Source organism: Microchirus variegatus (genome assembly GCF_963457635.1).
Source record: "Microchirus variegatus genome assembly, chromosome: 10".
NCBI lineage: Eukaryota > Metazoa > Chordata > Actinopteri > Pleuronectiformes > Soleidae > Microchirus > Microchirus variegatus.
Window position 1 is genome coordinate 7137501 of NC_139811.1, and position 127569 is coordinate 7265069.

At 40.7% G+C, this 127569-nt stretch overlaps 5 protein-coding genes across 6 annotated transcripts; 1 reads left to right on the top strand and 4 right to left on the bottom strand.

The window, feature by feature from the left end:
- Positions 1 to 8984: 8984 nt before the first annotated feature.
- On the bottom strand, positions 8985 to 30800 carry LOC310933159 (choline transporter-like protein 2). 2 transcript variants are annotated; one of them, XM_083896581.1, is made up of 22 exons: positions 30664 to 30800; positions 21176 to 21224; positions 21015 to 21088; positions 20853 to 20937; positions 19933 to 20017; positions 18500 to 18613; positions 18356 to 18416; positions 18138 to 18261; positions 17924 to 18007; positions 17708 to 17820; positions 17276 to 17407; positions 17090 to 17189; positions 16851 to 16943; positions 15797 to 15881; positions 15442 to 15704; positions 15246 to 15340; positions 13899 to 14002; positions 13732 to 13805; positions 13569 to 13639; positions 13039 to 13127; positions 12655 to 12739; positions 8985 to 9815 (listed from the first exon to the last, which is right to left on the bottom strand). In XM_083896581.1, the coding sequence occupies exons 1-22, from the start codon at positions 30689 to 30691 to the stop codon at positions 9709 to 9711; spliced, it is 2115 nt and encodes a 704-aa protein (XP_083752707.1). In that variant the 5' UTR covers positions 30692 to 30800; the 3' UTR covers positions 8985 to 9708. The 2 variants fall into 2 exon arrangements, with proteins under 2 accessions (XP_083752707.1, XP_083752706.1); XM_083896580.1 differs by lacking the exon at positions 8985 to 9815 and adding an exon at positions 9833 to 11685.
- A 2999-nt stretch (positions 30801 to 33799) lies between these two features.
- LOC310932632 (glutaryl-CoA dehydrogenase, mitochondrial-like) lies at positions 33800 to 39826 on the top strand. The gene is made up of 12 exons (XM_083895962.1): positions 33800 to 33863; positions 34305 to 34423; positions 34756 to 34785; positions 34895 to 35035; positions 35145 to 35207; positions 36080 to 36250; positions 36354 to 36483; positions 37894 to 38110; positions 38201 to 38304; positions 38403 to 38528; positions 38869 to 39029; positions 39116 to 39826. The coding sequence occupies exons 2-12, from the start codon at positions 34318 to 34320 to the stop codon at positions 39187 to 39189; spliced, it is 1323 nt and encodes a 440-aa protein (XP_083752088.1). The 5' UTR covers positions 33800 to 33863; positions 34305 to 34317; the 3' UTR covers positions 39190 to 39826.
- A 5770-nt stretch (positions 39827 to 45596) lies between these two features.
- farsa (phenylalanyl-tRNA synthetase subunit alpha) lies at positions 45597 to 50975 on the bottom strand. Its single transcript, XM_083896117.1, has 13 exons — positions 50822 to 50975; positions 49996 to 50133; positions 49702 to 49800; positions 49496 to 49614; positions 49225 to 49317; positions 48810 to 48938; positions 48599 to 48714; positions 48102 to 48186; positions 47914 to 48013; positions 47647 to 47815; positions 47461 to 47538; positions 46770 to 46884; positions 45597 to 46186 (listed from the first exon to the last, which is right to left on the bottom strand). The coding sequence occupies exons 1-13, from the start codon at positions 50966 to 50968 to the stop codon at positions 46081 to 46083; spliced, it is 1494 nt and encodes a 497-aa protein (XP_083752243.1). The 5' UTR covers positions 50969 to 50975; the 3' UTR covers positions 45597 to 46080.
- A 715-nt stretch (positions 50976 to 51690) lies between these two features.
- On the bottom strand, positions 51691 to 66046 carry ilf3b (interleukin enhancer binding factor 3b). Its single transcript, XM_083896002.1, has 18 exons — positions 65983 to 66046; positions 63628 to 63703; positions 62682 to 62905; positions 62406 to 62580; positions 61235 to 61382; positions 59793 to 59884; positions 58562 to 58657; positions 57618 to 57729; positions 57394 to 57491; positions 57203 to 57314; positions 56985 to 57098; positions 56425 to 56630; positions 56124 to 56297; positions 55765 to 56046; positions 55379 to 55508; positions 55227 to 55268; positions 52638 to 53057; positions 51691 to 52332 (listed from the first exon to the last, which is right to left on the bottom strand). The coding sequence occupies exons 2-18, from the start codon at positions 63628 to 63630 to the stop codon at positions 52145 to 52147; spliced, it is 2616 nt and encodes an 871-aa protein (XP_083752128.1). The 5' UTR covers positions 63631 to 63703; positions 65983 to 66046; the 3' UTR covers positions 51691 to 52144.
- A 2056-nt stretch (positions 66047 to 68102) lies between these two features.
- On the bottom strand, positions 68103 to 71097 carry LOC310933095 (prostaglandin E2 receptor EP1 subtype-like; the record flags this gene model as incomplete). Its single annotated transcript, XM_083896517.1, has 2 exons — positions 70192 to 71097; positions 68103 to 68381 (listed from the first exon to the last, which is right to left on the bottom strand). The coding sequence occupies exons 1-2, from the start codon at positions 71056 to 71058 to the stop codon at positions 68103 to 68105; spliced, it is 1146 nt and encodes a 381-aa protein (XP_083752643.1). The 5' UTR covers positions 71059 to 71097.
- Positions 71098 to 127569: the final 56472 nt, after the last annotated feature.

Here is a 127569-nt window from a genome sequence, read left to right on the forward strand (position 1 = left end):
GGAAGGGAGGGGGTGAGCAGAGGAGCAGTTTGTTGTTGTAAATTTCAGCCTCTCCTCTAGATGTCACTATAAACTACATACTTCACCTTTAAGACCTGGTTTTAGGGTTAGTGTTAGAACTGGGTTTCAGCCAGGGTTAGGCAATAAAGCCCAATTTATACTGTGCTCTACGTATAGGTTACGCAGAGTCCTCTGCGTCAACGCAGAGCCTGTCGGAGAGCCTCTCCGTCATCTCCAGCTGCACGAAATATTTTTTAAGTGTCCGTCACTCCGTCAAGGGACAACGGAGATGGCAAGGGCTGCGATTGGTCCTCAGGACAGGCCGAGCTAATGCTGCTCTGTGCCGGCCACAGAGGCGAAGCTGATCACCGCCGACAACGTCACTGCCAAACGATAAATACGTCATATCTTAACACACACAGCACATGTTTAGACTCTAAATGGCCAATTTCTCGCCTCAAATTATCCTAAAACTGTGTTCCGTGACACAGAAAAGTGAGAAACGGCCACTGTTTCAACAACAACAGTCTTTCTCTCTCGGACGCCATTGCTCACTGTAGCCAAAAGCACAACAACCTTGCGTAGCGACCCCTACTGTTAAAAATACGTTTAAAAATAATGCAGGGCAGACCAAACACTGGTGATATGAATGGTGTTAATACCCCCCTTTTTTTTAATAGGCTCATCTGGGATCACACCCACTAATTTTAGTGTGAACGAGGCTCCATAGAGAGTATCAAGGCTTGAGCTACATCCACATGACTCCTTTTTCCCATTAAAAATGTATTGATTCTGCTCTGGATATACCTGCTATCCATACTACACCAACGCCGTAGAGTCCAAACACAGCCGTCTTTGTTTTAGTCTGAAAATTTAAAAAAGACAGTGTTTCAATCTGGACAGTCAGAGATGGCGACCTTTGAAAACAACACCGCGGTTCTCATTTCGCCACAACTTGACTGTCTCCTGTGAACATAACAGCTCTGTGTATGATTCACGTTCACATATAACCTCATTGTCAGGCTCATTGTCATACATCTTTGTTCATGGTACTGGCACGATGACATTAACATTGTTGCCTCACAACAAGACGGTCACTAATTGGAGTACCAACACACTGAAATTGATACCTGTGTCTCTCTGTGTTATGACAAAGAGCTCTTCTGTTTGGAGTTTGCATGTGTGTGCGTGAGTTTTCTCTAGCTATTCCAGGTTTCCTCCCATTGCCGGAAAAAATCATGCAAATTGAGGATTGGGTTGATCAGAGACTCTATTGCAAGGCTATTCAACTTAAGGCCCTCCAAGCCAATTTGGACCGGCCCGCAGCCCATTAACCCATAAATAATGAATGTATTATTAAAGAGCCACCTATTTCGTAGCTTCACCTATTTCGGGAACTTTGCAACACTTTGCGACAATTTGCAACACTTTGCGACAATTTGCGACACTTTGTGACACTGTGCGTCCCTTTTTGGCAAATACTAGTACAGCTGTAATTGTAGGCAGCCTATGTACAGTATGTACCAGAATATTTTCCACTATGAGCCAACTGTAGCAGTTGTACCTGAATATTATTGGTACTGTTACTTATATTTCTGCAAAAATAACCTATTGCGGCCATTGCACCTTAATGTTGTTTATATTGTTACCTCTAATTTTGTAAGAGCCATTTGTGACTGTTATACCCAAATGTTGGTGGAACTGTAACTGTAACCTTTTTGCACTATACGCAAATTGTATTGTACCTGAATGTTGGTGGTTTTGTTACTTACCTTTATTGCACAAAACTAGCAGCTAAATAATTTATTTTGTATCTTTTTGTATCCGTTTACTGTACATGCAACACAAAATAGTAGTACAGTACTTCCGAAAAGCTGGCTCTCTGGAGATTTTAGTTGAATAGCCCTGCTCTATTGACTGTAGGTGTGAATGTGAGTGTCCAGGTGTACCCCCCACCTTTCACCCTGTGTCAGCTGGGATTGGCTCCAGCTGCCCCACTTTATTGTAGAAGATGAATTGTTGTTTTTCATAAGTAAGTGCATTCTGAAACTAACACCCTGAGGAGGATAGATATCTGCTTCATTTTGTACACAATGTGCCTTAATGATCATGTGATATAATAAATTATACAAGTTAACACCTACATTAATTAATTTCTGTGTGCATGTTATATGAAGACAAGTTGTTCATTTTTAATTTGCGTGAACCTAATTAATTTACGTGTTATCTAATCAAGTTGTTTGTAAGCGTTTTCTTTTTCCAGTTGCTCATGTGGTGTCCACATGTGTTGGGTGAACTCTGTCCAACAAAGACACTGATAATGGTGAGAACTGATTTGCCCGAGAGCTAAAAAGCAGAGAGATACATTAGACAATGTCTGGTTGTGAGTTACTTTGGCCCTGTTCAACTCTGGTGTTTAACATGTGACCTGGTTGAGGCGCATGTGTGTTTACATTTTGACCTGTAGTGGGCACCGGCTTTTCCAAGAACTTTAAAACATGCTGAGCCCTTCACATTTCTCTTTTTTTGTGTCATCATCACAGCTGATGAAACCGTGGAAACCTCTTCCTTCGCAAATATAACAGACAACAAAAACATATCAGGAGAAAACAACATGGTTGTTTGTTTTTGAACCTGAGTTAAGAGTATTGTGTTCACCATCACTGCATCGTACACCACCACGAGGCTTAACACTGTAGTCACAATAGCACTCAAAGAACTGACATAAAAGACGTCCATTCGTGTTTCCTCTTTGTCTAAAATGTTGGAGTCATCAGAGTCATTTTCCATTTTCTTGACCCCTCTTATGCCAAAAGGTGTGGTTCATCCCCCTGAATGCATCTCATTGTTTATAGCAAAAGCATCATATTTTAGCCCGGACTGTAAACACAAATATGACACCTCCTGTTAACATGTCATCTTTATTAATCTGCTGTATATTATAAATTCAAATGGAGGTTTGAGCAGACTTGTTTTTTCTCTGTAGGGTTGAACATTTGCTCAGTTGACTTAAAAGCCATTGTAAGACTCATATAAGAGTGTACAGACAGGTTAGTGACTCTGTACTTTGGCTGTGAAGGAACCGCTGATGTCAGCATGAGAACATGCTGATGTTTAGCTTCTGCGCTGTTTACCGTGTTCACCATCTCAGTACTCAGCTTGTTGATGTGCTAACATTCACTAATTGGCATTAAACACAGGAATGTTGTGAGGTTTGCAGGTATTTGGACAGAAGTAAAATCCTGACATGCCGACAACACTGGAGTTAATAGTTAAGTTATATCAAGCATGTGAAAAGTAGGGAAAAGTAGGGACGAAATTACTATTCTGAGAGAATATTTTTATTCCTTTCATTTTGTTTAAGATAAAAGAACACTACTCAAATGTGTCATGTATTGTCATGTTTTGATATATTTTGATGACAAGTACTTTTTATTGGGTGTATTTATTATCTCGGGTAAAAAATCCCCCGGTGTTAGTGATGGTGTTTTGAATTCGAGCGATAGTGTTCTAGGCAGTGTGCGAAATACCCATTAATAATCGGGGGGGTCCCCATCTCCCATTTGTTAAGCAATACTGTTTCACCACCCCAGGTGCCACGCTGCAGTATTGGCCATCTTCCCTGTCAGATGTGGGCTTGTGTGGGCCTTTTCCACAGCGCCATTTGCAAAGCAATTCATTAAAACATTAAAAATACACAATTAGAAATAAAATAATTGACATTTTGTCTGGTGAAAAAGACTAAGAAAGCATGCAAAGTGTATTACGTTTGTAGATTATATATGTACAACTGAAATTCCAAAAATCTTTAGGAAAAAAACATGCTTTCCAATTACACTGCAGCATGTTTAGACCCCCCTCAAATGTTGCATTTGAGGCTTTTAGGGGGGCTAAAAGTCTAACCCCCCTGTATTTCGCACATTGGTTCTAGGCTTAACAAGGCCTGCTTGCTTTAGTTTGTTTCAGTGTCAGCCTCCTGAGTTCCCCTTTTCCTTTGTGTCCCCAAAGTCTCTTGAAACACCTCTGCGCGAAACGTATTACGCCAGGCATTACAGTTTAAACTGGCCCGGTGAAAAAACACAACGCCACATAGTGTAGTAACAGTACTACAGTGTGCAGGAATGTCACTGATGAGCACTCTCGGTCCTACCCCTGCATGCCAAGAGCTCTTCAAATTGTGAAAGGCTCGTCATCAGCAAACCACCGCATATCTTCACGTCTGCTCTCTGCCTGTCAAGGATTACAAAAAAACCTCCTCTGAGCGACTGAGCCAAAGATGAGCATTAATCACACTGTCACCCTGTCAGTGTGATCCACATAGGGGCAATGGAGTAGTGTATCACATATCACACTGTATGTTGACAATGGACTCATCGGAAAGACAAACAAACTTCAAACGTCACACGGTTCATGGAGTTCAGGAATTAAAAGACTTCAGAATAAGGCTGATGCCCAGCAGCAGCAGTGGTAAGGAATGCAGATGCATGGTTTTTTATCAGCACAAAGAGACAGACAAATACCTTTTTTTTTTTTTTTTAAATCCTGTCATTCACAAGCCACATGACTTGAGTTGGCCTTTAATCATAAAAGTATATGGAATTGCTTCAGCACGGTCATATTCGCCTTTTAATGGCCAGATATCACGGGTTCTTAGATTGACATTCACCGGCTGAAAAATTCAAACAAATGCTTAAAGGCGCCATATGTAAGAATGTGGCCAAAAAACGGTCACTACATTCAAATTCAAAATACCGAGGTCTTTTAGGTTTCATTTTTCTGACGTGACTGGCAACCCGTGTGCAGCTGAGACTCTACTGACTGCAATGATTGGTAGACGGCGGTAGGTGGCGCCACATGGCAAAACATGATTTTTAAAAACGTAAACATGATTTGCAGTCTGCAAAAAAATTTTTTAATGCAAATATTTTGGCTGTACTGTTGTTGTTGGTGAGTTCAGTTTGTTATATGAATATAGATTTATTACATAATGCACCTTCAAATTTCAATGCTGATTTCTAACTGTTGACCGTCTTTAGCTTGTTGTTACACAGGCTAAGCTGTCGGCCAGGTGACACGGCTAACAGTGCCGTTTCCCTTGGGTTTCTCTCAGTGTAAACATCTCATCACAAAAGAGAAGTGATAAGACGTGACTCAGACCTCATTAAATCTGTTTGCCTTGAAATAATAATAAAAAAAAAAATATTGCTATTATTATTATTAGGTGAAGGCGGCTTCACATTTCTAAGGTTGCCAGGGCCACAGTGGCAAATATCAAGTGTATATCAGTCACTCCCAGGAATGCCACTGCGCCAACTATAATGACTCAAGCATTAACCTGGAAAGAAAAGAAAACCCTCCTGGGACAAGCCTTGTTAACCACACAGGACCTGTGACGCAAGGCTGCTAAGAACACAGCGTATTCTGTTATTCACAAACAAAATCTCTGCTCAATGTTTGACTCCAAACACAATGACCCTGAATTTGCATTCCCTGAAAATCGCGATGATGATGATGATGATGATGATGCTAGCGACTTGTGTTGCAAGCATGTGGTCTGTGAATGGATAAACATAACCTTTCAGGTGCGCTGGGATATGATTCACAACAGAAATCGAGCCATTTATTTGCATTATTAAATTAAAAACCATTAAAAAACAGACCAAACTACGACTACTATCAAAAGAGATTACATTTCTATTCTGTAGGTGAACCATGGCGATCCTCATCGGCTCATGCAGCTGCCTTATTGCTCAAAGTACAGCTACATGTTCAGCATGTTGTGTCCACAATGTGGAAGATAAAGTAAGTTTGTCTACATAGCACTTTTCACAGGCAAGTGTTTTACAGGATCATAAAAAACTTAAAACAGAGCCACACAGGATCATAACAGAACACACACACATGTAAAAAACAATATCAAGTCCAATGACAAACCTAATACAAACAAAAATGACCTGAAAACCCAAACAGCTCGATCAAAAATAAAAGTCTAGCAGCGTACATGTTTTGGCATGTGGCGCCACTTACCACCATCTACCAATCAGCTGCCGAGCAACCACGGGTTGCCAGTTACGCCAAAAAACGAAACCTTAAAGACCTTGGTATTTTGAATTTGAATGTAGTAACTGTTTTTGGCCACATTCTTACATATGGCACCTTTAACTACTTGTTTTGGATGCTATTTTTTGACCTTGTACTGATATATTTTCAATTCTGTCTCTGCGTTGTTTTAAATGTTTATATGTGACTTGGATGAAAACTTTCATCGGATGTCATTATGAAATATTGACTCTACATTTTATTTTTTGCTCCAGAGAGCAGCAAATAACATAGGCTCCAGAATTGAGCCCTGTGGGACCCCACACTAGATAGACTAAAGAGATGTCACGAAGCTTTTGATAGAAGTCTGAACACCAGAGGTGGAAAGTAAGGAAATACATTTACTCAAGTTACTGTATTGAATACTTTTTTGTGTATTTTGTATTTTTAAGTACAATTTAAAATCAGGATTTTGTATTTTACTTTTAGTTACTTTATAAATCCTATCCGTTACTGAGTAAATATAAAAATTCAGCACAATGAAGACCTACAGGGTCTACATTTCTGACCCCTTGTCATATTTCGACTACCCTCACACCCCTAGCAAAGTAACTAACTTTTACTTAAAGTACAACTACTTTTACTTCTACTTGAGTAATATTTCATCAAAGTATTGGTACTTTTACTTAAATACAATATTTTAGTACTTTTTCCACCTCTGCTGAAAACATATCTGATATATGTCCAATCAGACTGGTGCTCTCTTGAGTCGAGCTCGACCTCACATCAAGCGGTGCTATCACAGTGCAGTCACCTGATACTGTTGAGTTGGCACTGTGGTTTTAGTAGATTGAAACATTGGAAATCTGATATGAATCCACTATGACATCATGACGATTGTTCTTTCACCTTCACCGATCGACACAATTTAACCACAAGGTCGTGAAAAAATGTCAAGAATGTAGAAAATGAGCTCATCGGACATTCTACCAGCCGCAAGCAGTAGCACAGAATACCGAAAAATGCTCTCGTCAAGGATTCATTCCATTTATCTGGTGTCAACAACAAGTTGACGTGACAGTGATTCACTGCTTGCGGTCGAGATGATTCAGAGAGAAAGACAATGGTGATCTGCTGCAACCCTCAGGTGAGGCTCGCATCAAGTCAACACGGCAGCCTCGCGAGAGCCTCTCCTGACCTATTTTAGCGCGTGCACTCCATCTCATGGTCACAGGGGGGAACAGCAGGCAAGAAGCGAGAAGTTTGTGGGTTACGAGGACAGCGGGGCTCACCGGACTTCTCTCTTTGTGAATGATTGCAAAGTTAAGATACAGACTGAATGGGAAGACGATACGGATTCCTCTCCTCAGTCACCACAGTAACCAGCAGTCATATGGGCCATTTCTAGACTCCTAACCCTTTAGATCATTGGTTCTCAAAGTGCGGCCCCGGGGGCCAATGGCGGCCCGCAGAAACATTTCTGGCGGCCCGCAGTGAATTACAGTTGATAGTTTTAATCCAGGAGCTACTTGTTAAATTGGACAATAAGTGTAAACAAAAATACTGGGTATTTACCTGGTTTCTATATGGTGAATTTTAGTGTATTATTGGGTTATAAGCTGGTAATAACTACAGCCCCCAATTACTAGCTATTTACCCAGTAAATATATGGTAACAGAAATGTGTTACTTGTTATTAACCTGTAATTAGAAGGTAAGAACAATGGCCAAAATACTGTAAATTATAAAGCGTTATTATATTAATGCTTAAATTAAAAGATTATATTACTTAATGCTAGACTGTAGAACTGCAATCTGGTCATTAAAATGATCACAAATGGGATTTATTTCTGTTTTTTTCATTTGGCGGCCCTCAGTCCAATGTTGGGTTCTTAAATTGGCCCTCAGGTATCAACACTTTGAGAACCCCTGGTTTAGATGATCCACGAAGATGCTACGATCTGTTGTACTTAACGAGCAAAACGGGCTACAGTCATGATAACACACAAACACAAACACACACACAGGCCAGGCTGACCCTGACACCATAGGTTGGTTGGCTGTATCTATATACACATCTACAGTACATGTATGTCCCTCACTCTGAGTGAGATTTACTGCTCTGTCATTATTCACATTCCTTTGCTGGCCATAAAATCCTCCTAATATGTCACAGAGACTCAGGAATAATGTTCATATAACAAACTGAACTCACCAACAACAACAATACAGACAAAATATTTGTATTTAAATATTTTGCAGACTGCAAATCACATTTATGTTTTGGCATGTGGCGCCACCTACCGCCATCTACCAATCATTGCAGTCAGTAGAGTCTCAGCTACCGAGCAACCACGGGTTGCCAGTTACGTCAGAAAACGAAACCTAAAAGACCTCTGTATTTTGAATTTGAATGTAGTAACCGTTTTTGGCCACATTCTTACATATGGCACCTTTAAATAAATCTGATTTCTGTTTATCTTTCAACTTGGTTTACTGCGTTTACTTTTTTGTCGTCAAAGGATTACAGTGTAAACCAGGGTTTCAGAATCCTGGTCCTACATGGTTTTTTTAGACGTTTCCCTGCTCCAACACACCTGATTCAGACGGTCAACTCATCAACAAGCTCTGCAGAAGCCTGATATCGACCCATTCATCTTAATCAGGTGTGTTGGAGCAGGGAAACATGTAAAACGTGCAGTGGGTCCCTGAGGACCAGGATTGGGAAACACCGGTTTAAACAACCAGCAAACTCATGAATTAGACAACTAACGTAGCAGCAAAAAAACTGAATCGGGCAAGAAATAAAAGACAATTTGGCCACCAAAGAACCTGCATTTGCCACGTACCCCGAGGATGTGGATCCATTCTACTTATCCATGCAGCCTAATTAGCACATCTGCAAATTAGCCATCAGTTCAAAAGAGAAAACGGCTCCGACATAAATATGTACAAAACTATGATTTATTTCAAAAACAATACAAATCCGAATGCTCGACATAAGCGTCAATGTATAACCCTTGATATCAAGTACACAATAAAAGTTAGTTTTGTTCAAATGTACTCATCTCTCCATGCATTTATAGATTTAAAAAAAGAACCAAAAAGATTGCACATCATTAGCTTCAGAAACTATGAATGTAGAAAAAGGCCTCGACTACAACATGGCCCCATAATGGCTTTGGTACAACAAGGTTATTCATATACTTATTAAAAATTCAAGATTATATATTATAAAAAGAAAAGAAAAAAAAGGCTGAAAGCACAACTTTTATAGATAAACATTTATACGGAACTTCATACAACACACAATATTCAAATTAAGCTGCATCTTTAATTTAAAAATATACATCTTACTATAATAGTTTTGGATGTTAACTGCATTTTTCTTTTTTTTTTAAAAAGCTGCAAAACGTTAAAACCCACACGGAGAATGTGGGATGGCGATCACGTTGGACTCAAGCTATGACACATTTGGCATTAAAATAAAATAAAATAAAATAAAATAAAATAAAATAAAATAAAAACACTACCGATTGTCACCTACATGAACTTGCTGGTGAGTCATGGTATGAGGTTCCTGTCCAGACCTGTTCCCACTCAATCATTCCACAGTCACTTTTACAGCCCACAGTCACTTTAAGGCTTTCGCACGTCAGATGACGCAGCTCTACTCGGCCGGCTGATTCTTGTTCTTCTTCTTTAGGATTTTGCGGAGGCTCTCGGCCATCATGTAGGGTCTCTCCGGACTGCCGTCATTCCTCTCCAGATCCTCCACTGGAATGAAATTTAATATGATGAAGAAGAAAAAGAAAAAAAAAAAGGTATATGCAGACATTTTAATCCATGGTTAAGTTGCAAACAATATGCATCTCTCTAAAGCTGTAGTGCGTAACTTTTAATGATTAACAGATTATCTCATATCGCCCAGAGAGATTCTCACGCGCACACAAAAACGGGATTAATTATCATAAGTAGACACGCATGTTTACGTTGGGATTTTAAAGGTGCGGTGGATTAAAATAGTTTGAACGACAATAACTAGATGATAAAATAATTTTCATTGAGATAAATGATAGGATACAAGTTAAATAATTAGGAAAATTAACAACTTGATATATGATGAATCTTTTAATTATTGAAAAAGAGATTTTCGTTTGCATTTTTTAATTTCCTATTTCAAAAGGTTTTTGACCTAAACACCTGCTAAAAAGACCCTGCTCAACTCCATCAACTGAATAACTGTAATGTAATAATCTAAAGAATTACATTTGGAATGGAATAAAATAAAAAGGAGGATCATTAAAAGTGTTTGAGCAGAATATAGTATTTTCTACAAAATCATATAAACTTGACATTAGAGATATATAAATAAATATATAAATATATAAAACCTTCAAGTCAAACCACCAGCATCTGTTCTGGTTTTGTGTGAAACCAGAGAAAAAATAAAAAGTACATCATCTACTAACAAAAGCACCACTGATGATTATAATTGTGCCGTTTGCACCGACTGTAAACAAGCGAGTAGCCTTCTTTTATTTTAAGCCACAGATGCAAACAGACCATCATTAACACAGTTCATCAGGCACATGGACGGCTTCAAGTTTCAAGTGGATGTCAGAAAATTCAAATATTTAAACACCGCCATTAACCAGCTAAAGTAATCCAACAGAACCTGGGTTTGTCAACAAGAGAAAATACTAAAGTCTCATCACCTCCACGAGGAGATCGTCATAGTCACAAAGCAGCAAATTACGCCTGTTATAATAATAATAATAATAATAATAATAATAATATGTACATTTTAAAGCACTGATTCCAAGATTCGGTTAATCGACCATTCATTTTTACCCCAGTAGTCACTGCTGCGTCAAGATTTATGTGCTAGCATAGCACATAGTTAGCAATGACACGGTTAGCTAAATTATCAAAATTCAAAGTTGACAAAAAAGATGATTTTATCAGCTTATAAAAAAAGTGAATGTAGTTTTCCAGTTTGGCCTCATTCAGAAAACTGCAAGACCACATTGACTGTATTGATAATACATTGAATAGCCACCAGGGGGCGACATAATAACATCCTTTTTTGTTGCATCATTGACATCATCTTTAGAAGCACTGTAGTATGTGTAACTGTTTCTAAGCTACAAACACACAATCACTGTCTTAAAGATGAATTTAGTAAACGGTCAATTTAAAAAAATCAACAAACCTACATCTCTTAACATTTACTTATGTTAAAGTTTAAATGGTCAGTAGTGAATAAAAAGACGGTCTTTCATGCAGTCCTCGACTCCAGAGGTAGAATCTGCTCGTTCGAGCGCAACGAAGCAAAAACACTGAACCTGAAATTGTCCGTCTCATCATCGCAAAAACACAATCTGCCTCTTTGAGACAAGTGCAAAAGAGAGTTTGTTTGAGTAGTGTTCATGTGCTTGTAGTTCCTTCGGGTTTCTCCTAAAAAGACTACTCTAAGACACGTCCTCCTCTTTAGTCTGCTGCTGTTTCAACTCTTCGTCTTCCCGTTGCTGAGCGGACAACGAAGACGAGTCCTCGGCCTTGCTCTTCCACAGAATCTCGCGGAGAGTCGGCGACATGAAATAAGGCCGAGCGGCCGAGCCGTCATTGCGCTCCAGGTCTTCACCTTATCGTGTGCGAGTATTTGTGTGTGTGTGTGTGTTAATGAATGACAATGAGTATAAAAAGGGGCCAGTGGGAAGGGGAAAGGGAGGTGAAATGAAGGAAGTAAAAGAAAAGGAAAAGAGAGACAAAAAAGAGAAAAAAGTCAAATAGCAAGCCAAAGCACCCAGCATGCACTTCAGATTATCAAACATTACAGCTGAACACCAGGCATCAAAAATAATGCAAGTCACAGACTGTTATTTGAAATGGTTTAGTTCACCATATTCATGCAACTTTAGAATTAGTGGCAGCCCCAACACCAAGAGAAGTAAAGTAAGAATTCGTGAAGTGAGAAAAGATACGACTCAGGGAATTATTACGCTTCTTTTTTGCTTCATCGTAACTCGTTTTCAATGCTCAATTTCCTACGTTTTAAAGTAGACATATTATAGCCTATTTCTCCAAGTGAACCTAGTTACCTGGTGTCCTAATGAACATGTCTTTTGAGTGTCTGTCTCTTTAAATATGCAAATGAGACACAGGAAACTATGTCAGCATCACTGAGGCTCCAGCAGCTAACAGCAGTTAGCATTTGTAAAAGCCATCATTTGCCAACTCTAGCCGGCACATTGCCGTCATATATAAAATGTAAATCCTCCGAGGCTGGAAGTTTGTGTAGAACTCTGTGCTGCACTGTGCAGACAAGAATAGAACACTTCGCCGACTTCCGCTCTTCCGGATACTTTATCCACGAGACAATTCCAGGAATGTCTCATTGTGACGTAGCAATGAGTGCAGAAGTCAACATTGAGTGTTTTATCTCCTGTACTTAAACTGAGGAGGACCACAAAAACATGACCGAGTCATCTTTTTTCACACTTTGCCTACTCATAGGGCCTCCAGAGTATTAAAATTATTAAAAAGCTTATTTTGCATCATATGTCTATGCGAAACACTTGGAGAACGTGAAGAAAAGGTGAGATGTACTTACAGAAGCAGAGGAACAGAGTGTCCACACACATGTTGTACACGCTGAAGAATCCGCTAGCAATCAGGTACGAGCCAACCACCACGGTCTGGGGGGAAGAAGTGTAAAAATATGAAATGAAAACAATTATGCACCAGTTTTCTTGTTGTTGTTTTTTATAACGGTCATTTTCAGAGACTGAAATCTACAGCCTTTTTCTGAAGATTTGCATGTTCATCAGTATCTAGTTTTGGCATTATTCAATGCAATGAAGGCAATGATGACTTAGGGCATGATGGTTTGGCACCTTCAAAAAGAGTGAGTGTCTGTTTTTAAAAAGTTTAGGAAAAACACTCTTGTTGCTCGTAGAACAGTATTTTTGGAATCACTGGAATTGGTGAGACTCACCAGGATGGGCACCCAGTAATAGTTGAGAGTGGGAGCCGTGTCCTGAAAGGCTTTCACTCTACCAGAGAAGAAGAAGAAGGCAAAGACACCTGTGGAAGCAAAAAAACAAATGAGTCATTCTGGTCTTACCTTTACACCCTTTATTATTAGTTTTTGAGTCGTTGAAGACACCATATCATTCATATTATGTGTGCACGTATAGATGTATCAATTACTTTTGTCTGGATTACAGTTCTGTCATATATTCATTAAAAAACATAATTAATTTAATCCTCAACAGAGCTGTTGTATTTATGAAACTACGATTATAAAGTGCATCTACATTTTAAAACGATGACTAACACAGTGATCCGTGTACGCCGACACGAAACCTGTTCACTCCCAATTACATCATTGAATCAGTGTTTGACAATTAATTAATTTTTCCGTTCCTGAAAAAGCAGATGCCAGATTATATCAAGAAGCACATAAATCAAAAAGGAGTCGTTATTCCAGTCAGCTTCAAGAATAAATATAAAGTAGAAACTCACCCACGAGGCCAACGACCAGCAATTTGCCCAAAAACAAGAGGAAATCTGTCACTTTATCCAAGACGGCCACCCTGAAAGATTAAAAAGGAATAAAGTTGACCTAAAACAAATTGATACAGACACTGTACACGTTCTATTTTTATGACACGACAAACACACTCACCTGATCATGTTCCTCATGAGGAGGAAGAAGGCATCTTTGGCTGAGGAGCAGAAGTTTTTGCCATGAATGGCCACCTAGAGGCAAAATTAAACCATTACATTGACTGAATGTACAACGTTGTGTAATTTTACTGATGCAAAGTGACACACACACACACACACACACACCATAATGTAGGCATTTCTGTTGAGGAACTTGACAAATTTCTCCAGACACCAGAAGCAGCACTTCAGACAGCACATCATGAACCTGGCACACTTGTTCTGAGCTCCTGTGAAATGAGAAGAAAACATTTACTGAACAACTGATGGACGCAGGATTTACACAAAAGTCCTCAAATAAATGAGTGACGAAGAGAACAAAATGTTATTGCTACCATTTCATTTATGTGCATTTATGAGTGTAACAGTGTAGGGCAATAAAACCAGAGCGCTCAACTCTCTCACACGCATATAAATAAGCTCACACATGGCATTAGTAATCTATGAATGGTTGCTTAGCGTAGTCCATTCATACAGCCGTCTTGAATCAGCCAATCAGAAAATAAGTACTTCTTGTTGCCGGGTAAAGTCTGAAAATAGGTTTCCGCTGCAAGCAACTCGTTCCACAAGATGGAAGAGAAAGAGCACTGTAATTTATAGGGGTGTGCCAAAAAAAAGGCACTTATATTTTTGTTACTTATGCAATATGTGGTATTGCTTTTATGCAACAGTTACAACACTTCCATCTAAGCATGAATAAATATTTAAAAGATAAAAGGTGCCATATGTAAGAATGTGGCCATAAAACGGTTACTGCATTCAAATTCAAAAGGTCTTTTAGGTTTTCGTTTTCTGACGTAACTGGCAACCCGTGGTTGCTCGGCAGCTGAGACTCTACTGACTGCAATGATTGGTAGACGGCGGTAGGTGGCGCCACATGCCAAAACATGATTTCAAAACATAAACATGATTTGCAGTCTGCAAAATATTTTTTTTAATGCAAATATTTTGTCTGTACTGTTGTTGTTGGTGAGTTCAGTTTGTTATATGAACATTATTCCTGAGTCTCTGTGACATATTAGGAGGATTTTATGGCCAGTTGCTTTAGATTTATTACATAATGCACCTTTAATAAATCTGGAGAAAAAAAACACTTTAATGTCTCCATTTGTCATTCTGTCTTGGGACTGGGGTGTTCATACCTAGATGTATAGCTTGATTTGAAAATAGCGCTCTTATGTGTTTTGGCTCCAGGACTATGACCTCAGTTTTGTCTGTGTTAAGCATTTGGAAATTCTTGGTCATCCATGTCTTTAAGACAATCCTGGAGTATAATTGAGGGGTTTGGGTCATCAGGTCGTACAGATACATATAGCTGGGTGTCATCTGCATAGCAATGGAGATGTATGTCATGTTTAATGATAATGTTGCCTAGTGGGGCAGCATGTACAGGGTAAAAAATAAAAAATAAAAAATCGGTTGTAAATAAGCAAAAATAAAGTTATAAATAAGTTTGAAGATTCAAGAACAAACCTTTAAGCTTGTGGTCCAGATACTCCAGCATAACTCTGATGATCTGAATGATGGATAGAATAAGGGAACCAAACGCCAGACTCCCAGTGTGATACCTACAACAACAACAAGGCAACAACACAAAACATTCTGTTGAAATGACAGGGGTTTTTTTTGATAATAAAACAGAACATGAGCAAGAGATGGAAAACCAGACCTGAGTGATCTCCCCAAGGAGGAAAAGACCGGGAACGCTGGCATGTCGTCTGGCTTAACGACGGCCCAGTAATACGAGGCAAAGGCCCCGGCCAGCGTCATCTGACCCAGACCGATGACAAAGTTGGCGCACCAGAAGAAGAGGAAGACGTTGTAGAACTGCAGCGCAATCAGGTATTTGTGGTAAACGGTTTCTCCTCCATAGAAGGCAAAGAGGCACTGGGAGTCTGGGCACTCTCTTTGCATCGTACTGGTCGAGTAGTTCTGAGGACAGACAGACAGAGGGTTACACAGATATGTTTTAACCACAGATGTATGTTAATGTAAACAAATTGAAAGGATAAAAACAAACGTACAGCCGGCTCACAAACTGTTCTGGAGTGTTCACACGACGTCTCGTTGAAGACTTTGTAGATGGGCTCGTTGGAGGTGGACAAGAAACTGATCGCTTACGTCAAGGTTTAACATCATTAGCAATTTCATACCAACACTTTATAATAAGTACACACCATTAGCATTAGTTACGCATTAAAGCTCCCATAGAGTGGTCCTATCGCACACATATGTGAGTTATGGAGGTTTACTTGCATACATTAACTTGTTTTTTTGGTCAAAAACTTCCTAGTTCCTGTAAATGAGCTGATCGAAATCTCTCCTCACTGAAGCTCTTGTCAGTCATGATGTTTCAGACTAAAATCTCACCCCCAGAAGACAGAACTGTGGGTGATTTCCCAACGGTCTTGTGATTGGCCAATACCTGGAAGTGACATAGTTAGCACGTCAGCTCTCAGAAGTGCAGCTCCCCCCTCTGGAACGGTGGATGTACTGCTACTCATTATCAAAACATTGTTTTAACAATGTTTTTAAAAATGGCTTGGTCACGACTCCCCGCCGCAGTCCCTTTTTACGCCTTTGACCCAGAGTGAAAAACCTCCACAACGGACGTTATTCTTCTTCTGCGGTTCAATGTACGCAACCGGATGTGCCCGGACTAGTGCCCGGAGCAGGACGATCTGCTGTTCAGGAGACGGGATCCTGACGTCACGAGTCCAAGGTTTCTCAGAGCGCTTGCAGAGCCCGAGAATACAATAAAACCCAGCGTTCTCAGCAATGGCTGAACTGTTTGTTTGGAACCTTCAGGGCTTCGTAAACGAGGTAATGGCACAGACACACACCATCGTTAATTGGAACTTCCGGTCTGTGGGAGCTTTAATCTTCTTTTATTTACCCCCAAGTTTTGAAAATAACTTGTAGAAATAAACGAGTACATACATGAGTTACTTTTCCATCTTACCACCTGCTTTTTTTAAATATCTGCTTCATTGCACAAGTAATGAAGAGTCTTCTATTTTTCTCTTCAGATGGTTCATGATGAACAGGCAGCCTGACAACATAACAACACAAGGATACACTGCAGTGACTCCCCAGTAGGCGATGACTATGGCCAGGAGGAGGAAAGTGAAGAGAGGGTAGAAGAGGGAGCACATCATATGGGCAATGGTTCTGTAAAAACACACACACAAAAATAAAACAATCTTATAAGGCTTGCTGAATCAGTGTATTCTTTTAAATAACTTCTTAAAACTATTATTATTATTATTATCATCTTCTTGTATTTAGGTCAGTTTATCCGTGACCGTAGCACTGACCTGCTGGCTTCTTTGATGAGAGCAATGGCGATGAGAATCCTTTTCCTGAGGAAGATGAGCAGGAGGATGATGATGACCTCCACGATGGCCAGGATGATCACTAACAAAAAAAACAAAAACATTTATTTACTTTACAGTAAAAGCTCTTAAGTCTACACATATGTAAGAGATGTGATGAACACTGACTGAAGGCCAGCCACGTCTGTCTGATCTGCAGGTAGACGGTGAAGTCCGTCTGGAAGCCGAGCTCCTGGAGCGTCACGTTAGAGCCAGCCTCTCCCTTCAGAGCGGCGTACTCCATGTAACAGTGGAAGATACCTGAGAAACACCACAGTGAATAATACATCAAAAATGACATTTTATGGACCAAACCATTAATCGATTACTATATTAATATGCAGTACAGCATTGAGACGCGACAACAACTCTAACACGGTAGGATTTTATATAAACCAAGTCTGATCTTCTCTCCGGAGCCAAAAAAAAAGTCCCTCATTTTTCCTCTCAGCATTTATTAACCAATAGCTCAAAGTTTAAACCTCATTTTTGAAAAAACTCCTCCGAAGAGAACATTACGAAAAGATAATGATTAAATGTCACCGGTGCATTCGTCCTTACCATATCCTATTACGAGTATCAGCAGCGCGATCATGACCCACACCATGATTCCAGCCAGGAAGCGCAGCAGAACGAGGAAGATGAGGCTGAGGACCAACGCGATAACTAACCCTCTGGAGAGGAGAGAGGAAAGAGGAAAGGAGTGTTTGAAGGGAAGGTAAACTCAAAGTGAACAGATCACAGAAGCAGATTAACCACCGTGAGCGAGCGTCTTACATGAGAATCCAGTACCAGGACTGCGTGTAATCCTCAAAGATTTTCATAACCACCTGACGCGCCTCCATAACCACAGTGGCATTCCTGTGGAGAGATTCACACGCGTGTGTGTTTATCTGGTTTTAAAAAGCAACCATACAATCCTTTGGTAATATTGAGAAAAATAAATACGATGTGGCAGGTCAGGACAGGCCGCTGTCATTCCAGGACTCACTTGACTCCGTCCACAAGGTCCTTGGCGTCTCTAATTTTGCCAGTTTCATCTTCAAATTTAGAGTTGTTTCCCACAGTGATCACGCCGCCTTTCTGGCCCAACGCAGGGAAGCACCTGCGTGTGACTGGTTAGACAAGAGAAAGAAATAGAAGCATGTTTTCGATTAGCTCTCTGTCCAGTGTATAACATCTAACATGTATGGGTTAGACCACACTCACAGGGTACGCTTGGGGTCAGGATAGCAGGACAGAGACGAGCCCTGAGGATGTCTGGTATTCCCTGAAACACAGTCAATCCAGATTAGAGATAGTGTGTAGACGGATTTAACGATGTTTCCACTCAAATTAAACTTAAAAACTTACCATGGAGTCTGTTACGCCCTCCTGGCAGAACTTCTTGTAGTAGGTAAAGTCCTTATTGTTGGTGTAAGCTCGGACTAACGTCATGAACTTAGTCGGGCACTCCTCCACGCAGATCTAAATGACATTTAAAGGTGCATTATGTGATAAATCTAAAGCAACTGGCCATAAAATCCTCCTAATATGTCACAGAGACTCAGGAATAATGTTCATAACAAACTGAACAACAACAGTACAGACAAAAAAAAATATGTTGCAGACTGCAAATCATGTTTATGTTTTGAAATCATGTTTTAGCATGTGGCGCCACCTACCGCCATCTACCAATCATTGCAGTCAGTGGAGTCTCAGCTGCAGAGCAACCACGGGTTGCCAGTTATGTCTGAGCTACAATGGCAGAGAAAACGAAACCTAAAAGACCTCGGTATTTTGAATTTGAGTGTAGTAACTGTGCAGAACACTGTTAAAGGTGCTGCAATGATAGTTTTTTGCTATACAATGTACACGTTCTGCTACTCTAGCTTCTTAAAAGTGAATGTGTTCTGGTTTCTTTGTCAGGTTTGTGGACAAAAATCCTTTTAGGATGTTGTTATTCGACACCATTTTCAATGTGTTATAGAAGAAACTAAGAAAATGTGACATATTTATCAGTGATGAAAATACTAATGCACCAACAGCAAAAACAGTAATCAACATAACTAGAGCTGAAACGATTAATCGATGAATCGATTATTAATCGATTACTAAATTAAACGTCAACTCAAGATCTCTGATTGTTTTAGCTTCTTAAATGTGAATATTTTCTTTGTTTCTTTCCAGGTTTGACAAACGCTGATCAACGTTTTTTAACATTTTATGACATTTTATGAACTAAACGATTTATCGATTACCAAAATAATCGTTAGTTGCAGCTCTAAACCTAACGGTAACAAATTGCCCAAGAAGCAAAAGTAGAAGCTGCGTCTGAAAGCAGCATCGTTCATTTAAACAGCACGTGTTCAGACTAATGGACACACTCTGCTCTTTCAGTGCAAAATACACAGGAAACAAAACTACAACACAACAAAAATGCTGACTGACATCAGTCTACTTTACCACCGTGATCAACATACAGTATTGTATAGATCTCCCGTAAGTATAAAGCAGGTTGAAATTTGAGGCCAACAATTCTTGTTAGTTGTATCAATTATATCAATTATCGATCAATAAATAGACAGTTAATTAAACTTATCAAGAGGTCAGGGGTCTGTAGTGGCTCTCACCTCTCACCCTGAAAGGTGACAGATTTAAAATGTAAAAATTGAGCATGAGTCACAGTTTTTATTCTACATTCCCCTTATTATAAAGAGATAAAAATAACTATAGCGTATGGAATGTCTTTTCAAAATCTAAAAAAGATTGTGGTGCGCTGACAATATGTGGCATCGATATTGTACCTGTGTGGTGGGACACTGGAACTCCAGCAGCACCATAGGACTGGCACACTTCATGATGTTGAAGTAGAACAACAGACGCTTGTTCCTGTCCGTCAAAGGGAAAACAAAAACAAACATACAGAGAGAAATGAGTTGAATGGATGTAAAAGGTCACATCTTTGCAGTTTGAAATAAAACTGCCCCCCAGTGTCTGCGTCTTTGTTATACAGTCCAGTCAGAAGACATCATCATAATATGATGATACAGTATTTGTTGATGCATAATATGAGTGGACCGTTTTGTAAATTCTTGCATTTCTGTAATAGAAAAAATTAAACTATAAGTAAGAAGAGTGGATTCATGGGACACAATCAATCGATCGATATAGCTCAAAATATAGAGTTAGCAAGATAGATGGATGGATAGATAGATAGATAGATAGATAGATAGATAGATAGATAGATAGATAGATAGATAGATAGATAGATAGATAGATAGATAGATAGATAGATAGAGCTCAAAATATAGAGTTAGCTAGAGAGCTAGCATAGATAGAGCTCAAAATATAGTGAGCTTGAGATAGATAGATAGATAGATAGATAGATAGATAGATAGATAGATAGATAGATAGATAGATAGATAGATAGATAGATAGATAGATAGATAGATAGATAGATAGATAGATAGTATTTGAATCGCGTTTTTGAGGCCTTTTTTTACGTCTGAAAGTAGTTTGGGGAAAGTGTGTAAGAAATGGATGTGGGAGGGGCTTATGAAAATTAGCTTTCATTATTATTATTATTTCATCCTGATGAGGGCAAGATCGATGAAAACATTTGGTGATCACGACATTAAAGACTGGGGTCGAGTGACATGTTTGAATTTAGATGGAAGAAAAACAGAGATAATCACAGCTATACTTATACGGGAAAATAACTCACTCCAGTGGTGTGCCTGCCTGCCCACAGAACTGTCCTCGACTGTCTGTGGGATAGATCACCTTTCTGGGATCCCCCTGGGACCAGGCTGGAAGCAGAGGAACACAAAGTAAAGATTTGTTTTTTTAAAGCTTTTAAGTTGGGGTTTTTCCGTTATTTCCTTACCAAGAATTCCCACTGCAATATATCCCACAATGGCGATCGTGAAGAGGATGCAGCACACGATGTCTGTGCAGCCTCTGGAAAATAGAAAAAAAACAAAAAATTTTAGTGGTCATTTTCACACACAAAAAAATGTGTTTTTAAAAATAACATTTCCACCACACCTGCTGTGGATCGGTCCTTTGAAAGTTGGGTCATACTTCTTCGGCTCGCCTACGTTAAAACAAAGAAGTGCGTTGTTATTTACTCATGCATTGGTAAAGATGTCTTCAATCAACTGTTGACACAACAGTTTATCTGGAAAAAACAGGAGTATCAACGCCACGCCCATGGGTCTTAAAGGGAAGACGAGCTATTACGGTTAAGAAATGGTACGCCCCCGTCTTTTCCTCTCATTCTCCTTGTCAGATGACTTTTCCCTGCAGGCTGAAAACGCCTGGCAACCTGACAAATTCCTCCCTGGTGACTAAGCAGAAGAAAACCCCAGCGTAAAAGAGACTAAAGCCAGTGTAACTCACACAGGCCACAAGAGGATGTTTATCACGGAGTAGCAGACTGTGTCAAAACGAATGTTTTTAATTTAATGTAGAATGTGAAGCAGACGCTGAATATTAGATTGATCATACGTGTCAAAGGCAGAGATTGACATAGAGTAACGTCAATGTGAGTTTCTGTGAGTTCTGTGCAGTTGAGAACGCTTGGAATAAACATAAAAAAGTGCTTGCTGTAAGTTATCTGAGGACATTGCACTAGAAGCAGGAAGCTCATGGTTTTCTTATCTAAACAAATTAATCTTTCCCAGCGTTTGACGGCAAACAAAACACACCGTTTATATATATATAAATATATATATATATATATATATATATATTTATTATGTATAAAAAGAAAAAACAAAAGGGACCAACATTTTTAAACACCAGTGCTAGCATTGTCACGCTTTAAATCCGTCAAATCGTTAGCGTCAGTGTTAGCACGCCACAGATATCTTATTTAAAGTCTTTGTAACATCACTTTGTATGACTTTGGTGCTCTATAAAGATAGTTTCCTTACTTTGGGAGTCTATAACCCAGAGAGTGATATTCTGTGTAGCATCTTTACGTATAAATTATGGATGTGCTCGCGCAAACGGGAGATAATGCTGCAGAAAGCATTTACCAGATGATGGGCTCTTTAAAAAAAAAAAAAAAAAAAAAGTCACAGCTTCCTATGAGAAAGAGCACAGGCTTTGTGTAGTTCAAGTGTGTGGAACGTGCATCCATTTTTGTTAATGGTCCAGTTTCCAATGACGAACACACAAACATATGATTACAAACTCATGAAGTGAGGCCTTCTTCACGCCTACGTAGCTACGGCGACAGCAGGTACACAATCGGGGAAGAAGATGCTTGCTAAGTGCGTATTTACACGGCATACAAACATTTGTGGTAGAAAAACACTGAAAAACACTGAAAAAAAGAGCTCCCTGCTCATTCACACACACCTGTACAATCACAGGCTACCACCACCACCAACACACACACACACACACACACACACACCCAGTGTTGACATGCTGATACCTCCACTCCAGTTTCACTCCCAGAGGTCAACCATTACATACTTAAGCAGTACAAAAAAAGGAGACATTCACACAATATAACACAGCAGCTGTTTCTCACATATTAGGAGAAAATTGATTGGAATAAACAACAAAAACAAAGCAACATTTAAAATATGAAAGTGAGGTGTAGAAAAGAGCCGTTACCATGTTTTCCATAATACTGCCCATCCTCTGGCATCGTGGAATCTCTTTCCAAACGTTGAAATGTGCAGAGAACCCGTTCACTCTTTCCACTCCTGTCCCCCTTTTTTAATCTCTTCACTTCTTCCTCTTTCTCCCCTACTCTCTACACAGGTACAAACGAATACAACAGCCGCCAAAAGACACACAAGCGCTGTGTGGAGGAGAAACCAGTCCAACCTGTCCCCTGAATAGCCGGCCGTGAGATCAGCAGCCAACCAACAACGCTCCACCTCCACCTCACCTCACAACTCCCCCACTACACTGCACTCTAAAGTCTTTATTCAGGAACAACTGCTGCTTTCCAATCTGTGCTCCACCTGTGCATCTGTCTCCTCCCACTCTCTCTCTCTGTATGTGCGTGTGTGTGCTTTTTCACTGTCTTCAAAACAGTCATCCCCAAAAAACTGGCAGTTGGATCTTCAAGGCTGGCAGAGAACGAGGAGATGATGAGGATACTGGAAAAAGAGAGAGAGAGAGAGAGAGAGAGAGAGAGAGACTGCTGTTGTTTTTGAGGTTCTTATCAAAAACATGTGTTTGGAGGAAGAAATACTGCCTCCAGTGGTGTTGACGTGCAGCTGCGGCTTGAGGAGGACAGATGGGTTTCAGGTGTGCTGGTATTTTTGGCAACAGGAAGTGAAACACACACAATCTAAACAGCCACAAATCGCAGTGTTTTTCTCCCAAAACAAACTTTCCAGCTGCTATTTTTGGATCAGTCTTTGTTCTGTGTTTAGCAGTCACAACTTCTACAGAATCCACAGAGGTTTTTTTTTTTATGTTGTTTTTGTATAACAGATGCTGCCAGAAACAGAAAAACTCAGCTCCAATGACTGAAAGTTTCCATCCATGTTATTCTCTTGTTTCTTGGCCGATGTTACTGTGCTCTGCAATTCCAATCAAGAGCGCTGGTTTTTACTGTATTTTCTGAAAGAAACAGGTTTTTTTTCTTTTAAGAGTCGGAGACTTATTTCCTTGTTATTAGTGTTACTGTTTTTATCTTATATTATTTATTTGTCTCTTGTAATTTCTGTATTGCTTAAATAACCAGATTTTAAGTTTGGTAATGTTTTTTTAGATCCTGGTTCAACCTTGTAAAGCACTTTATAACTTTATTTTAGAAAAGTGCTCTATAAATAAAGTTTATTACTAGGGACCGAGCACACGGGGTGGCAAAAACGAAAACACTATAGTTCTTCAAGGAATTATAACTATTATTTTTATCGCTGGGGAAACTCATATTTGACCCCCTAAACGTGCGTGAAAACGGACGAGAATTGCCACACACACCAGAAGTGGCGAATAAAATAATAAACTTGCGAAAAACCAATGCAAAATGGCTCAGCAGCGCCCCCAGGGGCCAAAATTTACTTAAGTGGGAACGTTGTCCGGCCCGATATGAGCAACAAATTCTCTTGACACGGTGACCTCAACTCAACAGGAAGTCGGCCATCTTGGATTTGGCGTATATATTATTAGTTATTATTATTTTTCACTGTGTTTCACTGAGGCTGACAAAAATGACAATGACAACACATCACAACCACAGGGTCATTCCAATCAGAAAGTGTCCCAATCAGCACCAAAGTCATATAATTTCCTTCTTGGGCTGCATCCTGCATCCTCTGATAATTTAATCCAAATCTATTTTTAGTTTTGTTGCGTTGTGTTGCTCCCAAACAGGCAAACAATGACAGAAACACAACTTCCTGGCAGAAGTAACAACATCAACAAGAAGCTCTCAAATCCATCGACTCTGTTCTCACTGATGCATAATGAGAGATATATTATTAGAATAATAAACCCACAGCTCTGGGTTTTAAACTAGACTAAATGAGTTGTGAGTGAATCATGAGAAATAGTTTCATGTGTTGAATGCTCTGCACAGATTTCTAATCTACTTTACCACCATTCAGTGACATCATAGAGAAACAAATGAGCAAGTGCTCTGGCTTAATGATGATATGCTACGTTTTAAGCTTTTTAAGATGTCCTTTAGTCTGCTTCGATTTTATACGTATAGTATAAATGCACACGTTTGTGAAATTTATCATTAAAGGTCCATCAAAGGCGAGAGCAACAGCTGATCGACTGTCAGGCCTGTTCTAGTTCTAGTTAGCAGTGAAAAGAGAAATGCAGCATCGAGTCACGTATGAGTCTGAGTCATGTCGGAGAGAACGTTTCCTCGATCATCCAGCTTGTCATTAAGGGAAAGTAAACACTGGTCTTTTTCTCTGACCTTGTCTAAAACCTTTGGAGATAAATCAGGAGAGTCACCTTCAGCTGGATGCTTTTGACTCGTAGTCCTAACCCAATCTGCCTTCCAATAGAATTTGTTTAACTTGTTATCACGACATACGCATCATATACGGGACGTCCTGCACTCTTTGAACTTTAGCAAGTCATAAATATGGAGAGGAGATTTATGTTAAGCCAATCATCTAGTATTTCCTGTTCGATCCCCACCCTAGAATTCCCCCCCCCACGACTGGAAGGAACCACTTTGTGTGTATTGTGTCCTTGATTACTTGGAGTTGAATCAATTGCTTATGATTGAATTTATTTCCCTCTTTGGTCACTCCAAAATGTCTCCTCAAAACTTCCTGTTTGCATTGTGTGAGTGGTTCATTGTCATATACCGCCAATGATTAAAAGGTCTTCAGGTGAATTGTGGATCCATGAAAATTTCCATTTGGTAAGTTATTTGGGAGTTTCTATGTCCTGGTTGGATATTTAAGGAAAGAAAGAAAGAAAGAAAGAAAGAAAGAAAGAAGACCCACTCTGGGAGTTGCACTCTCACACATCAGGTCTAAAAACCTCTGGATATCTCAACCCAGGCACCAGGGTTATTGGAGTGGTTTAAACCTATATCTGCCATCCCTGAGCTAAAATCACTTTTAGATTCCTTAGCGGGAGAATTAAATCCTTTAAAAAATTGCTAAAGGTCAACATAGGTCAACTTTTAATTAAACTGGGTTACAAAAAATAATTGTAAGTTGCCGATGTCTTTTCAACTGAATCCAAAAATTACATCCATTTTTCTCAATCAGGTCAGGTTTTCATGCTAATTTGATTTTGAAAAATCCGATCTTCTGACTAAATTGATTCAATTTTTGTGACATTATGAGTTGATTTTCGTTAATGTTTCTCATCCAAAAAAGGCTTTAGGAGGAAAAAAAAAAGGTTTTCTAATAGATTCCTGTTAGGAACAACGGTGTATTCACCGCAGATGTAGCAGATGATGTCAGATCTTCTAGTCTAAGCCATTTCATTCACTTGTAATATATATATATATATATAAAAACAATTAGTCGCACAAGTTGGCACATGCAAAATCTTCAGAATTTGTTCAGTGCAAGAAAACAAATATGTAGCTTTGTTCAGAAAGTTGACCTGATTGAGCAAAACCAATGTGATTTTTAAATTTGGTGTTGACCAGTGTTATCATCGATATTAAATCATACAGTTATTTTAATCAATTATTGGAGACAGATTTAATAAATAATTACTTCACTATTAAAAACTTAATCTTAGTTGTGGAAAGACAGAATACGCATTGAGGCGATATTATAGTGTCTATAAATATTCACTCTGCCTACTCTATTTATAATATGGATCAAATGTGTTTCCATACATCTTGTGTAGAAAGAAAGTTGCATATTGGACATTTAAGTAACCAACTGTGAAACAATGGAAACACATAAATAGTCAAATAATACTTGAGATGTCTTGTTGATGTTGAAACTTTCCATTTTCAGAGAAACAAAAGTCAAAAGTGAAACCATAACTTTGCATTACATCCTGCTCCTGATTTGCATCCTGCGAGGGGGATTTTTCCCAATACAGTGTTTCTTCTAGTACAGCATTTACTTGTGTTTCCTCTCTTTATTGTTTTCAACCACAATCTCTTCGCACAGCAGACACTTTTGGCATGTAACAGCTGGAAATTATGTCCATTATGAAACATATAACAACATCTAGCCAAGAAGCAGCGGAAGCCGAGTCATGAACCCTAGACATACCAGATAAAATCTTCTTGAAATACAAAAAGAAGAATGAAATTGCGATACTTCTATAGCCAAAGAACTATCATGCTCGAGGCTCACAGCTGCTGCCCCCTGCCTGTCCCCCCTGTGTCTATCATTACAGTAACAGGGCGTGGAGTGTGTTTAAGTCTAGTCCAGGTCTATTTATAGTGCTACCAAAGCTTACAACACTAACTAGACACGATTAATCACTGGGGAAATAGATCAGAATAATCTTACTAATCCACAGTTAAATGTCAAACTGCAGTTTTAGACATTTGTAACATGATATCTGTATCTGTATGTATTATTACAGCATACATAATGTATATACTTGTATTTAGTGGTCATTATCAGTGGTAGCAGTTTAAGTTCCAACCTAGCTTCCCGTTGTCCTATTAATAAAGTGACTTTAAATGAATTTCTGTTTTGTTAAGAGTTAAGAGTCAAGACACGTCGGTCAGGAGAAACAAACCCAGAAATACAGGAGGTCAGATCTCTGGGTTGGTCCTACTTTCACATCCCCAAAAAAATAATTTTAATCCCTTTCTCTCTCCAAAATCACTTCCTGTGACCTTAAAAAACACTAAATCAGTCGCTGCTCTGAAAACAACGTTGTATTCCAGACTGTAGGACAGTTGGCAGGACCACTACTACACAGTGAGCAAGGTCACATGGTGCCGCCCAGGCTGCCACTGCATGATCCAACACAGTTAAGTGGAAACGGGTGGCTGTGCTGTCACGGCATGACTATTGTTGTTGTTGTTGTTGCTCCAAGTGAAGGAGATGGACTGAAAACAGACCGAAATCGAAAAAACTGCAAAAACGCAAGCTCGACAAACCAGCTCGTACTGTACAAACATGCAAAAACGATCGTCGGAGAGAAACCTTTGGGGTCAAGTTTCAAACCAGTTTCCAAAATATGGCTTATAATTACACGCGGGTCCCCACCAGGGCAAGGCTGCATGGCTGCTTTTGAATCCTGTCATTGAGGTTTCTTTATTTATCTCAGCCTGAAATTACTCCAACATGTAAAACTGGGACAGATCCAACAGTTTCCTCTGAACGTTCTTCTCCTCTTCAACTGCTTTTTCTGCTGCCGTTTCTCGCTTTCAGCATTTTTAAATGCTTGCGTTTTGTTGCACCAGATATTTCACTCACACCACAGTGATTTCTGAAGTGAATTAGCAGCCAAGTCACCGTCACGCTCTCCCTGAATGCAGACATGTTGCTAGCACGCTTTCCCGAAAAAATCCCAAGGAAACAAGGATGGTAGTTTTCCTTCTAAGGAGGGTTTGTAATATTAATAAACTGAGGAAACACTATCCATGCACACTCTTGGAAATAAGGCTTCCAAAAGTGTTCTTCTACAGGGGCTGAGGTTCTACCTGGAACCATTTGCTTCTGAAAATCCCTTTCCAGAACAAAGGGTTTTTCAAGGGTTCTTGGTAACACTAATGGTTCCAGTAAGAAACATTTTGATCCAGAGAACCCTTTAAAATCCCTTTCCTGAATAAAGGGTTTCTTGGTAACACTAAGGATTCCAAGTAGAACCTTTCATAAAAAGGGTTCTCCTATGAGGACAAGCCGAAGAACCTTACATGGTTCTACTTAGCACTTTTATTTCTAAGAGTGCATATAACGTGTTAAAGCTTTGTTTGAATTAACTTAAATCAAGTTTGTTATTTCCATTCAAACCTGTTTTTGATTGTACTTATTTTATTTGATCTGTTGATATTCTGTTTTTTTTATTCATTTTATTTGTTTTTAGGCGCATGTCATTATCTCTTTAGAGCGTTTTATGCTTTTTATTTACTCTGCGTTTCATTTATTGTACTGTACAGCATTTTGGTTCACTGTGGTTGTTTTAAAGTACTTAGATAATATCAGTCTTACCAATTGCATTACACTCTTAGAAATAAGAGTGCTAAAGTAAAACCGTATATGGTTCTTTGGCTTCTCCTCATAGGAGAACCCTTTTTGGTTCCAGGTGGAACCCTTAGTGTTACCAAGGACCCTTGAAAAACAAATGGTTCCAGGTAGAACCTCAGCCCTGGCAGAAGAAAACTTTTGGAACCCTTATTTCTAAGAGTGTATAAGGACGTAAACATCCTGCCCTGTGTGACCTAGATTTAAAAGGTCTAGGATGTGACATTTACGAGGGTATTGGCAGAAACTGATCATACAAACCATACGTATGTAATATGATTTAAAATAAATGAAGTCATTTTACATTAGGCAATTTGGAGTGGGACAATTGAGGAGAGCCCCTTTAACACTCCATTTAATTGACAACTGCATCCAAAACAAGGCTAAGTGTGCTCCATTTGCACACTTTATCTCTCTGTGTTAATCATTTATCGCCAATTTCTCTTGCATTGCTCTTCCACCTGCTCAGGGAAAGAACAGTATCTAGCAGGAGGGTGTGCCACTGTAAAAAAAACACACATTTATAACGCTATGGAGGAAGGAGGGCATAATTACAACCACACAGACTGGAGAGCAATAATCAGAGAGGCAGCCTGAGGAAACTTCACCCAGAAACTGTGTAAGTAAAGAGAATCAACAGAATGTCTTCTGTAATGACAGCACCATGAGATACTGACAGATGAAGACCCTCTTCACTTCCACCAAGAACCCCTTTAAAATCCTTTATTCAGGAGTTTTAATGGATTATCTTGATCAAAAATGGTTCTTCCTGAAACCATTAGTGTTAACAAGAATCCTTTCTTCAGGGAAAGGTTTTTTTTCAGAAGCAAATGGTTCCAGGTAGAACCTCAGCCCTTGTAGAAGGACCCTTTTGTAACCCTTATTTGGTGGGACCCTTTTGATGGGTTCCACCAAGAACCCTTTTAAAACCTTTTATTCAGGAAAGGGATTTCAAAGGGTTCTCTGGACCAAACATGGTTCTTCCTGGAACCATTAGTGTTACCAAGAACCCTTTCTTCAGGGCTTTTCAGAAGCAAGTGGTTCCAGGTAGAACCTTAGCCCTTGTAGAAGGACCCTTTTGGAACCCTTTTAAAACCGTTTATTCAGGAAAGGGGTTTTAAAGGGTTCTCTGGACCAAAAATGGTTCTTCCTGGAACCATTGGTGTTAACAAGAACCCTTTCTTCAGGGAAAGGGTTTTTCAGAAGCAAATGGTTCCAGGTACAACCTCAGCCCTTGGAGAATGACCCTTTTGGAACCCTTAGTTGGTGAACCAGGAACCCTTTTAAAACCCTTTATTCGGGAAAGGGGTTTTATAGGGTTCTCTGGATCAAAATGGTTCTCCCTGGAACCATTAGTGTTACCAAGAACCCTTTCTTCAGGGTTTTTCAGAAGCATATGGTTCCAGGTAGAACCTCAGCCCTTGTAGAAGGACCCTTTTGGAACCCTTATTTCTAAGAGCGTAGCTATATAGAGTATAGCTGGGCGTGAGCTAATTTCAGGCCATACCAGTCTGAGGAATGTGGCAGCAACTGGACAAGCAACACAGCAACTGGGAAAACTACTCTGTGACAATAAAACAGCCTCCATCTGCACTACTATATTCTATTAGTACACTGATTTACAAAGAAAACGCCATGTTTGTTATTGACTGTATACGTGACGCTGAAGTCGTAAAGTCACTCGTATGAACACAATGTTGATATGAACAGTCACGGGTGACAGAGAAAGTGTTTAACGTGTACTTCTTGCTAACACAAGACAATAAAAAGGTTAAAAAAAAACAAAAACAGAGACATATTTTTTGACTCACGTCTGGTACCAAAACAAAAGTCGCTGACGTGAACTTGCTCGCGGTCGTGGGCTCGCTATTCCGGGACAAAAACACAGTGACGCGTGCGTGTTTAAATTATTACCATATTTCGCTTTCTCCTCCAGTTCCATGGTCGCCGAGTGTGTTTCCCTCTGGACCGCAGCTGCTCATAAGCTTCGGCTTGCCGCGAACTTCCAGCCTCGGCGGAGGTGTTCGTGTTCGGACACTTGAGAGACACAGAGTCCCCCCCCCTCCAAAAAAAAATCTTGACTGTGCCGTGAACATTTAAAGGGAGATTCCTCAACAGCGGGGAGGCGACCAATCACAGAGCGGGACGCTGTGATTGACAGCTCGCCGGGCCAATCACAACAGCAAAAGGCGGGACTCTGGGCTCATTATTAGAACCGTTAACTGATTCAATTCGCTGCTCTCTCTCTCTCTCTCTCTGTGGAGCAATAATAACTGTTTAATATGCATTTATAGTTTCACGGGCGCTGTTTATTATTTTCACGGGCTTTCTCGAACTCATTAAAACACAGTCTAGCGTCAGTGTTTGTCCTCTGTTGACGTGATTCGCTATGACACTGCATATCGTACGAAAATGCAAGACAACATTAATTATAAACGACTATCATATTCATTCATAATTCAGCTTACAGGGCGAATATTGCCTCGTCTGACTGTGCACTCTGTGAGTCACCACAGCTGCTCTGAGAGGCTGCAGGAGGAGGAGGAGGAGGTGGGAATTTCTGCATTTGCTTCAGGACAAAAAAAAAAAAAAAAAATTGGTTTATTGTGGGTTTGACAATAAGATGACAAAAAGACTTAAATTCAGAATATGGCCCCCCAGTGGTTCTCTGACTGTACCTCCACCTCCTGTTGTCTGTGTGACTCATGGCTGCATTTACACTTGGACTTTATTGTGGTCATGCACTGAAGATGTTGCTATTAACTATGGAAGCCCATTTCCGCCAGTGTAAAAAAAAAAATCCCACTATCTCGAAGTCATGAGATAGTATCTCAATATATTAACTTAGTATCAAGTCAATATAATGAGATACTAAGTCAATATATTGATATACAAAGTCATTATTTTGAGATAGTATCTCAATATACTAAGTCACTATATTGAGATACTAAGTCATTATTTTGAGATACTAAGTCAATATATTAAGATACTATCTCATTATTTTGAGATACTAAGTTAATATATTGAGATACTAAGTCATTATACTAAGTTAATATATTGAGGTACTAAGTCAATATATTGAGATACTAAGTTAATATATTGAGATACTAAGTCAATATATAGAGATACTAAGTCATTATTTTGAGATACTATCTCATTATTTTGAGATAGTGGGATCTTTATCTTTTCTTTTTTTTTGGCGGAAATGGGCTTCCATAATTAACAGACCACAGAGTGTCTAAGAAAAACAAATGTGATGCTGTAGCATTAGAAAGGTAGACTCCATTGTTTTTAAAGGGCTGGTTGACCTACATTAGAGACTGTATTGAATCATAATTGCACTACTACTACATCAGTCTGAAATTGCATCTTGCCTCACTGCTCTGTTTACAATGAAATCACAGGATCAGCATGCACCTGGTGCCCATTTTATTCACACCGTTATGTAAATAACGCAGGAAAATTAGTAAACGGTGTGCAGGGCAGACGTCTCTCCAATCTTTGACACGATTTACCTGTGGAACACAGAAATTAGAAGACATTAAGTGACAGGAAATGGATTGTTGCATCAATTACATGTTAGGTTCTCATTATGAAAATATAAGATGATATATATAGTATGTATATGTCATTTTTCTCAAACCAAACATCTGATTTACAGTATGTTAGTAGACATAGATGCATCTCAAAGTTGAATGTTTTCGACTTAATAAGTGCAAATGTAGGACGTTTCGCTTAGAGAACAGTAAAAATGTCTGTATGTATTTCCAGTATATTAGAAGTCATAGATGTGCTGAGCACAACTTTTTCAGTCCTGTCCAGAACTTTTGGGAATAGTTTTGATATAAAAACGCACACATGTGGGACATTTAACTCAAAATATCTCTAAAATTGTACAGTAAAAATGTCACCGGTGTCCTGAACACAACTTTATCGGTCTTTTTTTTTTATTACATCAAAAAGTTGAGAATTTCTTCACTGAAAAAGTGCCAAATGTGGGACTGTACTTTCAAATGTGCATGCAGATACAGATGCAGTGCCCTTGATGGTCATATGCTTCCTTTTATTACTTTTATCATAAAAGCCTTTCAAAGGAGGGCGTTAAAAATTCAATGTCAGACAGTTTGACCACAGAGAAATGAGTGTCATAGTTTGACCGCAGTATAAAACTGGGGTAAATATAGTTTTCACAATACTAACTGATAAGACACTTCCCATAGCCACACTCAGAGGCGCAGCTTGTGAACAGGCAAGGCAGGCAACTGCTTGGGGCCCCAAGCCGATAGGGGGCCCCCGACACTCGGAGCCTGGGGGCTGTTTTTAATGAAATGTGCAGTGACCAGGCGCATTCCGGTCCCCCTTGAAAAACAATGGGCGATTTGCAATGACATCCCAGTAGGAAACGTCCCTAAAGGGGCCCCACCTCACGTTAACCTGTGTGAAGTTATCGTTCTGCAAGTTGGAAAATGAAGAGGATTATTTACAGTGTAGTGTATTTTTTTAAAACTAAGTTTATATAGTTTTTTAAATTGAATTAATGCATTGTTCAAACATGAAAGTGCATGTTCTAACGTTTCTAATATCACTCTGCTCAATCTAATCTCATCGTACAATAGCACCTGAGTGCTACTCTTAATAACAGACTGCATATTGTTTATGTTTGAAGGGCGTAGGACACGACTGGATGAGAATTTACTGTCATGTGTCCTTGGAGTTCTGTACTACTTTGGGAACGCTCTCAAAAGTCGCCCCGCCCCTTTCCTCCACGCCCCTGCTAATGAGCCAATCAGATGCCGGCACAGTGGCAGCGGCGTCCTCAAAAGGCAGCCATCTTGAATGATGACAATTGCCTAAAAACTATCAATTATAAAAAGAGAGCCAGTCCATAGTTGTATGTCTTGTTTTTTATGCATTGTATGTACACAGTGGTAGTTTGTACTTCCGCACAAGAATGGTCAATAAAGTTTTAATCACTCGCAAACGCTTCACTGACGACGCCACACTAAACATGGCGTACTTTACGTGATGACGTCAGGTTGTGTTTTACCATTGAACGTCACTTGCTAGCTACAGGCAGGACAGAGGAGCAGGACCTGTTGTCCCACATATCTCAGGTGAGAGACACTGTCCAGTCACCCCCTCCCCTCTGCTTCTAATCAGTGTGATTCCACACAGAGATTATTAGTAGCTCATTGTCATGACAGTCATTCTGTTTATTCGTGTGTCGTTACTCATTGTCAATGCCTAAATATCGTGAGCTAGCGTCGTTAGCTTGTAGCTTACAGTGAACTTACACAACATGCACTCATGTGCTCTGGGGCTAATATAGCCAGACTGTGTGGACTAACGTGTTAAGTTTGCTTTTAAACATCTTAGTAAACAATTAATCTTAATTTAGGGAGATGCAGGCTACTACATGACTCGCCTGTTGTTTTAGTCTAATATTATGTTCCTTCTATTTGTATAACTGTGGCATACAACTGTTCCTACACTAGCTACTATGCATTATATATATGTAACATGTAACACATGAGTTGTGTGTCTTTATCTTACAGACTGGTCTCCATCATGGCTCTGAGGAGAGCTGTGTGCCGTCTCTTGGTCAACCCTCACAGGAGTGTCATCATCTCGGCTTGCAGAGCACAGAGCACAACTGCAACACCTGTTAGACAAGGTAGTGTTATGAATAATACTGATTTAAGGGACAGTTTGTGTGAATAGACATCAAATCAACATTTGATTTAATGTCTTGAGTGTTGAGCTGCAGTTATTTTCCAGCATGTCCATGAGCTGCCAGATTAAAAAAGATATGCGGTATATATAACGCTTACATATACTGCATTTGGAAAGATCACCGATGGGCTGTCACGGTGCTTGAAGATACAATTGTTGTGTGTAATTGTTTTAAAAAGGCTCATATCTTTAAACGTTGACATTATTACAGTTAATGGCAAAAATAAATGCTTATATTTCTGGATTAATCATTAATCCGATGTGTTTTCACAGATGCAGAGATTGGGCAGAAACCTAAAGCACGTAGGTGTTGATAAGTGACATTTTTAAATATATATCTAGTCCAAGAACATATTTCAGAAGTTGTGAGTTTTAAGGTTTTTGAATTATTCTCATTCTAAATATCTAACAGCTAAGGTGCAGTTTAACTGGCGTGATGCCCTGGACCTGGAGGGCCAGCTGACGGAGGAGGAGATCATGATCAGGGACTCTTTCCGCACCTACTGCCAAGAGAAGCTCATGCCTCGCATCCTGATGGCAAACAGAAATGAAGGTGAAAAATTCAGTCTTCAGGTCATTTCTTGATTTTGTTCAACATGGGTTTAGTTGAAATAATAATAATAATAATAAAAATGCTATTCCTGCGACTCTTTTTATTTTAGTGTTCCACAGAGAAATAGTGTCAGAGATGGGAGAGATGGGCGTCCTGGGGCCAACCATTAAAGGTCAGTCTGAGCAAGTTAACTCGGTTTTTATGAGCTCATGTTTCACTACTCACTGCATTATGTACATAATGGAGTGGGTGACAGACGTGTGCTTGTCCTGTGCTTTTATTGTAACGCTGAACATGTTTTACTGTCATTTCTAATAGATTTAAAGCGGAACTAGACCGGAAGTTCCTATTAACGCTGTTTTTTGGTGTGTATCTGCGTCATTGTTTATGAAGCCCTGAAGTTTTGAAACAAACAGTTCAGCACCGCAGTTCTCCGGAACAGCAGATCGTCCTGCTCTGGGCACTAGTCCGGGCACATCCGGTTGCGTACATTGAACCGCAGAAGAAGAATAACGTCGGTTGTGGAGGTGTTTCACGAGCGACAGTGTCTTCTGACTCTGGGTCTGACTCCGGGTCAAAGTCATAAAAGGGACTTCGGCGGGGAGTCGTGAAGAAGCTATTTTTAAACACTGTTAAAACAATGTTTTGATAATGAGTAGCTTCTGAAAGCAGGTGTGCCGAATGTCACTTCCGGGGTACTGGCCAATCACAACACAGTCTGTCTTCTCGGGCGAGATTTATGTCTGAAATAGCGCCTGACAAGTGCTTCAAAAAGGACAGATTTCTATCGGCTCGTTTTTCCAGCAACTAGGAGGTTTTTGACCATAAAAACAAGTTAATATATGTAAGTAGACCTCCATAACTAAACCTATATGTGCAACAGGACCACTCTATGTGAGCTTTAAGCCAAGTTTCTCCCTCACAACTGACTGTCTGAAATGGACTTTGCTCGTCTGCACTTTTGAACTGTATTTATTTGTATTTTTCCCCAGAGATCTGTAACTCCTCGTCCTGTTCTTTCTCTTTTGATATTTAATATAAAAGGTTACGGCTGTGCTGGCACAAGTTACGTTGCCTACGGCTTGATTGCCAGAGAAGTGGAGCGAGTGGACAGCGGCTATCGCTCCGTCATGAGCGTGCAGTCGTCGCTGGTCATGCATCCAATTAATGCCTATGGTACAGAGGAGCAGAAAGAGAAGTACCTCCCTAGGCTGGGTAAGATGAGGAAAAAAAAAAATCACATTTAAAAAGAACATTTATGTGTCATCCAAAGATGTTCAATCATCCTTGGTGTTGTAATCACCTCTGTCACCCTCAGCTTGTGGTGAAATCCTGGGTTGCTTCGGCTTAACGGAGCCAAACCATGGCAGTGACCCGGGCGGCATGGAAACCAGAGCCAAATACAATCCGTCCAGTCGCACCTACTCTCTCACTGGCTCAAAGACCTGGTGAGTAGTTTGTCTGTATGTGTGAGAAACAATCAAAGGATGAGGCGCTGAATTAAAGATCTCTTACTGATATAAATGTGGTCAAAAAAAAAAAAAATGCAAATCAGCAGTAACTGCAACCTCTAAAACATATGACGCAACATTTCTTTAGAAATGTTTCCAAAGAAAAACTGACCACAATAAAAAAAACACGTCATGAAGGCAGCAGTTATTTCAAGACTAGAAGTTGCTTTAGACTGGATTTGTTTTGGCCGGGCACTTCTCGTAGGTTGGAACGCGTACGAACATTATACCAGTGTGACATTTGTGGTTTGTCTGTGAAGTCACTCCACACTCTGATGGAACATGATCATCATTTTAACACCAGACTGTTTGTCCTCTTTGACCAAAGACATGAAGGATTATAAATAAAGTTATCAATTAACTTCTACATCATCAGTTAAAAAAAAAAGGTGGGGTAAAATAATCCGAATAAGTACAGTGACGTTATTGTTCGGATGTGGTGTGGGAGTGTATTCCAGGATTGAGATTAGTGAGCTGTATTGTGTTCCTCTTCAAGGTTTTTGTTGTCATACAGGACGTGACATGTCATTAATTGTCCACATGGTGGAGCTGTGTACACAGAGTACAGTTTAAAACTCATTTGGAGCAATTTTATGAAGTAAATAAGTGATAATATGTAGATTAAAGACACTTTACCTTTTTTTTGCTCAAATTTTGGAAGACATACTAACCTATGACTTTTTTTTGCAAATCTTGGAAAAATTAGTTTTTTGTCAAATTTTGGACAACTTTTTTTTTTTCTGTCAAATTTTGGACATCTTTTTTTAGTCAAATTATTATTATTATTTTTTTTTTACTTTTCTTTTGTCAAATTTTGGCTGACATACTAACCTATGACTTTGTTGTCAAATTTTGGAAAAACATTTTTTTTGTCAAATTTTGGAAATTTTTTTGTTTTTTACTTTTGTGTCAAATGTTGGACACATTTTGACTTTTTTGCCAAATTTTGGCTGACCTACTAAATTATGACTTTTGTCAAATTTTGGACAAACTTTTTTTGGGACTTTTTTGTCAAATTTTGGACAAACTTTTTTTGGGACTTTTTTGTCTAATTTTGGACAAATTATTATTATGTCAAATTTTGGACATTTTTTTGTCTAATTTTGGCTGAAATACTACCTATGACTTTTTTGTCAAATTATAACCTAGTCTACAAGACATAAATAAATTCAGGAAACTGCGAAGATAGAAGAGCCATAAATGTCATTTTCTGTAAAGGCAATGTTCGACATGATAAGAGAGGGAGAAAATTAATGGAATCATCCTTTATTATGGCCTTTAGAACAAATAGTAGCCATGTTGTTCTTGAGTCGTACCAGTGTTGACACTCTTTACCTTCATCATCAGGATCACCAACTCCCCCGTGGCAGACATCGCCGTGGTCTGGGCCAAATGTGACGACGGAAAGGTGCGCGGCTTCATCTTGGAGCGTGGCATGAAAGGCTTCTCCACGCCTAAAATAGAGGGAAAGTTCTCCCTGAGAGCCTCGACCACCGGTATGATCGTCATGGAGGAGGTGGAGGTTCCTGAGGAGAACCTGCTGCCTAAGATCACAGGCCTGGGAGTGAGTGGACTGGAACACGGGACTGTTACAGATGCAGAAATGTGTACAGGAATATTATTTACTCATCCGACTCCTTTTCCTTGGTTGCAGGGACCTTTCGGCTGCTTGAACAACGCTCGATATGGTATCGCGTGGGGCGCTTTGGGCGCTGCAGAGTTCTGCTTCCATGCAGCTCGTCAGTACACGCTCGACAGGTCAGAGGTCACGAAAAGAAACGTCTCTTTGCTCAGTAACCGCGTAGTAAATCGTCTCGATGACGATGTCCCACACCATTCTGTGCTCTCTGAACCAGAATCCAGTTTGGCGTGCCGCTGGCGAGGAATCAGCTGATGCAGAAGAAAATGGCCGACATGCTGACAGAGATAACCATCGGCCTGCAGTCGTGCCTGCAGCTGGGAAGACTCATCGATGAGAAAAAGTAACTCACTCTACACTACATGGTCTCTCTGACCTCGTTCTGTCAAAGCAAAAATGATTTCTCGACACGTGTCATGAAACTGACAAAGAGGAGTTGAAGTCATCAGGTCGAGCCTGAGCAAATTAGTGTCATAGTTTATGGATGTTCTATACAGTTAGCACAGCAAGTGTTTCTGGATGTGACAGAACCAAAAGCAGACTTTAAGAAATGGTCTGTTTGAGCAGGAAAATGTGTCCGAACTCAGCCATTCGTCTTAAACGTGTGATTTTTTCCGACTCTAAACCTGTCAACTTTAGTCTATTTGTCAGTGAAAAACTGATGTTTTTGTTCTTCTCGACAGAGCTGCCCCAGACATGATATCCATGCTGAAGAGGAACAGCTGTGGTAAAGCGCTGGACATCGCCCGGCAGGCCAGAGACATGCTGGGAGGAAACGGCATCGCAGACGAATACCACATCATCCGCCACGTCATGAACCTGGAGGCTGTCAACACGTATGAAGGTGAGGAGGAGGAGGAGAAAGGAGACTCAGAATTGAGGATCGTATCAGACCTGTTGAGCTGGTTTTCACTCGTGTCCCGTCCTCAGGTACTCACGACATCCACGCTCTGATCCTGGGCAGAGCCATCACAGGTCTGCAGTCCTTCACCGTGGACAAGTAAGACGTGACCAGCCAGGCAGAACTCGGCCGTCCTAAAACAACACAACACAACACAACAAGTCTGAAAGTCTGTTGTGACGTGTGATTAAATCTGATGTAGATTTTAAACTTAAAGAGGCCTACGCTATATATTTTTACTCTCGGTTGTATAGAAAACATCAAGGTTTCTTTTCACTGTAACTCGGTATTAAAGGTTTGAATGAGGTCAAGATACAGATTTGATTTGGTTACTGATGTATGCAGAGTGAATACTCGCATGATGATGCAGCAAAACAAGAAATCCATACAATTCATTTGAAATGTCTTGTAATTTGTCATTTATTTTATTATTTTATGATTTAGATCAAATGTCACGGTGTGCCTGCAGCACCTGACTCTAACACTAAGAAATTAATTTGAGTTTTAAATCAAATGCACGTTGGATAGTGTTTTCTTGCAGCTGCTATTGTACTGTATTACACTAAGAAAAAAAAACCACGTTCTTTCTTTCACTTTACTGCAGTTTGACCTCTGATATTTATGTGATCTCCATTATCATGTGTTCAGTAGAGAAGACGAGAATCAAAGCTTTCAAATGACAGAAATACATTTGTTTGTGTGAGATATTGTGCTCAGGGTTAAAGGGTTAAAATAAATACGACTTTGGTATGAGCAAAGTATTTATTTTTTTAATTTTATTTATGATTATTTAAAAAAAGCCACATATGTGGAGCAGCTGTGATGTAATACAACAGTGTGGTAAACCTTTTGTCCTCATTACCAGCAAATAATCATTTTAAAAGTCACAATCTCAATATTGATCAACAAATAATTGTGATTACCATGTTGGCCAGATCTTAGATCCAGGGCCGGCCAAAGCCTCCATGGGGCCCTAAGCTAAATTTGATCTTGGGGCCCTCTGTCACTGCCAATAATAATGATTATTGATCGTTCACACACCTACTAAACTAAAGGTATTCTACTTATTCTACTCTGTCACGAATACGCTTGTAAAACTAAATGTGAGAACTTTTTGTTTGACACCAGATTTTCAAACTTACAGAAAAATCTTTCAATTAATATTTGGCAAAATCAGCAACTCCCCCTACTGGCAACACAGAGAATCAATACATGAACCCAAACGGTGTATAAATAAAATATTAAGATATAAAGGTCTGAAAATCTAAAAAAAATGTGAACAAGCTCTGGGGGGGATTCAAAATACACTCCTGTAATACAAAGATTCGACTTGTATATGTAAAAAACACAGCATTAAATAAAATAAACAAATAAATATCAAACAAATACTTAAATAATACTGTAAATCAACAGAGGCACCCGGAACAAGGTAATAAAAATGGCTTTTCAATATAAAAATAAAGTTAAATGATCACATCTGACAACTATGTAAAAACTGCAGATATTTGAAATCATCTGCCGGGCCAGATAACAACAACAATAACAACGTAATCGAACAGATCAAAGCTTATAGTTCTGCATAGAAATGCACTGCAACGTCACCTCAAAGTGAAACCACAATGATTACATAAGCAGTTTTGTTCATAAAACTCAGACATCGTTTAAATTTAGCATTAATCTCTGTTCCTTTACTCACCACAAGCTGCTTCCTGTAAACTCCCACCAGCTCACACCACGACACAGACTCAATGAGGCCTTTTCAAGGCAGCCATTTTGATTGGTCACACAGGACAAGTGCAGGTGTAAATCATTCAACTAATGATGGCTGAGAGATCGCACAACTATCACTACTCCTAACATCTGACTCAATAGTATGATATTAATCATATATCTTAGACTCGACAACACATAAGAAAGGGTGAAGATGTTCAAGTGTCTGTCGTGGAAGATCACAATAACAACGCTAATAGTCTTACACACTTGACCTTTAATGTTCAAAGATCAACAAACCACAAATACGTGGATTTCAGGGAATTCCAACTGTGTGGAACCCACATGGTGTCTGTGTGTGTGTGTGTTCTTGTACTTGAGGCATACTGAGGACCAGTGAGGGTTTTTAACCAACAAAGTGAGGTCATTTTTACAAAGTGAGGACATTTTGGCCAGTCCTCACTTCCTTAGGTTGTAAACATGCATATATCAGAGGTCCTCAATTTGGTACAAAAACCCGTTTTCCAGCCCTGGTGTTTCACACACTTTTTGCTCTGGGGCTCCATCTGCAGACACGTTATGGTACTGCACCCAGTAGTTCTTTGTAGATGTCATTTATGAAGTAGATATTTGTGGATATAAGTGGAAATGCTGGTCCTCACTTTGTCAGCACTTTACCTGGTCCTCAGTATGCAGCGAGTACAAGAATGTGTGTGTGTGTGTGTGTGTGTGTGTGTGTGTGGGATCAGTGGCTTCTCAGTAACTCAGAGGAATTAAGGACAGAACGACAGCAGCAGAGTTAAGTAAAGCCAGTGTATGAGAGTGAGTGGGCGTGGCCTGAGAGTGAGTGGGCGGGGCCTGAGAGTGGACAAGTGGACTTTCAGCACCAAGGACAGAGCCGGAGGAGAATCACACACACAACAAACAGGAGCTGCCATATAAAGGTGAGAGTGACAGCGGTTCTTCTGTTTGTTGTTGTTGTTGTTGTTGTTTTCTGACATCATTCTCTTGTTTTTCACTTACAGCCCGACTGTCATGTCTGGACTATGTTCTGTGTCTGAGTGAGGAGGAGGAGGAGGAGGAGGAAGAAACCTCTAAAACATCCACTTGTGATTGAATCTCATAATAATAAACAAAGGGTTAAAAACATGAACGGCTCTAACTTGACTCAGGAGGCTCAGGCGTTCCTGTACTCGTCCTCCATGGACGAGCCTCTGTACAGACAGTACAAGCCTCAGGTGAAGGAGCTGATCCCTCTGCCCAAGGCCGTGCTCTACCTGCTCATGGCTGCTCTGGTGGTGGTCGGAGTCGCGTATGCTATCATCGGACATCTCATCAAGGACCTGGCCATGGACATCGCAGGTACTACACACACACACTTACAGTACTATGAGAACACAATACAGTTTCATCTGAGCCAATACACTGTATAATATTTGGAATGTGGTAGTATTTGTGTTTATGCTACGTTCTACTACTACTACAACTACTACTCAAACTACTATTACAACTACTGCTACTGCTCCTACTACTACTACTACTGCTACTTCTACTACTACAACTACTGCTACTACTACTACAACTGCTACTTCTCCAACTCCAACTACTACTCCAACTAATACTACAACAACTACTACTGCTGCTACTTCTACTCCAATTAATACTACTACTATTACTACTTCTACTACTACTAATTCAACTACTGCTACTACTTTACTACAACTACTACTTCTACCACTTCTACCACAACTACTACTACTTCTACTCCAACTAATACTACTACAACAGCTACTACTTGAACTACTATTACAACTACTGCTTCTACTACTCCAACTCCAACTAATACTACTACTACAACTGCAACTATAACTACTACTGCTACTACTTCTACTACTCCAATTAATACTACTACTATTACTTCTACAACTACTATTACTACTACTTTACTACTACAACTACTGCTACTACTACAATTACTGCTGCAACTACTACTACTTCTCGTACTACTTCTATTACAACTACTGCTCTACTATAACAACAATAACAACTACTATTACTATTTCTTCTACTACTTCTAGTACTACTTCTTAAACTACTCCTGCAGTTACTACTAATAATTGGTCTCATCAGAGAACAACTTACAGTCTATTTATTCCGTGTTTTATTTATCTGTTCACCGTTTTTCAACCCCGTTCAATCTAAACATGTGGAGTTTTTAAGTTTTTGTTTTAATTCAAAATTATTTTAAAGTTTGTCCTCTGGTTCTTCCAGGATACATGAAGTTCTAGTTTGGATCGTTGTCTTTCTATATCTTCGTTGTTATCGTTTGTATTAAGTCTATATAACTCTATATAACTCACGCCTGCCTTGTGTAGACTGCTTGTTGGGTCCAACCGGTGATGAAGATCTGGTCAAAGACCACAGTCCTCATGGCCTGTGCTCCAGTCATCCTCCCCCACATCCGTTTGCCCACAACGCCTTCCACGTGTGGGACCAGGACGACGTGGTCATCCCTCTGACCCTGGACGAGCACACGCCGCAGTCCAGTCCGCTGCTGCTCGCTGCCATTCCTTACATCCACTCCATCCCTTCCATCCACTCCATGCCCCATTTCTTCCCACACCTGCACAGCCCGACCAGCCACAGCTCTGTCGGCCTCTCCGGCAGCCCGGGGTCAAACAGGGAGGTCTGAATCTTTCAAGGACTTATGTGAATGAACAGAAAACGCTCTCTTCCCGTGCCTGCATCAGGATCTGGGCTCTCACTCTGAGATTGTTGGTGTATGAAGCCAGAGTCACCTTCTTTTTTTTTCTCCCTCCGTCCAAACACACACACTCTGACTCTCATAAACACTCTGTGATGTTCATTATGAAGCTGACTCATCACCGCTATTGATCATTTTAAAGGTCCAGTATGCAACATTTAGGCGACTTTATGGGCAGGAATTGTAGTTTTTGAAGGAAAAGCACTTTTTTTTTCAATGAATATAACACTAAATTAATCAGAAATACACTCTATACATTGTTAATGTGGTAAACGACTATTCTAGCAGCAAACGTCTGGTTTTTAATGGAATATGTACATAGGTGTATAGAGGCCATTTTCCAGTGTTCTAATGGTACATTGTGTTTGCTACTGGCGTTAGAAGACGATTGGATGATTAGAAAACCCTTGAAAACCCTTGTGCAATGATGTTAGCACAGCTGAAAACAGTTTTGCTGGTTCTTTGACAAAAGGGCAAAATTATTATTTGGAATAAAAATCATTATTTCTAATCTTGTCAATGTCTTGACTATATTTTCTATTCATTTTGCAACTCTTTTGATTAATAAAAGAGTGACTTTAAATGGAAAACAACAAAATTGTATAGGTGACCCCAAACTTTTGACCGGTACTGTACACAACACTCGTAGGTATGTTTATATCAGCGAATAAATGCTCTAAATTAACAAAAACCATGTTGCCTGAATGTACTTAAGCCAGAATGCTTTTTTGAATTTTTCACTGGAAGCTTATCACACATACGAAGAAGAACGGCATCCTTTCTGGCACGTAAAGGCCACCATAGTTCCCCGTGTCGCCATTAAATGTCACTTAATCTCACACACTAGACCAGGAGGACGATTCAAAAAGCAGCAGGTGATGTAAAAGTACATTAAAAATATAATAAGAGAACTAGCAAATACAATGATTCTGGTCATACCTGTCCTTCCCACACCGGCAACCCTACCTAACCACAGCTGTAACAACGGTGTTTGCCATAAAATCAAAACAGTGCACAATATTAGCGTTAGCTTCTCTTTGAAATGAGACAAAAATATGTCGTATACAAACCCACAAACATCTCAAAGTGCCTTTAAGGGAATACAAATGAGCCAACACTATCCAACCTATCAGACCATGGTAGGAATTGATATAGGAATCGATATAGGAATGTTAAGGGTGTTGAAGTGTTTTTTCAAGTCATTTCTGGGCCTCCAGTTTGAGATTGATACCAGGGTTTCAGAGATTAGATGTGTACAGATGCAGTTGTAGGGTTTTAACCCGATTTAACTAAGAATACGAAGGAAGGTTGAATCCAGAAGAAGTCAGTAATGCTGCATCAACTGTCACACAATACCAACAGATAAAGAGGATACGGCTTCAACATAATCCACCTGTGCAACAAGAGATTATATAGCGACTCAAGTGACAGAAGATCACAGGTTCGATCTCGTCCGTAACACTTTCCGTCATCGGCGTTTAAATAAAAATAAAAAAGGGAAAACAAGGTGCAGGAGATCAGCGTAAATCTGCAAATGTCAAGAGCAACAAAGCTGCTTTCAGCCAGTAAACCAACCAGCTGGTCCTCGTCTCGCGTACTCACACTAAAACGTTATTTCAAGACACAGAGGGATTATCTTTAGTGGAAGACTTAGTGGAGTTCCAGCAATTCAACATGTACACAACGTAATCCCTGCAGCCTTTTGTATCACAGGTGTTTCAAGGATTCCCCTCATCTGGGAGTTAATTATAGCACAAATAATAATACCAGCTTTAAGTGGTTAGTGTGAGCACCTACATCCACAAGTGAAGTGCACAGTGAAATAGATGTTTGGTTCAATGCTGGTGGTTCAAGAAAAGGTCAAATATAATCCCAAATCTGTCAAACGACAGTCAAATCACTTGATTTGCCGACTCCTTCACAGGTAAATGTAAAATCCAATAGTGAAAATTGTGTGGAGTCAGGTTTTTACATCATATTCTAGTAGTGATTCATTCTTCAGAGTAGCAGAGACTAAAGGGACTTTAAGTGTTTTTTAATTATCTGGATCATGTGGACGTGTTAATGACCATGTACTTCAATCGGTAAATCCACCAAATCCACAGGGAACAACAACAACAGTTTGTTGGCAGACATTGGCAGTTTCCCCCGAGTCACTGCTGCCAGGGTCATGTCACAGGTGCCAACAAAGACTAATCCAGGTCAGATTATAAACCATTCACTATTAAAATAAATAAAACACTCAAGTCATGTTGTAATCTGAAAGACTTCATTGAGTTTGTCAACACAGTTGCGCATTTCCCTGTAAAAATAGGTCATAATTGTGGTCGGTGAGTAACTTCATGAATGTAACAAAGTCTGGACTCGCACTGATGTTCTGGACAGCACAGAGCAGGGAATAAGTTCATGATTCTACACTAATCTCTCCTCAGAGAGAGTCAGTGAGCGGTTACATGATTAAAGGTCAAATCTGTCCATCCAACAAACCAATATCATACAATATAAAGATATGGGTGAAGCTCAGGAGTCCAGGCGACATATGGGGCCGTCGTAGACCATCTGCAGGTTCACCTTGTGTCCCACGAGTTCTCGGATGTTGTTGATGCCGTATTTAATCATGGTGGGTCTGCGGGAGGACAGAAGACGGAGAGAGACGCTGAGCAGCAGCTCAAAAAATCAACCATAAACAAGTGTCGAGTTTAACAAGAGTGAGGCGTGACGGGTCAGAGGAAGGTGGGAGAGGATTAGTGAGACTGTAGATCACCTGCTGCAGACTAAATCAGCTGTGACAACTACTACACGACATGTTATTCTGAGCAGTTCGAACATTTAAGATTTTAATATAAATGACTAAATCATTAAAGCTTTGTGCTCATAGAAATAATACTCTTTGGGCAATATAACCATACTCTTAATAAAGTGAATAATCCCTTTGGTCACTGGTCATTATTTTGTCCTGCCCTGCCTTTAGGACAAAAGTCCTCATCTTTGGACTTGTCCCCTTGTTATGGGCAGACGTTTTCCTCTGTGTCCTCTGTTTGAGACCCTGCACACAGTCACTGGTGGACAGAGGAGGGCAAACTTGGACACGTTGTCCACTCGGAACCGACAATTTGTGGAACGACCAGGAAGAATATTTAGTTCCGTTTCCAAAAATGATGTGGCATTAAGATCAAATGCATGTAAGAAACACTTGATTCATATTTCACCTTTCCAGAGACAGACCCCAGGCGATCACAGACACGTCCTCAGGGAGACCCATGGGCAGCAGCATCTCTGGTCTGAAAACCCCAGAGTTCCCCACTTCCACCCACTTCTTAAGCCCTGTGTCGAGGGAATAAACGAGAACAAATCCACAAATTAGAACTGCTTACAAAAGACAGGGATAGAGGTTTTTCACGTCGATTTGGTATTTCTCACAGGACAACTTGTATCAACGCGTGGACGCTGCTTTTAACTAAATCCCCTTCATGATATGATTTCATGCAACAGTATAATCTGTAACATGAGCAGCTTAATGATATCGCTCAGATAATGTGCCAACCAGCAGGTTTCCAAAATCTATTTAAAAAAACAAACTTACGTAACAATTTCTCTGAAAAGCCACACAAGTAGAGGATAATCCTGTTTTAAATGTATCAGATTACAAAGTATCTTCAATTTAAAGTGAATAATCCTTTTGGTCATTATTTTATATTTTGTCCTGCCCTGCCTTTAGGACAAAGTCCTCATCTTTGGACTTGTCCCCTTGTTATGGGCAGAGGTTTTGCTCTGTGTCCTCTGTTTGAGACCCTGCACACAGTCACTGGTGGACAGAGGAGGGCAAACTGGACACAATTTGTGGAAAAAACAGGTTATTTAGGGATGGAAAGTACAAGCAGAGAGAAGGCTGCGTCTTACCTTCGTGGTAGCTGAATATTTCCATGCTGGGCTCTGTGTACGGGTTAAAGGCTGGTTTGAAACGAAGTTTGGTGATTCCTACAAAAAACAGAAGAAGTAGATCATGTTCATATGCTATTGTGCATCTTGCTTGATTTACAAGCACAACATCCTCAGAAACATTTAAAGTCTGATATAGATCCTGACCTAGTTTGGTGAAGAACTGGTGGAGGATGCCCATGAGGTCTCCCAGTGTGAGTCCATAGTCGGCCACCACGCCTTCAATCTGATGGAACTCGGCCAGATGTGTGGCATCTAAGGTCTCATTCCTGAACACGCGGTCGATGGAGAAATACTTGACCGGTGTGAATTTCTCCTGGTGGAAGACGTGTGGTTAACAAGGTAAACAGAACTTCAGGAAGCCGTTGACTGTGAAAAGTCAAAAGAGTGCGTGTACTTTGAAGAGCGACTCACCTGCTGTGCGAGCTTATACAACATGCGTGCGCTGACGGCTGTAGTGTGAGTGCGGAGGATGTTCTTCTGAGCCTCCTCGATCTTCCAGTCGTATTTGTACCTGAAACAACAGCACCATGGCATCATGGATTGTCGTACAAGTGAAAACTGTGACATTAATCGCTACTATGTGATTATTATCGTCTCACCCTTGTGAACCGTAGCCTCCCTCTGAGTGGACTTTCTTCACTCTCTCCAGATAATCCTGTGGGAAGTCATGGGCGAGTGCTGGATCTGGAACAACAATGTTCATGTTTAAACCAACACAAATACATTTTACACTTAGGTCACAGGGACAAACACAGCAATATGCTTTCCATTTGTAACAGACAATCACGAACACGCGCTAAATGATTAGTCGAGCAGGACCACACACACAAACATAACAATTTCTAGCAGTGATTCCAGGGAGAAACCAGCAACACCAGCATCCACATCCATTTTCCTCTAAATGAGAAAATACAGCCCCGTTCTATCAGGAATCAGGACTTCCATTCAAACTGACTTCTTTTAGCAATAGGAGGAGTTTCCCTCTGGTGGTTATTAAATATATTATTTACGAAAACCACCTTTTACACACAGTGTGTGCGGGTGAATCAGGTCAGAAATCAGCCCGATTATTACTCCAGTGTGGGGTCAACCTTACCAGACAGGAAGAAGGTGTCATGCTGGTCTCTGGCTGGATGCTGCTGAGGCTGGAACAGGCAGTCAAAGTTCCAGAAGGAGCTTTCAATGAAGTTGTTGGTCGGCATCTCGCTGAAGCTGCAGCAGAACAGACAGACATATTTATTTATTTACTGTGTGTTTTTTTTTTTTTTAAGATTCTGTGTGCACAACTTCTATTTAGAGATACTCACCCCATCTCCAGAAAGATCTGTCTGAACTGCGTTCGAACCTTCATGAGTGGGTGCAGGTGGCCACAGTCTGGAGCGACACCCAAGGCCTCAAAGTTGTAGGGTTTGAAGTTCTTCTCTTTCCAGCTGCCACTGGAAAACAGCAAGGAGAATACAGAGGCAGTTACAAAAGGAATCTGGGAAAATAAGGCACTTCACCATTATCCTCATTTGAATCACGTTTTGTCCTGCCCTGCCTTTAGGACAAAAGCCCTCATCTTTGGACTTGTCCCCTTTTTTATGGGCAGAGGTTTCTTTGTGTCCTCTGTTTGAGACCCTGCACACAGTCACTGATGGACAGAAGAGGGCAAACTTGGACACATTGTGCGGTTTGTTTGATAAGTACATATCAAACAAACACGAGGAAGAACATACTCACTTGGCAATCATCTCAGGCGTGAGCTCCGTCTCCTGCTTGGTGATGGTGGTGCTGAATGAGCTTCCTTTAGTGATCCAGTAAGTCTTCACGGTCCTGAACATAGACAGAAAATACTTCTATTATTAGGACAGTAAAAGATGGATGCTGGGACACTGTTGCTGCAATGCTGACTTTAGGAGGACAACCACTGAGTCACAACAAACCCTCTACTGCCACCTACTGACAGACAAAGACACATTCACCATTTCTTGTCCACAGGTCTAGGACTTACACTTCAGCGAGCAGTTTCCTCTTCTTCAGTTCATTCTTCTCCTTCTCCTCCAGGTCAGAAGCGCTGCCTTTCTGTACCAGCAGCAGCTTCCCTCTGACCTGGTCTTCTATGCTCTCCACCTGACGACGACACAAACAAAAACACATCAACAACTCTGTTTATGAGACCATTAAATCACAGGGAGCACATGCAAACAAGACACGTACTGTTGAGAATATCCTTGGTCCACCCTCGTGTGCTTTGTCCAGTCTGATCCACTTGTTGGACATGGCCTTGCTGAAGCCGATCTTCCCGAAGGACATTTTCTTCACAAGGGAAAAATACAACAACGTCAATGAAAACACAACCGACATTAGACACGGCATCATCATCTGTCATTCATAGGCTATTTTTAAGATGAATCTAATAGTCTGAGGAGTTACTACAGTCTCTTACAGTTTGAGTTGTGCACATGATGCGTTCACTGCCCCTGTGGTGGAGCAGCTGTGTCCAGCACTCACCATGAGATCACTCTGTGCCAGACCCTCCTGTGGGACGGAGCTGAAGACCCGGGCTTCATGGCTGCCGTGCTCCGCTATCTCCTTTCCTTCCTCCGTCAGCTCCCAGTGTTTGGAGGTGCGGAGCTCGGCCGCGATGACCTGCACGGTGGGAAACGAATATGAATGTCATGATTCATCTTAAAAATAAAAAACTATCTCCCAAACTAAATGCATAATATTCACACATATGCAAGGTTGCCATCATACAGAGGCTCCAAGTTATTAAATGAATGATATATACACTATATAGCCAGCAAACAAGTCAATATTAGCAGAAATACATAAAACACACCCAAGATAATGAGTATACACATAATATCTCTAATAAATGGTTTAAAATTACTTGTTTATAAAACCTTCAGGGTAAGAACTTTTCAAAAATATAACCGAAAATAGTTCCATGTACACGCACAGGTGTTGCTAATCAATTTGCTTAATTGGCTATCAGTTTCAGGGTGCATGCTAGTTCAAGTGAACATGAATTGTTAGCATCATTATCCCAAACACCTGTGATTTTCATGCTAACACGTGAAATTGTCTGTTGTGAACGGTGAGCCAGGTTTTACTCGAAACGCGAGGAAGCTAAATGTAACCCAGCCATCTTTAATATGATTATTTACACCTTGTCTAGCCCTAGTGTCAAAATGCTAAGCTAACTCAACCTCGTAGTTCCAACTGACACTTATATCGAGCCCGTGGAGTTAAACCGCTTTATTGCATCATTCACTGAATGAACAGTGTTGTTTGGGACGGACTTCCTGAGCCCAAACAGTCCGCGTTTACTCACGTCGCCGACCGCCTGCAGACTCTTCACGGCTCCGACGATGACCTGGTGGTCCACGCCGAGGCTGTCGGCCACGTCCAGGCTGTCCACGCCATCGTCCGCCTTCTCGATCCGCTGAAGGAGCGTCTCCACCACACCGGTGTCCGCCATGCTGGGATCTTAACGCGTAGAAAAGAGCGGATGTGACGTCATTGTTCCAGAGTCAGATGACGGAAGTTGTGGTCACGGTTTTGTTTCGAAGGCGTAAATTCAGAATGAAAATATTATTACATGATTTCTATTTAATTAATTTCTACTATATTCCCGAATAGCAGTGTTAACAAAGGTCAATCATCACGTTGTATTTCTTTTAAAAAAACAAAACAATTTAAGGGCTACTTTTATTATTTACGTTTTTCATTCAATTATTTCTTATCACAAATTGTTTTTGCTTTCATCCAATTCCTTTATTGTTCTGTGCCATTTAAAACTAATATGCATTATATTATTTGGGACAAGATAAAAGCCTGCACTCATATTTATATCATATTTAAATATACTGTATTTCTTGTCACCGTGTGTGATAGAACACTTTTACTAATGGGCCATTAATTACCAGTGATTCATTAAATGATCAGTGGTTCAAAAAGCTGTGCTATTTTGAGACCTCATTTCAAAATAAAAATCATTTAATTCACACTGTCGTACATTAACAGGAACAAATCCCACCCAATCAAAAAGTTACATTGAGCAGAAATGTAGATTTCACATCAGAATGTATGTGTAGTTTCCAGTAATCTCTGAAACGGTTTAAAATAACTACATCACAAAACAAAACTAAAAAGTCAAATAAAATAATCTCACTGAAGAAAAGACCAAGCATGATTGGTCTATTGAAGTGTTACAAAAAATACAATGTTTGTAGTTTAAAAACTACACAATTTACTAGTTTCATATGAAAAATAAACAAGTTCATACACTCACAGGAGGAACAAAAGAAAAGCCAGAGCTAGTGAGTCAGTAATTTGTAACATCAGCATTGATATTGAGTGATGAGGACTGGTAGTACTGATAAAATAACAATAATAAAAAAAATAGAATAACAAAGACACAAGACTAAGCACAGACCAGACCACTGGAACATACCACTAAATTCAGCCGTAACTCAGGTCTGACATCTTATTTTGTGCCAACATGTGCTACATATAAACTTAAAAGCACATACAAAGCTAATGTGGAAAAGGCAGGGAGAGCCCAAGCAAACTGTCAATCAACTTTCTTTGGAGAAGGCGTCCGACACTGCAGGGGTGCTTGGTGCCCGAGATTCATTGACAGGAGTCATACAGTCTATCTGTACTGGTAGTTCATGTTGCCTTCTCCTCTGCCGTAGCCTGTAGGGTTGTGGTACTGAGAGTGATTGCTGCCAAAACCCTGGTTGTTGCTTCCTCCTCCTCCTCCTCCACCACCTCCACCACCGCCGCCGCCGCCGCCACCTCCTCCTCCCTGTGTGTTGTAATTGGACTGGTTGCTGAAACCTACAAGGATTGAATGAGAGCGGTTTAAGTTCCACAACAGGACAAATGCTTAGAGATATCTTTGGCATTAAGAGTCATTATAAGTCACTGTTCACGCAGCTATTCTATTTGCTTGTGGGACATGAACCAGGCTGGGAGGACATATAATCCTACATTTACTACACTGACTTGCTCTTACTGAGCCTACACCTGCTGCATCACTTCCACATGCTCAGTTTTTACTCATCAGAGACATCTTTAATCATTACAATTACCCAGCATGCTTTTATTTATATCCTGAAGCTTCATAAATCCCCTCGACTCACCTTCATAACTGTAGTCTTGGCTACCTCCACTTCCCCCCGTCACTTGGCTCGGGTAGGCTGTGCTGTACATATATCCACCCGCTCCTCCCTGGTTCTGGTTGAAATTCTTCTTTCCCTGCCCATAATTCTGGCCATAGGGGTTATAGGAGCCCTGGCCTACGGGGCTGGTGGATTGGTAGCCGCCCGAAGGTCCAGTGTTTGTTCCTGGAGGACCTGAAAAGGGTGCCTTGCCTCCTTTGTGCATGGCGGGCTTCTTTTTTGGGACTTTGGCAGCAGAAGTGGCAGTGTAGCCTCCGTCGTTCTGGTAGTATGAACCGTAGGAGTCCTGTGCTGACCCTGGTGCTGTGCTGGCTGGAGGGCCGCCTGATGGGCTGCTCGATGCCCCGGCTCCTCCGTTTGTGCCACCGTTGTTGTAGTAATCTGGGAAATGACATCATGGCAGAGTCTTAAATGGACATCAACATTAAACATTGTATTATGTAATAACTTGTCCCTGATTAATTTAATTCAGACCCTGAAATACGACAGAAATGCATGATGAGGTTTATTTAAAAAAAGGCAAACAAGGGAACATAAAAAAGGTAGAAGAAAGAGTCTTCCTGACCACACAAACATCAGCTCATCGGTGTATGCTCCTATTGTCAACAGTTTCACTTCATCAGTGTGCTAATGCTGTTCCAGAGGACACTGCACTGACCACATACTGCCAAGACCACCATGCATTCAGTGTAGCTATGACTCAACAGTGTGGCTGACGTAACACAAACTGCTAACTCTGTTTATAAACATGTGGCAACGGTTAAAAAAAAGCAAGGCAGAAAAATTCCTATGTCAACTAAATGAAAGGGCAGTGACAGAAATGCAATACAATGACATTAATAAAACAATCAATGAATGTTAAAAAAGTTAAAACATCATCATCCATGTGACGGTAAGGAAATGGTAGACAAAGGCTCAGGCAGATTATGTCTTTACAATGATCCAAAAAGGCAGTATGTTGTCCAGCTCAAATCATGTCGCAGAAACAACGTTCCGACGCACCACTTCTAAAAAAATAAAATAAAATCTGCCTCCGCAGTTCAGGGAGGTCGGTCCAGGTGTTTTTGGGGTATGTCCACATCAAGTTGAGAGAACGTAAGGTGACTTAAGGCTACATGCATGCAGTAGCACATTTTGTCTCCTGGAGGTTTCAGAGCATGACAAGTAGACTGGAAAGACGAGGGGTGGAGAGGTTGTTGTTGTCACTTTACTCCCAGGGTTGTGGACTTGGTGGTTGAAAGGAGTTCATGATGCTGCTGTTGTAACATTTTTGAGTATTTTGTCCATATTTTTTTTTGTATTCCTCTCTCTCTACAAGAATGTTTATGATTTTTCTAAGACTCGGGAAGATCAATGTTCGCAAACTCGTGGTTGCCATAGGAGTCTGAGACAAAGTCACCTAAAGAGTGAGACAGGGCAGAGAAAGAAAAAAAAAAATCAAAATTAGATTTAATTTTTTTTTTAATCCTGCCATAATTGTGGCAGTTGAATGAATAATTTGATCAGATTATGTTAAAACTGATTTGTTGGGTTTTTGTCTTTTTTAGATTTCTCTGCTCCTGTCACGCTCAGGTAGGCCAGTCCTCAGAACAGGCTGCCAAGAAAGACGAAAAGAGGTTCTCATAAGAGGGAGGTGTCAAAAAAAACAGATTGAATCCTGTGGCTTAAAGCAGAGAAATGTAAAATGTACTATATGAACATCCCAACAAGTTTTAGTCATCCTAAGAACAAGGGCTGCCCCCACGACCAGAAGAATCATTAGTCTGTGAGATTTGATCGGTCCTTTAAGTGGAGGAAATAAAAACACAAAGTTGAAACCTATGTGCACACAGGAAGTCTTAAGTGTGGGATCATTGTGATGAAACACCTCAAGAGGGAGAACTGCAAACTATGCATCATTTGAGCCATGAAAGTACATGCCTTTTAGCCAATTAGCATGGCCACTTTAACTTCAATGCTGTTAAGCTCATCTACTTTCAAGCAGGCAGTTCCACATTTGTAGCCAATGTGTGTAACATGGTTTGAGTGTGTACTTGTAAAATGAATAGTTTAGAATAGAAAAGTGTTGTGTTCTTGGTCAGTTAGTATGATGTTATAATGTACTGATTGTTCAGATCCTCTTTGCTAATTGTTGCTAATACATTCACAATCTATACTTTGAGGTTTCAATGTGTGGCTCCTTCCGTGTGTGGTGGCTTTGGTTAATAAAATCTAGGCTATACTGATTAAGTTTTTTTTTTTTATGGTTTGTGTTATTTTTAACATCTCCATTTACAACATTCTTACTCGGACCGTCAAGAAAGACATTTTAATACTAAAAATCACTATAACTAATGGTTGACTAAAACAATTCTTCATCAGGGAGGCAGCCCAACAAAAAACCAACTTATAGTCCATCCTGCCACAGGACACACACACACAGACACAGACATCCCATTCTGACACAGTGGCTCACATATTGGTTTGCTTTTCACATTGTAAAATGAGAACCTAAAGAAGGCACACATACGCAGCCATATCAGGAAAATGAAAGATTAAATGAAAACTCACTGTATCCAGCATTGTTCCCATAACCATATGTTCCAAAGCCACCTGGAAGGAAGTGAATACGACGTATGTTTATGCCGGTTTAAATAAAGGTATAAAGTAATGTTATAACAGTTAAAACAATGCGTTTGCTACGACTTAAGTGCTGTTGTTACCTCCTTGACCGTAGCCTCCTCCGTTATTGAAGCCCCGGCCCCTTCCGCGACCACGCCCTCTTCCTCTGCCTCTGGGCATACCTCCATCTTCATCTCCAGGGGCTCCCATCATTCCAAAGCCCGGAGTGTGCTGAAGAGGAAATGAGTTTTAATGGTAGCCTACATATACAGTACAAGAGACCATTCAAATTGCAGTGCTGATGTTGCTTAGTCAAACAAAAACATGCACTTAAGAACATCTGTAAAGGTGGATTTGACTACACACAAGTTAAATCAAATAAATTGTACACCTCTGATAACGATTCTTGGAATGATATGTTTAATAAAAAATTTAAAGGAATTTACACTAATACACCCAAGAGATTTATTCATTTCATGGGGCTTACCATGGGTGGTCCCTTTTTCTTCTTAGCAGCCTCAGCCACAACTCCTTCAGGGAAGAGTTGCTCCAGAGCAGCTAGTGCGGCATAAGCCTTAGCCACCTTTTTGTTGGACCCTGTTCCCTGGAACTTCTGACCATCGATCTCCACCTCCATGACAAAGCGTTTGTCGTGGCTGCCGCCGGTCTCCGAGATCAACTCGTACTTGAGGCCGCGGCGCTTCTCGTTGAGCTCCATGACGGGGTTCTTGCCGTTTTTAGTAAGGATTGGTCCCTGCTGACGGGCATTCTGAGAGGAAAGGGAGACGGTCAGTGAAGTAAGAGGATTTGGCTGTAGAGGAAAATTATTGTTTAGTAATTTTGTACCTCTGCAGCATTAGTGGTGTCTGCATTGTCTGCTGCTGGTGCAGTTGTGCTCATTTCAAAGGGCGTTATCACTGGCTTCACATCTTCTATGGCGACAGGTACTTCAGCCTCCTCTATTTTTATTATATCAGCCTTTACTTCAGCTCCTGTGGGCAGACCCATGTCCTGCAGGACCTGAAATGATACACAAAGATTCGAGGCTGATTCAATTGAAAGGGAAGTTTGGGAAAAATAACAAAATTCGGAGGCATCTCAATGCTGCAATGTTGAATTCCAACAACTAAATGCTACAGGTGCTCACTTTTACAGCTACATGGAGCTTGGCAGTGCGCTTGGATGGACCGGAAGCCACAAAGGACTTTCCATCTACTTCGACGGACATCGTGAAGACCGGAACATGAACTGGACCAGTCTGACACACAAGCTTGTACTGGAGACCAGGCTTCAGCTGATTGAGCCTCATCAGGGCGTTCATAGACTGGGGAGGCTCAGCTTTGTCCTCTGGAGCTGGTGGAAAAGGACAGAATGAAGGCTTTAATTGAGGCACTGCACAAATATTAGCATTATTATCAATTTCTCTATTGAGTATCTTGCTGAATCAGTATAGTAGTAAATAATTGCCATTATGCAACTCCACCAGTAGATGTCACTTTATTCTACACCAGGGGTTCTCACTCCTGAGCCTGGGGAGCCACTGTCCTGCATGATTTAGGTTTCCCTGCTCATACACACCGGATTCAAATGGTCAGCTCTGATAACAACCCACTTATTTGAATCAGGACAGTGGCTCCCCAGGACCAGCAGTAAGAAACTCTGTTCTACACACACTCTGGTCAGTGAAGTGATGACAAGGGCACTTACTTTTCTTCTGCAGTTTTTTCTTCTTCTTATTCGGACTCTTGTCATCAGTTCCCTCTTCCTCCTCGATGGGCCTTTTCATTGGTGGGGCATACGCTGTGCTGGGTGGGATTTGCACTGAAACAGACACAAACAATTGAGCCCGAGGGAAACTATAAGCACCCGTCTTCATTTCCTCGACACCTTTTGACAACAAAAGAGAACTATTACTGATTACTTACCAGTATAATCAATGGGGGTCTTCCTAGGAGGTTTCTTGGGCATCTTAGAAGGAAGGGGATCCATTCCAAGCACTTTGTGAAGCTGTCCGAAGGCCGATAGCCTTAAGGCATGCTGAACATACAACAAACGGTGTCAACTTCACATTCACTGATGTAGCAGTTAAAAACACATTTCACTGGGCCTTACTCACTTGTGCACTTGCTGTGATATCTTCTCTCTGCTGCTGGTCCAAGTGACCAACAGCATCTGTAGGCTCCTTCTCGCATGGATCAGAGATTCCTGCGCTATCTACAAGACATAATTTAAATTATCCTTTAAAATGTGGTGGCAAAAAAGGCTGCATATTTCAAATTCAACAGTGCCGTTTAATAGATTAATCAAATATACTTCAGAGGAGAGATTCCAAATACATACCTGCCATGAGGATCCCTGAAGCCAGACACTCTAAAACTCTGCGCAGAGCTTCTCCCGCCCCCATGGGCCGGTTCCCTGTACCAATGGCTTTCTCACAGATCAGCTCCAGGGGCTACGCAGCAGGGGAGAGAGAGAGAGATTTTATTTAAGGGTGCTATTTATAAAGCTTGGCTGCTAACACGGAGGGATTTCTAGGTCACTGCGTTACATAGGATATATGTGCCATTAAACAGCCAAGGTGGAGCCGTGCTTCTTTATATCTTGGCAGACTTCATCAAAAACAAACATGAAGGTTAATCTCTTTTTTTTTTAAAGGGCTTTGATGTTTTGGGAATGGAATTTTCAAATACAACTGCCACAAAAGAGCTTCAAAGGGACTTTGAGGCTACGTGAAAATGTACAATCAATTGTCAATCAATTTATTTTATTAAAATACAACAATTATTTAATTCCTCAAATAAGGATTACAAAACAAAATAACAATATTCTTTAACAAGGCAGTCATATTTTAACTGTTAAAACCTCTTAAATGGAGTCTCTTTTTGATGCCATTTAACACCCTGAGCTTAGAAGTTTTTTGTCTTCTGAATTTGAATAAATCCAAAATGGAATAACTCCTTCAGTTTAAATACCTTGTGCGCGCAGACCCTAAAAATCAATGAATCCTTCCCAAGCCTTGAAGAAGGCCCACACTACAGAGCACACACTTGATGCCTACATGTTAGCAGCCGCTAACAAATTACAAATGTTCATTCCATGTAGGCCAGGGTTTCTCACTCCTGTCCCAAACACACCTAATTCAAATGGCCACCGAGTCAGTAAGCTCTGCTGAACGACCCATTTATTTGAAGCAGGGAAATATCTAAAACATGGAGGACAGTGGCTCCCCAGGACCAGGAGTGAGAAACCCTGGCGTAGGGCTGTAATGGTTGGTTTAAACTCACCCAACCACGAAGCGGAGCCCAAGTAGGGACACGGACACACAGGTCCCTTAGGATCCGGATGACAATGACACAGGAGCGGAGTCCGTTCGCTCTGGCCTGAGGACACAAGCAGGGAAGGGGAGAGGCAGGGGCATGAGGAGGACAAGGAGCCTGAGTCATAAAGTAAGACCATGTGGGGCGTTATAAAGCAAGGTAAACATCCAAGTAAATGAAACAAATAAAAATGAAGCCACACAGACCATTAGAGCTTAGCTTTGTCGTTTTGGAAATATTAAGTTATATTGAATCTTAAAACAATGTTTGATTACTTTCTATAACCATTAACAAGATGTAGCTGTGAAGACGATTAATGCGGTAGTAATCAGACATATGTGTGTGAGTGAAAAAAATATATGCACTTAAGATCAAGTGAAGAGGAATCAATAAAGTCACCTCAAACTTAGGAACAGTTTTTACATGAAAACCAAGTGAACTACTCGAGAAAGGATGCACGGATGAGCGTTGTCACTGAAAGGGGAAATGGTTAAGTCAGGGGCATTTTAAATAACATTAAAAAACTATGACTCAAGGTGCAATATTTCTGATTTTGTGGAACATGGGTACAAAAAACAGCCTGAGAGCAGGAAAGGTTGAGGCCACATACTCTACAAAAAACAAGCTGCTAAGATGGAGCACAGGATTTGTCAAGAAAGAGTGTGAAAGCCAAAGATGACACAGGCCACGACACTACACCTTATCACTACAAATGAACAAATCTTCCCTTTAAAACTACAAAATGTGGAAGCAAAAAGTGCACTATGAGCAGCTTGCAGAACTGTGAAAACAACAAATCACTTACACAAATGCAAATAGTATAGAAATATTGCACCTAGACACAAGTTTGTATGCATATGTTAGTCCCAGATTCATTAGCTAATTGGGTTAAGCAGCTTGGAGGTAGGCTGATGAACTTGACTGGTGACTAAAAGCAGCAATGAGCGTCGTTTCAAAATGGCACTGCGGTAGAACCTGCCTTAGTGAGCAAAGCAACTCTACAACAGTGTAATGACAAAGGTTTCCTAAGAAACAAACATCCAGATCATCAAATATCACTACAGGAAGAACACTTTAAAAGGAGTAAAAAAAAAAAAAACACACATGGAACGCCCAAATAAATGACAAAGGAACATACAGTAGAACCAAACTCAAAACTAGTCCTGTTTTTAGAGACAAATAAAGACAAGATCCAAACCTGGAACCACTTAGCGTGGCGGAGAGATGCCAAGGCAGTTAGGCATTTCTGCCTGTCCAGAACATCCGGTGGATCGTTGACTGAAAGCGTTTCTATTGGCAGGTGGAATAAGAAGACAAGGTACAGTTTGACCAAGGGGAGTTCTGTCAGCCGGCCAGGGGGAACACAGGCAGCCTTTCCAAACCACAGGCAGGAGGGAGAAGGGGAGGGGGACCCCTCCATTGAAGAACCACTAAACACTCTCAACTTAACCTCCCAGTAAATTTTGAACTTAAAGCCCACCAGAATTACAGTATTGAAAGGTGGGTTATAACTTCACGTATTAGAGAAAAATAGAAAGAATGAACTAAAGCCCTTATATTGAAAAAATGTGCATGTTTGAGATGCATTGCAAATGGGAGGTTGTCTATCCAGCCCTGCGTTAGTTTAAATTGATGCCTTAGTGCTTAAAAAAAGGTTTCTTTTCTGGTGCTAAAAGGAGATGGAGCCCCTCCCCTTCGCCCCTTTACTGGGTACACTGCACTTTGCCCCTTCCGAGACAGAGAGCGGCCAGTTGGTCAAAGGTCCAGCATCCCTAAAAATTGACAAACTAGAAGGCTTGACAGAGAGAATCAGAATTGGAACCACAGGCAGAAATTATCAGATGCACAAAAAGTGAGTATCAAAACAAGTCCACACTGCAGCAAAACTGATGGCTTGAACAAAAAAGACCCAAACTGGGCATCACTGATGGCAGAGGGCTACAGATAAGGTCAAGGCTTGCTAAAACGGAGATCCTCTACTGTTGAGATCACTCAAACAAAATACGTCTTACTTAATTTATTATAAACGTTGATCAAAACGTGTCAATCGCTAATTACGACTAAGCACCAACAGGGGCTGATCCCTGATTTGAGAGAAGCTGCACTGAAGTACAGAATCCAATATCCCTTGTCGTTATCTGTAAGCCTGAGCCTTCCCTGCTAAGAACATCAGAGACAGACAATAGCCCACTGCTGGGTCTCACAACCAAGGGCAGTTTCACCACGTGTTTTGCTACTCATTTTTGCTGCAATGCAAACCGTTCCATCAGTGATAAAACACATGCAAGCAAAGTGGTCTCTCTCTCTTTTGTATTTGGTTAAATTCTCAGTAAGCCTTCATTTCATTGGTGATCTTGATCATCAAAGGGAAGAAAAGCCATGTCTTCAGCAGTCAGTATACTAACCTGCCCTATACTGTATATTGGGCCATCAAAAATGTACGATTACATCACATGGAACTATGAGAGTGACTAGAGAGCTATAAGCATAGCACAGATTCATTATGTGTCAGTACATTTCTTGTCCCCTAGCTCCATTGAAGGCCCAATAAACAATATCTGTCTAGTCTGGTTGCCTGCCTGGCCTCCCTACTGGAAGCAAGGCACCACTGAACCAGTGAGGTCCCGTGTCGGAGCTTACCTCCAGCTGCAGCTTTCTCCATCTCCTCGCGAACCAAAGGGGACGTCAGGTGAATGGTAAGGGTGAGCGGGGGCTCACTGGTGTTCTTAATGGCAATACTGGCTTGACGGATGTCCGAGGTCACCACATATTTGTCTTCTACGATCAGCTGAGAAAAGAGAGCAAAGAGCAAATTCAAGACGATGCATGCATTTGCTTCTCGTGCAATTGTCAAACCACGAGCTTGCAATAACCTTCACAGGAGCAGGAGTCAGAGTAGAAATCATAGACTAACAAAACGTGCCTGATTAAGTGTGTCATTATGGTATTATTCTGTGGTTTGGCCAGCAGATTCCTTCCTCGTGTCAACACATGCAGTCAGGGACCAAGTGCATTATGTCTGTTTTGTTAGGTATGAAAATTAAGAGCTCACCTGACAAATCTGCATGACAAACAGCTTATCGTTGATAAGTTGCATCTGATTTACAGTCCATTTGATTTTCTGGGAAACTTTTCTTCCCCATTAGGTGTGAGGTTTGCTGGCCAGAAATACACTTTCGGGTGTGTGATGTCTTATGACTGAATGCAGCAGACAGGACCATACTTGTGGTACCACGTCCATATTAAATCACTGCTCTATATGTAGTTTTTGGTATATTTGACTAAAGGCTTATACAGAAAGTTCCACAATTCTTGATGGATTGTGTACGTCCCTTGACACTCTGCTTGCAGCTATGGGGAAACATTTCTTCATTAAGACTAAGGGTAGTTCCTTAAGGCCATTGGATAAACAGATTCCTTTTTATGTGACAGCTGACAAGACATAGTGAAATTAAATTTGAAATTTTTACTTTTGTTAATGGCCTAAGGCGTTAATGATTCTGAAGTTAAGGACATCACTGACAGCACCTTTCAAGAATTAATGCCCTGCTAAGAGAGAATAACTCGAATGTGTACGTGATGTTGTCATTTCCCTTTAGCAAAAGGAATTTTAAAAACACCAACAGGCAGGGAAAAGAATGTGAGAAATATGTGGTGTGAAACAGGCACCTGATGGCTGGTGACAGGGAGGTCAAAAAAACAAAATACTTTTGGCAAAAACAGTCTGCGTATTGGTTTCAACAGTACAACACTGGTTAGAAAATGTGATAACATTATACTGCACATTGAATTAGCTGAGCCGTGTTCTCACCTTGAGCTGTGAATCAAGGTTTTCAGACACTTTCTTCAGCAGATTAATGGAAGGCTTTTCCTTGCAGAGGAGCACCAGCTCCAGGTCCAAGTCCCCCTTCAGTAGCAGCCCCTTGGCAACCAGGCCTACTCTCATTACACCGCGCAGTGAGCGAGTGGCTTGGTCTTTCAGCTCACTACCAAAAATTAACACAACAGATTAACACAAAAGGCACAATGGATGTGTCAAAAAAAAGAGACTGTATCTTGTAAGTGAAGATAAATGACATCTCTTTACCTTTCCTTATCAATCTCTATGGCATCAGCGTCAGATTTGGACGTTCCCTTCTCCTGCTTATCCAGCCAGTCAGAGACTGCCTTCAGGGCACGCTCTGTGCAAGACACCATGTTCTGAACACCTTCCAGTTCCTCCTGAGTTGGGTAGATGGCGGAGTGTTTGGCCATGACGTGGCGGTCATCGTTCATGAAAACGCGCATGGAGCGGTGGCGCATTGGTGGAGGCTAGAAATGAAAGGAGACAGGACAATAAATAAGTTTGAAATTCAAAGATGCTTCGTGCTGTGGCAAGCTTTAACAGCTCGATTGTTAGTAGGACTAACTTGTTAATATGACAATAAGAAAACCAAGTTATTGCCTTCATCTGACTAAAATCAGACTTTTAACATGCCTGTTAATGCACTGACTCTGAATACTTTCTCTAGTTTGTGAATTTCCTGGTAGAATTTCACAGTTGTTTGCTATTGTAAACTTTAATCCATGGAACAAAATCTTATAGTGTCTTATTCAGAAAAACTATTCATCCAACTTAATCCTTCTTTGTGGAATATTTTCAAACGGTTATTAACAGATGGACTTACTTTCTATCACTTGTCTCTGATTAATTAAAAATACTAAGTAAGGTCTCATATCAACACCAAGCTTCTAACACAAGGCAAGCGTATGCACAGACAGCCAAAGCCAATTTAGAGAGGAGCTGTGATGCAGAAGCTGCAGCATGTGTTCCTTCAGCCGTGGGCAGACTGAATAAGACAAAACACTGGCACTGGAATTCCAGCTAGAATTAGATGTGACACATTTATTTGTCTAATTCGGAGAGATATTTAACAAAAAGAACACCATACCCCATGCTTTGGCAGCCTGTCTGCTGTCCAAACAATACACCAAATAAAGCAATGACACATACAAGCAACAAAATGGAATCAATGTTTGAATGAAATAATTACCATTGTTGCTTTAATCTGTGAGTGCTTGTGAAAAAAAGATCTTCTTTGCGGAAGACGACAGCGTTGCAGTCCTTCCCTATGAGGAAAAACAGACACACACTTTAAAATAACACAATGGCAAGGTAGAACTTGAATGTCACTGTGGGAAAAAATCTGTAGCCAATTAAATGCACAAAGAAATGGTGAGGACACAGGGAAATTCTGCAAACATGTAACCTGGAGACTGGGTCGTTTCTGTGGCCACAAATGCTGAACAGGATAAACCACTACAGTCTTAAACACAACGTCTAATTCACTCAGTTAAAGTAAAAAGCACAAGCAAGGTTAACAAGAATCAAGTTTTATCAAGTAGAAGTCGTAGTGATGTAACATGAAAATCTGACTCCGGTTTTTGAAGCCTCAAGGTTCACGATTTGGCCAATGCCATGTTGAGGTTTCGCAACTCAAAATTCTCACCTGCAACAGGGTTCCTATTAGACAATATCAGCGGTCCCCGATATCGATGTATACTCGAATGTGTGCTGTGCCTTATTGTCAAAAGGGAGTCCAATTCCCTTTTCATATTTTATTTTGAATGAAATGTGTAATGACTCTCTTTTCAGGCCCATGAGGAATTAGAGGCTGTCAAACTTAAAAGGTATCTGAGGCACTCAGGTGTAAAATAACAATTACCCTTTCTCAATTCATGGTTATCATTGAGGTTAAACGCAAAGTGTCCACTGATGAAGTCTATTAAGTTAATAATATAGATATATATATATATAGATATATATATATAGAGAGAGTGGTAGGATTATTGTATTGCTTAAAATCCTCTTCACACCCCAATTGTAACAGACAGGCCTGCAAAAAAAACCACCATCCAATAATATTGCCATCTGCACCATGCTCAGAAGACAACGCCAGAGCTTGTGCTAGCTTGCTAAATAGTTGCAGCAGCGTTGTAACAGAAAAGGTGCCAACAACAAGTGGTCGATCCAAGACTACAGCGAACACCGGTGCTGCGTTTGAACAGTGGCGACAACTGAAAGTCCAGAAAGGGCTGAAAAGTGATGCCACGGTGACCCTGTTTTACTGCACAGGTAGGTGAACTCTATGTCTGTGTGATCATTTGAGAGTATTTGTTGTCTTTCAGAATCATCTTTGCTAACAAGCATTGCATGTTCCCCTGGTCTGGAGGGAAGTCTGTAGAAAGGGACTTGGAATTTTGAATTCAAATGAAGTTTTTCCCCCAGGATCTGCAACATACCTACCTTTAATTTGTTAACTAAAATATCAGCATTTGCCCTGGCATACTGATTATCATATTGCACAAGGAAATCCATATGTCACCAAATGGATATTTTGACCCTCCCCCTTAAAGTATGTATTCGTTTGTCTGTTATTGGCTTAATCGTTTTTGAGTAAATAAAGGATTTTTTTCTCTACTAAATAGTGACTCATATTTCTATATTTGATCTTCCACGTAGACTTTATGGACTTAATCTAAACATAAATTTGCTCTTATCCATTACCCAGTGCATCACTGTCCTTTGTTTTTCCTCATCCCTTTACATATGATTGACTATGGGTCTCTGTCGCCTCAACAGATCAAGTCGCTATCATTGAGCATCTATAACAAAAGATATCAGGGCGTTGTCGAAACAGTGCTATCTTTTCCTAGATTAGCGCATTGAAAACAGCTAAGGCCAAAACAAATGAGCAGCATGTAACGAACATGACCATCATACTTGGCTTTTTTTCTCAGTCAAAGCGTTAGCGGCGATTGGGACGAAACCAACAAGCTGCTGCAAAACAGCAAGCCGCAAACAGGTTGACCTGTTAAAATTAAAGTGACACCGAAATCTTCTTGCAGGATGGAGAGTGAGAGTTGTGAATAATAGATATATTGGACACTAAGCCCACAGCTCCATCAGGACCATTTAAAAAAAATGACGCCATTTTATTTCAGTGCAGGACCCGACAGGAGACGGCAGCTAGCAAACAACCCTCTCAACAATACTCATTGCCCATCGCTGACACAAAGTACACTTTACAACAAACCGCAGTGATATTAGACGCCGTTGATTAATTCAGCCAACGGCAAAAAAATAGAGAGTTACAATTCAATTATAGCCCTGTTGTCCACCACACACCAAAATGGTCGAGAAGACGAGACCGAGACCCCATTGAATGTTTAGCCAGTTAGCACTTAGCAGGTTAGCTTAGCCAAACAAAGCCGCACACATATATAGGTTTCTACCGCACACGTACAGTCACACAAAAACAACCGACAACTGCTCGTGGCTTTGTGTTGTGTGTGTGTGACGCTGTGCACGAGGAGGAGTGTCAACTGTGAACACATTTATTACGTACCGTGTGTGTGTTCACAGCGGCGGAAGGACGTCTCATTCGGTGACTCCTGGTGTCGCTAAGCAGGAGGAGTGCGGTGCAAATGGAAGATTCTGTGCAAGCCCTCACGAGCTAAAAACGAGGACGCTGATTGGACGGGAGTCGCATGTGACTCTTCTCCCATTGGCTAGAATTCCGGAGGGTACCGAGCCAGGGGCGGGGCTTCAGATGGTGGGGATGTTCTACCCGCAACAGCTGCCTTCAGTGTTTTGAGGCCTGTACGCTGTTCAAAGCAATTAATAACAGGCACATTAAGCATCATCATGTATCCGGATGTTCTCATGTCCTTCAAGTGTTTACTTTTACTGTGGGAGTTTTGCAGTTTGGCTTCAGATAAGATAATATTGTTATATAATGTATAACCCTTTTTTCTTTTTAATTATTCTTTTTAACCATGATCATGACTACCTCTTTGAGGTGCACTGAAAATCTTGGTCACCTCATTAGGTTTTATGTGTACCTAATAAAGTGGCCAGTGCAGCATTCTAGGGATTGGTGTCAAAAAAACACATTTGGTGCTATAGCATCGTCTTTCCTCGTGCAATGAAAGGGCAAATATCACTATTTAAAGGTGCATTATGTAATAAATATTAAGCAACTGGCCATAAAATCCTCCTGATATGTCACAGAGACTCAGGAACAATATTCATATTATTAACATAACATACTGGACTCACCAATAACAACAGTAGCAGACAAAATATTTGCATTAAAAAATATTTTGCAGACCGCAAAATTATGTTTTGAAATCATGTTTTGGCATGTGGCGCCACCTACCGCCGTCTGCCAATCATTGCAGTCAGTAGAGTCTCAGCTGCCGAGCAACCGCGGGTTACCAGTTACGCCTGAGCTACAATGGCGGAGAAAACGAAACCTAAAAGACCTCGGTATTGAATATGAATTTGAGTGTAGTAACCGTTTTTGGCCACATTCTTACATATGGCACCTTTAAATGAACCAATAAAGTAAACAGTCCCTGACAGTTTCCATCTTTCCAATGAGGGAAACTTGGTTGTAATTTACCCGGCCAAAAAAAGGGACTTTACAGCTGGATAATAGCGGAGAAAGCTACGTTAAGAGATGCTTCATCCACATTCAATACATAGACTTTATGTATTTTGTTCTCCGTGTTGTGAATGAATAGAGAAATCGTGTGATGCATCGCTATATGATTGTCTTTCAATATATTGGATTATCACAGTATCATTGTATGGTGATATTATTGGTATCATGGACCATGTATCGTATGGTGAGGTACCCTGTGAAGACCTTTGTCTTTGTATGCCTTTGTTTTTTTTCTTGACTTTACTAAGGAAACACTGCTTTATTCTGACACAGGTGTAAAAAAAATATTAATATATAAACTAAAATGAGGTGAAACAGTAACATATAGACATTTAATGTAATATTACATTCATCTTTTTTTTAATTAGCTTTTGGAACACATTATAATTTCACTTCAGTCCCCAGACATTCAGGGGAAATACTGTAGATACATTCAGAGACACACACAACAAAGACACACACATTCACATTTATAAATCACACACGCACCACACACACACACACACAGTGTTTTTCACATCTTCAAGCTGAGGTAAAAGCACAGCTTTTTCATTTTGCTCTCTTATGGGAGCATTAACACAAGTCATTGACTTTTATAATATTGAACAAACAGCATATTTATGGACACAAAGTGTTTGACTTGAGATGTTTGCTTTAGGACTATGCAGTCTTCACTTTTGCTGAGTATGTCATTCTCCTGCACACACAAAACAACTTTATATTTACAGCTGCTCTCATAGAGGGCAGGCATTTCGATATCCACCTTCAACAGTTCATAAGGTTTTTCCCTTTGCAGTGTATCACTGATTCATTCGTTCAACAACCTCAGGGGTTGTAATTATTAGCTGGACAGTCATCTTGCAAACTTGGATCATGTGCTAACAAAGGTGGCCTTGCTCTATCACGCCTCTAAAGTAATCTCCTCTCATGCAGGAGGCTGAACTTTGACCAGGATCAGAACACTGCCAGGCTCAGTTGAGCTGATCCTTCTGGAGCATTTCCCCCTTTTCTGTCCTCTGTTAAACCTTATTATTAACACTGTTTTTCTCCGAGTTTTGAAAGGAGTTGACGTCCCAGCGGGTGGAGCGGAAAGCGCTTCCCTTGAAACTGGCCTGCTTTTTTGTGATGCGGTAGATCTTCCTGAGGATGGCGCGCCGCAGCAGGATGTAGACCCAAGGATCCAGGATCTGGTTGCAGGTTGCCATCCTGACCCCTGTCACCATCAGGCCCCTGTACGTGTCCCGGTCGCCGCCCAGGGAGCCACTGTACGAGCGCACTGCTGACATCAGGCCAAAGATCTTAGGGGAAAACAAAGGGAACAGTCTTTAGTTTTGCCTGAGTGCATTAGTTCTTCAACATATCTCTAGATTAACATGAGTATGAGATTACAAAAGAATTGTGCTCTATCTATCTATCTATCTATCTATCTATCTATCTATCTATCTATCTATCTATCTATCTATCTATCTATCTATCTATCTATCTATCTATCTATCTATCTATCTATCTATCTATCGATCGATCGATCTATCTATCTATCTATCTATCTATCTATCTATCTATCTATCTATCTATCTATCTATCTATCTATCTATCTATCTATCTATCTATCTATCTATCTATCTATCTATCTATCTATCTATCTATCTATCTATCTATCCAGCTCTCTAGCTAACTCTATATGTTGCACTCTATATCTATCTATCTATCTATCTATCTATCTATCTATCTATCTATCTATCTATCTATCTATCTATCTATCTATCTATCTATCTATCTATCTATCTATCTATCTATCTATCTATCTATCTATCTATCTATCTATCTATCTATCTATCTAACTCTATATGTTGCACTCTATCTATCTATCTATCTATCTATCTATCTATCTATCTATCTATCTATCTATCTATCTATCTATCTATCTATCTATCTATCTATCTATCTATCTATCTATCTATCTATCTATCTATCCATCCATCCATCCATCCATCCATCTATCTATCTATCTATCTATCTATCTATCTATCTATCTATCTATCTATCTATCTATCTATCTATCTATCTATCTATCTATCTATCTATCTATCTATCTATCTATCTATCTATCTATCTATCTAACTCTATATGTTGCACTCTATCTATCTATCTATCTATCTATCTATCTATCTATCTATCTATCTATCTATCTATCTATCTATCTATCTATCTATCTATCTATCTATCTATCTATCTATCTATCTATCTATCTATCTATCTATCTAACTCTATATGTTGCACTCTATCTATCTATCTATCTATCTATCTATCTATCTATCTATCTATCTATCTATCTATCTATCTATCTATCTATCTATCTATCTATCTATCTATCTATCTATCTATCTATCTATCCATCCATCCATCCATCCATCCATCTATCTATCTATCTATCCAGCTCTCTAGCTAACTCTATATGTTGCACTCTATCTATCTATCTATCTATCTATCTATCTATCTATCTATCTATCTATCTATCTATCTATCTATCTATCTATCTATCTATCTATCTATCTATCTATCTATCTATCTATCTATCTATCTATCTATCTATCTATCTATCTATCTATCTAATCACTCAAAAATCAATCAAAAATTCTCAGTGCGCGTATGAACTGTCAGTCACGTGGTAATTAACTGCGGCCGTGAGCCCAATTTATCTTCTAAACCAGAAAATGTCGTCACGTGTCACCAGTGAGTAAAACAGTAACTTCAGCCAAATAAAACCTGCACAAACACGAAGAACATCCGTCTGATTTGAAGAAAGCACAGTGCGCTGCATTCCAGGGCCACACTGACAGTCTCAGCAATTACATCGTCTTCTTCTTTACGTCACACTTTTTAATGGAATGAATTTAATGTGGACTTAATAACAGTATGCTATTTATGATGGTAAATGCTGACACATTTAAAAACATATAAATCATACTTCACATGATCATAAATTTGGCAATCAGAGTTGTTTGCGATTTCCTAAAATATGACACATTTTACTCACAGAACAAAACCAAAACACAGGCTCAGTGTGTCAAAGTGTAATGTCTGATGAATTAACTTCACCAAACTCACCAGCAGAGGGCTCCAGCAGATGCAGGAGGTGACCATGATGCCGACCAGCTGCACCACCATCTCTGTGTCGTGAGACCTGGCCGAGCGGCGCTGCGAGCAGGACCTCTTCTTTAGCCGGGCTTTCACCAGCGTGAACCCGCTGATGGTGTTGCACACGAAGGCCGTGGCCAGAGAGCTCAAGGCCAGGCCGGAGAACAGCATCACAAACGCCAGATCTGTTGCCTTCGTGTCCTCCATCACCCTGATAAAGCACCACGTCCACGGGTACTGATAGGTGTAGGCACCCAGGCTGAAGAAGGGCAGCAGGGCCACACCCAGAGCCAGCAGCCAAATGAGGGCCAGTGCGATTTTCGTCCGCGCCGTCGTCACCAGACGCGCGTGAAGCAACGGCCGAGTGACACCGAGGCAGCGCTCGGCGGCCATGGCGCAGCCCAGAAAAAGCGGGCACAGGCCAAAGAACACCATGCAACCCCCCAGGAACAGACACGAGGCGTCGGGATCATTTCGGGCGCTGGAGGCAGCCTCGAGAGTCTTCCCAGCACCCGCAGAGTAAATTCTCAGCACGAGGGCCCCGGGAATAACATGTCCTGCCAGATCTGTAGCCACCAGGGAGCTGGCGAAGAGCAGGAACGTGGCCTTTGACCTGCGACGGAAGCGGTTGTACGCCTTGGCGAGGATGACCAGGGCCACCACGTTGAACAGGATGCCCAGAGTCATGGTGAGGCCCGCGGCCGTGGGGTTGCTCGGCGGCAGGGTGGCGTTCGGTGCTACGGCCTCCACCTCAGGCTCCTGCACCATGGCGGTGTGGTTAGAGAGAGGGAAGGAGGCAACGAGACCTGAGGAGTTGTAGTGTTGCATCGCCAGCATCACTGCGGGGCTCTGGGCCTGATGTGGTTCCTCTGGCTGAGAAGATACTGAGGGGGAGAAATAAGAGTGGATCAGATCAACAACACGAGGAATGAAAGAAATTTCTGTTATGAAAGTTAAAGGTGCCATATGTAAGAATGTGGCCAAAAACGGTTACTACATTCAAATTCAAAATACCGAGGTCTTTTAGGTTTCGTTTTCTGACGTAACTGGCAACCCGTGGTTGCTCGACAGCTGAGACTCTACTGACTGCAATGATTGGTAGACGGTGGTAGGTGTTGCCACATGCCAAAATATGATTTCAAAACATAAACATGATTTGCAGTCTGCAAAATATTTTTTTTAATGCAAATATTTTGTCTGTTCTGTTGTTGTTGGTGAGTTCACTTTGTTATATGAACATTATTCCTGAGTCTTTGTGACATATTAGGAGGATTTAGATTTAGATTCATTACATAATGCACCTTTAAAGCTGCAGTGAGTAACTTTTGGAGAATGCCACAGTTTATGAACTTTATGAACAGAAACAATGTACTGTATGCTGTGATCTGAAAACAGGCTCTGTCAAGCAATACTATCATACCTGCCTGAGGGAGCGTTTTTGTGGATACACCAGCAGCGCAAGGGTGAGCGAAGGCAAGAATGGCTAATCCCAACTGCTAAAGGACCAGGGTTTTTTGTGCAATAGAATTCATGGTAGAATAAGGGATACACATTCACCATTAACTAGGTGCTTACTAGCATGCATATAAGTAGCATACTAGCCCTTTATTAGTAAATATTAAGCACGTATTAACAGCTTATGTAGGAAAAATCTTAATTCATGTCAAAATAGAGGTAGAATAGAATAAGGTTATGTAGAATAAGGTGTTAATACGTGCCTACGGCCCAAGCGTTCGTGGTAAATCAGTGAGTGCTGTCCCACTGAGTGTGAGGCCAATTAAAAGCACTTTATGGCCACTTTCCATTAAAGGTGCATTATGTAATAAATCTAAAGCAACTGGTCATAAAATCCTCCTAATATGTCACAGAGACTCAGGAATAATGTTCATATAACAAACTGAACTCACCAACAACAACAGTACAGACAAAATATTTGCATTAAAAAAATATATTTTGCAGACTGCAAATCATGTTTATGTTTTGAAATCATGTTTTGGCATGTGGCGCCACCTACAGCCGTCTACCAATCATTGCCATTGTCAGTAGAGTCTCAGCTGCCGAGCAACCACGGGTTGCCAGTTACGTCAGAAAACGAAACCTAAAAGACCTCGGTATTTTGAATTTGAATGTAGTAACTGTTTTTGGCCACATTCTTACATATGGCGCCTTTAAGTTAAAAGCAATTGACCAGCTGTGAGCAATATATAAAACAAAGGCATAAAAGGAACGACCAAGCCTGACATTGGCATTACAAGACAAATAGATTAATGTAATCCAATCCAATGAATCACATTGAAAAACAACTGTGTTGACCCAAGTGCTGCACAGTAATAAAGCATTTAAAAACACAAGACACACAACAGACGAGAGGCAAAGAGAAGAGATGAGTATTTTTTAAAGAGAGACGTATAAACAGAAGCGGCCTGTTTAGTGTCTCATCGGCCCTGAGCTTCAGCCTCGTTTTGGGGGACGACCATGAGCAGCCGATCAGCTGAGCTTAGCGACCGTGAAAGAGTGTTCACAGCTGGAGTAGGAAGGGTGGAGCGAGGCCGTTAAGACACTCGTACACCAACATTAGTAAGTTAAAATGGAAAACTGTGGTGCACTGGGAGCCAGTGGAGGGAAACCTCGTCAAATGAGTTATTTACTGAAAGGCTGAAGTCTGAACGTAAAAAGTGCTACAGTAATCCAGTCGGCATGAAGTTTTTGGAGGTTGTGTCTCGGCAGAATCGATTCGACCTTGGCTATTTGTAATCCGATGAAGATAAATGTATTATTTATTGCTCATATATTTATTTATTCACTAAAATCAGTAAGTAAAAAGTCCCACAATCATCATGCTCGGAGCCCTTTGCAGGTGACATCATCATAGTCCATCAGGGTTCACAGATGAGACATAATCATCCTGAAATACTGAGAAACACAAAGAGCGTCATGTGCAGCTGGAAACCTGTTTGATAATGAACGTGACATATATTTGTATACATTTAAAGGCGCCATATGTAAGAATGTGGCCAAAAACAGTTACTACACTCAAATTCAAAACACAGAGGTCTTTTAGGTTCCGTTTTCTGACATAACTGGCAACCCGTGGTTGCTCTGCAGCTGAGACTCTACTGACTGCAATGATTGGTAGACGGCGGTAGGTGGCGCCACATGCCAAAACATGATTTCAAAACATAAACATGATTTGCAGTCTGCAAAAGATTTTTTATAATGCGAATATGCGATAATGTTGGTGAGTTCAGTTTGTTATATGAACATTATTCCTGAGTCTCTGTGACATTTTATGGCCAGTTGCTTTAGATTTATTTAAAAGTCACAGATTTAATGGGAAGGTAATTTGAAAATGAGACCCCCCCAAGCTTCATTCATACACCCTGCCCTCAGTGTCTGGACACGTTTGATCCGGCACAGTTTGACTGTTCACGAACCCCAATTTGTACCTTTGGAACAACCATTGATATATTATTAGTGGCACTAAATGACTGGCAGCTCTGCGCAATGAAGGATATTAGCTGTAATTATTTCACACCACCTCCAGATTAAAAGCAAAAAAAAGCACATGTCAGTAAAACGAAATGTATGAAGCGAACTGTCAGTGAGATTTCAGCCAAAAGAGAGAGAAAAAAAGAAGCAGCGTTTAATCCTGTCCCCGTTTTCAACTCTTTCTTCTCATCACTAATCTCTGTGCAGTCCTCAACAGGTTTTTTAAATATTACACTGACAGAGCATCGAGGGAGAACTGAGGGCAAAGCTCCTCGGGACAATTTGACTCATCTTTAAAAACGCAACTAATTAGCTGTCAGCTAGTCAGAGGTTAAAAGGCCTCATTTTTGCTCTCCACGCAAAGGCGTCGAGGATGGGTGGTGGTGATGAAGGGGGGGGGGGGTTGAGGGTTTGCAGTCCGGACAAGTCCCGGCAGTTTCTGTTGACAGCGAGTGCTGCGGCGGCATTCCTCAAGAACATGCGCCTACTGTGCAGAGACGCCGCTCGCTGCATTAAATCATTAAGAATCCATACGGCGCGGCGAGTGCATGCATGACACAAGGGGGGGGGGGGGGGTGGGTCACAGGCAAAGGTGCAGAGTAAACACAGAAACACACGATAAATCTACATGTGCTGCACCAGACGAGGCTCGCTCGCTTTAACAAAAAGTAAACCGATATTGTGTGATCACTGACTGGTGAACTGTGTTAGGTAACTGTGGTTCGTGAAAGAAGAACCTTTATTTGCCACGTGCACAGCTGCAGCCGGTACTAAAAAAACACATTTGAATTTTTGTTTCCGAATGCTTCCAAACTTTTTTAAAACATGTAACAGCAGCAGTGACGTACGAAGAAAACACCACTCAGTCCACCGTACATAGTCGATAAGTTTAAAAAGTGTGGTAACACCTCAGATTAGGGAGCACATATTCACCATTAACTAGGTTCTTACAAACATATATATACAAATATGAAAGTTGCATACTAGCCCTTTATTAGTAATCATTAAGCATGTATTAACACCTCATTCTACCTCTATTAAGATAAGATAAGATAGTCCTTTATTTGTTCCGCAGTGGGGAAATTTACGACATGAATTAATATTTTTCCTACATAAGGTGTTAATACATGCTTAATATTTACTAATAAAGGGCTAGTATGCGACTTACTACTAGTTACTATGTGCTCCCTAATCTAAAGTGTTACCAAAAGTTTCACCGATCAGTCAAAAGTAAAACTATTTAAAGGACCTCTTTAAGTAATTAAAGACATAATAAGTAAGAGGTTGTCCGATGACCGTACGCCTTTAACCTTTACTCTTCTTTACTCATACATATTTAATTGTTTACCTACACACAAACACACTCGGCGATGTTTGTCCTTACATAAAACGCAGTGTTTGCCTTCCATATAAGACTTTATAATGCCGTTAAAAGCCTGATCTCATCTCACCGATAAATAAGTAATGAAGATCAATGATGATGAACACTGAGCATTATCTCTTTAAGCCTTTTCTCTGTTCTCAATCACAACAACTGTTGTCCTGTTGTGATGATATTTTAATGCTTTAAATGCTGCAATTATGTTTTACCTTGTACAGTAAAAAAATAACGAGAGGAAATGTAAAACCTCGGGGCGTCTCTTTTCCTTTAAATCAAATTAAAGTTATAAAAAAAATGTCACCTTACCTTTGGAATAATAACTCCATGGAGATGTTCAGCAGCGCTCTGACTGGGACAGTAACTCATAGCTGGAGCTGTAATAAAAACTCTTCCCTTGATCTTGTTCCAGAGTGAGAGAAGGCTTCTCTTTTTTTTTTGTGTGTTTTCTTTTTGTTTCCTCGTTGTGTAAGGAAGGCAGACCGTATAGAAACTCGTGTCTCGGAGCGAGCAGCCTCCCCATTACATTGCACAAGCATGTCCTCCTCTGCTCTGAGTGCAGCGTGACGCTCTTTATATGCCGGAGCTGCACCGTGCTCACATTCCCTGTGGGTGTCTCAAGTCAGTGAAAACCAGCAATTTCCAGGCAGCGTATACTGTGTTAGCAAAGTGAAAGGGGGCCAGTCAGAGAAATCCCAGAGAGGAACATGAATAGTTTAAGTCTTTCGTGTTGCCTCGCTCCTGATTGCAAGCCTCTCAAAAACACTCATAGGATGTAGGGCTTGAATATTAAGCCTATAATAACAACAACCTGTAGGGTTTAACGTGTAAGTGCAGATCTGCCTGCAGGCCACAGGAATACATGCCTTTAAAGGATTCACTTTTATGAGCAGTGATTATACTTGAAAAAAAAAAAAAAAAATCTAAACTACACTAGCGTTCAAAAGTTTGGGGTCACCTATACAAGTTTTACATTAAAAATTGCACTTTTATTGATCAAAAGAGTTGCAAAATGAATAGAAATGATGAGAAATAATGATTTTTATTCCAAATAATAATTTTGCCCTTTCGTCAAAGAACGAGCAGAACTGTTTTCAGCTGTGCTAACATCATTGCACAAGGGTTTTCTAATCATCCAATAGCCTTCTAACGCCATTAGCAAACACAATGTACCATTAGAACACTGGAAATGGGCCTCTATACACCTGGAATATGGACATATTCCATTAAAAACCTGGAATAGTCTTTTACCACATTAACAATGTATAAAACAGGGTATAAAAAGGTGTTTTTCCTTCAAGAATAGGGACATTTCTAAGTATAGTCCATCCATCCATCCATTATCTACCGCTTTATCCTCCACCAGAGGGTCGTGGGAGGTGCTGTGCCTATCTCAGCTGACATTGGGCGATAGGCGGGGTCACACCCTGGACAGCTCGCCCTGTCCATCACAGGGCCACACATAGAGACAAACAACCATTCACTCTCACACCTATGGTCAATTAAGAGTGACCAATTCACCTTATCCCCAAATCTGCATGTTTCTGAACCGTGGGGAGGAACCTGGAGAACCTGGAGAAAATCCACGCACACACACACATGGGGAGAACATGCAAATTCCTTGCAGAAAGTCCCTTGATCCAACCAGGGCCCAAAGTTGTTCCAAACCTGGGCTCAAACCTCCTGGGAACCCTGGTCTTCTTGCTGCAAAGGCGAGAGCGCTAACCACGACACCAACTGTGGGCCCTAAGTGAACTTAGTATTTGAATATCCAATTTTTTGGAAAGTCACCCCCGCTGTTTGTTAATTGTTTGGAAATGTCATTAACTCTCTCTCTCTCCCCCCTCCATCACCTCATCAGTGCAGCCCTCACAGGACCCTCATCACTGTGAAGCAGCTGTGCTCCTGCCACTGCAAACACTGTGAATGCAAACGCTCCGTCCAATATCATTTGTAGGAGACAGACCTACCAGACTTCTGCTGCTGCTGCTGCTGGGGATTTATGCTCCGGGTCTCGCCTCAGGGAGCTAGCAAGTGGGAGGAAAAAAGAAGCACAATATTCATGATAAGCATTCAGAATGAACGCACAGATTACTGCCTTATGTTATACCTATCATCTTTAGCTGGGTAATCTCTGAAGACGTTCCTCCTCCGGCAAGAGGCTGTTTTACTTCACCTCATGTCAAAAAATATTCGTCTTCATTAATTCATCTTCCACATGAGGGGTTGTGGGGGGGGACACATTCCTACAGTCCAAAAACATGCAGATTTGGAACGATTATGTCAAAATAGTATCTGTAAAAAGTTTTCAGTTTAAACAATGTGTTATCCCTAACCAATGACCTTAACCTTAACTTTAATCAGAAATTAGCCAGAAAAAGGTGACAAATACAAGTCCACACACACACACACTGCACCTGTGTGTTGAAATACACTACATCCTCTTTGACAGGTATTGCAGTGTGTGTGTGTGTGTTTATAAGTGTGTGTGTGTGTGTGTTCCACTTCACTTTAATGAAAGAAAGGTCTCAAATCGTGTTTTCAAAGCCCACATTCAAGTCTGGATGGTTCCTCGCCTGCACACATCTGTTCATACATGCAAAAAAAAAAAAAAAAAAATGAAGCTCGTCAAAGACTCAGCCAGAACGCCATCAGGGACAGGTGGAGCCGCGGTGTCATTAAGCGCGAGGAGGTGTTAATGCGGACGAGCACCTGAACGCGGCATCTGTGGAGAGAACACAAATGTGTGGAGGAGACGCAGAATTAGGACTTTAAAGGTGCCATATGTAAGAATGTGGCCAAAAACGGTTGCTACATTCAAATTCAAAATACAGAGGTTTAGTTTTCTGACGTAACTGGCAACCCGTGGTTGCTAGGCAGCTGAGACTCTACTGGCTGCAATGATTGGTAGACGGCAGTAGGTGGCGCCACATGCAAAAACATGATTTGCAGTCTGCAAAAAATATTTTGTCTGTACTGTTGTTGTTGGTGAGTTCAGTTTGTTATATGAACATTATTCCTGAGTCTCTGTGACATATTAGGAGGATTTTATGGCCAGTTGCTTTAGATTTATTACATAATGCACCTTTAAAAGGTAGGAGCAAAACAAATATCAGTGTGGAACGACTCCTGGATCTAAATCCTCTTTGATACCGTGACACACAAGCGTGTGTGAAGACGTGCAGCAGCAGCAGATGTTTCCCTGCTGCCCCTGCGACGTGTCCAGATTCTTCCTCTCGAGGAGTTCACAGTCAACTGTCCAGCTGAAGATGGATGGTACGAAAAAGGCAAAAACAAAAAGCTTTACAACTTTTGCAACAAATCACACGATTCACTTTGGCTACGAAGGACTTTTTCCATTTCTGTTTGTGCCACTGTGTGTGTGTGTGTGTGTGTGTGTGTGGACACAGTCCTGGAAAGATGATGGTGGAGCTCATACTGCATAGCTTCACAGCGTGGCAGAGAGAGAGAAAGAGGGGGAAAAATGCACTTTTGAGCCTCTGTTTCTCTGCTGCACATGGATGCTATTTACTTGCGCAGCCATGCTAATTGCACATTTTAATTTGCACCAAAGGGACACACCATAAAAACTTGCAAACCACACAGCAAAACAGCAGTAAATAAGTTTTATTATTAGGAGGATTTGTGTTGCGTGCACCCCCCCTTGGACTACAACGTACAGTACATCCATTTAACAAAGAAAAAAAGTTCCAGGCGTCTCTGAAAACCACTCTCACCTGGTTGGACTTGAGCTTGTCTAGTGGCTGATGATGTCATCATCACAGGAGGAATCCACACTAGACCAGAGGATGTGCTTCATTTATTCAAAAAAAACCACACTCGTTCCCCTTTCACATCTTTCACTTAACCTACATGTTGTAGTGTTTGTCCAACACGACACTTGTGCATGACAGTTTTACACGATTCTCTGCAGAAGCAGAAGCAGGACATCACAGGCTCCTCAGACATGGTTTGTCACACTCATTCTCTGCATTTCTGCAAAAAAAAAGTAAAAGACCTCAAAACATTCCCGGGATTCAGTTGCTGAAAACCTCACAATTATCATGCCTTAAATCCAGAGACATCTTTTTTTTTCTCTAACTATGAACATCATCCTCATTGCATCATGTGCTTAGAGTCTGAGGGAACAATGGATTCTAATAACAAAGAACACATTAGACATGTTATATCCACATGATGCAATGTCACTTTTTCTTCAAATTGCCCTTCTGGCTTGAAAGGCATTGCTGGTAATCATAGCAGAACACTTACTTAAATGGCTCAGACAATCTGTGCTTTTTTTTCTCTTTTTTTGTTGTGAATTTGGCTGATTATTGTTAAAGTAAAGCAGGGGTAAAAAAAAAAACACACGCACAGAGTAATTAAAGTAAACTGTGCGGCTCCTCACGACAATACAGTCCCGCGAGAGTTCGCCCATCTTCTCCGTTTGACCGCAACGCAATGAAAATATGTCTATCTCGTCTTCCTGGAAGTGTGCTCGTGGGCTCTTAGTAGAGAGAGAGAGAGAGAGGACAGCAGAGAAGATAAGTCAAGGAGTTTTATGTTTTTTGAGGGAACATTTTTTAAGTGGAAATGTGATCTAAGTCTGCGGAGTGACTGTGTGGGTGGTCATGTGGACATTTCTGTGGAACCGGTGCCTGTGAGCTTTCAGAACGATCACTTTGCTTGCATTTTGGCCCACAAACAGAGGCTTTTATCAAAACTAAGACAAAAGGCCCCACATGTGTCTGCACTTAAAATCTGTAGTGCATAATTTTTTAAATATAAACAACTGTCTGTTACATTCGAAACTGTTGTCAAAGGAGTTCACACAAACGTCTATCAGCTCCACACGACTCGCCCCGTGTTTCTCGCGTAGCCCCCGGCAACGTTTCAGGGGCCGCACACAGTCGCTGATTAGTTTCACGTCAAGTCGGCTGGAGGCAGCAGCAACATTGCGGTAGTAAAGTGAGACGATTGCGGACGAAACAGAACAAAAAGTGAATTATTCTGCTCTTAAAAAACCTTGTTTCTTTGCAATTTGACGGGATAAATGCAACTCGTTTTTGCCCGCCCCTGCACTGCTGCTGTATACACACAAATGCTCACGCAGTCAAGTCTGATAGTATTGCCTGACAGAGCCCATTTTCAGTTGAAAGATGCAGCATACAAATAATGTGATATTAGGTTGATATGTTTACAATAAGCACCTTTAGAGTTTTACAACTCATTTTACCACTAAATTTAATGTATTTTGTGATAATCAGCCACTTTATTAGGTACACCTGTTAACATGTTAATGCAAATAATCCACTCTAAAGGTTGCAAACTTCCACTGTTTTCATCATGAATTAATATGTCGATCAGTCAGTTAGTTGTTTGGCTATTAAAATGTCAGAAAATGCTGGAAAATTTCGATCGCTGTTGACAAAAACCTTGAAATTAAGATGTTTTCAAATATTTTCTTTACTACAAAAAACCAACCAATGATTTATGGTGTAGTATAAATCAAAGAGAATCCATTATTAAAATAGTCAGTTAATTAAAGGTGCATTATGTAATAAATCTAAAGCAACTGGCCATAAACTCTTCCTAATATGTCACAGAGACTCAGGAATAATGTTCATATAACAAACTGAACTCACCAACAACAACAGTACAGACAAAATATTTGCATTTAAAAAAACATTTTGCAGACTGCAAATCATGTTTATGTTTTGAAATCATGTTTTGGCATGTGGCGCCACCTACCGCCGTCTACCAATCATTGCAGTCAGTAGAGTCTCGGCTGCTGAGCAACCACGGGTTGCCAGTTACGTCAGAAAATGAAACCTCAAAGACCTAAAGTATTTTTAATTTGAATGTAGTAACCGTTTTTGGCCACATTCTTACATATGGCACCTTCAAATAATCAATTAACTTCTTAATTATTACTAATTAATACTACTACTAAAAAAATTGCGTATATAAGAATTGAATCTGACAAAAATGATGAATTATTGGAGTCATATCAGTGTTGAACCCCTGTTATTTTTGGATAATACTAATTAATAACTCACTATTTCTGGGTGAAAGGTGGCAGCGAGAATGAAGTCAACACATTCTTCCTCTATATCCAGAAGACTTAATAACACACAGTCTGTCGTGATTTACTTGATAAATGTCCCTGCTTTTAATGCTTTAATTCCAAGAAAGTCTATTGGACTTTAAATTCTGCAGGGACAAAAAAAATCCACAGACAAGATGAAAAACCCCCCCCAATAAAATAACCTTGAACATGGTCCCTCTTAAATACTTGGAAGAGAGAAAACCCCTCTGAATAAAACTGCTCTCCACATACCCAGGAATTTGAACACATGGGGAATTCATGAACAAGAGAAGGCAAGAAACGTGCAGCGTCCTCACTGCAGCTCCAGGGTTAGGGTTAGGAGCATGGGAACGAATTAGGAGTCACACATTGGAAGTGCAGTGTATACACAGACAGCATGCATCGGTCAGCACACTTGTGTTTGTATTACAACAGTCACAACATACACACAACGCGGAGTTAAAAAGGCAACTTTTATGTCCTTAATGGTTCCCGCTCGGTCACTGACAACAGTCGTGAAATTCTGGTAAGGATGCAAGGACTTTTCCACGGAGCAGGTCTTGTGTTGTGTTACACTGATTCCCCTGTGTGTGTACTTGGTAAACTCTATTCTCAACATTGTTTTTTAATATGTTTTGTACACTTTCTGCAGTACAAGTACACTTGGCATACAAATGGCGCTTTTCCACTACCCAGTCCCGGCACGGCTCGACTCGGCATGTTTTTTTGTGCTTTTCCATTTTCCATCAGTGATAGTACCTGGTACTTTTTTTTTTTAAGTACCTGCTCTTGCGAGAATCCAAGCGAACTGAGCCGATACTCAAACGTGACGTCGTCAGACTGCCGGTCACTGATTGGTCAGAGAGTGTCGTCACAGGAAGAGTCACGAGCGCAACAGGCGATGCCGGAAAACAAACCGAACAACGCGGAACTGTAGATCAGTTAAAGAAGACTTACAAATCCTGGACATGCGTTAATTAATCTCAAACATTTAGGACGTACTATAGTAATGGAAAACCATACCAAACAATGTGTAGGTTCAAGCCACACAGAGCCAAGGCGACGCGTGCTGGCACTGTATAATGGAAAAGCACCATAAGATGGCAGTCACGGAAAAAAAAGGCCCCAGCCAAAAGTACAGTTTTTATTTCAAAAACAATTATACACTCATACAGACATACCCATGGGTATAGTAAACTCAGTTTCCGCCAATAAACCCTGCTAAAGGTTATATATTGGACCACAAGCAAAACAAGAATTATCTAAATGAGACCAGACTACAATAAATTGAGATTTATAAAAACTTACGAGGGGAAAATAAAAATGTTTTATAGAAACATAAAAATACAGTATACATCTATGCAACACCTGGTGATTGCTTAAGTTCTTCCTCATCTGTATACTTAATAAGATAAAAATGTTAATGTTTGGACATACTTGTAGTACTAGTGTAGTAGTAGTGTTTGGACTACTCCACAATCTCACTCTATTCTGGGGCCAATCTTCCATGATTTGTTTTGAAATTACATGCATTTCTCTGAAATATATATATACTGTATATATATAAATATATATATACATACACATACACATACACATATGCATATACATATACACACATATATATACAAACACACATATATATGTACACACACATACATATACATACACACACACACATATATATACATATATATATACAAACACACATATATATGTACACACACATATATATGTATATATATATACATATACATATACATATATATACAGTATATATATACACATATACATATATATACACACATATATGTATATACACATATATATACACATATGTATATATGAAAACATATGTATATGTATATGTATACATATGTATAAACATATACATACATATACGTATGTACTGTATGTGTATGTATGTACATATATACACAAACACACATATCGGCGATCCTTGAGTGTCATGAAAAGCGCCTTCAAATATAATGCATTATTATTATTATATACATATATGTTTATATATATATATATATATATTTTTTTTTTTAAACTCCTATTTGTACTTTTAGTGTATTTCCTGGTGGAAAGGAAATTAGGGCAAGCTATGGATAAGTGGAAGGAAATTGGGCTTGTAACCGGAGGGTAGCTGGTTTGAATCCCCACCAGGTCAAGAGCAGAGGTAACCCCCTGAACAAGATCCTGCCATTTGCTAATTGGAGACTCTACAATGACTCTACAAACCTCTGCCAAATCAAATTTGCAGATCTTCCACTTTGGCGAAAACCTCCAAAGAAAAACCCTGGTGGAAGTAAAAACGAAGCATCAACACAAAGTCTCCTCACAAATACTCTGTCTTTCATCACGTGCAAACCCCCCGACAACAATAACGTCCTGTAGTAGGTAAGAAATGTGGTGGATAAAAGGCAAGCGACGCAAGGAGAAACAGATGGCTTCATCAGAGCTCCGTCCCGCAGACAAATATCAACACTTAAGAACAAAAGAATAAGATGTCTTCACATGCTGTGAGAGCAGCACACACTCTAGATCTAAATCACATGGAGCTGGTTTGAATAGAAACCAAACTACAAGTGCGGAACATTTGTATGAACTCCTGTCGACCTTCTTCTTCTTCTTCTGCGCTGCGATGTTTGCTTCTGCAAGTGGAGCAACTTTAGATTCAATTTGGCTCAATCTAAATCCACAAGAGTCCTAATCTTTTTAAAATCTCCTATTGTTTATTTGTTCTCTGCTTTAGTTCAATAGAAATAACAGCTGGGAAATTGTAAGTCACCACAATGAAAAAGGACATAATTGATGATGTAAAATCAATCGATACTTGTACAAATTCCATGATTGTGTGATGTGAGAGGGTTCGCTCGTATTGATAAACCCGCGCAGATTTACTCGACTCAGCAGTTCATCCCAGGCTCTGCAGCCCAGATTTATAGCGTCTTTCAGGTCTTTGCCTCGGTTTTTTTTTTTTTACGGCCGAGTTCTTTACTGTTTTAAGTTCATTCCGGGGTTCTCACATTAACCCCGTGCTGCTCGAGCATCTGGCAGCTGTTTTCACTAAAGCCCACAGCAACACCACCACCACCTGAACAACAACGCCAGCAGGCGCACCGCAAAGGTATCGACCGGAATATCTGACCAATACATGTGGTGAATGCAGAGGCGGTTCTAGAGTCTGTAGGGGCCCTAGGCAAACATTCCCAGGGGGCCCTTCCAACCAGTGTTCATCACCATTATGTTATAAATAATTTGAGTGTCTGGGGTCCCCTATCGGCTCGGGGGCCCCAAGCAGTTGTCTGTTCACAAGCTGCGCCTCTGGGTGAATGTGCTCAGAATTATTTTCATTGAGTGTGGCTGGCACCACTGGAGGAGTTTGTTAACCTGGTGTTTTTTTTTGCTTGAAGAATTGTCTCAGGAAACATGAGTTCATGTTCCAAAGAAGCTGTGGTTTCCATTAAGGAAACAGAAATGAAACTGAAGACAAAAAACAAGTTCCCAGTCAAATAAGAAAAATATTAACAATCTCAAAGCCTTTCAGCAAGCTGCCACAGTCCACCCTAATTGGACTGGACCATTGTGAAGGTAAAAGTACAAAAACACATAAAATAAACTCAATGTTAAATTACGCTAGGAAAATAAACCATCATTTCCATGTCTCTGGGGTCAGCTGACCACCCACAGGTGGCGTCACTGAGACGATTTGCTTTTCACAATACTGTACATACAAGCGCTCCCTCAGCCAGGTCTGATAGTATTGCTTGACAGAGCAGAGCACGCAAATAATGTTTGATTGTTTCTGTTCATGAAGCCGAAAAACAGAGATTCAGAATAACACCAGCGACAACAAAAATCCTCACTGAAAGTTACGCACTACAGCTTTAATGTTGTGGTTACAACTTAAGCCTTAGAACACAGAGCATTTTGGATGATATTTTCCATTACTATGTTTAAATGTACAGTATATACAGAGGTTAAGAAGAGGTTAAAGAATGTGTAATATAGGGTGTTTTATATCATATATAACATATGTATATCTATATCTATATATTTATACAGATAATATACTGTATATATTATATATACATATATATTTTTTTAAGTTTAAGTTAAAAAGGGGCAGCTAGCCCAAAGCTTTTATTTATGCAAGTTATTTTTTTGTACAGTAAGTGAGTTTTTATTTGTTTTGAATGAATAAATGTTAACTTTTGTCTTAAGTTTGCCTTTGTGTGATCACATTATCACATTATCTTATACAAACTGTATTGTTCTGATGCCATAATTTGCCTTAACACACTATGCATTGTATACATTTTTGAATCGAGAATCTTAATTTGAATCAAATCGTGAGCCACCCAAAGATTGATATCCTTAGTATATATATATGTATATATAATTGTGTAATTTGGAAATACATCACAGTTCAAAGTTGTCTTGGGTCATGGTATGAGCTCTCAGGGTTAACTTAGGGCAACACTGAGTGCAGAAGCAGCACAAATGTCTGCCCCGCGCTGCCCGTTTCCATTCGGTGCCCGTGTTAATCAGTCATTTTCACACAGAGATCCAAAGCCAGTGTGTATTTGTTGCACGTGTCAAGAGCAGAAATGACTCCTGGCTGGTACTGATCTTTTTCAACTATATATTATTTTTACACCAAAGGTATGCACACGTGTCAGCTGACCAAACGGCCATAGACGAGTCACAGACAACCACTGCCCTCTGGTAAAAATAACCTCTTTCTCTTTACTGGTTATTATCCACAACAACTCTCCAAGATGACGGTGTCTCAGTGTTGTGTTTACGCTGTTGTATGGAAATATGAAATATGCAGATTTTGTCATTTCAGCTACAGTTGCAGCAGTTACGGTGCATGATCGGTGTAAATACTGTGGGTTTGTTGTCAGCGGATTCATTCAGAGTTTTCTGTTCACCTGAGCATACACGGCTCCGCTGAGCTGCTCACATTATCATTCCTGTCTCTCACCACACGAACATAATGAAGAGCTGCATTTTTTGACTTCGCTGGACGGTGAAATTGGCAGCAACCTCTTATTGTTCGGTTTTTGAAATGGAAACAGCTACAGAGAAAAGTCACCATGGGAGAGGGATTTTTAATATATACTGCCATGTCATTCAGGAGTTTATTTCATTTCAGCTCGAATTTCATAATCCAACCTCGCTGATGGAAAGCGACCGTGTTGCCGTCATTGTTGTTCTTTTGGAGAAAGGAAAATCAGGGGGAAAAACAGCAAACTGTGACTGCTGTCCCGTCCTCAGTCTCAGCGCTGGCCAGTGCCGAGTCTGTCCTCACACATCACTGTCTTCATGTTCTACTAAAGTGTACGAAGCTGGATGGTTTTTCGTTTAGCTCACTCTCTCCTCTGTCAGGAATAAAAAAAATAATAATAAAAAAGACTTTTTGTTCTCCGGGATTTTTTCCTAATCACTCGTGTCACAGGAAATCATGACAAAAGTCACGTGTTTGGTTGGTTTTTTACATAATATGGTGTGTAATAAATGTACTTTTTGTTTTACTATCATATAAACAATGTGTTGGCAGTGTCCTGTGGTTATAATTTCTGGTTAATGGTCTGAGTCATTGTTTCCTGGACTTTTTATAAATGATAAAAATACATTAGGGCAAACCTGTAATGTTTTAATGGCTCTTTTTATTGACATTTTTGTAAAAATGTTGAATAGATAAAGCAGATATTTCCAAGATATTACATCCTGATATTTAAAACATATACTTTCTGATGATCAAGACGTGGATGAAGTGTTTGACAAACATCGTTTCATCTTTCTTGTTCCTCTGTTTTTTGGTCTCCACCACCTACAAGGAATCCGTGCCCGACTGCAGGCTGCAGTTGGACACCGTCTGTCTGTCAGTGTATAGCTCATTGCCAGGGGCGCAGCTTGTGAACAGGCAAGGCAGGCAACTGCTTGGGGCTCCGAGCTGATAGGGGGCCCCCCCGACACTCGGGGCCCTGAGGGCTGTTTTTACTGAAATGTGCAGTGACCAGCCACCTCCCCGTCCTCCTTAAAAAACAATGGGTGATTTGCAATGACATCTCAGTAGGAAACCTCCCTAAAGGGGCCCCACCTCACTTTAACCTGTGTGAAGTTATTGTTCTGCAAGTTGGAAAATGAAGAGAATTTTTTACAGTGTAATGCATCTTTTTTTTACTTAATTTATATATGGTTTTTTTTCAATTATTTACAGTATTTTATTGTTCTTTACATTTATATTTCCACATACGTTTTAATACAAACTCATACATTTTTCGTTGGTGTCAGATTATTTGTAACATAATGGTGATGAACACTGGTTGGAAGGAAGGGCCCCCTGGGAATTTTTGCTTAGGGCCCCTACAGACTCTAGAATCGCCTCTGCTCATTGCATGTTGTCATTGGTCTATCAAAGTCTTCCTTGCAAAAAAAAAAAACCAGCTTGTTTTTGCAGGAAGTAGCTCTGATGAAAGTGGAAAGGGAGTAAACCAAAACCATTCAAGCTGCTGTTCCAAAAACAGCCTGGTGCATTCATGACTATAATTGAAATCTTTGACAGTCCATGTTCAGTATATGTTCATTTGATCCATTGTTAATATATGCTGCTGGAAAGCAAGTAAATTTTTTAGCCCCTTCAAAGGCTTATTTATTTATTCATACGTGATTTTGGTACTTTACTTCCAAAAATTACCATGTTACATCAAAAAAAATTCAAAAACTAGTTTCAAAACCACAAATAATAGAAAGTTTGTATATCTCCACTTCAAATGCTCGCTGGCATATTTCATTAAGGCTTACTTTAAATCCTGAAAAGAGACCTTTAGGCAATCATGGGAAAACTTTCACTCAAGTGTGAAGTCCAAATTATCTGTCCTGTGGAATTATATTCTCTTCTTCATCCTCACTTTTTCCACATGGTCGCCCGAGTCACTCGCTGGACTCCCGGTGCGCGGAGGAACTGAATCTTGCCAGCATCAATCAAGTGTAACAGCAAAGCATGCTAACGCGGCTACGACTGGCAAACCACAGAAGAGCTGCACTGACGGGCGGGGGGGGGGGGGGAGGGGGGGGGGAGTTTAGAGCGACGGGCTAATTGGAACGCGGCGGGAGGGGACGTAATCCCAGCACGACTGGGTGTTAGATTGACCCGAACATGAGCGGTGATACCCAAACATATTTAGGGATCATCTGTAGAATAAGGTCAAAGGTTACAGGGTTCAAAAGTCAAGACAATTCTTTTTGCACAAGCTGGATTACTGGTGGGTCGTCCATCCAGCTCGTCTTCAGATGGTGCAAACTAGGGATGTGAATCTTTGGGTGGCTCACGATTCGATTTGATTCCGATTCTTGGGGTCAAAATTGATTCTCGATTCAACTGATTTGATTCAAACGATTCCCAATTCAAACGATTCCCGATGCAAAGGATTCTTGATTCAAATGATTCCCGATTCAAACGATTCTTGATTCAAATGATTCCCGATTCAAACGATTCTCGATTCAAACGATTCTCGATTCAACCGATTTGATTCAAACGATTCCCAATTCAAACAATTCCCGATTCAAACGATTATTGATTCAAATGATTTCCGATTCAAACGATTCCCGATTCAAACGATTCCCGATTCACACGATTCAAACGATTCAAACGTTTCCCGATTCAAACGATTCTCGATTCAAAACTTGATACAATGCATAGTGTGTTAAGGCAAATTATGGCATCAAAACAAAACAGTTTGTATAAGATAATGTGATAATGTGATCACACAAAGGCAAACGTTAAGACAAAAGTTTTGAATTTATTCATTCAAAACAAATAAAAACTTACTTACTGTACAAAAACCTTGCATAAATAAAAGCTTAGGCTAGCTGCCCCAGAAGTTACAAAAATAAACTGTACACAAATAACACAAACTGGTGTTTTGTGTGGTTTTTCAAAATAGAAACTGACAAACTAATTTAAATCCTAGTTCGTTTGCTCGGTAAAGTCCGGTTCGTTTGGGGAGGTGCGAACGCTTAACCGAACTCCGATCCACACCAAAGAAGAAAACTCTGGTCCGCCTAGAAACGTAGGTCTTGGTTCGGCTTCATGTCAACCGAATGCAGGAAGTGGACTGCAACGCAGGGCATTGTGGGTAAACCGAACTGGAAAATACCCTTGTGGAGAACGATAGCTGGGACAAAATGCATTGAGTCCTTTGTTGTAGCGTATAATAACGTGACGTATGTTTACAACATATTAACCGACAGATGAGCGAGATTGCTTCTTCTTTCATTGTTGCATTCTCGTCTTCTCCTTCAGTAATTCTTGCTGCAGCGCCGCCTCAGGCGAGGAGGGGAATACGTTAGTCAAAAGGTTCAGTTTGCTTCACTAAAGTGTGAAAGCAAACTCAGGACTGGCTGAATGTTGCAAAACCCAAAATCTCTTCTTAAAACTCACCTCTTTTAATTGGCCTTTGATTAGATCTTATCGCCTCTTGTGAGTTTCTACGCTAGCCCTTTATATATTGCGTCTTTTATTCATTATTCTACACAGCACTTTGGTTCTCTGTGGTTGCTTTAAAGTGCTTTACAAATAAAGTTGGTTAGGATTGAATATCCATTCTCTCTCTCTCCCACCCCCCCGCCTTTTCCCTTTTTTTTTGTTTCAATCAAACGTGCCAAGTTCATTCTAAAAGCGAGGACCCCGACAGATTCTTGCTCCAGCGCTGAAAAACTGCGCTTCGATATAAAGTCAAAACGCTGAAAATCGACTTTGTCAGGAAACATACTCGGGTCTTCCAGTGCTTGGTGCACGTTCAACTCTTAAAAGCATAGTAGGCAAAACCTATGTTTGGCGCCAGTGATGAATAGTTCCATTATAACATTTGAGCATGAAGTAAACTAAAGAGATCTGAGAGAGAGAGAAGGAGCCTGTTTCCAACGTTTGTGGAAATCTGGCCCATAATGGGAGACTTTGACCAATCAGAGGACAGTTCAGAGAGAGGACACTTTTATTAGCCGTTCTATTAAGCAGCTGTGAGTACACGTCCCTTCAGTGGAAAGATCGTCATTCCATATCCCCCGGGTGGCTATTCAACAGCGTTCCACTTCCTATTTGGATTCAGGAGGAACCTGGAAGACAATGGTTCAATGGTCAGGTTTACTTTTTTTCTTCTAAATATATAGTCTAAGATATTACCCTGAATGTTGGTTCAATTCAAGCCAGTATATATGGCTGATGACTGGTAATTTTGGGATGTAAATGTGCCACTGTCAAACCTGAGCATGCTATTATTATACTCATATTTTTTAACACTCAATCTATTCATGGGATCATGAAAGTACAATTTCTAAATGGGAAAAAATATATCTATGATATTTACTGAGTTTTCTAATGGAAATGATTTGACGTACTCAACCTTTACTTGCTTGAGTGCAATTTCATGTCAATAAGTGGTGTCGATACGGATCCTTGTGTATTTTTAAGTGGTTATTTCGTAGTGGGGTATACTGCATAGTATATCTGCGTATCATGTAGAACACGATTATCACCAACGTTAAAATGGTGGTGTAAATAAAAATGCTGAAATGGTGAACAAAAATAGAATGTCATGACATTTGCTCAGATTCTCGATGAATGATTTGTTTTGCTCAAACCCAGTAGTCCAGTGTCACTTGGCCACTCCTATTGACTACAATCTCAGATTGAGTATTTCAACTCACGAGAGTCACGGAGCATGGCAGAGTGGTGGACAATATGTGTGACCACAGTACACAGACACTCCTTATGGTCTGGTCAATAAAAGGGCACACCAAAATGTGGACTTTTGTCACTTGTCAATATGCCACAGATGTCACAAATCCTGAGGGAGCGTGCCATTGCCGGTGTGCCGCTCTGCGTGAGGCTAATGGTGGACACACACGTTATTGAAGTTTGTGAACTTGGATCATCGACCCCCATTGTGTTCTTCCTGTCGTTACTCCAGGACTTTTGTTTTGAAATTGATCCTAATGCTCGCAAATTAAAGCCACTTTATTGATAAAGTTGTACTGTTATTTTTGGATAGTTGTGTCACATAACAATAACTACAAGTTTTTCTTTGTGCATTTATATTTTTGTTGAGTGTAGGTCGAGTAAATTCAGCTACAGACTTTTCACAGGAGGCAGATTTATTTATTCCCAATAAGCTCATTTTCTCCTCTTCCTTTATATCAGTATATTAATCGATTGCTAAGTGAATCGTCAACTCCTTTTTTTTCATGATTAAAACAAGATTTCTCATCGCTTTAGCTTCTTAAATGATGAATATATTCATAATTGCTTTGTTCCAAATAACACAGAAATCATTAAAACTGAATAATTTTTTGTTTCTGGACAAAAACAAGATGTTTGAGAACGTCAGCATTTCCAAGATCGACATTTTTCGACATTTATGGACCAAGCAAGAGATACCAAGATCACCAAGAGGTGACTCCAATTATTATTAGTTTGTTATTCGTTTCATTTTCTATTAACCCCAGTCAAAATTCCTCATCTCTACTCCATGTACCTCTAAGTTGCACCAGAGGAAGTTACCGCAGTTTGAGAACCATCCATGTAGATTACACCATCTGGTGTGTGTGTGTGTGGGGGGGGGCTCAGGACAGATCCTGAATCCCAAAACATTACTCTTCAAGGGCCCACTCAACAATCAGCTATTTCTACTTTAATTATCCGAGCAGAAAAAAAACAACATGTTGTTTTTGTCAACGTCCACCACTGAAAAACGCAATTGCTGATCAATTTTCCAGCTCGACATACTGGGACAAGGTCCAGTGGGCTGTCGGTGCACTGGTGGACCATCAAAAAATCCAACCCCCCCCCCTGTCTACAGGAGTGAGAGCTGCATGTATGCATGCGTGTAATCAACCCTCGCTGACCTGATGTTCCAATACGTTTCCTCACATTTCAGCATCCTTTACGTTCGTTACCGTGTTAATTAATTAAAAGCAGGACCTCTGCTGTCTTTTAAATGTTTACAGACAACAGGTTTGGGCTCAGGATCAGGACATTCAGCGTCAGTGAGCTCAGGGTTCTGAAGTTGTTCTTTCATTTGTGATGGAAACACACTTGAGTTTGTCCTGTCGGTAAAAACCACACCCAGCGAGGAGGAGGCGGCGGCACACCGAGGCTCACAGGCTCCACTTGTTAAATGCTTTAATTTCTACACAGGCGCAACACATATTCTCACTTATCAATGCCAAAAATAGTTTTGTTTTGAACAAACATCACTGCTAGGAAACGGCAAAATGAGAAGCCGCGACCTCTTTGCCCTGTAGCATTACACACACACACACACACACACGGGCGGAGTTGTTAATTTACGGACTTGTTTTGCTACCACACAGTCATTCTGTTGGTATTATTAACTACCTATCTGATTCATGAGAGGGCGCATCATACATTTAATGCCAGACTTGGTTAAAACAGAACCGCTTTTGTCTGTTTCAGTGTGTTTTTAGGCCAAGGATTCTCAAATATAGTCAATCCTGCCAAACACTTTCCAACACATCAGTGTTTTGGACATTTTCTTGTCGTACCTCCTTAGTTTAGTCTACAGTTTCCTTTTATAATGCTGTAGATTTATCGAACTGTCATCCTGCAGGTTATTGTTTTTCAGGGTCATGGACCCAAATCCCAGCAGATGTTAGGATTCTAATATTAATATGAGTATTGACATTGACCTAACAGCCATTCTGCATGTGTTTGGACGCTGAGGAGGAAACCATGAACCCACACACACACAACCGCCACTCCAACGTGATGCTAACTGCCACTCCAACGTGACGCTAACTGCTACTCCAATGTGATGCTAACCGCCACTCCAACGTGATGCTAACCTCCACTCCACCGTGATACTAACCGCCACTCCAACGTGATGCTAATCGCCACTCCAACGTAATGCTAACCGCCACTCCACCGTGATGCTAACCACTACTCCAACATGATGCTAACCGCCACTCCAACGTGATACTAACCGCTACTCCAACGTGATGCTAATCGCCACTTCAACGTGATGCTAACCGCCACTCCAACGTGATGCTAACTTCCACTCCACCGTGATACTAACCGCCACGCCACCGTGCTGCTAACCACCACTCCACCATGCTGCTAACCGCCACTCCAAGGTGATGCTAACCGCCACTCCACTGTGCTGCTAACCACCACTCCAACGTGATGCTAATCGCCACGCCACCATGATGCTAACCACCACGCCAACGTGATGCTAACCACCACTCCAAAGTGATGCTAACCACCACTCCAAAGTGATGCTAACCACCACTCCACCGTGATGCTAACCGCCACTCCACCGTGATGCTAACCGCCACTCCACCGTGATGCTAACCACCACTCCACCGTGATGCTAACCACCACTCCAAAGTGATGCTAACCGCCACGCCACCATGATGCTAACCACCACTCCACCGTGATACTAACCACCACGCCGCCGTGATGCTAACAGCTACTCCACTGTGCTGCTAACCGCCACTCCATCATGATGCGAACTGCCACTCCAATGTGCTGCCAAAATATCATCACATACATAAAAATGTGACATTTCATGTCCAGCAGCATTCCAAATACAATTTTAATGCGATGAAGACAAAAGTGTGAAGGTACACAGAGCAGCATGTGCAGGGATGAAGATGATGGAGGAGATTTTGATGGAGATTTTAAAGCCAAGATTCAGTCAGAACCACCATGAAAAAGGAAAAGTGGACACAGTCGTCTTGGTTATATTTCCCTTTAAATGGGAAAATAACCAGAAAATAGCAATTGAGACCAATAAATCCTCAGGAAAATGTTTACTGGCGTCATAAATTTAGTAAGAATAGGCTCATTTTCCCTTCGACTTCCATGTAAACCAGCTGAGTCACCACTGCTTGCTGTTTCCTAGGCTTCACTTGTGTGATTATTGGCCTACAAGCAGAATATCACACCACAGTCCAAATGGTCGTCACTTTATAAATCAAGCAAATGAAGGCCAGTTTACAGCGAGTCTATAACGTTATTAGCGGATGTGTTTTTTTCTGTCCGTGTACTACACACAGTGCGGTGAAGTTGATGAAGTGCTGCCTTCAGACGTCAAACGGGGCCCAGGGCAGCGAGTTTAATTTACATGGGTACCGTTTGTCATCATCATCGTCACTGAAATGATCTATGTCTGCTTTTGAGTGGTTAACGGTCGTCTCCACAAAGGCCGTCTGACACGACTGTTAGATAATCCCTTTATGGACGACACAAGGTGGTCCAGTGGTTTGCACCGGTGCCTCGCCGCAAAGGAGACTCCCAAAGTCAATCCTGTTCTTCTCTGTGTGGAGTCTCTGCGGACTGAGGTTTGGTTCATTCAAAAAACATGCAGAAACAACAACAAGAGACGACACGTCGAGAATTTCTCAAAGGCGAAAACACAAACACAACAAGACTAAACAATTCCAATAACAGATGTCACACTCGGATACGTCGATTCAAAGGATGGGTCGATGGTTAAAGCGCAAGTGCATTCCTCAAGTGAACCGAGCGAGCATTTCTCGAGCTGTTGCTGGGGTTATGGCTTTGGCTGGAACCAACCCAAACATCCAACATCATTTGTTTTACACACACACACGCAGTCAAAAAGCTCATTACTGATCGCTGAGAACATGACTGAGACCATGAATCATAATTTTAGATCATTTTTATGAGAACTTGTCCAGGATAACGATCTTTGTGTTTGGTCGGTCATTTTTAAATTAAGGTTAAAGGCGCCATATGTAAGAATGTGGCCAAAAACGGTTACTACATTCAAATTTAAAATACCGAGGTCTTTTAGGTTTCTTTTTCTGACGTAACTGGCAACCCGTGGTTGCTCGGCAGCTGAGACTCTACTGACTGCAATGATTGGTAGACGGCGGTAGGTGGCGCCACATGCCAAAACATGATTTCAAAACATAAACATGATTTACAATCTGCAAAATATTTTTTTTAATGCAAATATTTTGGCTGCACTGTTGTTGTTGGTGAGTTCAGTTTGTTATATGAACATTATTCCTGAGTCTCTGTGACATATTAGGAGGATTTTATGGCCAGTTGCTTTAGATTTATTACATAATGCACCTTTAAAAAAGAGCGAAACACCTGTCATCAAACATGTATTTAACATGAAGTTAACCAGACATACATGTATTTGTATGTCTGGTTAAAGTCAACATGTTTTACTGTTGCATAGATGACTATTACGTGGTAATAAATGAATGTTTAGCATTTAGTTTTGCTTCAGTGTACTAAGTTCATGAAGATGTAAAATATAAGAAACATTACATAATTCGGGCCCAGCATTGTCCTGGCATGGTTGCGGTTATGAAAAGTCAATATTTATAATCCCTCCTGCATGTGATTTAGATTTTTTTTTTTTTAAATACACTTAGTCAGAATGCAAACAGCAAAGTGTGTGAAAAGAAAACACAGGAACACCACTCCTCCTCAAATAAAACCACGCGTCAGTCCGGAGGTTTTGCCGTTTTGCAGCTTTGCTCGGCAGAAACACATGTTGACACTGATTTAAAAAAGAAAAACAGTGGCATCCTTAATTTTAATTTGAAATTATTGAGGGCCAGATTGGCAAGTCCTTCACGAGTAGTCACTGGAATGTTGTTTTGTCAGCCACACTTACCTACTAAAATGTTTGTGTATATGTGGCTGGATGTCATGTCAATGGCCAGAGACTAATTTAAATGTCAGAATGTGGCTTGAACTGGCTGTTTTTGGTTCACAGACTCATGTCCAAACCTCTCATAAAGGCCTCATTCACAAAGTGCCAGCCAGAGAGTAATGGTCTCTCTCCTGCCTGTGGCCTCCTCGATTAAGACCAGATGCTGCGGATTCTTCCCTCTGCAGCGGCGCATCAGTCCAACACAAGACCCTATCTGTTCCATCAAATCCCGTTGTAGTCGGGGGGCTTTTGTGTATCTTAGCGTTAGCGCTGCAGTGCACTGTATATATCGCTGAACAAGAGTTTATTTTCAGACCCCACATTAACCCGTCCTGGCTACTGCTGCGAGCCACAGTGAGATATGATGATTCCGGACGTTGATGCAAACGTGTTGAAGTGCACGGCAATCCATCACAAAAATTAAACGTGTGACTATAGTTCAAAATAAATGTTCTGGCAGATCAGTGTGTTTTTATAAAAAAATGCACTTCATTCTTAACAAATCTGCAAAGTCGTTTCAAACTCATTCTGAACTTTTGAACAATTGTCTTTGACGTCACGGCTCGTCAAAGTCAAGAAAATACATTGATCGGCCAAAACCAGTCACTTGTTTTTTTAAATGTTGTCCAATAGCTGCCTCTGTTTGTTGCTCTTTTGCCTTCTGGAAATGGCGCCGAGTTCCCCTTTTATTATTTAGTCTGCTCTTATCAGGCTTTCTGTTCCCACACAACACACACACACACACTTATAATCAGGGAGAGTGCCACTGCTTCCAGACTAGTGTTCCAGACAGACATCCCACAAGTCAGTGCTCACAGTCTCTGTGTTCATATGATGGTAGAAAAAAACTAAAAATGACTGTGTTAGTTACTAAAACTGGACTTTTAAAATACATGATATTTTAGTCCGACTGAAATTGTACTTGAATTTCTGCACTGTTAAGATAATGCAATTAAATAATTGAATAATTATCGCTGCATGTGACGTTCCGTTGAACTCAAACTGGCCTGGGTGTTTCTGTGCATGCTCCAGCACAGTTTGCACCGCTCTGGCTTTAACCCAGAGATAATAGAAGAAGCGATTACACTGACAACGAAGAAAAGCAACGAAAAAAAACAAAAAACTGGGCAAAATCCAGACCAGTGCATCTTTTGAACTCGTGAGGTTACAGAGTTTATGCTCTATCAGCTTAAATAACTGAATATATTCACGTATAGGGAGATAATGGCACTTTACATGCTAACAACTAGCCACCGGTCAAACCAGACACAACAACTAGCTAAAAAGGGGGACATAGCGCCACGTAGCATAGCAAATGTGGACACACTTGTGTTAAGACAAAACGGTCAATCGACACAGCTAAACTTTTATACCCAAGGAACCACCCTTTCACATCACTTTGTCTGTTGAAGGGGTCTGCCCCTCCAGGCCGTGCTTTCACACCCCATTGTCTACTGCAGGTATCGGGGCCGACCCCCCCAGAGGTATCCTGCAGGATGTTGTCGTTGGGTGCAAGTTGAGTCTAAACATCCTAATTTGAATATTTAAATGCATGGAAACGTACTGAACGAGGTCGTTTTTCACACCTAATCGTCCGCTAGACATTATTGAAACGAACCCAACCTTTTGGAGAACGTACAGTATTCCCCTCCTCGTCTGAGGTGGCGCTACATTACTGAAGGAGAAGACGAGACAAACAATAAACAAGAAAACTCACTCGTCCGTTTTCACTCCATATCTGACCACACAAGCAATATCTCCCGGCTATCACTCTACATGCGCATATGTTTTGGTTGCGTTTACCCACAATGCCCTGCGTTATTGTCCGCTTCCTGCATTTGGTGCAGAGTTTGGTCGTGCATTCATACCTCCCCAAAAACAAACCGGACTTTCCGAGCAAACAAACTCGGGTTCGATTAATATAAAGGCTGGTGTGAACGCACCCTGAGTCAACAGCAAATAATAGGAATAGAAAATCCTTGAACTATTCCTTGAAAATAATAGCATCCAAGAGCAGATTCCCCTATGATGAGAAACTCCACAGTGAGCAATGTTCCATTAAAATAGTTTTGTCTTTCTTCATCACTCTCCTGCTCATATTTTATGACTAAATATTTGATTATTTTCCACAAAGCAGGAGAAGAAAAGACCTGTGAAACTCATGCAGAAAAAAAGGCCAATGCTTAAGGATATCGATAAGACGAAATATCCAGTAAAATTCCCTTGAAACTCCGCTGCCTGACGGGGTAACGACAGGTCACTCCTGTAGGCGATCGTCTTATTAGCGTGGCACGCAAACATTTGTGGCTTTTATGTGAGAGCAGACAAACACATGGTTCTGTTATGTCTTGAACAAAGCTTTCGTTGGGAATTGAAGAAGAAGAAGAAGAAGTCTCAGACGCAGGAGACTTAAGAGGGATGGCTCGGGGCTCCGGGCCTGGGATCACTGCAGAGGAGTGAGGACGAGCAGCAAAGAAGAGGAGGTTTTAGTCGCTGGTGGAGGAGGTCACTCAGGCGGCGAGCGGAGGACAAACACTGAGTCACAAGATCTCAGGGTGGGGGTTTGTGGACGCGTCGAGGCAGCGGAGGTAAAAGGTGAAACCCTGACAGCGACAGCAGGAGACATGAACTCACAAAAACTTGAGGCTTTGGCCGCAAGAGCCGCAGTTTAAATACTGCAGGAGCTTGTCGAGTTGAGGGAGCTGATGCGAAGCAGGTGTGCAGGTGATTTGGCAAGAAACTGGGTCCAGACGACACACACACGAACACACACACACACACACACGAGGAACAAACAATAAACACATAAGGAATGGCAAAACAGAAGGAAGACAAGGGAACGGGGCAAAACTAATTCCTCACACTCAAATAAAGACACCGTCCTCGCTCCGTCTTTACACATGGAGTCACTTAACGTATCGGATCAGCATGTGAAGAAATCCAAAGATTGACAGTTGAGTAGAGGACTGCCAATTCCCCTCAGAAGTTTTATAAACCCCCAAGTTGTGCCAAAAGTCAGAAATGAAATAATTCAAGTCATTCAAAATGTGCTTTGAATTTTTTTTTGTTTTTTTTCAATCGGCCAGAATTTCCAGACAGGGTGTGAGCTGAAACGTTTGAAAGATTATTACCCATCAGCAAAACTTTATCTTTGCAAACAGTATCTAATAACAAGACGAGATATCCTGAAAACACTGACGGATTTAGTCGTCTTGCCAGCAATCAGTCGTCTTACTGTATGACCTCAGCGCCAGAGGCGCAGCTTGTGAACAGGCAAGGCAGGCAACTGCTTGGGGCCCCCGAGCCGATAGGGGGCCCCCCAGACACTCGAAGCCTGGGGGCTGTTTTTACTGAAATGTGCAGTGACCAGCCGCCTCCCCATCCCCCTTAAAAAACAATGGCCGATTTGCAATGACATCTCAGTAGGAAACCTCCCTAAAGGGGCCCCACCTCACTTTAACCTGTGTGAAGTTATCGTTCTGCAAGTTGGAAAATGAAGAGGATTATTTACAGTGTAATGCATATCTTTTTTACTTAATTTATATGTTTTTCCAGTTATTTACAGTATTTTATTGTTCTTTACATTTATATTCTCACATACTTTTTAATGACAAGGTTTTTCCATGTTATTTCATTCATTTCGACAAAAAAAAAAAATATTTAGAACTCATACATTGTTCGTTGGTGTCAGATTATTTATAACATAATGGTGAGGAACACTGGTTGGAAGGAAGGGCCCCCTGGGAATTTTTGCTTAGGGCCCCCACAGACTCTAGTATCGCCTCTGCTCAGCGCAGATCTGAAATCGCAAGAATACACACAGAGCACCGGCCTGTAAATCCACTACCTCAGACCTGTGGGTCATAAATCACGGCGGTGACTTGGAGCTGCGGCGTGTGACAGCTGATGTAAGTATCACGGGATTCATTCGTCCACGCTGTGTAAATAGTGAGCAGCAGTTTGCATAGAAACACGACAAACAGCTGCAGTCCCGGCGTCGTTTCTGTGTCCGTCATGACACATTCGCGAGTCTCTGCCATCACCGACTAAAACAATAACACCATTCAGAGATACTAACATTTCCTCGGTGCACTTTCTTTTTTTTTTTCCTCCCCCTAAAATGGCAAACGCTATGATTTGCAATCATTCACAGTCCAGTATCATTTATCCAATCACCTGCTGCAATTTCCTCCTGACCTCCACATATAATGGGACCTCCTCAGAGGGAGTAATCCACATCCACATACTGTACAATTTGGGACCACGTCCCGGGGTTTCCTATTTATATAGTTTTCAGTTTTATTTGCAGAGAGAGGGCCAAAAGCAAAACAGGAAAAAAAAAGAAAAAAAAAAAAAGATCTACATCTACATAGGAAACGCCATAAAATGAAATTAAGGGCCGGGTCGTATCCATGTTCATGTTCCGTTTCACATTTTGAACATGTGTAGTCTTGTATAACGTGCTTAAAGAGGATTCTTGAGTAAAAGAAAAAGACGATACAGAATATACAATATTGCTTGAGTAAAGTATATGACATATAATCAAAAGTGATTTTCTGATAAAAGTGGCAGTATCTCGGAATGACTTGAAATTTACCATCATAATAGTCGATATCGCCCTGAAAAAGGATCCTTTGAAAATATATGCAAACCTCTTAAGGAATCATTTTAATTAATTTTTGAATCTCAGGAAATGATCCATTTGCCCTGATGCACTTTGACAGTGAACTGACTTTCTTCAAAAAAATAAAAAGTATCTCGGAATGACTTGAAATTTACCATCATAATAGTCGGCATCACCCTGAACAAGGATCCGTTGAAAATATTTGCAAACCTCTTAAGGAATAATTTTAATACAATTTTGAAATTCAGGAATTGATCCATTTGTCCTGATGCACTTTGACAGTGAGCTGAGTTTCTTCCCAAAAACAAGAAGTATCTCGGAATGACTTGAAATTTACCATCATAATAGTCAGCATCGCCCTGAACAAGGATCCGTTGAAAATATTTGCAAACCTCTTAAGGAATAATTTTAATGAATTTTTGAAATTCAGGAAATTTGCCCTGATGCACTTTGACAGTGAGCTGACTTTCTTCTCAAAAACAAGAAGTATCTTGTATCTAATTCGCTATATGTTCGTAATACTGTTAATATTTATAATATATATTTCTAAGTGACCCCAAACCTTTGAACGGTATTGTATTGGAGTAAAAGTACAGAATTTATTGAGAAAATGTAGTGAAGTACAAGTAAAAGTAGTACAGCAACGTAAGCATTCGTACCCCATTTAATTAGAACACTGGACACCAGTGGACTTCCTCGTACAGTATAACCTTAAGCGAGTTTCCATGGACAGGAAAGTGTTTGTGCTACAGTTTAAATTCTACAGTAACACGGCCAATCAGAACTGGACACGAGCACTTATTCGTCCATTTGGTTCCTCACTGACCAAATTACACGCACCCTAGATACAGATAGAGATAATAAAGAGATACAGATAACGTTATGATTTATCCCCTTAGGGCAATTCAGTTTCCAGTTTCACCACTCCACACACACACACACACACACACACACACACACACACACACACACACACACACACACACACACACACACACACACACACAACACACAACACACAACACACAACACACACACACACACACAGGTAGTAAGTACAGGACACAGAAAGTATGACCTGGTGTTGATAGAAACACAAGAGGAGAGGACAGGAGAACCTGGTTCAGTCCTGGTGTTAACATCCATTCTCCTAAAGCATCCAAAAAACAATATCCAGAGGTTTGAGGACACATGTGACCACAAGCCTTCCCAGGAAGAATAATATATTCATTTATTTGCAGCCACTACCACAACTCTGATCAACACTGGATTGCTATCTTTCTTTCTAACGGTAAATATCGTGTTTCATGTTACAGCGGCTTGAGCAGAGCTACGATTCACAACTTTATTACCCTCTCTCTCTCCGTCACCGGTGTCAATACACATAATAATTAGTGCTGGGCACTAGGTTAACGCACATTAACGCATGACGCGTTTCCATGCCGACTGACCGGAAAAAGAAGCGCGTGACGTCATGTTTTACATGCCGCGACACCGGAGTCCAGGCACTTTTTTACCAGTTAGCTCCGTTAGCTGCGTTAGCTCCTTTAGCGACGTTATCGCGCCTACAGTCAGACTGGAGCGGTCTGCTTATTAAAGGAAAAGAGCAGCGCTACAAATAACCTGCGTACCTGCGTACTGCGTATGTGTGCCTCTGTTTTTAAAGTTTAGCGTTACTTTAGAGACTCATTTTAACAATCCGAAGTCACGTAAACATGGAAACCCGTTGTGCGTTAACATTGATGCCGTTAGCACTAGTAATAATGGTCATTTTTGTTCTCACAAACAAAAAAAATGACATCTGTATGTATTTGCATGTAAAGCAGGGATATGAGAAGCAATCACAGGATTAATTTTCACCTCAGTTGTACTACAGTTGTCCTCTGAGGACAGATATGCCAAATACCACATCTGAGCAGGACACATCCACGAGACTAAAGGACTCCAAAAAAAAAATCCACAAATCCTGACCGACTCTTTGTTGTTCTCGTTTCACGAAAAAAGCTGCTGCAAACAATTGTCGGGAGCTGTGGGGTCTCGATTTGTCACGCATGACGTTTGGAGGACCCTGCAGCAGCAGATGTGCATGACAAGACAAGAGCTGCACCACCGTGTGTCTTTGAGGCCAAATTAAAAAAAAACAAAAAAAAACCTTGGCTGTACAGGACATTAAAGCTGCGGTCAGCGACGCCAACTCTTTTGGCCAACTCTCAGCAAACTTCCTGGCCTGTTGTTGCTGTCAGCATTCCCCTCGTTCCTCCTCCTCCTCCCTCCGAGTCGCCTAATGAACTCGTAATAGCATAACCTCACGAGGCAGAGAGGACCACCTTCTCTGCAGAGTCCTTCCACCTGATTGGATTAAGTTGTTGTGGGACAGTGGAAAAGTTTCCTTTGATTTACCGCGAGAGCCTCGAGACCAAGACCACTGTCATTGACGTAGCTGCTGGAATATTGAGCAGTTTAACATGTATGATAGCACAAATATTGATATGTTTGATCAATAATGGTTGATATAAAGCAGGGCTATTCGACTAAGATTTCCGGAAGGCTGTCCAGTCAGTGGGCCGGTGAACCCCTGTACTACTATTTTGTGTTGCATGTATAGGTAACGGATACAAATAGATACAAAATGTTAAAAATTATTTTGCACGTATTTATTGAAATAGCTGCTAGTTTTGTGCTAAAAAGGTAAGTAACAAAACCACCAACATTCAGGTACAATGCGATTTTTTGTATATATACCTTACAGATACAGTACCACCAACATTTGGGTATAACAGTCACAAATGGCTCTTACAAAATTAGAGGTAACAATATAAATAACATTAATGTGCAATGGCCACAAAAGGCTATTTTTGCAGAAATATAAGTAAGAGTACCAATAATATTCAGGTACAACTGCTACCGTTGGCTCTTAGTGCAAAATATCATGGTACATACATGGGCCGCCTTCAATTACAGCTGTACTAGTATTTGCCAAAAAGGGACGCAAAGTATCACAGTGTCGCAAAGTGCCAGAAATAGGCGAAGCTGGTTTTATTGGCTTTTTAATAATACATTAATTATTTATGGGTTAATGGGCCGTGGGACGGTCCAAATTGCTTGAAGGGCCTGATCTGGCCCCCGGGCGTTAAATTGAAGAGCCTTGATATAAACCAGGGGTTCTCAAAGTTTTGATACCTGAGGGCCAATTTAGGAACCCAACGTTGGACTGAGTGCCACCAAAGGAAAAAAAAAAGGAAAAAAACTGAAAGAAATCCCATTTGTAATAATTTTAATGACCAGATTGCAGTTGTACAGTTTACACTTGTTGGTCTGTAATCCAGTAATGTCCAATAAACATTTAACAAGCTTAGTAGCTCCTGGATTAAAACTATCAACTGTAATTCATTGCGGGCCGCCAGAAATGTTTCTGCGGGCCACCATTGGCCCCCGGGCCGCACTTTGAGAACAACGATATAAAGCAAATGCACTTACAGGCTGAGGATGATTTTTTGCACTCCGACCTGCATTTCTCATCAATAAATCATTCTAAATCATTTCCTGCGTACTATAATGGACTATCATTTTAATTCTTACATCACGTAACTCGTCATCCTCCTTGTATGAAAGACCACAAACATCGGAATAGTACATCTAACAGTTGTAGGGACGATTCAGTCGTCTAGACCGAAAAACCCACCAAAAAATGCCTCGAGCACTGTTCAAAACATGATATTCCTTTTAAAACCGAGTACGCGCATGCACCAGTCACTGCTCGGAGACAGTTGGACTTGATTTTACCTTCCAGATGTGGGTGGAATTTGCTCTTCCGATATTAACGCACGCTAAGTGATTCACTCTAAGACAAAAAAGTGGACTTTCACTGAACGGTGACAAACTCAAATCATAGAAACAGATGGTATTTCCAGGCCTCCGGGGCTCTCAGAGGGGAATTGGTTGTAGCCTCCAGATGTTTTGTCTTTTAGTGGCAAATAAGCATAAGCCGATCGTGTACCAACTGGCAGCGAGGCTATCGGGGCCGCGAATGAGCTCATTTACACAATCGCCCCTGAGATGAGGTCATCGTGAGTCAGTGCACCACGTCGACGCGGAGCGAAAAAGCACTTTTCACAGAGGAAACACCTTCGACTGAGAAAGAGAGCTCGAGATCAAAACTAAAAAGGTAAAGGTTTTCTTTTTTTACAACACTGGGAACCTTGTTCAAAAACCAGACAGTGAGAAGTTTGGAAGATTGTAACCTGGAGCAGAAAAAAAACAAAAAAAAAACACCCCAGCACATTCAAAAGAACATCTAAATCACTGTCCGACCGAACGCATAAACATGACTCGACTTGAAAAAGACACTCCAGAGGAATCCCTCACACTCGCTGGCGTAGCGGGAGAGAGATTTACGCTCATCTCGGTCGTAACACATTGGACTTTACACAGAGTTTGAACACTGAGGCTTGTCCTGCGCGGCCAGTGCAGTGAAATATGGATTTATTTTATGTTTAATGATACCAGTCCCCCCCTCCCACCTCCCCCTTGCGTCATGATTGTGAACAGAAGGGGAGTCACTGCTCTGCTCGTCCTGTTTTTTTTTCTACAGTTTGTGAAAAAAAAAAAGAGTCGTAAAATTTTAACTATGTTCACAAATTTCCTTAGAATGGACTGGGGATCTTTCACAGGGTGTAGCCTGTTTCTCATCCAGTGTCAGCTGGGATTCACCCCCTATGAATCTCAAAGGATACGCAGAACAGAAGAGGACAAGTGGGCAGGAGAACCCAGGGGGTCCCCGAGTGAAAGAGGGGGAGGGGGGGCTTCAATGATTTCCATAAGTCAAATCCAATTTATAATGAATTGGAATATTTGTTTGAGCAATAATAGTCATAAAAGTGGTTCAAACTAAATCCTCACATACAAATATGAGGATTTAGCTTCCTCAGTATCGACAGTACAATTACACTACCGTTCAAAAGTTTGGGCTCACCAGGAAAAGCAATGAATATAACAGTATTTTCTATTCATTTTGCAACTCTTTTGATGAATAAAAGTGTGACTTTTAATGGAAAACTCCAACAAAATTGTATAGGTGACCTACCCTCAACGGTAGTGTAATATTGTGGGAAGATATAGTGAGTCTGGGGAATTTTGGTGCGTTAAGGCCAAACACTGACCCCCCAGGTGCGACTATATGAGGATTTGTCAGGTCTACTGTGATGGACAAAGCCGCAAAGGCTCGAGAATGCTTTGGAAAATCACTGTCACAAAGGCTGTGGTATACTACCATGCACATGTCGAAGTGTACGTTGCATTTGCTAAGACTCCACAAAAGCAGGACTCAAAACAGTTCAGATTTCCCAAAAAAACACACACAAAAAAAACACTTCACTTATCTCAAAAGGCAGGTTCAGTACTAACCAGGTAAATCACAACGAATTACAAAAAAGCTGGAACTCCTGACACAGAGTGGCGAAAAGGGAACACGGGTTAAATACACATGAGGTTGGAGGAGGGAGACAATGAGACACGGGTGAATCTAACGAGGGTGGGGCAGACCATTAAAGACTGGAGGGAAAACACACAGGTGGACAGGAAGTGAAGCGATAGGAGAGGCAAGTTTCACAATAAAACAGGAAATGAGAAAAATGACAGAAAGAAAAAAAAAGCATGACATTAAGGGGGATGCCGATCGCGTCGCGCATATCACGGACCCTGGTTTACTCGCGTGTCAGGGTCCTGTAGTATCCCGCTTCACCATCGGGTGGCGGTACAAGCCTAAACGCGGGGAATAGGACACAATCCTACCCGAAGAAGAATAAGAAGAGAACAATGCTACACCTCCCTAAGCAATTTATCCGATTTTAAGAACTACAAAAAATAAAACTGCTGTTTATACCTGTTAACAAAGGAAAACAGCAAAAACACTGGCCTACCTTGAAATAAACCACTGAACTTTGTCGAGCTATTTGAGTCCTAACATTATTTGTGGGAAAATTGACTCACTGGATTCAGTCATTCATTATTGAGAAAAAAAAGATGGTATATGTGTAATGTGAGGACACAAAGATGGACAGGATTCCCTTCGTCTGTGTACATATGACTTCAATTAAGTGTTGGGGAAGCCTTTCCATATTTCATACAACACTAGTTTGTCAGGTTTAGGGAGAGTTTTTACATTTGACGTATAGACATAGAATGTGATGCATAGTTTTGGTTGAGGAAACACTCTTATTTTCCGCCGTGGTCTCTAAATAAGAGACAAAAATCTGCGGAATATTTGATTTATTTTCTTTGGAAGCCACAGGAGACTGTGGATGGTGATGGTGCTTTGAGCGTATAATGATCCAGAACTCTGAATAAGTAAGTCGGAGTGCGTTTATTGGCGATGCCAGGCAGGACAGTTGATGCGTGAAAAAGGACGAAGACTTCAGCGCTGAGCGCGAGTATCAGTTGCAGCACCTCAATTTACAGCAACACAGGAAATATTAGGACGTTTGGGACGACGGGGCCTCCCCCCCCCCCTGTGAGGGAACGTTTGGGAGCTCCTGAGATAATGGACGGATAGATTTTTTCAGATGGAAATCTCACGTTCCCTAAGGTGAAAGACACATTAATAATATTAAGTGATATAGCTTTGTTTTATTAAGCGAGGGGAAGTAGATATGAGAGAGCAGGATACTAACATAGTCATTATGTGCAGACAATAACCACTTGAGGTCCACACAATAACCCACGAGTGTCTAACTGCACAATAGCAGACAGGATCCTTTGGTGAGAGCTTTTGTTCACAGTGCTGGACGGACGGTTCTAGAGTCTGTAGGGGCCCTAAGCAAAAATTCCCAGGGGGCCCTTCCTTCCAACCAGTGTTCATCACCATTATGTTATAAATAATCTGACACCAACGAAAAATGTATGAGTTCAAAATATATATTTTTTCCGAAATAACATGGAAAAGGGCCCACGGTTGGTGTAGTGGTTAGCACTCTTGCCTTTGCAGCAAGAAGACCCGGGTTCCTGGGTTCGAGCCCCGTTTGGAACAACTTTGGAACAAGGGTCTTTCTGCAAGGAGTTTGCATGTTCTCCCCGTGTGTGCGTGGGTTTTCTCCGGGTTCTCCGGCTTCCTCCCACAGTCCAAAAACATGCGATATGGGGATTAGGTGAATTGACCACTCTAAATTGACCGTAGGTGTGTGAGTGTGAGTGAATGGTTGTTTGTCTATATGTGGCCCTGCGATGGACTGGCGAACTGTCCAGGGTGTACCCCGCCTATCGCCCAATGTCTGCTGAGATAGGCACAGCACCCCCCGTGACCCTCTGGTGGAGGAAAAAGCGGTAGATAATGGATGGATGGATAACATGGAAAAACCTTGTAATTAAAAAGTATGTGAACATATAAATGTAAAGAACAATAAAATACTGTAAATAGCTTTAAAAAACTATATAAACTTTGTAAAAAAAAAAATACATTACACTGTAAATAACCCACATTATAAAACAATATAAATATATAGAACAATAAAATACTGAAAATAAATAATACTGAAAAAATAACTGAAATAACTGAAAAAAAAAAACATAAATTAAGTAAAAAAAGATATGCATTACACTGTAAATAATCCTCTTCATTTTCCAACTTGCAGAACGATAACTTCACACAGGTTAAAGTGAGGTGGGGCCCCTTCAGGGAGGTTTCCTACTGAGATGTCATTGCAAATCGCCCATTGTTTTTTAAGGGGGACGGGGAGGCTCCGAGTGTCGGGGGGCCCCCTATCAGCTCGGGGCCCCAAGCAGTTGCCTGCCTTGCCTGTTCACAAGCTGCGCCCCTGAGTGTCAAAACTCGTTTGCTAACAACAGTTTCACATAGATTGTCAGTCACAGTCTCTATAGTGACAGCGTGGTGTAAGAACTACAGCCTGAAGCTGTAGCTGGACAAAGTGGCTACAGGGTGGTCGAAAAAAAACCGATCTGCCTCAAAACCACAAACCACACACAGATGCCTGTGTGACATTAGACGTACAACACAGTACAGATCTGCTGCATCCACTTCTTACTTCCTTACTGTCCTGAAACGACAAACCACTGCACGACACCGTGTTTGTGTGCAGACGAGAAAGTCACCCGAGTGTTGAACTTTAGCCCTTAATTGTTCTTTTCCTGCTCTTCAAAAAAAAAGCCAAATAAACCGCTGGCTGTGACCAGCATAACACACATGAATACACAACGGAACCATGTGGTGGTTGACTTACATCTGTCTCTGCTGCATTTCTGTTTTTATAAGCGGTCTGTTAACAAGAGAGACCAGGCTTTGATCTGCAGAGGGAGGGAAACCAGTGTCACCCCCTGCAGGACAACATTACACCACTGAGCACTGTGTGTGTGTGCGTGTGTGTGTGTGTGTGCGCGCGCTGCTGTTTAACTGTTAAACCTTCATAAATTCCAAAGGATTTATATAAAAAAATGTATGAATTTAAGGATCATAATCATAATTTCATAATGTGCAAATCTACTACTTCAACTCATATAGTAGTCGTAATATATACAATAATAATACTTAAAAATATATATATAAAAAATTTAAAACTGGTATATTCACAATGCACGTATACAAATGACAGTGAAGATAAACTGTGAAAGTGCTGACGTTATGGAAATAACATTGCATATATCATTATATTTATTTTTACCATCCTTGGTAAATTTCCGTGGGAATAATACACAACTCCTTATATGGACATCCTGGGTGTCTGTGTTTATAGGTCATATCTTCAGGCTTTACAAACAGGTTTATTGTCTTCTTAGATGTTGATGAGTCAAAGTTATGATTCATTTTTATCGCATATTTAAAAACAAAACAACAAAAAAAAGAGTAGTGATAAAATAGTCACAAATTTGACTTAGCTTTTATTTTTTATTTTTTTGCAATCAGAAAAAGTCTAAAAGCTAAGAACTGCCACTTCAAAGCCAACTGTGTTTGGTTATTACGGTAATTTCACTGACACGCAATCGGAGGAAAAACGTAGCAGCTAGCATAGAATTTTAGCAAATATCAAATTTCGATTGGAAATATGTTCTATACTGTTCAAATTTCAAAATTAAAATGCCAAATCTCTTATTCATGTACAACTACGGTATTTTTTCTTAACTTAAAACTGTTAATATGTTCTTTTAACATGCAGTAAATTGTGAAAATAACTTTTAAAAATGGGCAAAAGCACAAACTCAAAGGACATTTTCTGCACACAAGAAGCCAAAAAAAAGGCCAGATGGACATTTTGATGCTTAGGTGTTAACGGGTTAAAAAAGTATCTGGAGTCTGACAATGTTATCGTCCAACATCGTATTTTTTCCCTCACCAGACATGAACATTTCCAGTCATCTGTGGCTAAATACATCCTTCCCAATATGACGGTCATTAGATAAGAGTTGAGTGAATAAAGCAGTAAACAGTGGCCCGGTGGTGGTGGTGGTGGTGTTGTTGTTAAAGTGATGAGAGAAACATGACTAACAGCAGCTACACAGTGGGACTTCATTCCTCACTGATCATTTTTCTTCTCTCTCTCATCAGTTTACTGTGCAATGGTTCAAGTCCCTGCTGTAGATTTCCTTTTCTGGTCAGGCTGCTGCCTCCCCCCCCTCTCCCCTCTCACCTCATCAAAGCCAGTGTTAAAGCACACAGCTGTGGATCCTCAACAAAGACTGTCTCCTCCTCCTCCTCCTCCTCCTCCTCCTCTGGTTCTCCAGTACATAAACGCTGCCATGACGTAAAGGATAAAGAGAAACTTCATCCCGCAAAACCGTCTGCAGGAACAAGGATAGACTCGTGTTGTGGAGAAAACCATACACAGAAATCCACACACTGAGCATTTTGTCAAACCTATCAGCGTAAAAACCTCATGTGTACGAACGCCTGTGCCTTGTTGACCGCAGACCACAAACATCTAGGGTAACATCCATCCATCATCTACCGCTTTATCCTCCACCAGAGGGTCGTGGGGGCTGACATTGGGCGATAGGCGGGGTACACCCTGGACAGTTTGCCAGTCCATCGCAGGGCCACGTATAGAGACAAACAACCATTCACTCACACACCTACGGTCAATTTAGAGCGACCAATTCACCTAATCGCCATATCGTATGTTTTTGGACTGTGGGAGGAAGCCGGAGAACCCGGAGACAACCCACGCACACACGGGGAGAACATGCAAACTCCTTGCACAAAGGCCCTTGTTCCGAAGTTGTTCCAAACGGGGCTCGAACCCAGGAACCTGGGTCAGCTTGCTGCAAAGGCAAGAGTGTTAACCACTACACCAACCGTGGTGTAAATGTTCATATTTATTCGAACGAACGTGCAAGAATACTTACAACCAACAGTAACAGATAGAGAAAACGCGCTACAGTAAAGACATATAAGAATTCTCAACAAGAAAAAAAAAAAAGTTAGCTTTCTTGTTGACAAGGTCGAAAGGGAGTAGGAAGAAGTAAAAACTTATTTACTCATACCCCCAAAATATAGTAAAGTAATATGGTAATAGCTGGAATTGGATGACCTATGCATCTTTAATGCATTCAAGGAACCTTGTAAATTTCAGTACTTCAGCAGGCTTGTTGCGCTTATAGGAGTAGCAAGAAAAAAAAAGGGAAAAAAAGAAATGCATTCAATGAGATTGGGCGTCTTGTTCAGGGGCACCCCCAGTCATTGGCCCTTCTCAGGATTTGAACCAGCAACCTTCCAGTTACAAGCCAAATTCCTTCCCACTTGGCCATGGGCCTGTCATGTACAATGTTCCTTATTTTCCTTATTTACCAGGTTAGATGTTAGAATGGAAAATGTGGGCGAGACATGAGGAAATGCACAACATAGTTATTACTTACTTTGCTCTTATTTTATGATGCTTTTATTATCACACTAGTGTCGTTATAGTTGATGTTACACATTATTACAAGACTTTTATCATGATGTCTGAATATTTTTGTCACTTACTATGGTCCAACTTTTTTTTTCAGGATCTTATCAGTTGGCCACAAATGCAGACGAGGGAGTTCTCATGCCGCTCTTTCAACAGCAGCGTGCTAATTAACAGCACAACAATAACAATATAAAAAGGTGCCACAGATTTCCTTTGAAAACGTATTTAGCTGCAGTTAAATTACGCTGGTGTTGGCCATTAAAGTTTAATGAGCCACTTGATTCACTTTTAAGCAGATTCATCCTGATGTTGAGCAGCACCAGAGACATGGGTGTGACTGATCACATGTGCAAAAATCACACAGTAAACAACCCCCTAAAATATACACCGTCATTTGTTGCATTGGTGCTATTTTTTCCTTCACTTGTTGTGTTTAAAATCCAACAGCAAAGTCACATCAACGGCACTCGACCGGAGTCTCTCGTTGCAAGAAAGGATCCATTACGGAGCCATTAGTTTATGTAATTTGTTATTCCCAGCCGTCCTCACAATCTTGCCTCTGTACAGCCCTTTTCCGCTCTGCGAGGAGAGACTGCAGGTCACGTCAGGACAAGCTAAACAGGATAAACACAGCACAGAGTGCTGAATATAATCACCCTGAAACAGCCACCTAATTCATTTCGAAGCCGTCTTTCCAATTTAGCGTCTGCCATCTCGCATTGCTTTTTAAATCTGACAAATGACGTGTAATTATATTTGCATTACGCAAAAAAAAAAGGCATTAAAGCCCACAAACTTACTCCGCGGCCACAAAAACTTTATTTGAGGAGACAAGGTTTCGGTCGCGGCTGGCAGGGCTTTTTGGAGGGTACACAGTCACAGTGAAAGTTTAAGTTCTTAGACGCACTGCAAACATGTGTCACTAATTTAAGAAAGTTTTACAACATATTAAGAAAATAGGTCTACAGTTCAAAAGTTTGGGGTCACCGAGACAATTTTTGTTGGTGTTTTCCATTAAAAGTCACACTTTTATTCATCAAAATAGTTCCAAACGAATAGAAAATATAGTCAAGACATTGACAAGATTAGAAATAATGATTTTTATTCAAAATAATTATTTTGCCCTTTCGTCAAAGAACCAGGAAAACGGTTCTAACATCATTGCACAAGGGTTTTCAAATCACCCAATAGCCTTCTAACGCCATTAGCAAACACAATGTACCATTAGAACACTGGAAATGGGCCTCTATACACCTATGTACATATTCCATTAAAAACCAGACGTTTGCAGCTAGAACAATTCTAAGTGACCCCAAACTTTTGAATGGTAGTGTATTTCATTTAAATCAAGAAAAAGGCACTTTTTATTTGTGTGAATATGCTCATTTTTAGGTATTTGTGCGTTCATTGAGGTTTGATCAATTTTACTTGTTTTGGAAAGTCTTGACAGGCCAAATGTTCTTGTTCTGTTGGCAGATAATTTTGCTAATTTTAAATAATTTACACCTAATTTTGTACTTTTTTCCCTTGTTTTTGAAAGTCACACACACAAGCAACCTACAGGTGCAGCAGAAAATCCTGCTTGTTTTTTTTATGTTTCCCTGCTCCGAAACACCTGATTCAGACGATCAGCTCATCAACAAGCTCTGCAGAAGCCTCATTTATATGAATCGGGTGTGTTGGAGCAAGGAAACTATAGAACACGTGCAGGCCAGTGGGTCCCAGAGGAGTACACTCTTAGAAATTAAAGTGCTAAGTAGAACCATATAAGGTTCTTTGGCTTGTCCTCATAGGAGAACCCTTTTGGAGGGTTCCACCGAGAACCCTTTTAAAAACCTTTATTCAGGAAAGGGTTTTTAAAGGGTTCTCTGGATCAAAATGGTTCTTACTGGAACCATTAGTGTTACCAAGAACCCTTGAAAAACCCTTTTCAGAAGCAAAGGGTTCCAGGTAGAACCTCAACCCTTGTAGAAGACCCTTTTGGAACCCTTATTTCTAAGAGTGTAGAGGGTGGATTAAAAGGCTGTGATTGGGGATTCATAAATAAAGAGTCCAAAACCTACAGACTCTTATATATACAGTCATATATAACATTTCTGACTATTGTTCTGCCATTTCTGTAACTTTCCAAAAATGTCCCACCTAATTCAGCCCTTAAAAAAATTCAGCCCTTAAAAAAAAGAAAAGGTTTTTTTTTTTTTTTTTTAAATGTATAAAGCACACATTGTCAAGAGATATACGTTTGGCAAAAGAAATAAATGTAAAATAACTCGCACTTTCTTACAGCACAAGCATGTGTGGCATATTTTCTATCACCCATTCACTGGAAGGGCGTGGGATCAAGTGTCTTGCCCAAGGACACTCACCCCGACAGAATGTGGACTAGTGGAGCTGGGGAATTTAACCACAACCTTCAAATTGAAAGACGACTCGTCCTACCCGCTGAGCCACCCTCACCCCCCCGCTTTAATATGTGAAAGTCTGGGGAAAAAAAATTCCAACAATTTTATTTTGGTCATCCAAAATTGTGGGTCTCGGTGTCTGTAAATGACAAATATATGACATAAAATGAGATATGTGCTATATCCATGAGAGAAAAACCATGTATGTCATAAAACTTATGCTAAAAAATGTGAAACATCAGGAGACAAACACTTAATTTTCGGTTGCGTAAATGCATCGGATCACGTGTGACACGTGCAGAGGCGCAGTTTGTGAACAGGCAAGGCAGGCAACTGCTTGGGGCCCCCGAGCCGATAGGGGGCCCCCCCGACACTCGGAGCCTGAGGTGCTAGGAAACCTCCCTAAAGGGGCCCCACCTCACTTTAACCTCTGTGAAGTTATCGTTCTGCAAGTTGGATAATGAAGAGGATTATTTACAGTGTAATGCATATATTTTTTACTTAATTTATATAAGTTTTTTATCAGTTATTTACAGTATTTTATTGTTATATATATATATATATATATATATATATATATATATATATATATATATATATATATATATATACATACATATATATACATACATATATATACACATACACATATATATATATACGTATATATAAATATTCATATACACACATATATATATATATATATATATATATATATATATATACACATATATACACATATATATATATATATATATATATTGTTTTATAATTTATATAATATAATTTTATATAGTTTTTTTAAAGCTATTTACAGTATTTTTTGTTCTTTACATTAATAGTTTCACATACTTTTTAATTACAAGGTTTTTCCATGTTATTTCATTCATTTCGAAAAAAAATAATATTTTGAAATCATACATTCCTTGGTGTCAGATTATTTATAACATACGGGTGATTAACACTGGTTGGAAGGAAGGGGCCCCCTGGGAATTTTTGCTTCGGGCCCCTGCAGACTCTAGAATCGCCTCTGGACACGTGTCAAAGTTGCCCAGAACTCCACCTCTGCTGAGGATTAAACATCCTTCTGTTTAAGGAAGCGCTGATTGTGTCCTCCCTTCCTGCCGCGTAACCAGATTAACGACGGTGTTGAGAGACGACAGAGAGTCGTTTCCAACAGAAGCAAAAACGTACGTCTGTCTGTCCGTCTGTCCGTTTGTCCTTGAGCGAGGCTACGCTGGGGTCACGGTGTACGGGAAGAGGCGAGAAGTGTGACTCAGAAACATCTGGAGGCAGGAATCGCAACGTCTAATCAGACATTATGTCAACGCTTCGTGATGAGGAAAAATGGTATTCGCATCATTGTTGGCAAACGCGAGAAAGAGCGATATATCAATACACAAAAAAAACATCAGGTTTGATGCGGAGCTCCCGGCTCTCTATTCCCTGCTATCATTACATAAATATTTGAATGTTTAAAAACCATCTGGACAACACACCGCATTATTATTACCACTGCTGCTCAACAACACCTGTGCTTTCATTGCACTCTGAAGAACGCACGCTTCCATTTTCAAACACATTCTCCCCTCTTTAACGGCGGCCACTGATGACTCACAAAAGTAGAAAAATAAAACAGAAAGAAAGTTTATGTGTGAAAACAAAATGTGCAGTAAAACAAATGGAGCCTGTGAGCGAGAAGAGAAAGCACTCATCGGGGGAATTAATTAGATCGTATTCCTGTAATGGTCTTTCACTGAGTGCTGTTTCTGTCAAACAGGACAAACAATATTTTAGCGCGTGCACTCACCCAAAATGAGCCCGCATTAAATTCCAATAAATTTAGAAATAACATCAGGGAAGAATGCTGGAGAAATGGAAATAATACCTCCAGTTCTGTGGAAACGGACTCGTTGGCCTTGATGTTGTTGTTTAAAATCACAGATGGTAGAATTCAAAGGTTGTTCGTAGGACACATATTTGCTAAACTCTGATATGGTTGACAGATTTTCCCAGGCTCCCTGTCATCTCTGGTTATGGTTACGTCCAAACTTGGTAGGAAATTTGGAATTGTGTTTCAGAAACACCTCAGAACCATGGACGACTGCCATATTTGGTGTTTTCAAGGACGCAAATCAAACATAATTTTGTTAAGCTCTGTCAGAAGTCGTCAGAAAATACTCTTGACGTGGAGGAAACCCCAAATACCAACGTCCTGGTTGCGTGACACAAGGTATTTCCTGGGATTAGAGAAGATTAAATTCTCTTTACATGACTCGACAGACACATTTTACAGTCATTTCATCACTTATGTTAAAAACCTGTAATGGCTATATTGACAGGGTAGGACAAAGAACTACAGCATATTTGGTAACTTCCGTAGACATCCGAATACAATGTTAGCGCGCGTTACAGCGAGATCTTAGAAACGCGTGGATTTCACGCAGTCAATCAGCAGAGATCCAGCTAAACCGTAGAAAGTGGCATCGTGAAATTTGACCAATCAGTGGAGCTTGTGACAATTGAAACTTCAGCGCAGTTCAGGAAGGCTAAAAATAAGGACAGAGGGTCTACGGACAGAGGGTCTAAGGTCAGAGAGTATAAGGACAAAGGATCTGATGATAGAGGGTCTTAGGTCAGAGGGTCTACGGACAGAGAGTCTAAGGACAGAGGGTCAAAAAAAGAGGTTGTGAGGACAGAGGGTCTAAGGACAGAGAGTCTGAGGACTGAGTGTATAAGTACAGAGGGTCTGATGATAGAGGGTCTAAGGACAGAGGGTCTAAGGTCAGAGGGTCTGAGGACAGAGGGTCTGAGATCAGAGGGTCTGAGGACAGAGGGTCTGATGATAGAGGGTCTAAGGACAGAGGGTCTAAGGACAGAGGGTCTAAGGACAGAGGTTCTAAGGTCAGAGGGTCTGAGGACAGAGGGTCTGATGATAGAGGGTCTAAGGACAGGGTTGGATGATAGAGGGTCTGAGGATGGAGGGTCTAAGGACAGATGTTCTGATGATAGAGGGTCCAAGGACAGACGGTCTGATGACAAAGGTTCTAAGGTCTGAAGGACAGACAGTCTAAGGAGAGAGAATATAAGGAAAGAGGGTCTGAGGACAGAGAGTCTAAGGACAGAGTCTGACGATGGAGGGTCTAAGGACAGAGGATCTAAGGACAGAGAATCTGAGGACAGAGGGTCTAAAAAAGATGGTCCAAGGACAGAGTGAGGACGGAGGGTCTAAGGACAGAGGGTCTAAAAAAGAGGGTATAAAAACAGAGGGTCTGAGAACAGGGGGTGTCACTTGCCTTACAGACTGTAAATCCCTTCAAGGCAAATTGTGTTTGTGATGTTGGGGGGTATAAATAAAGTTGAATTTAGTTGAATTGATGGTGAGTGGGACCAGGATTGGGAAACACTGTTCTATATGTGCTCTAAAATAATGTTCCTTTCACTGTATTTGTGTTTTTCTTGTATATTTTTTTTTTACCACAGACAGGCAAATGACCATATATGGCACCTTCATGGACCTTGGTTTTCTCCATTAAAAATGTAATGTAACACTAAGGTAGGGAGTTATTTAAAACGGCCAATCAAAAATATGCTTACAACAAAAATCACAGACGGCGCAGAAACAGAAAGCAATGCCACAAACACACATGGTGATACCATCAAGACTGACACAAGGAGAAGAGACACATTATAAAACCACACTTTACGTGCTGTAAATAAAACCTCAATAAAACCTCAACTCAGTCTCAAATGTCCAGACTGACCAGAAAAAAAAAGGGTTTTCTTACGTAAAAATAGAGTCCATGTCCCGGAAAGCACTACAGGATAAAAGTGGACACATAATCAAGCTCAGTCAGGGCTAATATAGAGTTATTTACAGTTTTATTGGAGCAGTAAATTGGTCTGTTTGTTATGTGGGCAGAGTGAGGACCCTTTAAGAAGGCCTCCTCCTGCAGGAACATGATGATGGGAGATGTCGGGTCATCGCCTGTAGGTCTCTATAAGCTGCTGGCATTCAGCCAGTCTCAGTCTTAGTTGTGTTATTGTATAGATTTTTTTTGCAGATTGTTTTTGCATTAATATAATTTTAGTCGAAAGTCATGTGTGGTCTCCTTCCTCCTTTGTGTAGCCTTAAGCCGGGTTGTGAGATACAGGTAGAGATATATTTTGATGACTTTTTATTGGGGTTGCATTTATTATCTCGGGTAAAAATCACCCGGCGTTAGTGATGGTGTTTTGAATTTGAGCGATAGCGTTCTAGGGTTAAATCAGCTCCACACAAAACTGTATAGCGGCGTTTATATATAAAGTTGCTTGGCAACACTGCCGCGCTGCACACAGGAAGTGATTTGTTTTATGCCCAGACAACAGCATCAGTGGTACTGGTACAACTGGTAAAGCCAGACGACGATGCAAACAGGTCGGAGTACGACTAAAAACAAGTTCTACGGCTCAAAAAACCCTTTCGTTTCGTTCAGGGGTTCTCAAAGTTTTGATACCTGAGGGCCAATTTAGGAACCCAACATTGGACTGAGGGCCGCCAAGGGAAAAAAACTAAAATAAATCCCATTTGTAATAATTTTAATGACCAGATTGCAGTTCTACAGTTTAGCTTTAAGTAATATAAGTGTTAATATAATGTAATTTAAGCATTAATATAATAACGCTTTATAATTTACTGGGTAATTACGCAGTTATTTTGGCCATTGTTCTTACCTTCTAATTACAGGTTAATACCAAGTAACACATTTCTGTTAACATATATTTACTGGGTAAATAGCTAGTAATTGGGGGCTGTAGCGACCTGCTTATTACCAGTTTATAACCCAATAATACACTAAAATTCACCATATAGAAACCAGGTAAATACCCAGTATTTTTGTTTACACTTATTGGTCTGTATCCAGTAATGTCCAATAAACATTAAACAAGCTTAGTATCTCCTGGATTAAAACTATCAACTGTAATTCATTGCGGGCCGCCAGGAATGTTTCTGCGGGCCGCCATTGGCCCCCGGGCCGCACTTTGAGAACCAATGGTTTAGTTTGACCAGATAAATGCTCTTTGCCCGCGCTGCTGCTGTATACACACAAACGCTCCCTCAGTCAGGTCTGATAGTTTTGCTTGACAGAGCCCGTTTTCAGCATAAAAATAATGTTCCATATTTTCACAACGACCAAAAACAGAGGCAGAACAACAACAAAAGTTGCTCACTGTACCTTTAAATACTGTGCTTACAAAGGCTCCTCAATACTCATATATGAAGTCACAGCTCTGAGGTCAGCAGACAGGATTTTCTTTATCTTTTTCTAAAAACGTGAGCCTGACACTGTGGACAAAACAACATCACTGTGAACTGCTCTTCGCTGTCACTCAAGATGGCTAACGTTGATACAGTCGGAACACCACGTCCACGTTTTAACTTCATGTTTGAGATGTTTGGTTTTGAGGAGACGAGAAAGATTCTTATCCGTTTAAATGTTTGTGCTTTTACTTTACTGTTTATGTTTACACGAACTTCACAGGCAACGAAAAAATGAGCCACGGAGACAGGACACAATTAGGTTCAAATCAAAAAGTGATAAGTCTGAGAGGAAAAAGCAAAAAACAGTCATCAAAATAAGGATCAAGGGGCTGGAACTCTTACACAAAAGGTGCACAAAGACAAAGACAAAGCAGGTGCAGCTCATCAAGGAAACAGGAAACACAGGAGGGCTACGAGACAAGATGTGAGTTTCAAAATAAAACAGGAAATGCTAATGATAAATCTATGAGTGAGTTAGCAGGTTGTTTCCAAGTCATTGGGTTCAGATTTTCACTCATACTTTTTTTTATTTATTTTTTTTAGCTCAGCTCCTACAGTATATGGCTAAATACACTATGTACAAATAAGTGTTAAACTCATACCTTTAAGTAATAATTCAACACACACACACACACACAAAATGACTTTACATGTAGTATATTGAGAATAATTCAGATTTTTTGTGGGGGTTTTTTCCATCTAAAAACATCACAAAGTGGCATTTAGAGGGTTAACATCTTTAAACATGTATTAGTGTTTCATATCAATAATTAGGTCAGATGTAGGTGATATATCTAACAACGTAGAATGTTTTATTATTGCTTGTGACTGTTAATATACTGTATATCAGAGCAAATTAACACAATGTCTTTACTCTTGTTGCTATTGAACGTTTGTCTTTGGACTGAAACGACTATCCAAACACAGCGATTGGGCGATAGGAGATATTCAAAAGTTGCCATGGAAACGCTCAATTATCCAAATTGTCTGTAGTAAACACACAGTTTACAGACTTCCTTTACGACCTTTGACCTACTGTACTGGGCATAAGATAGTCCAGTTCCTCTGTCAATGACAGATTCTTATTTTCCTCCTCTGGCAGCACAGAGATTTAAAAATCTAATAATGATGCCAGCTATTAGTGTGACATGACTTGCTGTACATACATGTTTTCCATAACTACTTTTTAAGATTTAACCATGGTTTGTACACTATCTTCTGTACATATACATGTTTTTTGTACATTGTTGGCCTTGCAGATGCCAGATTATGATTTTATGTCTGTCAGATTGTGCAATCTGGTGTGTGTTTTTTGGAAGGAACGATGTGACTGAAAGTTGGTCTGAGGTACTAACAAGCTGTCAATGAGTTTAACTTGTACAACATGTATAATATGTGATGCTGAATGCATGTCTCGAATAAACCTGCCATTCTCCCAGCCGTAATGAATAATCAATGACATGATTATTGTTCCAAAAACAGCCAGTTTTTTCCCCCTTTTTTCTCCATCATTTTCAACCCTGTATGCATATTGCCTGCATTAACTGATCATATTCTCATAAACAGATTGAGATAGAATTACATATGGACGTTATATCACAGCAAAACAACAAAGTGTATTATAATAAATATTGTATGTATATGTGGGTATTTCAGACAGTAATTGTATTTAATAGAGATCTTTTGCTTGGAAATGCCACATAAAAGTCAAATTAAATCCTTCAACAGGAACTTTTAGATCTTTTTCTAACCTCAAATGTATGTTTTTCTTTGTACACACTTTATTCATTATTAACAACACTTTAAAGGTGAATTATGTAATAAATCTAAATCAACTGCCCATAAAATCCTCCTAATATGTCACAGAGACTCAGGAATAATGTTCATATAACAAACTGAACTCACCAACAACAACAGTACAGACAAAATATTTGCATTAAAAAATATATTTTGCAGACTGCAAATCATGTTTATGTTTTGAAATCATGTTTTTGGCATGTGGCGCCACCTACCGCCGTCTACCAATCATTGCAGTCAGTAGAGTCTCAGCTGCCGAGCAACCACGGGTTGCCAGTTAGGTCAAAAAAACGAAAAACCTAAAAGACCTTGGTATTTTGGATTTGAATGTAGTAACCGTTTTTGGCCACATTCTTACATATGGCACCTTTAACAATTGACATTTGACTCTATGTGTATTCCAGGATGTTTGCAAAATTATATTATTTCAAAAACTTAAATGTAAAATTGCATGTATTTGTGTTATTAGTGCAGTACACTTACCTGTTCTCTTGCATTTCTTCTCCAAGCGCCCAAGTCGGCACTGCACACACTGGTGCTCTTCGTGTCACCTGCCATGTTTGACACCTGTCAATCAAACCATTTAACAGTCAGACAGACATAATGTATGTTACTTATAATTATAGATAGCAGAGGCTCATCTAAACATATAAACGTATCACTCCTTTCACTACAAACGGTTCATAAAAAAGTGATCTTTTCACTTCCTCATCACTTTCAGTTGTCTACGTAAACATTTCTGTGTAATTCCTCCAGAAAGCATCCAAAACAGATCAATAATCTGCTCACGGAGCTCTGCGAACATCATTTTTAAGTGACAGAGAAATCGCTTTCATCCCACTCGTTCTGCTGCAACACCATCGCTGCTCATGTCCTGTCAAGAGTTTGCAGAAAAATGAAAAGATCCCAGTAACATAAACAAGAAAAACTGATTAAATGTCTATTTTTGGGGGGGAGATAAGAGTGTCAAATGATGAACTTTCACTAAACTTTACACACAGTCACATTTGGCACTTTAACAGCAGATAGGATGACGCATGTGGGACAACGACGCCAAAGAACACACACACGGAAACACAGACGATCGAAAAACCAACAAAAGGAGCCTTTGATGCATTGGAGACAACTCTAAACTCAGGGTGAATCCATCGAACGCAACTTTGTGGAGAAGAATTTTGCGTGATGTCACACAACGATGACATGAAACGTCCAATAAAATGCAACTTGCATGGCGCCGCTTGTTATAAAGTCAGTAAACAAATATGTTCCCGTTACAGAACATCATGCTTTACCCTTCAGACACAATATTTTAGCTATAAAATATGAAATAGAGCTGGTTTGATGCTTATTTCATGATTAAAACAAGATTTCTGATCGTTTTAGCGTCTTAAAGGTGCCATATGTAAGAATGTGGCCAAAAACGGTTACTACATTCAAATTCAAAATACCGAGGTCTTTTAGGTTTGGTTTTCTGACGTAACTGGCAACCCGTGGTTGCTCGGCAGCTGAGACTCTACTGACTGCAATGATTGGTAGACGGCGGTAGGTGGCGCCACATGCCAAAACATGATTTCAAAACATAAACATGATTTGCAGTCTGCAAAATATAAATTTTTAATGCAAATATTTTTTCTGTACTGTTGTTGTTGGTGAGTTCAGTTTGTTATATGAACATTATTCCTGAGTCTCTGTGACATATTAGGAGGATTTTATGGCCAGTTGCTTTAAATTTATTACATAATGCAATTTAAGTGTGAATATTTTCTTTGTTTCTTTGCTCCACATAACAAAGAAATCATTAAAACTGAATCGTTTTGGTTTGTGGACAAAAATGAGACATTGGAGAACATCGTCATTGCCAGGTTTGACAAACACTGATCAATGTTACGAAAATAATCGTTAGCTAGGACTTGAGGGCCTTTGGATATCTGTTTGTACTCAAGACGGATTCAAAGTCACTATTACTTTTCTGCACAGACGTTAAATCACTACATACCCGTGTGTGACAGCTTTCAACACGTGACTGTTGAGGTCAGAACTCTTGCATTTCAGTTTGTAAATGCAGTGTGTGAGTTTTCTGGAGAGCAGCACACAGTTTCAGGTTCACAGTGAATATCCAAAGGGTCGAACAGGGACTTTGTGTTGAGCGCAGCTCCCAGAGTCCTCCTCCAGTTTCAGAGTCGAGGCAAAGGCAGACAAAACGTGTCCGACTGTGAGTGAGGAAGGAGTGGATTGTTTGGCGAGAAGAGAAGGAACGATGATCTGGCAGATTCTTGGCTGGTAGGGTTGATTTGGAGATGACACACAGGTGTGTGTTAAGCACACAACCTGCAGCAGCAGAACCAGAAACCAGGAAGTAGAGCACGAACACAGAAACCAAACAGGCAGAATCCTGAAAAGAACAGATAGATATCACATCATCAGTCTGTTCCAAACAAAATGTTGGAGGCTGTGAGTAACGAGAACCAGCGCGGTTTATCGTTCATTACAGCTGAACCAGAGCTACAACAAAGCAGAAACGTCTGACCTTTAACTGCAGCGTCCAGGTGAATCTAATCAGCATTGTTGTTCAAATGCCAGCTGCGCAACGCCAGAACGATCACTGCGCAGTGTATGAAACACCAGACCTTTAAAGTACTAGCACTAGAGGGAGCGCACATTTTTGAGATTGAGGGTTAAGCAAGGAATTGGAATTCACCCTTAACGACTCTTTCCTTGGATATCATTATGTTAATCAGCAGCTGGGTGACGAGGCAGCAGCAGCAGCAGCAGCAGCAGCAGCAGCAGCAGCAGCAGCAGCAGCAGCAGCAGCAGCAGCAGCAGCAGCAGCAGCAGCAGCAGCAGCAGCAGCAGCAGCAGCAGCAGCAGCAGCAGCAGAAGAACGTTAGGATTCAGAGTAACAGCCCTGAACCCAGAAAAGTCATGGAGTCGAGATGAAATTTACGTCTCGAGCTTAACCTCAACGAGGACAGGGGCCACATGGTGAGTCAGAGTTACGAGAAAAAGCCACGCGTCGCTTTGATGGACTCTGTGGAACAAGTGACATTAAGCATTAGAAGGCAGGTGGCGAGATGCTAATGCGTTTGCCGCTGTGGGGGATCAGAGGCTTTTTCGATCTTTATAGGCTGTGGCGAGTCGACATTACCTCAGTAATCTGGCAGAGACCCATTTAACTTAATTAAAGGCCAATTAAAAACGTCTTTTTTTTTCACGTCGGTTCTAATCTTGGTGGCGATTTTGGGCAGACGTGACAGCGTGGCAGCTGACTTTACATTCCGGGAGACTGGAAACTGTCAAAGAAAGTTATGGAAAGTAAATATGGTGTGGGAAACCGTTTAGGTCACATCTTTACTGGGGCTTTTTTTTTTTCTCTCTCTCTCTATTTAATCCACGTTGCACCCTGGCGACCCAGCCTGGTGAAAGTGAACAGTGTGCAAAAAACAACAACACAACACCAGAATCCTTCGATTAAGGGGAGGTTTTTAATACATTTACTGTGAATATATATAATTATAAATCAAATGAGAGGAGGACTCATCTTCCCATAGACTTCCATTCAAAATAGCTTGGTTTTTTTTGCAACCAGTCGCCCCCTAGTGGCTAACTGCTTATTCCATGGGTCGTAGAAATGGTGGCCATTGTTCTTGGTAACACATGCAATCACCAGGATCCACTTGAGCTTGAATTCCTTGACCAAAATAAAGCTCTACACTCTTATAACGTACTAAGTAGAACCATATATGGTTTTTCAGCTTGTCCTCATAGGAGAACCCTTTTTGGTTCCAGGTGGAACCTTTATAAAAGGTGAGTGTTACCAAGAACCCTTTTTAAAACCCTTTATTCAGGAAAGAGGTTTTAAAGGGTTCTCTGGATCAAAATGATTCTTACTGGAACCATTAGTGTTACCAAGAACCCTTGAAAAACAAATGGTTTTATTGGCTTATTTCTAAGAGTGTAGTGAAAGTTCAAATATTGTCTTATTCCCATACTTTCTCCTCTCATGTCACCACCATCGTCTGGACTCGAATGGACTCTCCTCGTCACTGCTTCAGAACCAAGTGTCCTCGGCTTAGTCGTCCGATAAATCAGCTCAATATGGTGATTATAAACATGAATGTTTTTAGGTTTAGGCACAACAAGGATTGACCCACATTTAGACACTTGTGAGAACTTGTTCCGTGTGTATTTTACTAGTCCCTAATATAAGTAATGTAGTCCACCCTCTTCTTGGCTAAAAGCCCTACTATACTCTTGTTTACAACTCAAGAAACTCATTGGACGTTCACCAAAAAACTGTTTTTGACAGTAATTCAGCCGTTCATCTCCTGGGAACATGCACTAAAAGGATGTTTAAAAAATAAATCATTTTTACAACTCTATCAAGACAGAAGAATCTGGACAAAGTGAGGAAGCTGTGGGTATAAATTTAGGATGGTGTTTTGTCACTCAAGTGTGTTTGGGACACAGAAATGTCCTCTCTAAACACTGCTGCTGCTCCTCAGGGGAAGAGAATGACAAACGTTTCACGGCAGAACGCTTCTCTGCGAAGCAAAACTGGTGTTTTCAGCAGCTGTCGGTGCCAGAACCAGAGGCGATTCTAGAGTCTGTAGGGGCCCAAAGCAACAATTCCCAGGGGGCCCTTCCAATAATCTGACACCAATGAAAAATGTATTATTTTTTTTCGGAAATGGATGAAATAATACGGAAAAACCTTGTAATAAAAAAGTATGTGAAAATATAAATGTAAAGAACAATAAAATACTGTAAATTGCTTAAAAAAACTATATAAACTTAGAAAAAAAAATACATTACACTGTAAAGAACCCACACAAAACTATTTAAATATATAGAACAATAAAATAATCCTCTTCATTTTCCAACTTGCAGAACGATAACTTCACACAGGTTAAAGTGAGGTGGGGCCCCTTTAGGGAGGTTTCCTACTGAGATGTCATTGCAAATCGCCCATTGTCTTTTAAGGGGGACGGGGAGGCGTCTGGTCACTGCACATTTCAGTAAAAACAGCCCTCAGGCTCCGAGTGTCAGGGGGCCCCCTATCGGCTCGGGGCCCCAAGCAGTTGCCTGCCTTGCCTGTTCACAAACTGCGCCTCTGGTCAGAACAAACAATGCACCCACATCGTCAGGGACGCTCAAACACATACGTCGACAAAGAAGATGCATATGTGTAGATAAGCCTGGTGGTGGTGGCGATCCAAATTGAGGGTTGAAGTCAAATGAGTGCAAAATGTTTTGCGCCTGCACCGAGCACCAAGCCGTCATCCGTCTTCAGGCGTTCACTCGTCAGATGAAAGAGACTGTAAAGTAACATCTTAATGTTTGCCGGGCAGCTCTTTCACATAGCTCCAGATGATGAATGGTACCTCGGAGCTTTCCAAAAAGGATGCTCCCGGTGCCAGACCTTTAAGCATTTTCTGCTGCAGAGTCTCTCTCTCTCTCTCTCTTTCTCGCTATCCTTTGAGAGTAGTGTAAGATGAAGAGGTGACAGATCACGGGGAGGAAAAGGCTGCCGCTAAACATAGCTCGAGAGGGTTCTGCTTCTTCCTGGATGGAGTTTATTTAAAATAAGTTGATTAAATGTCAGACAGGATGGTGCTGAAGATCTCGACTCACCGTTGTGTCCAGGAACAGTCACATCCAAGTGAACGAAAATGACTTCATAAACCATAAGAGATCTGACTGTAGGTGGTGGTATATGATGTTTATTCTCTCTGGACAGAGCCAGAAAAGCTCTTTCCCTAAGCTATCTGGCTACTGACACGAGCGTCTGACGACACAGTCATTAAGTGGTATCAAGGATGAATTCAAGCACAATTTGACGTTGAAAATGTCACAGTGTTCTTTTAAATACAGTCACATGAGAGCATGTGTTTCACATTTCATTAAAGCGAAACTAGACCAGAAGTTCTAGACTAGACAATTAACGCTGTTTTTTTAGTGTGTATCTGCATCATTACCTTGTTTACGAAGCCCTGAAGGTTCTAAACAAACAGTTCAGCCACTGCTGAGAACGCTGTGTTTTATTGGAACTCTCGGGCTCAGCGAGATCTCTGAAAAAACCCAGTCCGGTTACGTAAACACCGGTTCTCCTGAACAGCAGATCGTCCTGCTCCGGGCACTAGTCCGGGCACATCCGGTTGCGTACATTGAACCGCAGAAGAAGAAGAACGTCCGTTGTGGAGGCGTTTCACGAGCGACAATGTCTTCTGACTCTGGGTCAAAGTCATATCAATGTTTTGATAATGAGTAGCAGTGCATCCACCGTTCCAGAGGGGGGAGCTGCGCTTCTGAGAGCGGGTGTGCTGAATATGTCACTTCCGGGTATTGGCCAATCACAAGACAGGTGGGAAACCTCTACGCTGGCTTGCCAATCACAACACACTCTGTCTTCTGGGTGTGAGATTTATGTCTGAAATATCGCTATCGAAAAGAGAGATTTCCATCGGCTCGTTTACAGCAACTAGGAGGTTTTTGACCATAAAAACAAGTTAATGTCTGTAAATAGACCTCCATAACTCACATATATGTGCAACAGGACCACTCTATGTGAGCTTTAAAGTCAAGCGTGTATCATTTAGGTAGTGTTTAGTGGCAGATATTCAGAACACATTCCCCGCATA

What these genes read in the sequence shown, in the direction of transcription:
- LOC310933159 (XM_083896580.1), bottom strand. Translation starts at nt 30,691, where the DNA reads ATGGAACTGGAGGAGAAAGCGAAATATG. An exon ending in TCCAGTGTCCCACCACACAG is followed by an intron (nt 18,614 to 19,932) that starts GTACAATATCGA and finishes AATGTCATTTAG; the next exon opens with ATCTGCGTGGAGGAGTGCCC. An exon ending in TCCTGGTACTGGATTCTCAT is followed by an intron (nt 17,821 to 17,923) that starts GTAAGACGCTCG and finishes TCTCCTCTCCAG; the next exon opens with AGGGTTAGTTATCGCGTTGG.
- LOC310932632 (XM_083895962.1), top strand. Translation starts at nt 34,318, where the DNA reads ATGGCTCTGAGGAGAGCTGTGTGCCGTCTCTTGGTCAACCCTCACAGG. An exon ending in GAAGTACCTCCCTAGGCTGG is followed by an intron (nt 36,251 to 36,353) that starts GTAAGATGAGGA and finishes TGTCACCCTCAG; the next exon opens with CTTGTGGTGAAATCCTGGGT. An exon ending in CGTCAGTACACGCTCGACAG is followed by an intron (nt 38,305 to 38,402) that starts GTCAGAGGTCAC and finishes TCTCTGAACCAG; the next exon opens with AATCCAGTTTGGCGTGCCGC.
- farsa (XM_083896117.1), bottom strand. Translation starts at nt 50,968, where the DNA reads ATGGCGGACACCGGTGTGGTGGAGACGCTCCTTCAGCGGATCGAGAAG. An exon ending in TGGCACAGAGTGATCTCATG is followed by an intron (nt 49,801 to 49,995) that starts GTGAGTGCTGGA and finishes TCCCTTGTGAAG; the next exon opens with AAAATGTCCTTCGGGAAGAT. An exon ending in AGGAAACTGCTCGCTGAAGT is followed by an intron (nt 49,318 to 49,495) that starts GTAAGTCCTAGA and finishes GTCTATGTTCAG; the next exon opens with GACCGTGAAGACTTACTGGA.
- ilf3b (XM_083896002.1), bottom strand. An exon ending in GGGCTCCGCTTCGTGGTTGG is followed by an intron (nt 57,730 to 58,561) that starts GTGAGTTTAAAC and finishes CCTGCTGCGTAG; the next exon opens with CCCCTGGAGCTGATCTGTGA. An exon ending in AGCTCCATGTAGCTGTAAAA is followed by an intron (nt 56,298 to 56,424) that starts GTGAGCACCTGT and finishes GTATCATTTCAG; the next exon opens with GTCCTGCAGGACATGGGTCT.